This window comes from Nipponia nippon, unplaced genomic scaffold (genome assembly GCF_047370975.1).
Source record: "Nipponia nippon isolate SJK-2023a ecotype South Korea unplaced genomic scaffold, ASM4737097v1 scaffold_5, whole genome shotgun sequence".
Lineage (NCBI taxonomy): Eukaryota > Metazoa > Chordata > Aves > Pelecaniformes > Threskiornithidae > Nipponia > Nipponia nippon.
The window spans coordinates 50,126,752-50,265,019 of record NW_028262369.1 but is presented as its reverse complement, the minus strand read 5'-3'; the positions used below and the strand labels follow the sequence as shown (position 1 = coordinate 50,265,019).

Sequence of the window (138,268 nt, the reverse complement as noted above, 5' to 3'; positions counted from 1 at the left end):
GAAGGAGGGAATAATCCATTTGGTGTGGATTTTGTGGGTTCTCCCACCGGTATCTTTCGCTCTCCATGTATGTTTGTTTAGAGGGGTATCTAATACAAGAGGCACAGCCCCCATGGTGGGAAGCTCAACCAGGACCGGCTGGCCAGGAGAGAAAAATGATGCACTGGGGAAGTTGGGGTTTCGAGAAACAGGTACCATGGTTGGGGCTTGCGGGCAAAATGCCGCAATTTTCGGGCACCCGTTTGTACCCCAGCGATTATTGACATTGGTCACCGCCTCCCCCACCCGCTCGGCCCATCCCGGTTGGTGGGGTTTTAAAAAGCGCTTAAGCAGCCCGTTGGTCCGTTCCACAATTCCGTTTGCCTGCGGGTAATACGGAGTGTGGAACACCCACGAAATCCCTTCCCGAGCTGCCCATTCCTGGACTATTTTGGCGGTGAAGTGTCTGACTGGATGGTCCGTGGTTTAGGGAAGGTCCCAAACCATTCTTTGAGGGCCTTTACAGTATTTTTCCCCAGTTGCTTTTGCACAAGCCCGGGCTTGTACGAGTCCGGAGACTATCTCAACCCCCACCAATATGTATCGTTTCCCTGTGGATTTTTGGAAGGGCCCGATATAGTCAATCTGCCAGGCCTCCCACAAACCCTTCCCTTCCCTGAGGTGCAGGGGGTGTCTGTCCAAACGGACACGGCATTGTTCACAGGAGGATATGCAAGTCTTGCACTCCTCTCTAGTGACTGGCCATCCCCGAGCTTGTGCTTCCCGGTACAAATCATTGATCCCCGAGTGCCTCCGCTTTACATGTAGCCACTCTAGTAGGTGTTCCCAATTTTCCTGTACTTGGGTGCTCTGTAGCAGGGCTAGTCGGGCCAACTCATCCGCCTCTGCATTCCACCGGCCCGCTGGGCTATCGGTTTGTTGGTGGGAAGCTACCCACGCCACCGCAAATGTCCCCCGTTTTGCAATTTCGAGAATGTCCTGCCACTTCTCTTTCTGCCAGATTGGTAGTCTGTTGACTTCCCAGCCATTCTGCTCCCAAAACGGGAGCCACTCCGTGCAGCCCTTGAAGACAGCGTAGGAGTCTGTATAAATGTGCACAGGGGAGGTGGTCTGGCTTTCGCGTTGAAAAACGCTCCACACTGCGACCAGCTCCCCTACCTGTGTACTGCCTTCTCCCTCCGTAATTATTTTCTCCTTAGTTGTTACTTGAAGGGCTACAGCCCAGTATCTCCAAACTTTCCCTTCTCGCTTCGAGGAAGCGTCAGTGAACCATGCGTTTAGGACCTGCTCTGAAAATGGGGGAGCTACTTTGACCACGGGGGGCAGTGGAGGGTTTTCTTTATTTAAGTCTGCCTCGTCTTGTATAGTTAGCATTTTAGCAGCCCCTTCGGTAACAGAAAAGACCTCACAATAGTGTTCTATCTGAGCATACCATTTCCTTACGGACGCTCACTGAGCCACCCCGTCAGGGGGTGGGGTCCCTGCCAAGACTGCCTTAGTCACCTTAAACGGGCCCCGAAGGACTATCGGCTGTTTCCGAATAGTTCGTTCGGCCTCCCGTAAAGCTAGGCTAACTACAAACAACCCCTTCTCCCAAGTAGTGTATCGCTTTTCAGCATCCTTGAAGCTGCGTGAATAGAATCCGATGGGCCGGGTGGGCCCTTCGGGTCCCTTTTGCCACAGGTGGATGGAGAGCCCAGTACGGGCAAATCCCCATTCGATCTGAACCGGATCGGTGGGGTGAATTGGCCCTAGGGCTTGATGGGCGTTTGCCTCAAAAATTAGTAACTGCAAGGCTTCCTCGTGGATTGGGGTCCACTCCCACTGAGCCTTTTTCCTTAGTAGGTCGTATAGTGGCCTAGCAATAATCGAAAAGTCAGGAATATGTTTTCTCCAAAATACAAGTAGCCCTAGAGCGTGTTGCAAGTCTCTTTTGGATTCGGGCATTTTGAGGGAGTCTAACGAGGATAGGGTATCTGGAGGAATACAGGCCATCCCCCCCCTCCACCAGATTCCTAGAAATTTTACCTCACTGGAGGGAGTTTGGACCTTTTCGGGTGGGATTGTCAATCCCATCCGTTCCAGGTGGGTGACAATATCACGTTGTGTTTTTCCAACGTCCTCTACCTGGGTTCCTCCTATAAGCACATCATCTATATATTGATAAATTTTGACTCCTGCTTGTATAGGGATAATTTCAAGTTCTTGTGCCAGTGCATGGTGGGCCAACGTAGGGGAGTGTTTGTATCCTTGGGGCAGTCGAGTGAATGTATATTGCTGTCCCTCCCACGTGAAGGCAAAGCGCTCCTGGTCCCCAGGCTGCAGCGGGACCATAAAAAACATGTCTTTGACATCAATGGTAGCCATCACTGGATGGGCTTGTTCCTGAATGGTTGCAATTAATTCAGCAATATTTGGCACGGCAGCTGTTAAAGGGCCGGTATTGCTATTGAGGCACCGGTAATCTACAGTTAATCTCCATTTACCATTGGGTTTTCTAACAGGCCACACAGGAGAGTTAAAGGGGGATTGTATGGGAATTACGACCCCTTGCCGTTTAAGGTCCTCTAGTACAGGGGTGATTCCTTCCCTTGCTCCCAAGGGTAACGGGTAAGGTTTCACATTGGTCAGCCGGGAAGGAGGAAGGGGAGGCGCTGCTTGCAACAGGCGCATTTCTGCACTAGGGCTCCTGGCTAATCTTCTGACCTGGGGAACACCGAAGGACCACGAGTTCCCTTGGGTGTCCCGCCACTGTTTCCCTTTTAAAACATCTATTCCCAGGAGATTCATTTGAAAAGGTCCTACGGCTGCCATGGTCTTCACCGGACTCTCATCTCCTGGTAGCCATAAGGTTACCGGGGTCATGGGCACAGACTGGGTTTTCCCTAGGGCATTTAATACTATCAGGTGCTTAGAAGGGGTTGAAATGCCGCACCGTTCTGCCTCGCTCTGTTTTATTGCTGTAATTTGGGCCCCTGTATCAATTAAAAAGGTCACGGGCCTCTTCCTCGGCCCTACTGCGACGGTAATGAGGAGGTCCCCCTTATTGTTGCAGGTGAGTTGTCTAATGAACATCCACCCTCCGCCTCCCCCTCACCCTGAGGGGGCAGAGGTTTTAGTTTCCCGCCGCCCTTTCGTCCCCTTTGAACCCCTCCTCCCTGTCCAATGCCGGTGCGGGAGGCAGGTTCAGTTTGGGAGGGGGTCCTTGCCCAGACCACCTCCGCACCAGGAGCTCCAACTTCTTGGTGGGGAGCCCGTCCATTAGGTCTCGGGGCACACCCTTTTGCAGTCCCTTCTGCCACAATTCTTGTCAGAATGGGGGTTTCTCCCTTTTTATTGGGTCGGGGCTTCCCCCTGAAGGAGCCAGCAGTTTGTTTGCCGGCTCCGCTGTCCGCACGGCCCTAGTTTCCACTTTATTGTAAGTTCTGCCTACTGGCCCATATTTTCTCCCATAGTTTATTAGTTCCTGGGCTATCTCCCCCAGGTCCACACCCTTCTCCCCCACTGCCGCTGTTCGGGGGTTACCGTTCCTTCCAGGGCAGCTGCGATTCGCTCCTCGCGGGGCACGTTTTGAATTCTCCCCTGTAACTGGATCCCGATAGGTTTTAGCGAGTCAGGGAGTCCTCTTATTAGCGGCGTCAGCCGCTCGGGGTCTACAGGTAGCAACATTGGAGAGCTTAGATTTGGTTTCAGCTCCCGGTCGTACATCGTTTGTAGGCAAGCTGCCTTTTGTACGTTTTCTAGTAGTTGCTCGACCGAGCCAGTTATAGCTAGGGGATCCCCCCTCTCCAATGGGTTCAGCCCCCCCGCCCAATATGCAGCCCTCTGGGTCAGAGACCATGGGGCTCAGCGATCGCCCGTTGTGAGGAAGACGCCGGGGCCCCAATACCCCTCTGCTTCCTTTTCCGATAGCATGATCCCATCCCCCCCGACAGGGATACCCTCCACACGTATTCGGTTTCGGACTCCCTTGCTGTTCTAGCAAAGTCCTTTCGGAGCTTAGCCAATTTGGTGGCGGTAAAAGGGATTTCTTTCGTTACAACTTGGGGACGGCTGTCACTATCGTCCTCGTATATGTATTCCGTCTTTACCAGCGGGCACATGTGGGGGGGGTTATCCACAGTCTCCCTTAATCGCTTTAGATCTTTCTGGGGGTAAATTTGGCGTACCCCTTTCTCTTCCAGCATTACCTCAGCCTCAGCAGGGGTGTCTGCCTCCCTCAGGAGCTGAACCCTCAGCTCCTCCTTCAAAATCATATTCTGGCGCTTCTCCTCCTCTAGCGCCCGTTTGGTCTCTAGTAGTTGCTCTCGCAGCGGTGTTATTGCTGCTTGCAACGAAGCGGCCAGAGCCTCGGATGGACAGGGCGCTTGTTTCTTATCCTCCACCGCCGCTGCCAGACACGCTCCTAACACAGCACATACGATGGCTTTCCCTTTCTTTACTCTAGCTTCTCTATGCAAGACCGCTATTCGGTCCATAACACTTTGCAGTTGGAACCAGTGGTCCCGAGCCCAATCTTGTCCTGGGGGTGAGGGGCGAGAGCGGTACGTTTCTAAAAACTCATATAATCTCTCCGTCTCTTCACAAAAATCGCCTGCCTTTTGGGCGGCCATGTCCTACAAAGGGGAATTCGTCCCGGGAGGGTCAAACCTTAAAAAGACCAAGTTTCCCCTATACACTCCCAGGAGGCCAATCCGCACACTATTACGAGACAAAGACAAGCCTACAAAGGGGATATCGTCCTGAGGGGGTCACGCCGTAGAATTCAAGCTTCCCCTATACTCCCCCAGGAGGCCAGACCATCAGCTACTATGAGACAGAGGAGAGCCTACAAAGGGGATATCATCCTGAGGGAGTCACAGCACAAAATTCAAGTTTCCCCTATCCTCCCTCAGGAGCTCAAATCACAAAGTAGTGTGCGCGCTTCAGCGCAAAGGTCTCAACACCCACTCCTTCCTTACGCTTCGTTCGTCTCCGGCTGCTTCCCTCGCGGGAGAGCAGAACCGCGGATCGGAACTCCGCACTCGCTTCGTACTTATTTGTACGTCTCGTTCACACACAATCGCTCAGCACACCATAAGGTTGTATGACACTCTCATCTCAAGGGATCCTGTCCGTGACGCCAATTAAATGTCCTGATCCAATGTCGGGGGAGGTTTCGATACGATCCCAAGGACGAGATTAAGACACTGGAATCGGTCAAATGTCATACAACCTTTTACTTTTATTCGAGGGGAGAAGAAAACGGAGGGAGGAGGGAGGAGGGGAAAAGAATAGGGGAGAGAGAAAGAGAAAGAAAGAGAAGGAAAAGGAGGAGTTTATCGCCACCACCTCGAGTCCTGACGATCTTCTGCTGGGTCTCCGGTGGCCTCGGGCGTCGTCGGGGACCGAAGCGGGGGGGGGGAGGCTTGAGGGTGCAGGAACAGAAGGAGTGGTCTCTCACGCGCCGCCGCTGCCACCCCGCCCGAGGGGCACGTGTGCTCCTTAGATAGGGGCTCACGCATGCGCGGATCACAAATGCGTACGTGCGGCTCGCCACGGATGTGCTGTCCCCGCCTCTGCTCTTTCCGCGCCTTTTTGTCCCCGCCTCGGCTCTTTTCGCGCCTTTAGTCTGTGCGCAGGCGCACGAGGTTGTTTTTCTTAAAGCTGTGGAGAAGGTGGTCTTTTCGAAGCGCGATGCTGGATGGCGCTACGGCGGCAATGTCGAGACAAAAACCACGTTTTTCTATCGGTCCTTTACAACTGTGCAGGGACAGGAGTTGGACTCGATGATCCTTGTGTGTCCCTTCCAACTCGGGACATTCTATGATCCGCTCCTCGTTCTCAACGGTTAAGATTTTTGTCAAACCAAGAGGGAATTTTTGGCTTTCCTCTTAACGTGGGCTGCCACTTTGCCCCCAAGAGGAGGCTGAGCGGAACCGTGTCACGGCTGCCCAGCTGGGGCACAGCGCCGAACGCAGCTTGGATGGAGCTCTGGGCACAGTTCCTTCTCGCTGAGAAGTTGGGGGCACAGCCCAGATCACGCGGGACACAGTCCCGCTCCCCTGCTGGGCTCCGTGTCCGCTGGCGGGCACAGCAGTGGCAGCAGCAGGCTTCAAAATCTGCCTACGCAGGTCCTCCCCAGCTCCGCCTCAGCCTTCCTTGCCTGCCGGGCGGGCGGGGAAAGGCCTTGTGACATCACAGAGCCTTGCGGGACATCAGCCTGTGACTTCTTGTCACATCAGCAACCCTTGCAAGCACGGACACACAGGGCGGCCACTCGGCGGTCCAGGTGGTCACTGCCTGACCTCTGCTCAGGGTGACGGCCCGCGACAGCTCGCGCGCCGAGATTTTCTTCCTCGGAAGAGACCACGATGAGGCTCATCCTGGTTCTCTCCCTGACCGTGGCTCTCTGCGTGGTGTCTCTGTTCACCAGTGGCCTTGGCCTTTGCATCCTCCCCAAATGGGTCATAGTCAGGATGGGAGCCCTTCCTGAAGACGTGAAGCAGCCACCCATTGTGGCGGAGAGCTGGGCCCCCAAATGGAAGAGCAGCATTGGCCTTCGTGGCTGCCGCGGCTGGGTCAGGGTCAGGATGGGCATCGCTCCTGAGGGCCTGAAGCAACCGCCTGTTGGTGCAGAGAGCATGGCCTCTGACCTGCCCTACCCTCTGGGCCAGCTTTGGGACTACCTTGCCCAGGTGGGCATGACCTGGCTGCTTCACAGGGCCTGGCAAACCGCGTGGCTGCTCTTCATGGCGTGGATTGCACTTGGCCTCTGGACAATTGTGAAGAGGTCCCGGGGACAGGTGAGCAATCGAGATCAGCCACACGGGAGGGGACCGGGTTGCGGGGCGCAGGGAACCACAATAGCCTTGGCCAGGGCGGCTTGCAATGAAACAACAAATCCCAGCGTGGGCAAAAACGCCTCAGCAGGCTCCAAGAGGTCCTCTGCCACTTCCCCAGGGACACGCCAAGCCGCAGGGCTGAAACCCTCCGGGAGCCCCCAGCACGAGACGGGGCCTGCCAGAGGTTTCCTCAGCCCAGCGTGCTGCCCGGAGCAGTCCTGCGAGGCTGGAGTTCTTCCAGAGGAAGCCTAGCCCAGCAGGACACTTCTCGGCCCCCCATTCCCCACCCGCTTCATTGTGCCCCTGGCCCTCTCATTTCCAGGCAAGGAGACAGACGGCCTCATCTCCCATGGGGACAGAGGGCTGGGAAAAGGGCACCTTTGGCCGTTACGACTTGCTCTGCCGGCTGGAGGCCAACACTGCCCTGCTGGCCAGGTGCGTGAGGCATGTCCACTGCTACCTCCTGAAAGAGCTCCGGCACCAGCACGCCAAGAAGAAGGTGTGGAAAAAGGCAAGAAGAGGAGAGCCTTCTCGAGCCCCCCGTGCAACTGCAGCTGCAGCTAGAGCGTGTGCCTGGGGACTGGCAACGTGACAGCGGTGAGTGCGGCTGCCCATGCGGCGTGGGACCTGAGGCAGGGGAGAACGAGACATCTGTGGCCGTGCGGTGCCCCACGGGCGCCCACATCCCAAGAGGAGGGGCCCATGCCCTGGCAGGGTGCCCACGTCCCCGTGAGGTTCCCGGCGGGTGCCCGTGTCCCGCTGAGGTGCCTGGTGCGTGCCCATGTCCCGGTGAGGTGTGCGGTGGTCGCTCCCCATGTCCCTGTAAGGTGGCAGTGGCCAGCGCCTGCCCGTGACCCGTTGGGTTCCTTAGGCCTTAGGACCTCCAAGGCTGGTGCGAGGGCCAGCATCACACCAGGAAGAGGGGCAGGTGTTAGGAAGTGGGTGGATAACAATTCCAACTGTAGTATTTTCATCCAGCCAAGAGTGAATTCTCTTCAGGCTGACAGGCGTCAGGACATGCCTCATGCCACCGAAGGCTCTGCGGGTGAGGGCACCTCCACGGACTACAACCTCTCCTGCTGGCTGGAGGCCGTTATCGCGTGATGGTGATGTTCCTGCGGGGTGGCCATGACCAGCGGGTGGCCACATCCGGGTGGGTTGCCTGTGCCCACCCAGCACAACCGCCAATGGGCATTCGGCAACTCTCTGGTGAGGACCTCTGGGGAGGGTCCCCTCTTCCACCCTCCCAAAGGTGCTGCCAGGGCCCACTGGCATCCATCCCAAAGGCCAGGGCTCATCGCCGTCTCCCCGAAGGGGCCAGCCAGAGCATGCCCGTGCAGCAGAGACGTCTGGGAAACTCGGCAAAACTCCTGCTGGGAGCAGCCTGCTTCCTCAATCTTCTAGTACTCTTTGGATCAATAAAGTGTATTGTTCCTGTAGCACGTGTCATGTCGGTACCGAGGGCATCCAGGGAAGCGGCAACATGAGAGGCAGTGCTGTGAGCCCGGCTGCTGGATGCGGGCTTGCGGAGCATGCGCTCCGGGAGCAGTGGGAGAGCTGGGGTGGGAGAACGGGCATCCATGGGTGTGGGGTGCCCCGCGGGTGCCCATGTTCCAGGAGGAGGGCCCCGCATCCCGGCTGAGTGCCTTTGTCCCAGTGAGGTGGCAATTGGTGCTGCATGCCCAGGTCCCCATGGGTCACGTCCCTCCACGAATAATTCTAGACTAATTGCGCTCCTCGTTCTCAACAGTCTCGACACGTGCAGCAGTGCTGGCTGGGAAACACGGTGAAACTCCTGCTAAGAGCACCCTACCAGCTTCATTTTCTAGCACGCTCCAGATCAACAAAACGCATGCGTGTGTCACGTGAAAAGTGAGACATTTTCCTGTTGGCTCATATACTGCCCAACTCTGGGTCAGGAAGGTGCTGGGCTTTCTTCTAAGATTCCTGGCTGTTGAGGCACATGACCATCTCTGTCTCGGTACTCAGCAGGCTTCTACAGGGTGAAAGTCAAGTTGGGTCAATCACGAAAGAGAAATAATGAAATGCCTTGTTGCAAAGCATGGCTTTTTGGTCCATGCAGTTTTCTCTTTTGAGCAGAAGTGACTGTGGCTGCAGATGTACGTGACTGGGCCTGATCCCCTGGTTGTCCCGTATGTGCTGCGTGATGGCGCTCAGGATGATCTGCTCCATAACCTTCTCCGGCACTGAGGTCAGGCTGACAGGCCTGTAGTTCCTCAGATCCTCCTTCCAGCCCTTCTTGTAGATAGGCATCACATTTGCTAACTTCCAGTCCACTGGAACCTCCCCGGATAGCCAGGACTGCTGATCGACGATGGAAAGTGGCTTGGTGAGCACCTCCACCAGTTCCCTCACTACCCTTGGGTGGATCCCATCTGGCCCCATAGACTTGTGTGTGTCTAAGTGGTGCAGCAGGTCGCTAGCCATTTCCCCTTGGATTATGGGGGCTTCATTCTGCTCCCCGTCCCCGTCTTCTAGCGCAGGGGGCTGGGTACCCCAAGAACAACTGGTCTGACTATTAAAGACTGAGGTGAAGAAGGCATTAAGTACCTCAGTCTTTTCCTTATCCTCTGTCACTGTGTTCCCTCCCACACCCAATAAACGATGGAGGTTCTCCTTAGCTCTCCTGTTGGTGCTCATGTATTTGTAGAAACGTTTTTGGTTGTCTTTTACAGCAGTAGCCAGTTTAAGTTCTAGCTGGGCTTTGGCCCTTCTAATTCTCTCCCTGCACAACGTCACGACATCCTCGTAGTCCCCCTGAGTTGCCTGCCCCTTCTTCCAAAGGCCGTAAACTCTCCTTTTATTCCCGAGTTCCAGCCAAAGCTCTCTGTTCAGCCAGGCCGGTCTTCTCCCCCGCCGGCTCGTCTTTCGGGACATGGGGATGGCCTGCTCCTGCGCCTGTAAGATTTCCTTCTTGAAGAACGCCCGGCCTTCCTGGACTCCTTTGCTCTTCAGGACTGCCTCCAAAGAGACTCTGTCAACCGGGCTCCTGAAGTGGCCAAAGTCTGCCCTCCCAAAGTCCAAGGTAGCAGTTCTGCTGACCCCCCTCCTTACTTCTCCAAGAATCAAAGGGAGGAGGGGAAAAGAATAGGGGAGAGAGAAAGAGAAAGAAAGAGAAGGAAAAGGAGGAGTTTATCGCCACCACCTCGAGTCCTGACGATCTTCTGCTGGGTCTCTGGTGGCCTCGGGCGTCGTCGGGGACCGAAGCGCGGGGCAGGGGGGGAGGCTTGAGGGTGCAGGAACAGAAGGAGTGGTCTCTCACGCGCCGCCGCTGCCGCCCCGCCCGAGGGGCACGTGTGCTCCTTAGATAGGGGCTCACGCATGCGCGGATCACAAATGCGTACGTGCGGCTCGCCACGGATGTGCTGTCCCCGCCTCTGCTCTTTCCGCGCCTTTTTGTCCCCGCCTCGGCTCTTTTCGCGCCTTTAGTCTGTGCGCAGGCGCACGAGGTTGTTTCTCTTAAAGCTGTGGAGAAGGTGGTCTTTTCGAAGCGCGATGCTGGATGGCGCTACGGCGGCAATGTCGAGACAAAAACCACGTTTTTCTATCGGTCCTTTACACCACCCCGTGGCTCGACATTGCAGCTTGGTGGCATAGGAGGAAGAGAAAGAAAGAGAGAGGAAAGAAGGGGGGAAAGGAAGAAAACGGGAGTTGAGGGAGTTGGGAATAAGGGTGGAGGAAAATTGTGGGAAGGAGGAAGGGAACAACATTGTTTTAGGAGAAGGAACATCTTAACACAGAAGAACTGGGGTACTGCTCAATGCAAACTCGTTCTCGATCAACTTTAACAATTCTTCAACTTTGGAGGACAAACATTAGGAATGGGGTTAACAGTAACTGGCAATATGTAATTTCTTCCTTCAGGAGGAATTGGGAATGGGTTTAAATGATTGGTACGGAGGTAGGTTGTGGCTGAGAGACGGTACGGATTTTTGTTGCACCATCAGGTGGAGGGCTGGGAACAAATTGCATATTTGACACAACATGTCGAATTAATTGAATAAAACAGGGAATTATGCAGGGTAGGAACAGTAAGGTGGCGGTTGCACATAAAAGATACAATATTAATTGTTTCACCCAGGGTGCCCCTGGTAACCAGGACCACAAATCGCCGTTCCAACCACTCCAGGTTTGAACAGGGACATGGGCTATTTTCCTGATATCTTGGGTCAACTGGAGAACTACTTCTCCCACATCATCAATTTCTAAGCAGCAGTTAGAGATATTTAATTTTCCACACACCCCTCCCTCCTCAGCCAATAAATAATCTAAAACCATACGGTGTTGAAGGATTGCCGTGCGCATTTGTTGCGATTGTCGAGTTAATAGGTCTATGGCATCAGCAGTTTTGTTGGTGATAATTTCTAGGGCTGCTTGTAGTCTAATTATTCGATTTAGATTATAAATTGGTTCTCTTGCCCCTGCAATGGGCTCGTTAGGATTCCAGGTTGCTGGCCCATAGTGTTCAATTATTCGCTCAGGGGGCCATTCGTCATTTCCCCATATTTGTGTCCCACCTAAATTTATCTTGGTAGATCGCGTCTTACGGGCAATCCTTCTATCCCCGAGGTTATCATACACTTTTATGCCTAGTTGGGGTCCACCAGTTTCTGGCAGGAGAAAAAAGAGGGGCCTTATAATCCCTATATAACAAACTCCCGACCACCCCGCGGGTAAGAACTTATATGCTGTGTTCCCACAAATCCAATAATGCCCCTTTTTGGCTTTATTTCCCTTAGCAAATGGCCCATCTTTCCCCGGTGGAAACTGAAAATAAGTTGTGTCTTTGTCACCCAGAGGGCTGAAAAAGGTGGTTGCCCCATCCCTTATTCGGCCAGTACAATACCAAGCCCCATAAGTACCCCTCCATTTACAAGTTTGTTTGTAATGTCGGAGAATCAAGGTTTCATTTTTGCTTGACCAATATCCCTTAAACCCCTGGTTACGCCCTGTTTCATTAAGCCACACCCACAGGTCCTTTTCCTTGTCGAAGGGCTTACGTGTGAGAGTCCATTGACATTTGCTTTCTCCCACTTCGACCCCTCCTTTCTGGGTGCGATTCAAACAATATTGCCCCTTCGTTGGAAACTGAATTGGCCAGGTGCCACTGTCATCCCATGGATCGTCTGCGGCTTCGCTATATTTGCTTACAATTTGGTCTGGGGTGAGAGGTGCGGATGTCCACGGCCAACTTGATAGCCCTAGGGGTCCGCCGCAAACCCAACAGTGGCTCAGATTGAAAGTTTGACTCACGGCTTTTGCTAATAGCACGAACTCATTGTTCTCGAAGGGGTTGTATGGAGGAGGGGAAGGTAGAGGGAGTGGTCGTTCATCATTTTCATGGAGGTGTCCCTGAGTTAAAATGATCCAAAGTAGCAGGTGCATCATGATCACATCGCCGCCCTTAAAAACAAACAGGAACAAAACTCGCTCCTTGGGTTAGAAGGAGGGAATAATCCATTTGGTGTGGATTTTGTGGGTTCTCCCACCGGTATCTTTCGCTCTCCATGTATGTTTGTTTAGAGGGGTATCTAATACAAGAGGCACAGCCCCCATGGTGGGAAGCTCAACCAGGACCGGCTGGCCAGGAGAGAAAAATGATGCACTGGGGAAGTTGGGGTTTCGAGAAACAGGTACCATGGTTGGGGCTTGCGGGCAAAATGCCGCAATTTTCGGGCACCCGTTTGTACCCCAGCGATTATTGACATTGGTCACCGCCTCCCCCACCCGCTCGGCCCATCCCGGTTGGTGGGGTTTTAAAAAGCGCTTAAGCAGCCCGTTGGTCCGTTCCACAATTCCGTTTGCCTGCGGGTAATACGGAGTGTGGAACACCCACGAAATCCCTTCCCGAGCTGCCCATTCCTGGACTATTTTGGCGGTGAAGTGTCTGACTGGATGGTCCGTGGTTTAGGGAAGGTCCCAAACCATTCTTTGAGGGCCTTTACAGTATTTTTCCCCAGTTGCTTTTGCACAAGCCCGGGCTTGTACGAGTCCGGAGACTATCTCAACCCCCACCAATATGTATCGTTTCCCTGTGGATTTTTGGAAGGGCCCGATATAGTCAATCTGCCAGGCCTCCCACAAACCCTTCCCTTCCCTGAGGTGCAGGGGGTGTCTGTCCAAACGGACACGGCATTGTTCACAGGAGGATATGCAAGTCTTGCACTCCTCTCTAGTGACTGGCCACCCCCGAGCTTGTGCTTCCCGGTACAAATCATTGATCCCCGAGTGCCTCCGCTTTACATGTAGCCACTCTAGTAGGTGTTCCCAATTTTCCTGTACTTGGGTGCTCTGTAGCAGGGCTAGTCGGGCCAACTCATCCGCCTCTGCATTCCACCGGCCCGCTGGGCTATCGGTTTGTTGGTGGGAAGCTACCCACGCCACCGCAAATGTCCCCCGTTTTGCAATTTCGAGAATGTCCTGCCACTTCTCTTTCTGCCAGATTGGTAGTCTGTTGACTTCCCAGCCATTCTGCTCCCAAAACGGGAGCCACTCCGTGCAGCCCTTGAAGACAGCGTAGGAGTCTGTATAAATGTGCACAGGGGAGGTGGTCTGGCTTTCGCGTTGAAAAACGCTCCACACTGCGACCAGCTCCCCTACCTGTGTACTGCCTTCTCCCTCCGTAATTATTTTCTCCTTAGTTGTTACTTGAAGGGCTACAGCCCAGTATCTCCAAACTTTCCCTTCTCGCTTCGAGGAAGCGTCAGTGAACCATGCGTTTAGGACCTGCTCTGAAAATGGGGGAGCTACTTTGACCACGGGGGGCAGTGGAGGGTTTTCTTTATTTAAGTCTGCCTCGTCTTGTATAGTTAGCATTTTAGCAGCCCCTTCGGTAACAGAAAAGACCTCACAATAGTGTTCTATCTGAGCATACCATTTCCTTACGGACGCTCACTGAGCCACCCCGTCAGGGGGTGGGGTCCCTGCCAAGACTGCCTTAGTCACCTTAAACGGGCCCCGAAGGACTATCGGCTGTTTCCGAATAGTTCGTTCGGCCTCCCGTAAAGCTAGGCTAACTACAAACAACCCCTTCTCCCAAGTAGTGTATCGCTTTTCAGCATCCTTGAAGCTGCGTGAATAGAATCCGATGGGCCGGGTGGGCCCTTCGGGTCCCTTTTGCCACAGGTGGATGGAGAGCCCAGTACGGGCAAATCCCCATTCGATCTGAACCGGATCGGTGGGGTGAATTGGCCCTAGGGCTTGATGGGCGTTTGCCTCAAAAATTAGTAACTGCAAGGCTTCCTCGTGGATTGGGGTCCACTCCCACTGAGCCTTTTTCCTTAGTAGGTCGTATAGTGGCCTAGCAATAATCGAAAAGTCAGGAATATGTTTTCTCCAAAATACAAGTAGCCCTAGAGCGTGTTGCAAGTCTCTTTTGGATTCGGGCATTTTGAGGGAGTCTAACGAGGATAGGGTATCTGGAGGAATACAGGCCATACCCCCTCCACCAGATTCCTAGAAATTTTACCTCACTGGAGGGAGTTTGGACCTTTTCGGGTGGGATTGTCAATCCCATCCGTTCCAGGTGGGTGACAATATCACGTTGTGTTTTTCCAACGTCCTCTACCTGGGTTCCTCCTATAAGCACATCATCTATATATTGATAAATTTTGACTCCTGCTTGTATAGGGATAATTTCAAGTTCTTGTGCCAGTGCATGGTGGGCCAACGTAGGGGAGTGTTTGTATCCTTGGGGCAGTCGAGTGAATGTATATTGCTGTCCCTCCCACGTGAAGGCAAAGCGCTCCTGGTCCCCAGGCTGCAGCGGGACCATAAAAAACATGTCTTTGACATCAATGGTAGCCATCACTGGATGGGCTTGTTCCTGAATGGTTGCAATTAATTCAGCAATATTTGGCACGGCAGCTGTTAAAGGGCCGGTATTGCTATTGAGGCACCGGTAATCTACAGTTAATCTCCATTTACCATTGGGTTTTCTAACAGGCCACACAGGAGAGTTAAAGGGGGATTGTATGGGAATTACGACCCCTTGCCGTTTAAGGTCCTCTAGTACAGGGGTGATTCCTTCCCTTGCTCCCAAGGGTAACGGGTAAGGTTTCACATTGGTCAGCCGGGAAGGAGGAAGGGGAGGCGCTGCTTGCAACAGGCGCATTTCTGCACTAGGGCTCCTGGCTAATCTTCTGACCTGGGGAACACCGAAGGACCACGAGTTCCCTTGGGTGTCCCGCCACTGTTTCCCTTTTAAAACATCTATTCCCAGGAGATTCATTTGAAAAGGTCCTACGGCTGCCATGGTCTTCACCGGACTCTCATCTCCTGGTAGCCATAAGGTTACCGGGGTCATGGGCACAGACTGGGTTTTCCCTAGGGCATTTAATACTATCAGGTGCTTAGAAGGGGTTGAAATGCCGCACCGTTCTGCCTCGCTCTGTTTTATTGCTGTAATTTGGGCCCCTGTATCAATTAAAAAGGTCACGGGCCTCTTCCTCGGCCCTACTGCGACGGTAATGAGGAGGTCCCCCTTATTGTTGCAGGTGAGTTGTCTAATGAACATCCACCCTCCGCCTCCCCCCTCACCCTGAGGGGGCAGAGGTTTTAGTTTCCCGCCGCCCTTTCGTCCCCTTTGAACCCCTCCTCCCTGTCCAATGCCGGTGCGGGAGGCAGGTTCAGTTTGGGAGGGGGTCCTTGCCCAGACCACCTCCGCACCAGGAGCTCCAACTTCTTGGTGGGGAGCCCGTCCATTAGGTCTCGGGGCACACCCTTTTGCAGTCCCTTCTGCCACAATTCTTGTCAGAATGGGGGTTTCTCCCTTTTTATTGGGTCGGGGCTTCCCCCTGAAGGAGCCAGCAGTTTGTTTGCCGGCTCCGCTGTCCGCACGGCCCTAGTTTCCACTTTATTGTAAGTTCTGCCTACTGGCCCATATTTTCTCCCATAGTTTATTAGTTCCTGGGCTATCTCCCCCCAGGTCCACACCCTTCTCCCCCACTGCCGCTGTTCGGGGGTTACCGTTCCTTCCAGGGCAGCTGCGATTCGCTCCTCGCGGGGCACGTTTTGAATTCTCCCCTGTAACTGGATCCCGATAGGTTTTAGCGAGTCAGGGAGTCCTCTTATTAGCGGCGTCAGCCGCTCGGGGTCTACAGGTAGCAACATTGGAGAGCTTAGATTTGGTTTCAGCTCCCGGTCGTACATCGTTTGTAGGCAAGCTGCCTTTTGTACGTTTTCTAGTAGTTGCTCGACCGAGCCAGTTATAGCTAGGGGATCCCCCCTCTCCAATGAGTTCAGCCCCCCCGCCCAATATGCAGCCCTCTGGGTCAGAGACCATGGGGCTCGGCGATCGCCCGTTGTGAGAAAGACGCCGGGGCCCCAATACCCCTCTGCTTCCTTTTCCGATAGCATGATCCCGTCCCCCCCCGACAGGGATACCCTCCACACGTATTCGGTTTCGGACTCCCTTGCTGTTCTAGCAAAGTCCTTTCGGAGCTTAGCCAATTCGGTGGCGGTAAAAGGGATTTCTTTCGTTACAACTTGGGGACGGCTGTCACTATCGTCCTCGTATATGTATTCCGTCTTTACCAGCGGGCACATGTGGGGGGGGTTATCCACAGTCTCCCTTAATCGCTTTAGATCTTTCTGGGGGTAAATTTGGCGTACCCCTTTCTCTTCCAGCATTACCTCAGCCTCAGCAGGGGTGTCTGCCTCCCTCAGGAGCTGAACCCTCAGCTCCTCCTTCAAAATCATATTCTGGCGCTTCTCCTCCTCTAGCGCCCGTTTGGTCTCTAGTAGTTGCTCTCGCAGCGGTGTTATTGCTGCTTGCAACGAAGCGGCCAGAGCCTCGGATGGACAGGGCGCTTGTTTCTTATCCTCCACCGCCGCTGCCAGACACGCTCCTAACACAGCACATACGATGGCTTTCCCTTTCTTTACTCTAGCTTCTCTATGCAAGACCGCTATTCGGTCCATAACACTTTGCAGTTGGAACCAGTGGTCCCGAGCCCAATCTTGTCCTGGGGGTGAGGGGCGAGAGCGGTACGTTTCTAAAAACTCATATAATCTCTCCGTCTCTTCACAAAAATCGCCTGCCTTTTGGGCGGCCATGTCCTACAAAGGGGAATTCGTCCCGGGAGGGTCAAACCTTAAAAAGACCAAGTTTCCCCTATACACTCCCAGGAGGCCAATCCGCACACTATTACGAGACAAAGACAAGCCTACAAAGGGGATATCGTCCTGAGGGGGTCACGCCGTAGAATTCAAGCTTCCCCTATACTCCCCCAGGAGGCCAGACCATCAGCTACTATGAGACAGAGGAGAGCCTACAAAGGGGATATCATCCTGAGGGAGTCACAGCACAAAATTCAAGTTTCCCCTATCCTCCCTCAGGAGCTCAAATCACAAAGTAGTGTGCGCGCTTCAGCGCAAAGGTCTCAACACCCACTCCTTCCTTACGCTTCGTTCGTCTCCGGCTGCTTCCCTCGCGGGAGAGCAGAACCGCGGATCGGAACTCCGCACTCGCTTCGTACTTATTTGTACGTCTCGTTCACACACAATCGCTCAGCACACCATAAGGTTGTATGACACTCTCATCTCAAGGGATCCTGTCCGTGACGCCAATTAAATGTCCTGATCCAATGTCGGGGGAGGTTTCGATACGATCCCAAGGACGAGATTAAGACACTGGAATCGGTCAAATGTCATACAACCTTTTACTTTTATTCGAGGGGAGAAGAAAACGGAGGGAGGAGGGAGGAGGGGAAAAGAATAGGGGAGAGAGAAAGAGAAAGAAAGAGAAGGAAAAGGAGGAGTTTATCGCCACCACCTCGAGTCCTGACGATCTTCTGCTGGGTCTCCGGTGGCCTCGGGCGTCGTCGGGGACCGAAGCGGGGGGGGGGAGGCTTGAGGGTGCAGGAACAGAAGGAGTGGTCTCTCACGCGCCGCCGCTGCCACCCCGCCCGAGGGGCACGTGTGCTCCTTAGATAGGGGCTCACGCATGCGCGGATCACAAATGCGTACGTGCGGCTCGCCACGGATGTGCTGTCCCCGCCTCTGCTCTTTTCGCGCCTTTTTGTCCCCGCCTCGGCTCTTTTCGCGCCTTTAGTCTGTGCGCAGGCGCACGAGGTTGTTTCTCTTAAAGCTGTGGAGAAGGTGGTCTTTTCGAAGCGCGATGCTGGATGGCGCTACGGCGGCAATGTCGAGACAAAAACCACGTTTTTCTATCGGTCCTTTACAACTGTGCAGGGACAGGAGTTGGACTCGATGATCCTTGTGTGTCCCTTCCAACTCGGGACATTCTATGATCCGCTCCTCGTTCTCAACGGTTAAGATTTTTGTCAAACCAAGAGGGAATTTTTGGCTTTCCTCTTAACGTGGGCTGCCACTTTGCCCCCAAGAGGAGGCTGAGCGGAACCGTGTCACGGCTGCCCAGCTGGGGCACAGCGCCGAACGCAGCTTGGATGGAGCTCTGGGCACAGTTCCTTCTCGCTGAGAAGTTGGGGGCACAGCCCAGATCACGCGGGACACAGTCCCGCTCCCCTGCTGGGCTCCGTGTCCGCTGGCGGGCACAGCAGTGGCAGCAGCAGGCTTCAAAATCTGCCTACGCAGGTCCTCCCCAGCTCCGCCTCAGCCTTCCTTGCCTGCCGGGCGGGCGGGGAAAGGCCTTGTGACATCACAGAGCCTTGCGGGACATCAGCCTGTGACTTCTTGTCACATCAGCAACCCTTGCAAGCACGGACACACAGGGCGGCCACTCGGCGGTCCAGGTGGTCACTGCCTGACCTCTGCTCAGGGTGACGGCCCGCGACAGCTCGCGCGCCGAGATTTTCTTCCTCGGAAGAGACCACGATGAGGCTCATCCTGGTTCTCTCCCTGACCGTGGCTCTCTGCGTGGTGTCTCTGTTCACCAGTGGCCTTGGCCTTTGCATCCTCCCCAAATGGGTCATAGTCAGGATGGGAGCCCTTCCTGAAGACGTGAAGCAGCCACCCATTGTGGCGGAGAGCTGGGCCCCCAAATGGAAGAGCAGCATTGGCCTTCGTGGCTGCCGCGGCTGGGTCAGGGTCAGGATGGGCATCGCTCCTGAGGGCCTGAAGCAACCGCCTGTTGGTGCAGAGAGCATGGCCTCTGACCTGCCCTACCCTCTGGGCCAGCTTTGGGACTACCTTGCCCAGGTGGGCATGACCTGGCTGCTTCACAGGGCCTGGCAAACCGCGTGGCTGCTCTTCATGGCGTGGATTGCACTTGGCCTCTGGACAATTGTGAAGAGGTCCCGGGGACAGGTGAGCAATCGAGATCAGCCACACGGGAGGGGACCGGGTTGCGGGGCGCAGGGAACCACAATAGCCTTGGCCAGGGCGGCTTGCAATGAAACAACAAATCCCAGCGTGGGCAAAAACGCCTCAGCAGGCTCCAAGAGGTCCTCTGCCACTTCCCCAGGGACACGCCAAGCCGCAGGGCTGAAACCCTCCGGGAGCCCCCAGCACGAGACGGGGCCTGCCAGAGGTTTCCTCAGCCCAGCGTGCTGCCCGGAGCAGTCCTGCGAGGCTGGAGTTCTTCCAGAGGAAGCCTAGCCCAGCAGGACACTTCTCGGCCCCCCATTCCCCACCCGCTTCATTGTGCCCCTGGCCCTCTCATTTCCAGGCAAGGAGACAGACGGCCTCATCTCCCATGGGGACAGAGGGCTGGGAAAAGGGCACCTTTGGCCGTTACGACTTGCTCTGCCGGCTGGAGGCCAACACTGCCCTGCTGGCCAGGTGCGTGAGGCATGTCCACTGCTACCTCCTGAAAGAGCTCCGGCACCAGCACGCCAAGAAGAAGGTGTGGAAAAAGGCAAGAAGAGGAGAGCCTTCTCGAGCCCCCCGTGCAACTGCAGCTGCAGCTAGAGCGTGTGCCTGGGGACTGGCAACGTGACAGCGGTGAGTGCGGCTGCCCATGCGGCGTGGGACCTGAGGCAGGGGAGAACGAGACATCTGTGGCCGTGCGGTGCCCCACGGGCGCCCACATCCCAAGAGGAGGGGCCCATGCCCTGGCAGGGTGCCCACGTCCCCGTGAGGTTCCCGGCGGGTGCCCGTGTCCCGCTGAGGTGCCTGGTGCGTGCCCATGTCCCGGTGAGGTGTGCGGTGGTCGCTCCCCATGTCCCTGTAAGGTGGCAGTGGCCAGCGCCTGCCCGTGACCCGTTGGGTTCCTTAGGCCTTAGGACCTCCAAGGCTGGTGCGAGGGCCAGCATCACACCAGGAAGAGGGGCAGGTGTTAGGAAGTGGGTGGATAACAATTCCAACTGTAGTATTTTCATCCAGCCAAGAGTGAATTCTCTTCAGGCTGACAGGCGTCAGGACATGCCTCATGCCACCGAAGGCTCTGCGGGTGAGGGCACCTCCACGGACTACAACCTCTCCTGCTGGCTGGAGGCCGTTATCGCGTGATGGTGATGTTCCTGCGGGGTGGCCATGACCAGCGGGTGGCCACATCCGGGTGGGTTGCCTGTGCCCACCCAGCACAACCGCCAATGGGCATTCGGCAACTCTCTGGTGAGGACCTCTGGGGAGGGTCCCCTCTTCCACCCTCCCAAAGGTGCTGCCAGGGCCCACTGGCATCCATCCCAAAGGCCAGGGCTCATCGCCGTCTCCCCGAAGGGGCCAGCCAGAGCATGCCCGTGCAGCAGAGACGTCTGGGAAACTCGGCAAAACTCCTGCTGGGAGCAGCCTGCTTCCTCAATCTTCTAGTACTCTTTGGATCAATAAAGTGTATTGTTCCTGTAGCACGTGTCATGTCGGTACCGAGGGCATCCAGGGAAGCGGCAACATGAGAGGCAGTGCTGTGAGCCCGGCTGCTGGATGCGGGCTTGCGGAGCATGCACTCTGGGAGCAGTGGGAGAGCTGGGGTGGGAGAACGGGCATCCATGGGTGTGGGGTGCCCCGCGGGTGCCCATGTTCCAGGAGGAGGGCCCCGCATCCCGGCTGAGTGCCTTTGTCCCAGTGAGGTGGCAATTGGTGCTGCATGCCCAGGTCCCCATGGGTCACGTCCCTCCACGAATAATTCTAGACTAATTGCGCTCCTCGTTCTCAACAGTCTCGACATGTGCAGCAGTGCTGGCTGGGAAACACGGTGAAACTCCTGCTAAGAGCACCCTACCAGCTTCATTTTCTAGCACGCTCCAGATCAACAAAACGCATGCGTGTGTCACGTGAAAAGTGAGACATTTTCCTGTTGGCTCATATACTGCCCAACTCTGGGTCAGGAAGGTGCTGGGCTTTCTTCTAAGATTCCTGGCTGTTGAGGCACATGACCATCTCTGTCTCGGTACTCAGCAGGCTTCTACAGGGTGAAAGTCAAGTTGGGTCAATCACGAAAGAGAAATAATGAAATGCCTTGTTGCAAAGCATGGCTTTTTGGTCCATGCAGTTTTCTCTTTTGAGCAGAAGTGACTGTGGCTGCAGATGTACGTGACTGGGCCTGATCCCCTGGTTGTCCCGTATGTGCTGCGTGATGGCGCTCAGGATGATCTGCTCCATAACCTTCTCCGGCACTGAGGTCAGGCTGACAGGCCTGTAGTTCCTCAGATCCTCCTTCCAGCCCTTCTTGTAGATAGGCATCACATTTGCTAACTTCCAGTCCACTGGAACCTCCCCGGATAGCCAGGACTGCTGATCGACGATGGAAAGTGGCTTGGTGAGCACCTCCACCAGTTCCCTCACTACCCTTGGGTGGATCCCATCTGGCCCCATAGACTTGTGTGTGTCTAAGTGGTGCAGCAGGTCGCTAGCCATTTCCCCTTGGATTATGGGGGCTTCATTCTGCTCCCCGTCCCCGTCTTCTAGCGCAGGGGGCTGGGTACCCCAAGAACAACTGGTCTGACTATTAAAGACTGAGGTGAAGAAGGCATTAAGTACCTCAGTCTTTTCCTTATCCTCTGTCACTGTGTTCCCTCCCACACCCAATAAACGATGGAGGTTCTCCTTAGCTCTCCTGTTGGTGCTCATGTATTTGTAGAAACGTTTTTGGTTGTCTTTTACAGCAGTAGCCAGTTTAAGTTCTAGCTGGGCTTTGGCCCTTCTAATTCTCTCCCTGCACAACGTCACGACATCCTTGTAGTCCCCCTGAGTTGCCTGCCCCTTCTTCCAAAGGCCGTAAACTCTCCTTTTATTCCCGAGTTCCAGCCAAAGCTCTCTGTTCAGCCAGGCCGGTCTTCTCCCCCGCCGGCTCGTCTTTCGGGACATGGGGATGGCCTGCTCCTGCACCTGTAAGATTTCCTTCTTGAAGAACGCCCGGCCTTCCTGGACTCCTTTGCTCTTCAGGACTGCCTCCAAAGAGACTCTGTCAACCGGGCTCCTGAAGTGGCCAAAGTCTGCCCTCCCAAAGTCCAAGGTAGCAGTTCTGCTGACCCCCCTCCTTACTTCTCCAAGAATCGAAAACTCTGTCATTTCATGATCACTATGCCGAAGACGGCCGCCAAGTGTCACATCACCCACCCGGCCTTCGCTGTTCGCAAACAAGAGGTCCAGCGTGGCGCCTTCCCTAGTTGGCTCCCTCACCAGCTGTGTCTAGAAGTCATATCTTCCACACACTCCAGAAACCTCCCAGACCGTTTCCTCTCCCCTGTATTGTATTTCCAGCAGGCATCTGGTAAGTTGAAGTCCCCCATGAGAACAAGGGCTAGTGATTGTGAGAATTCTCCCAGCTGCTTATAGAATACTTTGTCCACCTCTTCATCCTGGTTGGGTGGTCTATAACAGACTCCCACCATGGTATCTGCCTTGTTGGCCTCTCCCCTGATTCTTACCCATAAACACTCAACCCTATCCTCACCATCATTAAGCTCTAGACAATCAAAACATTCCCTAACGTACAAGGCTACCCCACCGCCTCTCCTTCCTTGCCTGTCCCTTCTGAAGAGTTTATAGCCATCCACTGCAGCACTCCAGTTGTGTGAGTCATCCCACCATGTTTCCAGGATGGCAACTATGTCATAATTTTCCTGCTGCACAATGGCTTCCAGCTCCTCCTGTTTGTTGCCCATGCTGTGTGCATTGGCATAGATGCACTTCAGTTGGGCTATTGCTCCTGCCACCTTTTTGGGGGGAGAAGCCCTAGTTCCTACGTGAACATTCTCAGGTGCTTCCGTGGTTTCTAACACATCCGTAGCCCTTGCGTCTTTACTGCCGCATGGATCTCCATCCCCTGCCTCCACTGAGACAGTAGACCAAAGGACCTCGCTTAGCACACCGTCCCTCAAATGTTGGTGTGCTGCCCCCAGGCTTATCTCTAGCAAGCCTGGTTTTACCCCTTTCCCCCTTCCAATCTAGTTTAAAGCTCTTTCAATGAGCCCTGCTAACTCCTGTGCTAGGATCCTTTTCCCCCTTTGAGACAGGTGTACCCTATCTGTTGCCACCAGGCCTGGTGACGTGTAAACTGGCCCGTGATCAAAAAAACTGAAATCTTGCTGGAGACACCAGGCTCGAAGCCAGGTATTGATCTGCTGGCTCTTTCTGTGTCTTTCCTCATCATTCCCTGCAACTGGAAGGACAGAGGAGAACACTACTTGCGCTCCTGATCCCTTAACCAGTCGTCCCAAGGCCCTGAAGTCTCTCTTGATTGCCCTTGGACTTCTAGTTGCGGCTTCCTCGCTGCCTACCTGAAAAATCAGTAATGGGTAGCTTCCTACCCTGGTACGGCCCTCAGAAGCTTTCTCTTCACATCTTTAACCCGGGCCACAGGGAGGCAGCAGACTTCCCTAAGAAGTGGGGCCAGTCTGCATATCAGGGCTTCTGTTCCACTCAGGAGAAAGTCTCCTAGGACAATGACCTGTCTTTTTTTCTTTGTGGAAGCTGTTTTGATGCTGGGTGTAGGCTGACTTAACCTGGGTGACACCTCCAAGCTGGATGTACCATCGTCCCTGTCACTGTTTGGTTCCTCTTGCAGAGCTTCATACCTGTTTTGTAATGGCACCTGGGAAGATGGGGCAGTCACAGAGCAGACGCGCCTGCTGCGCTGGGCAGGAACTTGTCACCATCGCCCCCGATCCCTTAAGTCACTGTGTTCAGCCCAGGCGGAGAGAGGATAGGGAATCTTCTGTGTCACGGGTCCTGTCTGCCTGCTGGGCCTGTCCGAGGGAAGGCAGGGTGCAGTTCCTCTCTCTCTCTCTCACACTCCCTGATACCCCTCAGCCTACTCATCTTCTCCCGGAGCTCTGTCACTAAGCAGAGGAGCTTCTCTACCTGGACGCACCTCCCGCAGGCGTGCTCACTGCTGCCGTCCGGTCCGGTACTGGCATCAGAGCAGGGCAGGCCCTGCAGCCCGGCACCTGGGCAGCAGCGCGTTCCCGCCGGAGCTCTGTCTGGGCAGCTGCGTCTGCCGTGGTGGGTGCAGAGCTTAGCGAGGCCGTGGCTTTCTGCCGGGTGGAGACCATTGCTCCCTGGTCGATTTTCAGCCCCCTTCCTCCACGCCCTGCCGCCCCAACTGCCGCACCACGCCCTGATCGCCTGCGTTCCCTAAGGGCTGCTTTTGTATGCTCCTGGCCCCACCCAGGTCTCGTCAGCCGCTGTCAGGTGAGCTGTGGGCTCCTGGAGTCTCTCTCAGCTCCCCTGAGGCTCCCCAGGGTCGGGAAACCCCCCTGCACACCGCACTAGAGCGCTCCGCTGCCGATCCTGCCGGCTCCGAAGCTGCTCGCCTCGGCAACTTGAGTGCTGGTTTCGGTTACACCCGGTAATAAGATACCCCTTCAGCCTTCTCTTCTCCAGCTCTCTCAGCCTTTCCTCGTAGTACAAATGCTCTGGTCCCTTCATCATCTTCATGACCCTTCGCTGGACTCTTACCAGTAGCTCCATCTCTCTCTTGTACTGGGGAGTCCAGAGCTGGACACAGTACTCAGGTGTGGCCTCACCTGAGCAGAGGGAGAGGATCACCTCCCTCGACCTGCTGGCAACAGTCCCCCTAGTGCAGCCCAGGACACCTTTAGACCTCTTTGCTGCAAGGGCATATTGCTGGCTTGTGGTTAACCAGGACCCTCAAGCCCTTTTCTGCAAAGCTGCTTTCCAGATGGGGGGCCTCCAGGATGTACTGGTGCATGGGATTGTTATTCCCCAAGTGCAGGACTTTGCACTTCCCATTGTTGAGTGTCAAAAAGTTGCTGTCAGCCCATTTCTCCAGCCTCTCAAGGTCCCTCCGGATGGCAGCACAACCCCCTGGTGTACCAGCTACTCCTCCCAGTTATGTGTCATCAGCAGACTTGCTGGGGGGACACTCTACCCCATCATCCCAATCTTTAATGAAGGTGTTGAACAGGATTGGACCCAGTATTGACCCCTGGGCTACACCACTACTGGTCTTCAAACAGATTTCATACCACTGATCACCACACTCTTGGGCCCAGCCATTCAGCCCGTTTTCAGTCTATCCCGCTGACTGTTCATCCAGCCCATACATCAACAGCTTCACTATGAGGATCTTACGGGAGACCATATCAAAAGCCTGACAGAGGTCACGGTAGACAATACACGCTGCTCTTCCCTCATCTACCAAGCCACTCATTTCATCATAGAGGGTTATCAGATGAAGCATGACTTCCCCTTCGTGAATCCATGCTGACCTAAAGTGATTCGCCGTAAAGCGATTTACCCCTTTGCTAAAAGCAGTCTCACCCTTGCCTGATACTCCACTAGTGCAAATGCCACCCTGCCTGTAAGGTCTTCTGATGAAATTCACTTGACTGTCATCTGCTCAAGAGACTTACCGGGAAGGGCTGAACTTGTCTCTCTCTCTGCTGTCCTAAGAGCACAGAGGGGTTTCACAAAAGCACCCCGAGCCACATGTGCACCAGGACTTGCTGAGAGCTGGCTGGCCAGCCAAAAGCCAGAGCCACTGCCTTCAGCACCTCCTTCTTCACCAAAGCAGTCTGTGCCAGGAGCTTTGCTCAAGGTCTGGCTTTGCCATGCAGAACTAAGACAATGATAGCCAAGTCTGCTTCCACACTGACACCGCAGCCAGCAACATGCAGCACCAAACAGGAGACAAGAAACACTAGCATCCATTTGTTCTGTCTTTATTTACAGGGGAGAGGAGGCCAGTACTTCATCTTGAGAGCTGTCTTGGCTGCTTAAGCCCTGAGAAGCCTCACCAGTTCTGCAGGGCTTCGGTCCCTCTTACCTATGGCTGTACCTAGAATTAGCCAGTGCCAGCCCATGATTATGGCAAAGCTGATATGCCTCGGGGAGTGTCTGCAGACAGGGAGGAGGATAAAGGGCTGCCATGTGCCCCCGTCACAGATCAAGAGTTTGCCCCAGCTGCGGTCACTGGGGGATGTGTCTCCTTTCTTATTCTCTCTGTTAAAAATCAAAGCTTGTCTCAGCTCACATGGGGCTGGAGACTGATGGAGCATTGAGCATCTAAGGTCTTAAGCTTTTAACCATGCAGAGCAAAATCAATGCTCTGGAAAGACTAAAAATCATCAGAGGGAGCAAGGCTAAGGGTCCCTGCTCCAGGCTTTGTGGGATGCCTATGAAAGTTATTTTCAGTGGGGCAAGTCAGTCCCAGCAGCATGGGCCAAAGGATCTTTCCTGGCTACCATCCTACCACATCCCCTTCCCTGGCTCCCACCACTGAGCCCCTGCCCCAGCCCAGCTGTCCCACCTTGCTCTCCAGGCATCCCCAGACCTGCAGTACTGCCCCACCAGGCCCTCCTGGGACACGGCTGTTGCAGCACTACCAGGTTAAGGGAGACCAATTCTCACCCTGAGCAAGGGAGGGCACTTCCTGGGCAGCCCTGGGGACACATACTGCAGGGACACAGTGCCCTCCATCAGGACGCAATGAAAGGGACACAGGCCAGGCAAGAGCATGCTCTGAAAAAGGGGAGCAGAGGACTCCTGGGCATCTAGTTTCATGCTACCCAGCTGGGACCTGTGGATGTCCCACACAGGGATGCCAGACAGCCCAGGGACCGCTACACACTGCTGCCACCCTTCAGACAGGCTGCTCAGCAGCTGCTTTTCATCATCCATTGCCCCTTTCTTTCAGAAAAGGCTGGTTCTCCCTAAACCATATCTTACAGACCCAAAATCCCCCATCCAAGAGCAAAACCGTCCCAGGTGAGGAATGACAGACACACCTCTGACCTTTTGGCAAGCCAACCTCCAGGCGCAGGGTTGAGCCCAGGGCTTGGCTAGAAGTCCCACCACACACATGGCCACCGAGCTCCAGAGGGGCTGAAGGTATTCGCACGCCGCCCCCACCCAAGCCAGGCACTGAGACTGCTAAAGACGCAAGCTGCCACATTTATATGATCACATACCCAGCATCACCTACCAGGTCCTTGCTGGAGGGTGTGACAGCAGAGCCACACCTGTGGTGGGAAGGGCTGTCAGACACAGAAAGGGACGCTGTTGAGGGACTGAGAGCTGGAGGTGCAGAGACAGTCAGGGGAGGTATTACACATCATTCTCCCAACTCCCAGCAGCATTGTGCAGTGCCTGCCAGCCAAAGCCAGGCTGCTCGGACCTGAACAGCAATGGCAGGAGGAGGCAACCCCAGCCCAGTCACAAAATCCATGCCACACTCAAGCTGCCACCTCCACCACAGCCCGCCCCTTCCCCGGGATGGAGACCACTGTGATACTAAAGCAGTTGTCAAATGCTCTTCCTTCCTTACTGCCTTTGAGGTGAGGATCCTGACACCAACGCCTTCCAGGACCCTCTTCCCAGCCCCCTCCCAGCAACACTGAGCCTGGCAAATACCTTATGGCAAGTAATTTTACGTTATTCTGCGTTTACACAAAAATAGAGCAATTCTATATTTATAGAGATTTATAGCCGGTTCCGTGCTGGAGGAGCTATTGAGCAAGGCCAGGAGCTGTGGGCGGTCCAGGCTCCCAAGCAGCCGGCTGTTTCTCGTTCGGCATTTCCAACATACAAAATTAAAGGCATTCGTCTCCGTCTGGTTTCTTAAATAGATAAGGGGGGAATGAACAGACAGTATGTACAGAGGGGCAGTGGCAGGACCCGAGCGCCCTCTGCCCCCAGCCTCACGCCTGCCACCCGGGGTCAGTGAGGCCGGCTGCTGGACTCTGAGGGCTGCCGCTGGCGGGGAGGAGTATAGCCATTCAGGTAGCCGTTGCTCTGGCGTTTGCTGAGTCCTCCGTTAAGAATGTCCTGGATGTGCTGCACTATCAGGTTTATGGCCACTGCAAGCAAAAGGGAGGGAAAGACATGGGGGAGAGATTGCATTAGGATCACTGCAAATAAACTAGAGCCAAACCAGAGACAACGACCCAGCTGTTTCCTCTGCTCCTATCCCCTCCTATCGCATGGTGGGGAACTGCAACCCTGCGGGGAGGCACTCAAGCCAGTAGGGTCAGGCTGATTCCAGCCAGGTAGAGACCTGGCTGTCCCAGCTGCACGTCTGGCCTTGGAGAAGCACGTTTCCCTTTGTGGGGGATGAACCAGGAGTTTGCCTGGAGGCACTGCACTGGAGATGGGCTCCCAGGCTTGATCAGAGGCGCACAAACTCCCAGTCCCAGCATTAGCTCATCTCCATGGGTGTGTGGTAACAGCACCCTCTCAGGTGGCAGCGGCCTGAGCCACCTCCACGGCAGGTCCTGCTACCTCCTACCTAACTCTGCCGCAACAGCCCAAAGCCGGCTGCCAGGACGTAACAGCAGGGTCTGGGTCCACTCACCTTCATTATCTGCTCCTCTGGGAATGATCACATCCGCATACTTCTTGGTCTGGAAGGAGAAAGAGCACTGCATTACTGAGAAAGTGGAGACCCCGCAGACTGGGGCATTGTCCCTGCTTCCTGGGGCAGGTCCTTCCTTGCCAAACCCAAACCCACTGGGAGGTATGTGGCTGCTGATAATACATTTTGGATGCTCTTATTTGTCTTCTGCTCTGTGTTTCAAGGGCCATGCTTTATGACTTGACTCCATTTTCATGAGCTCATACAGATTCCAGTAAGAGGCACCCTAACAAAACCTGAAATTAAAAAGCCTCACAACTGCAAGATTCCAGCAGCTGATGCTTTTGGGAACAACCTCCCCCCTGAATCCAGCCAGACTTGGTACAAGAGCAAGAGTTGGCATGCCTGGGCTGTGTGGAGATGCAGGGCACAGCCATGTGATCTGCTTGGGATGTGGGGAGAATTTTCTACCAGCATCACTTGCAAAAAAGGCTCTTCCTGAGAGTAAACTCAGGACACGTGAATTCAGGTGTCTGATTCACCTGAATTCACCTGTCTGAGTCAGGACACCAGTCCTGACCTATTTTCACCTGCAGGTGCCAGTCTCAGTTTCCTCCTCTATTTGTGTCAGCTTTTACAGCTGATCAGCTTCCTGACAGCCAAGCTCTACCATCAGAAAACAAACCAGCCCGCTGGGTGAAGTGTGTCATCTGACACCTCCAGGTGCTTCCAGCCATATCAAAAATCACCAGGACATGCTGGACCATTGCAGTGCTGGACCACCTGGCCCAGAGCTGGTTTAGGAGTTGAGTAACAGCAACAGGAGGTGCTGAGCCTGCTCGACCTCCGCATGCAATTGCTCTGCAGCTGAGCCCACCACCAGGTTGGAAGTGGGAGCAGACCACTGCAAAGCTGGTGGGTAGGGACAAAGCAGTTGTTTTCTACCCTCCTTGTTTCACATTTTGTCCTCCTACAGACTCTTCAACAGAAGAGACTGATGCAGCATCTGCTGCTTTGCAAAGCTGCAGATTTACCTTGCTGGGGACTTGCAAGGAGGGGAGCCACCAAGCTGGACCTGCCCCTCAGGAAAAGCCTTTCTGCGATTACACTGGAATTGGACCTTGGTCCCCAGAGCCACAACTGAGTGAGACAGAGAAGAGAGTGCTGCCCAGGAGCCAAGAAAAGATCTTGTAGCACAGAAAGAATCAGCCCCTCTTACAGGAAGGGGCAGAGCTAGCCACATAGACAGGCACAGAGATGTTCCTGAGGCTGGAGGCACAGGTTCAATTCCTGCCTGCGGTGCTGGCCAGCAGTTCCCAGGTTGCAGGACTCTGCTGGCTCAGTTCCTCCAGAATAAGAAGAAATTCCTCATGTAACTACCACATCTGCTTGAAAAGCCTTGAGAACCAAGGTGCAGGCTCCTCTCCACAAGAGCCAGGAGAGGTGTGCAACCGCTGCTCCTCCAAATGCGCTATTTCACCTGCAAGTTCTGCAGGACTGCAGTGGTCTCCCGCATGCAAAGTCCCTGTCTGCTAGGGAGCCTTGCCTCGGTTATCAGCTCCCAAAGTAGCTTCCTTTCTCCAAGCAGACCTTGCAACCCTGGCCCCAAGTGAGGGGGCCTTCCCATGGGAAGGCAAAGCAGTCTCCCACAACCAGAGGCTGAAGGGGTGCTTGGAGGCCAAGGCGTAGAGCAGACAGACCTCGCTTGGGGAGGGTGATCTCACCAGGAAGGCAGTGGCTGTATAAATAGTCCCCATCTCGCCCTGCCCTGGCCAGCACTGGCCACCCCCATTTTTGCCAGTGCCTGCAGGGAGGGAGCAAGGTGAGGCAGGCTGATCTGAGCTCTAGGGCACAAAATGCTCCTGTCTGAGGAGCTGGGCAGGGTATGAGGCATTTTTGGGAAGACTCCTGTGGGTGTCACTCCCCTTACTTACTGGCAAACAGAACTCCTCAAAGGCAGGCTTGACGAAGGTGATGTACTGAGATAAGATCTGCTCGAGGTCCCTGCCTCGCTCACTGATGTCTCGTAGCACTGTAGGGAAGATGTAAGGCACAATCAGCGGCTGAGACATGAATCGGTCCATCCCCTTTCCCTTCAGTACGGCCTTTGGCCAGCCACCCAGGTATTTTGCCTGAGGTCTCTGTTCCTGGAAGCTGCTGCCCACATGTCCTAGCACACCCCAGCTCAGCTACATGCTTTTAAGCCCCTTCCAAGCCTTCCTGGGAGCTAAGGGCTGTCTGACCTGACCAAGGGTTTTTCTTGGCCTCCCTCCCTTCTCAACTCTGCAAACACATTCCAGCTGTAACCAGTGCCACCCCAGTCCTGACTGTTTCCAGCCTCAGCCCTTGCATCCCTCCTGTCACTCCGCCCTGCCCTTGGCCTAAGGATGGGGCATTCTCCCAGTCGTCCCAGTGCAAAGGTGCCCAAAGAACAGAAAAGCAGTGGGGTTCACCCATACACACATTAAGGCGCAGTTTAACTCAGGTTTGTAGAGGTGAGGAAAGTAAAATTCACCCACCTACCCAGCTCTGCCAGGCTCCTTGTGCTGTCCCCAGCTGAGCAGGATGGGAAGGCAAAGCAGGCTCCCACAACCAGAGGCTGAAGGGGTGCTTGGAGGAGATCAGCTCAGGAGGAAGCCAGGAGGCAGGAGAGTGAGCTGTCCTCCTGCTTGTTCTGCCATTTGGGCCTTACACCCTGTTTTCATGAGGTATTTGGGCCACTGCCATCTCTGGTCTGAAGCCACTTCAGCATGGAAAAGTGCCCCTGTTCAGCAGGAATTCAATCCACGGGTAAGAGCCAAAACAGCGCTATGGCCGAACAGACAGCTCTTGGCTCTCCCCAAGGGGCTGCCTGGCTTCTCCCCAGCATGCTAACGCCTGGCAGTGGGTTCGGAGCAAGCCTTCTCCACGTGCCAAGCAGAGCCAAGCCATGGCACCGCCAGTCTGCGTGACCTGCTCAGCAGCCAGTGCCCGTGTGCTTGCAAGGCCTGGACAGTGCTGTTCTCCCAGTGCTGGTTTGGCACCATCCCCGCGGCTCTGTTTGCCATCAGCCAGCAGCTTTGCAGCATGCCATTTTGCAGCCCCACACAGGGGAGGTGACAGGGGGAAGAAAGAGCTGGCAGCAGGATGTGTGCCAGCTCCCTGCCTGCTCCAGGAACAGCTCAGCCCCGCCCAGGCTGCTCTAGCCAGCTCCTTCCCTTCTCCAGAGAGCGGGAGCAAGCCCCAGCTCAAACAATACAGAAAAACAAGCAAGGAAAATAAAACAGAGACACTTTTGTTTCCCAGGTCCCACACCCTGTTTGTTGGCTGCTCTGGGGCGGAGAAAGAGCATAGCGAGGGTGTATTTGCAGCACACACAGCCTGGGAGAGCGTGCGGGAAGCCTGCAAGCTGCACAGGATGAGTGCCCAGGCTGCAGGGGCTGGTCCTGACAGGGCAAAACTCTCCTGCCCGCTCCCAGAGCAGACCACAGCAGGGCAATCACCCCACACACAAACACAAGTCAGGCACCCACTGTCTTGTACCTGGCCCCAAAGCAATGGGTCCCAGCAACCCAGGCTAAGACCACGCACCCTATCTGGAGGTATCACCCTCTACTTGCAGGGCAGGCAAATGTCCCAAGGATGGATCGGCACCCATCCAGAGCCAGAAGGCAGACATCACTCAACTCAGGCCTGAAACACGCATGTGACACCTGACTTGGTCTTTGTTTTATGGAAGCTGGCTGAGGAGGGGGCAGCAAGGGGCCTCAGCCAGAGTCAGCTATGCACGGATCAGGCTGTTTGAGGCACCTGGCAGACCTTGCCCCTTGCAATCTGGTAGCAGCATTCTTCTTGGGAGAGGTGCCGAGATGAGGACAGTGCGAGCTGCACATACTGAACCCCTGCGCTACTGATTAACTGAGCTGTCAGCTACATTTCCAGGAACCTCATCTCCCACTGCTGCCCAGCTGAAAAGCCCATTGCTGCAACTCTTCAGGATTTCTGGGAGAGCAAGATGACTCAGAGCCATGTCACAATGCAAGATCCAGACATTTGCTACAAGCTGCCTCCAGCTACATTTCAGAGACACGATTATACGTTCAGCACCTCGCACGCAGGCTCTCCTTTCCCAAAAATGCCAGGGAGACATACAGTAAACAGATTTGCTGCTGCAGTGGTCCTACCAACTACTGATGGCAGGCCAGGAGACTGCCAAATGGTCAGTTCCCTATCGGGAGGCCAATGAGTTGCCCTAACTAGGAGACACCAGCACATCAGCCAGCCTAGCTGTCCCTTTGCAAGGCTTTAGCTATCGATGGTAGGCGGGAGAAATACCCCAAGAATGGCCTGGGCCCATGTGGCTCAGGACCCTGTCCAACAGCTGCAGCACAACAGGGTTTAGCTCTGTATTGTGGTCAGCAGCTGGATGGTCTCGGTTCTTAGTCAACGAGATCTCAACCAGTTCTCAAGGCCTGAGCTCACAGTTATGTACCAAGTCCAAAGTGACTGAACCACACAACCCAGGATACGATTGGGAAGCACACATGGTCATGTGGTGCTGCAAATGCACAAGGCAACACCTCAGACAGCTGAGACAGGGCACTGCCAAAAACGTGTGCTACCCTGTGGCTGGGCGTGAACCCAAGTTCCTGCACAGCACAGTCTGCTTAAGGGATAAGGCTCACATTGCGCGATCTTGCAAATGCGTATCTGTGACCTGCTAAGACGTCTCCCTGCAATGACTGTGCTGTCACCTCCCTGGATGAGTCATGCAAGAACAGTGGGCAGGGTCAAGAAGGATGCATAAAAAGCAGCTTTTAATTGGCACTGATGACATCCCAACAGTGGAGGAGACTGTGTATCTGTCTGACAGCAGGAGGGCAGGCAAGACCAGTTCCATTGCAGAGTGGAACAGTCCCATGCACACAAGCAGTCCCAGGCTGACAGAGAGACAGGCTCCTGTCATCACAGCACAGAGGTCTGGATGGGACCTCTCCTCTAAGTCATCTTCTGCATCCCCAGATACCCTGTGGAGGCTGTTGGAGCCAGGCAGGGGTAGGGACAGTTCAGACAGAACTGAATTCTGCCCCAAGAGTCCCAAACGCTTTCTTAGTCATCCAGGAGACTCAGGCGCTACATCAGTGACCCCACTCCTAAAGGCTGCTTTGAAATGAACTGCATCTCAAACCTTGCAGACCCTGCAGAGCTGGAATTCCTCCCATGTTAGCTGGCAACCCGCAGCCAAGCCAGCTGGACTTGGGGAGTCCTAGAGACAGATATTCTGGTTTCTAGGGCTCTTTGCCCCCAAAGCCATCACCCCAGTGCCAAGTACCACAAAGAGGCTCCATGCTGCACTGGCTCTGCTTGCACAAACCAAGATGTAAAACCAAACTCCCCATCTCCATCATCCACAAAGTTCATCCTCACGCCCAAATGCCATCCTCGGAGCACACCCATACCCCAGATCCTGAGCAGATCCATCAGGCACTGACTTCTGATTGAGCTGTCGAGCCGCTTTGCCATGCCCACTGCACCCTTCCTTGCTGGTACCTGCTGACCAGCAGTATCTGCCATTCAGCTGATGGCGCAGGGCTGGTGCCACAGGGCCACATGAGGACACAGCACGCTCAGTAGTCACACTGCTGCATGCATCAAAGGAGGAATCCCAGACAAGGCAGCAAAAACCCCGCTGAATCCTAAGAGACAAGGGAGCAAGGTGCTCCCCACTGCCATAAGCTGCCCTATGTGACACGCTGCACTGGGGAGGAAAAGCTCCCTGACTCTTTGCTAGCAGCAGCACAGCTTTGTGCCAATTCCAGTTCTGCTCCAGTCACTGTCACCTGCCTCTGTGACCAGCTGCCCAGATCAGTTAAGTGACATTTCTGTCCCTGCTACAAAAGGCATGTTCAGGCCTCACCTCTGCGGGACAGCCGGGTGTCTGCGTCCGTGTCCACGAAGAGCTTCATGCGGAAGAGATCTCGCACCTCCTGGCTGTAGAAAGCCAGGATGCCTTCGAAGAGCACCACGTCGGCAGGGTAGACAGTCACCGTCTCCTCTTTCCTAGCAGAGGGACGGAGAGTCAAAATACGCTGGTGGCGGGGGAAACAAGCTAAGAGAGGTGGGGGGAAACAGCGGCGCTCCTAGGCACTGCTCCAACCCTGGCACATCACTGCTGCACCAGGGGGGTGACCGAGGAGAGGGCAGACCTACCCCACCGCAGTGAAGGGAATCCAAGGCATACGTACGCTTCCTAGAAGGACAAACGGCAGAGCAGGAAGCAGACTAGCCCTTCTCCCCCCACCTTGGCCAGCTGCTGCTTGCAAGTGTTATGTGCCAAGCCGTAAAGCCCAGAAAGCCTATGCATGGGGCTTGACCCACAGGAACCTGCAAGGGCCAGCTCTGCTCCCCTGGAAACCAGGCAGCACTCCCCTGACACCACAGTGCTTCTGTGGGAAATGGAGCAAGGTCACGCCATCCACGACCAACACAGGCATGCAAAAACAAGCTGAACACATGCAAGGGAAGAGTTACAGAAGCAAGAACTGTTGTCCTCCTCCTTTCCTGGCAGTGCCGGGCTGTTTGAGCCTGGAACACTTGTTAAAGCTGCAAACACAGAGTTTATGGGGAGAGGAAGTGTGGATGGAGGAAGAAAAGGGGGGCCATAACCCCCTTCTACTGATGCCTGTGTGTTGCTGGACGCAACAGCATGGCTGCGCAGCTTTCCAGACTCTCAGACTGCACCTGTATCTGCCCTGGATCCTCTAACCAAGGGTTTGGAGTAGTTAGCATTGAAACATTCAGTTAGCACATTAGGCGCCTAAGAGCAGGCACAAGTGGAGGGGCAGGTGGTTTGGGCTGGCATGGCTGCGTGCTGCGCCGCAGGGCATTAGCAGAGGCACAGCAAGGCAGGGGCAACTGTTAGACCTGGAGTGGGAGACAAAGTCATAGACGGGAATCTGGACCGTCTTCCCTTCCGTGATCTCTTTGAGCGTTTTCACGATCAGCTCGTTGTCAAAGGCATCTGAGAAGAAAAGAAACGTTACCCGAGGCAGCTTTGCAACCTCTCCCACCCACCAGATGCTGAGGTTAGCCTAGCCAGAGCCACTGGCACCCCGCACTGGGGACGGACAGACACACAGACTCAGGAGGAAAGCCCTCCACGTCCCCGTGGGCATAGCAAGGCCCAGCTCTCTCAGAGCCCCTGGGGTTTCACTGCTTTGCACCAGCCTGGGATCTGGCCCACAGAGATCAATATTGTCCTTGTATGGCAGTGCTGACAGCCTGGGCTCGGGAAGGCATCTCCTCCAGGGCTCCAGCCCTTCGAGAGACTGGAGCAGTGTTTCAGCCTCGAGCTGCCAGACAGACAGGGCTCTGTTTGCTCAGTGCTCACTGCCTCTGGCCATTGTCCTCGTGGGGATGAAGGGACAGCGGCTCTGAAATTTCCCCACCGAGCCTGGAGATGGTTCAAAAAGCCCCTGTTGTAACAACAGGGCATGGCCCCCTCGGTGGAGGCGTTTGCAGAGCAGCTGCACAAGATGGTTCCCTCCTTGAAGGAGGGACATGGAGCTGCTGGCTCCAGGGGGCTGTGCCAGGCCAGATCTCCCTGGTCCCAACCCAGCTGCACCAGAAAGGTTTTCAAACTGGGGGATGTTTTTGCAGGGAGAAGAGGAGCATCTTAAGGAGTTTGAGGGTTTACAACCTGCCCTTTCTCATCCCAAACACTCCACCCCAGAGGCAGTTTCCTTCCCAAGAGAGACAGAGGTTGTACTGCAGGGGACACAGGTGGCCCCCAGCCACCCTGCCAGGGATGCACCCGCTTCCTGAAGAGCTTAACCAAGCCACCCACTCCTGCCCCATGCAGAGACAGAGTCCCAGTGTCCATGCAAGGCTCTTTGCTGGTGGAGCAGGGATTCCTGCTCCAGCCCTCGCCCCCTACTGCACAGCAAGGCCCCGGTGCTGTTCTCCATTCACCTGGGTGGTCAAAATTGAACTGGCCTTTGAGTGCTTTGGATTTCTGCTCTGAGGTGAGGACCCGGTAGAAGCTGTCTTGGCTCACAATCACCACCTGCTTCTGGCGGTAGTCCACCTCGTTCTGGCCCAGCAGCTGGACGATCTTGGAGCACACTGAGGACTGGGAAAGGAAGAGCAGAGGATGCAAGTCAGTGGCAAGTGGTGTCTGAGCCATGCAGGGAGGATGTCCCCAGGTAACAGCCATTCCTGGGTGCATGGGGCACTGCTTGCTGGACCTCCAGCTGAGAGTTCATGGTACCCTCAAAGGCACAGCCCAGAGCCAGTGAGGGAAAAGTGCTCCAGGGGCATCACCATGGGGCGCTTCAGTGTGAAAGCAGCACCAAGCTTGCTCCCTGCCTCCCTCTCCCCCGTCCCTATGGCCTGCCCACAGCTCCTGTTCTCAGCACAAACTGCAGCAGGAAACCAGTCAGCTGCTGCCTGGGTTCAGTCGCACCCCTCGGGGCCCCCACGACCAGCTCCAGCCTGCCCAGCAGCTCCCCAGGGAGCAGAGCTGTGCATGGCACCAGGGCTGAGCCTCCTCCCTGTGAGGCAGCCTCAGTGCCTTTGTTCCCCCAGCCCTAGTCCAGCCCAGAAACTCCACCACTGCACAGGCATGGAGGGAGAGAGTCCTCAGAGAGGGAGAGCCAGGTTGTTTTCATACCCTAAATAAAGCCCAGGATGAAAAAATACCAGAAGAGCAGCTCTGGAACTTTATCCAGGGATCTCTGCCACAGCTGCAAGGGCTGGGAGGAGCAGCCGTGAGCATATCCTGGTGCCTCCTGGCACAGCAAGGCTAAAGGCACTGCAGAGCCAGTGGCTGAAGAGCCACGTGGCTCTGGCTGCCAGTGCAAGATCCCCACGAGCACTGCTGGCACAAGAGCCGGCACCTTGCACACCGCGCAGAGTGGGCTGGGTGCCAGTGGCCAGCATTGACTCTCTGCTGGCACCGCAGCAGGCACCAGCTGCGTGGCCAAGGGTCACGCCGGACCGCCGTCATCACACCACGAATCAGAGCAGAGCTTGGGGGACAAATCCAAAAGCCTGCTTCAGTCTCTTCTCCTTAGTCATACGAGTCCTTGGCCGCTGTGCAACACAGCGGCGTTAACTGCATCACTAACTGGCAGCCGGCACGCCTGCCCCGGCCAGTGAGAGCCAAGGTCAGGCCGGTGGGGGAGTGCTCTGCTGCCTGCAGGAGCACTGCACGTCAGCCCCTGTGGCATCCACTGTTTGAGAAAGGGGTGCTCCTGGTGCCAAACTGAGCTGCTTCACCTCCTGCAAATCATGCTTGCTGCAGATGCCCATCTGAGCTGCTCCTGGCCTCGGTTACCACAAATACTCTCTGCTGAGCACTCTGCTTTACAAAGGAGGTTTGCTTGCCCCAGCCTGCCTGTGGCTTTTTCTATGCTCTCACCTCCCCACTGGCTCAACCATCTGCTCCGTACCTGGCTGGCAACCTCCAGATGCAGAGCTGAAGACAGCAGTGGTGAGAGGGAACAGGGAGGGGAAGGCATGCCTGGCAGAGGAGGTCACCCCAGCAGGCAGAGGGCAAGGCTGTTTGCCTGAGAAGCTGGAAGATTTGACAGCATTCCTGTCCCCAGAGACCATCTCTTCCCCTCCAGGCCAAGCTGACCTGACTTGGCTGTGACCACTGCGCTGTGAGTCAGCCCCAGCCTGGCTGGAGAGCCTCCGCACACAGCACTGCTGCAGAGCGAACCGGCTCGGGCTGCCCGACAGCAGTCCTTGCGGCCCTGGGCAGAAGTTTGGGGTTTGGGTCAGGGATGGGGTCTCGCTGAGCATCCCACCTTCTTCTCATGCCTCTCAGGGCTGGCAAGTTGTGCTTCCCAAGCCACGTTGGCAGCCCTGCCCTGCAGCAAGCTGCTACCACCCAGAACAAAGCACTGCAAGTCAGTGCCAGTCACTCACCCTTCGGCACATGCAGACACAAAGCCAGAGCCCGTTCTCTGTTTCCTCTGTTTTCCCACTCCCCACATCCTTCTCCAGCCTGTGTCAGCCCTATTGCTTATCCAGCTGTATCCCATAGGTTTCGCAAAAACAGGGTGTGCACAGTGCCTCTCCTCCACTTTTCCTCCCTTGCTCTCTCCCTGGGATGCTGCTGCCTTTCCGTGCTGCCCATGCAGCAAAGAGACACGGTGCAAAAGGGTTCAGCCTTGGCCACAGCTGCCGAGGGCACCAGGCTTCTCAGGCCCTTTGCAATTAGGAATAAATCACCTTCCAGCTCAGATCCCCAGCCTGTAGATCAGCAGGCTCCATACGGATCTGCACCAGTAACTGCTTTCCCCAGCCCAGGGGAAGGAGCAGGGCTCCTTTACTTCGGATCAGTGAAAGCAACACACCAGTTGCACTCGCACTCTCCCCTTGGACCTCAGCACACAGATGGACAATAAAACCATTTCAGGGCATCAGACAGTTCCGGCCAGTCTTTCTGCTGCCTTATGCACATTAATCCCTCGTCTACTGATCCTGGAAAGTGGGGAAGAGAGTCCCCATCATCTCTGAAAATTGCCCTCCTGTTCCATACCCCACAACATGAGACATCCAATGGTGAGAAAAACCCAAGGAGAAAGTAGCCCTTGGCAGCTGGAGACAGGAACGTAAGTCCTGGCTCAGACGTACGTCCTACCAGGGCAAGGATCAGAGCATGTCCCAGATGCATTTACCATCCAGTGCTCTGGGGTGGCAAGTGCCTCTTGCAAAAGCATCCAGGCAGATGCTACAGACCCTTCCCTTTTCTCTGGTGGGCTTTGGAGAGCTATCATAAGTGGTGGAGAAAGATGATCACAAGGACATCCTGCTCTCAGAACAAAGCTCAGGTCCGGTGTACCGTGTCGCCCAGGTGGGCACCTCTGGGCTCTGGGAAGAGGCACACATGTCACCGTGGTCCCGCAGAGGGCAGCTGTGAGCCAGGGCACTGCTCGCATGTGATACCTGCAAAACTGCAGTGGGACATAGGGACAGCAGGGAACACGTCACGTTCCTCCAACCCACGGGTTGTGTTCAGCTTGCCTTAGCAGGGCAGCAAACCTCGGTGAGGACTCCTGCAGCTTTCTCTTTGGGGCTGGTAAGAAATAACGCCCACCTCAGGTCTAAGTGAAGAAGGTTTTTCCTTTCCCTGCGATCACTTGTGATGGAAATAAGAAAGGTTCGTGAGGGACATTCCCTGATGCCGGTCTGAATACCTCCTACAGCTGGACAGGCAGTTTTTCCCCTTGGTCAATAAACACCCTATGTTAAGGAGGAAGAAAAACCAGAAACGCAGAGGTTACAAATTCCCCTATGCAGTGGGAACAGAAACTCCCAGCCTCAGGAAGCGTCCCTCCAAATGAATGACGCATGTCCCCTGCTTAAACCCCCTTCTTTCAAACCAGCACTGCATACATACATACGTGTGACTGATGTTAATCAGAAGTGTGAAAAATCCACTAATAACTGGAATTGATAGTGGTTAGGCTCTGGGGACGTCTGCAGGTGCCCAGAAAGACCAAGACCAAAGCATGACTGCGAAGTACCATGCCAGGCTGTAACCAGCCTGGATGCACGGTAACCCAGGGGTTGCGTGGTGCTGACACATGCACTCAGCACCTGCTTGAAGGAACAGCCTGGGCTCTGATTCCTTCCTTTGCCAACTCCTAACTGCCTGGCTCCTACCAGCAACCACTTCTCCCAAGGGTGAAGACAACAATTGTTTCTTCCCTGAGAAGCCCAGGACTGCAAAGGCAAATGGAGGATGACTTGAGGAAGATGACATGATGCTATAGATGAATCCCAGTACAGAAATTCTGAGATTTGAGCCCCATCCCTAGCTCTGCCCTGCATGACACATCCCATCTGCAGGAAGATGAGAGGCATGACAGGGCTCCTTGCCTCCGCTCAGCCCCTTCCCTAGATCTACATTGTCCATGCGTACCTTGCCGCGACCCAAAGCAAATGCTGATGGTGATTCAGCTGCAGCGCACTCACTGGCAACAGGATGCTTTCTCAAGCAAAAGCCTTCCCCTCCTCCAGAACTTGTTTAAAACTAAATATAGACAGGACACAGCAGCCTCTGAGCCTCCATGGTTGCCAAATGGACCTTTCCGATGTTAGCCACATGAAACCAATGCAGGACTTTCCAAGCATGCAGGCAGGGAGCCCCGGCCCCTCTGCCATCGTTCATGACTTTCCACACACTGCAGCGAGGGAAACTCAGCTCCAGGGTCAAGCAAACTGGCTGCGACCCACTGAGCTGCACTCCCCCAGGCTTTGCGCTTGAGCTGCTCCCTGAGAAAGCTGTGCAAACCAACCCACAGCACACACAGACGGTTGAGAGGGAGGTATCTGCACACCACAGTGCACGAAGGGAGCTCAGGGAAATGTTATTCCTGCACAGAAGCGGCTGCAGCTCCCCTTGCAGGATTCCTCCTCTGAACCAAGCACACAAATAAGCAGTGTTTCAGGAAGAAGTACAGCTTTATTCTGCTGGGAGGGGAAGACACAGAGGGTACCCAGAGAAGAACTCCAGCATATTTTCCCAAAAGGAGAGAGGTGGTGCACAGGGGAAATTCAACAGATGGGTGTTCAGAGCCCTACCCCTGACGTTTTTTTTTGAAAGATATTAATTACATTACATATTTAATTCATATTCACTCATGGCCTATAGCCAGCTGCTCAGATATTCTTTAGGAGTTGACTAATTCCCCAATATTATTATGCACATTATCCCACAATCCCTCTTGGGTAGCTCTGATCAGCCAGTAAATTACGACTTCAGACGGGTATTAGAGAGAAAGGTGATGGACAGTGCTACAGTCAACCACCATGTGAAGGTACCAGGCAGGACACAGCTGATGCTTTCAGCCCCAGGTTTGCTGTGGCAGACAGGGCAGTACAGGCACTTCTGCCTCGGCTGGTAAGGCCTGTCCTGGGCTAGGAGGAATCTTTAAGCCTTGTGCATGTGGATATGACAAAACCCACTCGCTTTGAGCAGTTCATCCATCCCCAGGGAGCCTGGCACTGCAGAGGGATGTCTACACCGAGCTGCTCACTAGGCTCCCAATACAGCAGCAGGGAGGACCTCTCATCCTCCCAAGGACTCCAGACTAGACACCTAGCAAAAGTGACTTATGCCAGATAAAGTTATTCCAGCCCTAAGAAACACTGAAGCTGCCAGTCCCCTTGGGACCAGGTAAAGGGAGAAGCGCTGTGCCCAGAAGCAAGACCTACCAGGAGAGACAATGTGCTGGGCTCCAGACAGACTCCTGCCATGGCTGCAGGCTGCTCGCCCTGAGCCAGGATGCGGCTCACCGTGAGGACAGTCCCCCCCAGCAGAGCAATGCCCTTGGCCCACAACAAATGAGACAGCCAGGAGACAGGAAAGACTGCAGCAGTCACTTCCCACCTCCCACCAAGGAGAGAAGCCCAGAGGTCATATCTATGAACACCACTGCCACGACCCCCTTCCTGTAGGATCTGGATGTGAACAGGCTTGGCAGTGTCTGTCAATAGCTTTGCATCCACAGGAGCCTGGCTGAGGTGTCCTCATCACATGCTTGTGGATAAAGTAGTCTCCAGTTTTGGGATCTGAAATGATTTTCCCTAAGATCAGATCAGGGACCACTGAGGTTGGTTACTTGCTGCATTTCTTCAATGTCCCCTATAGCACAGTTCCCTTTCCAGGCATCACAGGGACTCAACTGGGTCCTTGAAATCAGGAGCCATAGCAATGCTGTCCTTCTCTCCAGCAGCACACTAGTGGATTTTGGTCTCTTCTTGTAAGGTTATGTTAATTAGGAATTATTAGGTATTAGGAAGTGCTTGGTGGACTGGGGTGACACACAGAACAGATACTAAATTGGGAAGGGTCCCAGAGCATCTATTAAATGTCTCCCTGCAACTGCAGAGAGCTAGTTCATGACCCACGCAATCCTTTCCAGTCCTAATGGAGCACATCCATATGGCAGCACTGGGACTGGAAACTTGCTATTCTTGTACGAAAAGCCTGGGCCTCCACCCAGAGCTTTCCCAGGCAGGTTCACGGTTCCCGCCTTTCCCTTTGCAAGCCACAGGCCAACCAGCCCCGCACTGGGATAGCCAGGTTTCTGTTCACTCACTCTGGAACACTGTGCATGTGATCAGCAGCCCTGGGCTGGAGCATAAACAGGCAGACACAAACACAGAGGATCTGAACACAGATTACGCGTGAGGAGGAAAACAACCCCCCTAACACAATCCCTCCCAATCCACTGGGTTTGGATGCAGGGTATTTTTCTCGAGCCCCTGCTGCAAACTCCATAGCTTGGAGCTGGCTGAGCCCACGGGACTACAGTAAGCAGGCTCCATAACAAACTCGCACATATTCAGTCAGTAACAGGAAAAGGCTGACCAGTCAAAACATCTTGTGTATCAGTCTGATCAGAGGCTGGCACAGAATGATGTTCTGCTAGAAAGTTTGACGAGTCTCTAGCGTGCATCGACACCAGCGTTTAACAAGTCAGACCTTGTGATTCAGGGCTCCTGCCAGCCACAGAACATCACCAGGAAACAGGTGACACAGGACTGCTGCAATCCCTGCTAGTCCCCCTCCCGTGGCTCCCCACTGCGTCGCTGCCAGGCGTCCCCGGGCTTCTTTGCCCGGCATGCAGGTGGTGACACAGTGGCAGCAACCCCCAGGTTGCCGTGGCGAACCTCAGCCCTTGCTAGTGTAGGGGTCTGAGCTCTGTCAGCAAGAAGCCCCACGTGGAGAGGGAGCTGCCTCATGTGGAGATGCACTGCAGCTGGGGCCACTGCTTCCCTGGGGACCAACATGCTGGCTGTCCCACCCTGGCTCGGTGATACCAGCCTTCTGGCTAGCTCACTCTCCTAGGCAGCCAGCTCAGCCTCAGACAGTGTTTTTGGTGTTTAAAGCAGAAGTGCCTAATGGATTAACAATGAAGAATACACCTGGCTGAACACACGCTGCAATTTTGGTGCTCTGCAGTCTGGAAACTCCCAGGCTGCATGTTCAAACAGACATTTCCAACTTTATGTGCTAACTAAAGATCCAAACAGTGCAGCCACTGGACCATGGTGACACCCATATTCAGCCCTCACTAGTTTGAGAGCCAGGCAGCCAAGGAAAGCATTCAGCCCTTTGTAAATCTGTCTTTTCTTACAACCTCCTGTTGGAAGGTAGCAATCAGCACCTCACTTTGCAGCACGTGGGGACAAGCAATCAATGCTTCAGCCTGCGTTCCAAGCACTCTCCCCACCCCTGCAACCACCCCAGCACCAGATGCTTCCACTGCTGCTGGGAGCAAGCCACTCCAGCACTGCCAGCAGAGCTGCAGGGTTCCAGGAGCTAAACTGAAGCGAGGACACGTGAAGAGCTTAAGCAGGTATCCCAACACTTTCCAGCTCACCCCAGTAGTCAGTTTGCTGAACTTTCCTCCAGCCCGCAGCCTGGCTGCCTGCCTTGCATGCTGCAGTCCTTGGTAGTCAGGAATCTCTTGCGGGAGGGAGGGAAAAAGCTGTTAGCACAAAGACCATGGGTGTAAGAAGGAAACAAGAGCTTTAGCAGAGCACTTGAAAGCATATGGGATGAAAGAAAACACTACAACCAGCCTTGGGAATCCCTCTGAGGAAATGAGGCAGTTGCAGTCCTCTCCGGTTTTGGCACAGGAGGGGGTCTTAATGCCGTGTCATCTCCTCCACATCAGGAGACTGCAGCAAGCTTTGCCTGGGCTGCACAGCGCTTGGATTCTGGGGGACAGTGGGAGAAATGCTGCCTCCCAGCAAGCTTTTGTGAAGAGCCCGTCCCAGCTGAGCCAACACAAAACAGCCACCATGCAGCTGGCACTGCCCTCATAGAGGCTGCACCATCACAGTCCGCCCAGCACCTCTGCAGGTCCCCAGTTTTGCTCCCAACACAGTCCAGATTTCTTTTAAGAACCAAACACAGGAGGGACGCTCAAGTTTCTACCTCCTATTTGAGTACTGAAAGTTGCTCAAGCCTCTTTTGCTCACTAGGGAACAGCAGTCAACCTTTGAATTTGAGTTCTTATCAATTTGTCTTTAAGAAATACCAGCCAAACGCTCCCCCCAGCTCTTTGGTGAAGGCTGGCCGCTTCAAATGCCAGCTTCCCCAGGGCACCACATGACGCAACAAGTTGCGGCAAGCTACAAACAGGATCCCTTCCTTCCACAGCCCGACTGTGCTGGTACATTGAGAGGGATGAGGGGGACCACAGAACCTTTTTCCCCCATCTTAGACTCAACAAAAGCAGCAGAGGGAGGAGCTGGGGGGGGGCCTCGGAAGGCAAATACCCTCTGTTATCTTCAGGCTGGTGTGCTGCCAAAGGGGTGCGTTATGACAACAACCCTCAGTTGGTGTGAAGGCAAATCGGATGGATTTGCCGCTTTCCCAGCACGAAAGGTGCCTGCTTCGCTTTCCCTCTAGGAGCATTTTATTTTCACCCACAGCCAACACACCAGCACAGCAGCCCCCGGGCTGGATTTTAGCAGCAGGAAAGCTTTTAGCTGAGCAAACCACACCAGCCCCACCATTGCGTTCCCAGAGTATGCTGTGGCACTTGGCATAGCCCGGCGCAGGGCACTGTCACTAGCCAGATGGGGGACAACCCCATTGCACCCCTGCCTTGCAGCTGCATCAAATGTGAACTTGAGGGTCTGTGCGCAGAAGCCCCAGGTCCTTTTTTCCTGTTGCTTCTCCTTGAGCAAGCTTTTTTTTTTTCCCAGGATATTTCTTGCAGCCTTTTCCTACAAACTTTGTACTGATCTGCTGGATTCCCTTCAATGGGCAGCACTGCACAGAGGTTTTTAGCAGCCAGCAATCACTGGAAGGGGGAAATCAAAGCTGAGAGACAGGAAAAGTCAGTTAGTACATCTCCCTTGCTAGAAAGAACCATTTCCCTATTTTTTTTTTCCTAAGGCAGCCTGCTGCTACCAAGCTTTTTGACTTTGAAGTTGAGAACAACTGTGGCGTATTGTACTGTAATCACTGCTTTTACCTTGTGGGCCAGAGACAGAGTGTTCAGAGACATAACAGTTCAGCAGCGCCAGACACAATGTTATTGGGACAGCTACAGAGAGGCAGACCCACGCATCAGAGAGCAGACAAACCCAGCACATTTGAGTCACCAGGAGCTGTACTGCACGAACAATCCAGCTTTGGTTCCCAGTGGAGGAGATCACATACTCTCTCACCAACCCTCTCCTGTTATATCTGGATTTTTCCCCCTTACAATAGCAACAGCGGTCCAAGAATCGCTAGGGTACTTAGAGACACATTCTTAAAACACTGTTACTATGGGCTGAGGTACAGCAGTTGGGTTATGCCATCCTTCAAGAGATGCCCCCCCCCAACCAGGAATCAACCTAAAGATATAAGGCTCTGTCTTCCTCCTGTGATGGCCCACACTCACTTTCCTTAGCAAGAAATATTTCAGAGGTATTGCTACTTCCAAATCTAGTCATACTCTCTGAAATGCCTGTTAAAGATGTAGGTAGAAGGTCTGTGCTGCCCTGCATAGGAGGGCTGATTAGCTGTGGATCTGGTTTTACTGCTCTTAAGTAAGAAAAAAAAAAAGTAATTGTCTTTTCATATTAGGATAGAAAGCAACCCACTTCAGGTTAAAAGGAAAAGCGACTGTATGAAATAACTTAAAAAAAAAAAAAAGGCAAGCCGTAACGTTGCCGGAGTTGCCCTGCGCTGCAGCCTGGGTGTAGCAGCCCTCCAGAGAAAACCCGCATTGAGCCCGGCCGGAGCGGCTCTCCCTGGCGCGGCCGGCCCCGCAGCCCCCCGCCCCGCTCCTACCTGCCGCTGCCAAGGACCATCCCCTCCCGGGCGCAGCAAGGAGGTCGTTCTTCCGCTGTGAGTCAGCATTTACTGCAGAATTTCCACTCCTGCTGCCCCAAAGTTGGCCAGAAAAGGGCACCCCCCCCCCCCCCATGCACGACCGACACCATTGAAAGAAAAATTAAATAATCGCACGGCACCCAACGCGCCCTGCGGGTCTGCCGCGGGGCGAGCAGCCTTTTGGGACGCTGCAAGTGGAAGGGTGACGGAGGAAAAGCGCTCATTAAAGCCACGGGAGGGAGGATTTCGCAGGGGGGATGCCGCCTCCATCCCGGTCGGGCCGGGGCCGCCCACGCCCCGCCGCGCAGCCCCCAGCCCTGCCCGCTGCCCCCCGGCAGCTCCCCCCGGCCCGGCGGAGGGGAGCCGGGTCCTGGCCGGGGGGGGCAAAGCCTGCGGCCACCCCGCACCCCCCCTCCACGTGTCCGCGGGTCTCCCGGCCGCCCAGCTCCCGCAGCCGCCGCCCGCGGGGAGGCCTGGGCGGCCCCGCTCTCTCCGCCGGCTCAACCTTCCCGAGGCCCGCCCGGCTCCGGCTCCGGCTCCGGCTCCGCCGCCTCCCCCGGCCCGGCCCGGCGGGGCCCCGGGGCAGCGCACGTGGCCGGGCGGCCGCTCGGACCCGCCGCGCTGCCATGTGGCCGCCGCCGCCGCGCCCGGCGGGGGGAGGCTGCGCCGCGGGGAAAGGCGCGGGGCTCCCCCTCGCTCAGCACAGCTCAGCCCTTCCCATCCCAGCCCCGGGGCTCCCCCGGGCCCCGCCGCCAAGCCCCCCGCACCTTGCCGCTGGCCGTGCCGCCGCTGACCCCGATGAGGAAGGGCTCGCCGCCGCTGGGCTGCCCGTGCTCCTCCAGCCTCTGCTCGCTGTCCCCCGCCATCCTCCCCTGCTCGCAGCAGCAGCAGCAGCAGCGCCGCCGCCTCGCCTCCTCCGCCTTCGCTCTCCGTGCGGGGCTGGATTTATCTGATGAGTCAAGGGCCTTCCTCTCCGCCTGGTTCACATCCCCGGCGCTGCGGCTCCCTGCCAGGTGCCTGCCGCAGCTGCACATGCTCCGGCCCAGCCTGCCGGCGGCGGGCGGCACGGCACGGCACGGCACGGCGCGGCGCGGCGGCCACATGGGTCCGCACCTCGCCGCCGCCCTCCCGCAGACAAAGGCGATGCGGCCGCCCGATGCCCCGGCCCTCGCTCCCTCTCCCCGCCGGCTCGATTCGCCCCTCTGCCCGATGAGTCCCGCTGCCCGCTCGCCATCGGCCTCCAGCGAGCGCTGGGACCACACCAGTGTGGTCCCCAGCAGGATGCCCGTTATACGTCCCCCACCCTGGCTTCTCCCGCCCCACCCGGGCCCTGGTCCTGCGAGCACTTAGGAACGCTTATTAACGACCCAAAAACAGGAATAAAAATGATGCTTAAGTCTTTTGCCAAATGGGACCCGTCTGGGAGGAGCTGCGAGCGCTCTGGAGGACAGGATTCAAAGTCAAAATGCTCTTGACAAAATGGATAAAGGCTCAGCAAAACGTAGGGTGCAAGTCCACGCAGGCAAGTGCCAAGTAGTGTACTTAGGTAGGAGTAATCATCCGTGAAAACGCAAGGTGGGAACCTGCTGTCTAGCCAGCCCTTTTACAGATAAAGATCGGGGAGTACAGGGGATCAAAGAGTCAGTGCTGCGCTGCTGTGAAAAAGTCAAACATCCCACCACATTAGGAACACCTAAACGGAGGCGGGACGCGGTAGCTAACCCTCTGCTGGGTACCAACGCCACTGGGTACCGTGTTTCGGGAAAGGTGAGGCTTGATGGAGAGACTCCAGCGGGGTCTCGGGAACAGCCTGGGGTCTGGCTTCGCAGAAGGACCGCAGGAACCGTGCGTGTTTAGTCTGGGGAAGAGATGGCCGCGGGGACACATGATAACCGTTTCCAACTACATAAAAGGCTGCAACAAACAGGAGGGGAATACATTTCTCTTACCCATGGGGATTAGAACAAAATGTTGCCAGCTCAAATTGCAACAAGGGCAATTCAGGATAGATATTCAGGGACATTTTCTAAGTGTGAGAATGGTTAAGTCCTGGACTAAGTTGTTGAAGGAGAAATAAGGACTCTCCACCACTACGGATTTGAAAAAAAAGCACTAGGCAAGCTCCTGTATAGAAAGTTTTTAGCAGAGTTGATCCTGCGTTGGGGCAGGAGATGGCCTAAGCAATGCCCTAAGGTTCCTCCCAGCGCTGTTTGTAGGATCATAAGTTTCAGTGAGGTTTTTAACTTCCCCCTTCAATACAGTGAAACAGGTGTGGAAATGTTTGCCAGACGGAGTCCAGCGTCCCAGCCCTCATCACGCAGGATGTGAGAGAGGATCTCCTGGGAAGGCGTGGCCCCTCTCTGCCCACCGCTCCCAATTCCCCTCCAACCGTGCCCCCATGGGCTGCGGCTTGTGGCACCGGACCATGGCTCCGCACGCAGCCCGTGCCAGGGGAGGAAGTGCTATATGCGGACAAGAACTTCCTGCGGGGATGAATTCCAGCAGATTCCCACGGCCCCATGCCAGTTTCCAAGTGCTGACCGTGGGCACGACTCCTACGCACACCGCCGGGCCCCAGGAGCTATTCACAGCTCTTCTTTCTTACCCCCACAGCGACACACCCGCATCTGAACGGCAAAACCCCCTCAGCGCGTCGTGACCTCGGGGTTATTTTGTTCTCCTCGTGCCTACGCTCACCACTGCTAGCCTCTCTGCTGCCCTGCTTGGGGACAGATCAAAACCTGTGTGCTGAAGCTGTTCCAGACTGTGCTGTCCATCGACCTCAGAGCTGAGCGTCTCTGCAGGATGCCCATCGTGGCATTTCATCTCCAGTTCCCCTTTTAAACCAGATGCTTGACACGTGGCAGGAGCAGACACACTTGTAGAGGGAAGGACAAGTAAACACCTCTTGATGGGCCCTCGAGGAGTACGAGCTAAGGATATTCAAGGCTTATTTATATAGAACGCAAGGAGAACTTGTAAAGATCAGATTAACGGCTCTTTCAAAACCAGGCCAGGGCTGTAAACTGGAAGTGAATCAAATCCAAGTCCCAGTTAGTTTTAGATGGCATCTTTCCTCAAAACTTACCCGAGAATTTTACACACTCTTCTTCCTAGCTGCCGGTCACTAACATACTGTGCAAAGCAACTTAATCTTTTCTTCAGTTTACATCTGGAGACTTCAGTATATGACATCTGTTTGGATGTCTCTCTCTCTAATCTGGTTTTGAGGTTGCCTCCATAAATATTACCTCTGCTGTATCTAGAATATTTGTAGACTGCACTGGCCCCTAACTCATGCGTCCAGAGCTACGTATTATGACAATTGCTTTCCTTTTTCTCATATCCCAGGCTCGTTAGATCAAATCAGGCTGCACCCAACAAGAGTGCATCTGTCCTTTACACGTTGATCAAAGCACAGAATGCTGTTTTAAAAAGGAAATGCCATTGAGAGTAATATGCCTTCTGTTGTCTGAAAAAAACCTGCTGATAAGGATCCTGGTGTGATTCAAAATGACAGGATGACATTACAAAGAGCCCGTGTCACCTCTACCTCCAGTTCAAAGCACCGACACTAGAGAGGAAAGAGGTTCATGTCATTGACCGTCTCCTCCTGGCCTGGCTTCTGCTGCACAAGTGTTCTGTGAAAGACCATGTCCAGTATTGATAACTGATACCGTGTGAATCATTTCCCATGGTGGTATAAAAGAAACTATTTCCAAATATTGCCTTGATCGATAGTGATACATCTCACAGCGAGGAAAGCCAGGGAGCTCTAAAGAGAGGGAGAGAGTGTGGCGGACAGCACACAGCACAGCCAAGTGCATGAGGTGGCACGCAGCAGGGCACAAAATATTATCATGGGTCCTGCCACATCATCAGCTGTTAATATCTTCCTGCTGCTCACCCTAAACTGAAATATCCATCCTTAATTTCATCCCTGTCTCCCTGATGGCTCTTGCTCAGTTCTCTCCTCCCTCCTCCTGCTGGACTCCTGTTGCTCATGGCCAGGTTCTGCTCTCAGTTCTCCCCCAATCTTGCAAAAAGCTCCTCGTGCATGGAGGCGGTGCCAGGACTTTCCTCGGGGCACAGAAGGTACTTAGCTGCAACTTGCACTGACGCCTGACTCATTGCGTAGCCACCTGCAGAGATGTGACTTTCATGTTTCCTTGTATGCAAATGTCACCAGGCTCTGGAGGATTTGTTTGCTGTCTAATCTCACGCCCTCACTTATTACTTGCGCTGCTTTCTCTGAACTATGGTTTTGTCACCGTCTTTCTGAACAGAGTGTTTAATTTATGGGCGACGGCAGTGCTTTTTACCTTCCGTATTTTTCACTCAGCTCTGCGCATGTAATCCCACAGTGCATTGCTCTTCACTGATGGCACGCTCCTCCGTTACGTAAGGACGGGCAGAAACCTGCCCTTCCCTGCCTGCCCTGTTTCCTTTTCTGTATTTCTGCTTTCTAGGTCTCCTTACCCCATTACAACTTGTGGATTTGGTCTAGTTCTGTTGCTCCAGGTGTAACCACTGGAGCCTCAATAAAAGTCAATTAGTCTCTCTGCTAAATCCTTGCCATTATTTCACTGTCCTCGTTAGTGTTCTTCTTAGTCTCATCCCGTCTGCGAATATTTTACACATACACAGCAATGTAAGATTTACTTCCCTGCTTCCAGCCCTTTGAATTACTGAATGCAGTCCTCTGCTGCTGGCTGTATGAGGAGAGAAAAGGCGAGCAATGAATCCCGATAAAGGGCAGGCAACAGTATTTGCAAATATTTGATCACAGAAAATGCCTCCCACCGCTATGCGCTAACAGCTTATTCACGCCATTGGCAAATTAACCCAGGGCACAATTTTAGAAATCAGGAAGGCTGCTCCACACAACCCCTTGGTGACCGTGGTGGGAACGCTGAACAAGATGCCCTGTGCATCGTCTCCTGCAAAAGGCCTCAGAGCGGCTCGGAGGGAGCCGTGTGGGGCACCACGGCCCAGCAAGACCCGGGGAGAGCAGCGCTGGCAGCAGGAACCCCACCACGGGCCCTGCGCAGGGCCTGGGCACCACCAGAACCAGGTGTGTGGGACTCGGGGGGTGCTGGGGCAGGAGGCCGGCCCCCTCCCAGCCACAGGGGTGGCGCCTGGTCCCGGCTCCGCTCCCCAAGGAGAGCCGTGCCCGGGGACCCCTACCCCCGCCGCCATGACAGGCTGCGCGGCGCCACGAGGCCGCGCTCTCCGAAGCCGGCGGGAGGGGCGGGGCCCCGCCGCCAGCATTGACAGCCGCCCCGCCCAATCAGAGCAGCGTCCGCTGGCACTTTCCCCGCCCCTCGCTCTTCCCGCGGCTTCTCTCTGAGCGCCGCGTCGATTGGTCAGTGTAGCTTCCCGGAAGCGCGGGAGCTCGCTTCCGGCTGTTGCTAGGCGACGTGGTCCCCGGTAGCTTCCGGGTGGCGGGGTCTATTTCCGGGAGCGCGGCAGCGTTACCGGGGTGGGGGTGGCACCATCATGAGCACCATGTTCGCCGACACCCTCCTCATCGTCTTTATCTCGGTGTGCACCGCGCTGCTGGCCGAGGGTGAGTGCCGGGCCGCCGCTCCCTCAGCCGGCCGCGGGCCGGTGGGGCCTGTCCCAGCTGGGTGCTGGCGGAGCGGGGAGGGCCTTGGGGCCGGTCCTGGCCTGGGGTTCAGTTACTCAGGGCCGCCTGAGGCCTGGTGGTTGGCGGCTGGCTTAGGCAGGGTGTAGGTACCGCGAAGGATAGCAGTGAATAACTCTCAGACAAAACTGACCTCTGATGTGAAGGGGTGGGGATTGGGTTCGTTTGGTCGAGGAGGAGGAAGGCTGTGGGAGGATGGGCTAACGGTTTCCAGTGTGCCTGAAAGAGGACACTGGTGGTTTTCTGTAGCTCTTGTGGGAAGGATGTGAGAAAATTGCCTGAACTTGCAATGATGGTGACTTAGATTGGTTGCTTGAAAGGGCTTTTTAAACGGTAGAGTGTTGAAATAGGTGCACCTTTTTAAAGACAAGTTGGATAGGTACCTTTTGGGGTAGTCAAAGTTGGAGGCCGCTCCCTCTTCCTGGCACTGAGCTATATCCCTAAATCTTCTTTGTAACAGAGCTGCAAGATATCGTCTCTGGGTGTTCAAGGGTGGGGAGAGTCCCAGGTGGAATATACTTGCTTTTTAGGAGCTCTACTGCATTGCATTTGGGGTTAGATGGTGTACACATCTGTTGCCTTTCACAATACAAAGCTGCATTGACCTCAGAAGCTTCTACATCTCTTCTCTGCAGCTAGTAATCCCTGGGTCTCAGTAGCACTGTCCTGTTGTCAGACCAAAGCCAAAAAAAGGGCCAAAAGTTTTGTATAGGAGCTCAGATTAAACTGTCCACAAACCACTGGTTCTGCACTTGTGGCACAACTTGTTTTGGTGACGTTTGAGTGCAAGGAGTTAGACTGGAGAATCTCTTGAGATCTCTTATAGCCCAATATCTCTGTCTGCCTTTTCAAAATGTGCTACTACTAATGGGCATGTCCTGGTAGGAGCGGAAATTACTCCTTGGGCCTTAATTAGGTGCTATGAAAATGTAGAACACAAAGATGTTTATTACTTTAATCAGCTCCTGGTTTTAAGGTGAACAACAGCTGGTAAATATGATCATGAAGGAACTGAATGAGACCTACAAAACAGCAGTGCTCAGTAAGATAGCTGGTAACTTCTAAAGGCTTTTTTTTTTAATAGGCACCATTGTTACATGGAACTTGAGAAGGAGATTTGAAGGGAAGTGATGATAAGCTTTCTGGTGATCTGTGGTACCTTTGCTGTATTATAGTGTGGTTTTGTAGACCTGATGTCTATTTTTTGCATATGTATTTGCTAACTTGTATCGCTATTATTGCAAGAATTCTTTACTTCTCTAGTTACTTGCTGAGTGTTTGTTTCAGGTATAACTTGGGTGCTGGTATACCGAACAGACAAATACAAGAGATTAAAGGCTGAAGTGGAAAAACAGAGCAAGAAATGTAAGTACTCTTCAGGCATTAGAGAACGTGTCTTGCTGCTCTTGTTATATCGTGCTTTAGCAGATGTCAAATTGAATAGAGTCTGTGCTCTGAGAAATTCCTGCTGCCTCTTCTGCTGAGGGAGAGAACTTTCTTCAGCTTGGATTTCATAGGAGCGTAATTTTACAAGGTACACAAATCTGTACTGAGGGGACTTGTTTCTGTCCTTCATTCTGGTCTTTTGCTGGAGGGAAGGTTAGTACAAAGACCTGTTGCGTTGTCTGAATTGCTCTTCCTCTTAATGGAGGACAGGAGGGAGTAAGAGATCAGTACTGGCATCTTTTTTTCTGAACATGAGTAGCCAGTGTCTGTATATGTAGATTCCTTTAGATACCTGAAATAAGTTCAAAGATGCAGTTTCTGCTTTTCAAGGGCAGTGGAGAATTTGAGATCTGTAGTAAGAAAGAACTAGGATTGAATAATGAATACCATGAGAGAAAAGCATAAAATAAAGAGTAAAAGTGATGATTAATGGTGGGGGATGAGTAAAGACAAAGTCATGATAGAAAAGTCTGAGCTTTCAGCTGGTATAAAAATAAGTTATACTAGTGCAAACTGGAAACAAATAGAATTGATTAGAAAAAGAAGTCCCAGGTTACTTCAGTTACATGTTACTGAGAGGCATTGAACAAAGGACAAGGGAGGAAGGGAAAAGGGAGCAGAGGCTGAGCAGTCAGAAGATATGCATCGGATATTAAGAGGAATGGCGAACAGGAGGGTCTAAGCATGGAGTGTTTCAATGGACTTGTCTGTATCAGAAGCCAAGGAGCAGAGGAGAAATTCAGCTGACCTTTCAAACTCAACTGTATGCGCCTACACAAGTTGCAGCAGTAAGAGACAGCACACAACAATGGGGCCCAAACCTGAGCTGGTTTTACCTTAAAAGTATTTCACCATGATGTCAGCGCTCTTAATGTGTGAGAGAACAATGTTATCAAAGCATACTCTTTCAAGTCTAGCTTATTCCAGCCTTCTCCTGGGCAAAATAAACTGAAGAGTTGAAGTATAGTCATGCTTGTGTCACAGCTCCTAAATTAGGGGCTTTTTGTCATCACAGCAGTAGCATATGGGGATTGCATCTCTGCCTGCCTCACTTTAATCCCACTTGACTGACAAAACTGTGTAGGGTGGAATTAGCCCCAGAAGACCAAGTTAGAGAAGTAGTTGAAACCCAGCTGAAAACTTTGAGTTAATGTCCTAGTGTGTTGAAAGCAGTTAGGAGGACTTAATCTCTGGGGCTTTCTGACTGCTGTAAGAGTTTAATGCTGTTTGTTTTTATAGCTCTCCTGGTATCTAGGCTATAATCTGTGATGGGAAAGATGTGAGGTTCATGCATCTCAATTAGTTTCTAACCTCCTTGTTTGATTTCCCCACCCCCAACAAAAAAAAAAGTAAAACCAAATAAGCTTGGCTTTTCTCTTTTCCTCCTAAGCTAAGGACAGCTGGCTGACCTGAAGGCTTACAGACAACTTGCAGAGTAGACCACTTGAGCCACACCTTTCAACTGTTATCTAACGCATCTGAAACAGGAAAAAACACATTTGAGATCTTTAAGTGCTCCCATGAGAGTCCTAGCAATCCTTAGGATTTGCAAAAACAAATGGGCCAAGTGGTGTGCTTGAGCAGACATTGTTACTCACAGTCCTTAGTTTCATCTTTCTGTCCTCTTTCTGTTGAGAAGCACAGCATTGTCTGAAACCGCTGCAGAGATTATAGTAAGCGTTCTGGGGTAAATGTAGTGGTAAATTTGCAAGGCTGAAGGCTATCCTTAGAATTGCTGCTATGTTGCTCATGTACGTTCCCACAGTCATGTACGTTCCCACAGACAGGCTTTCGAGAATGCCTGACAGTTATTTGTCCTGCTCGAACCATAAGGGGAGTAGGGCTGTAGAGTTCCTCGGGGTTGGCATAAGGCTTAATAGTGCTGTCTAGAGTGAAGCTGGGGTCTGGAGGAGCCCTCTTGTTAGGGCTGGGAGCAATAGGTAGGCCTGAAAAGGGTCAGTGTTCTTCAGTTGGGTTTAGAGTGGGGGGCCATGGGGTTATGTGGACTAGGATTGATGGACTGATCAGGATCTCCCAGCTGGATTTGGCATAAGGAAGGTTATGGAGAGAGCATTCTGTTAGCACTGGGTGGGTTGTGTCATCTGGTACCTCTCTCCCGCATTCCCTGTAAGCAGACTTCCCTGTTTTTTCCCCTTGTGCTAGCCTGCCCATCAGAGGTATGCTTGTTCTTTGGAAAAAACAATTGTCTTACCTAAACATCATGTCTTCCATGGTAAAGTAGTATCTTGTCTGGGCTAGTGTGGTTTTCTTAGCAGTTGTGACTCACTTGCTTATCACAGGCATTTCAGAAGCCAGCACTACAAATCCTTGTGTGACTTTAAAAGCTGGCTCTCTTTTTCACCTGTGCTTTGAAATCAAGGCTAGATCTGTGCTCAGCTAGTATTTCCTATGGGAGAACAGTCCTAATGCTCAGGTCTCTAAGCTGGTTCTGTGAGCTAACAAAGAGCCAAGTCTATTCGTTGGTAGAGTAGATATGGTACAGATACATAGAGTTTAGAGTAAATAAAGGGTTTGCTATCTGTTGTTAAACCATAGCCATGCTTTATCATCTCCACTTCTTGTAGTGCTCTTGTTATAGGTCTTAAATTAAAATGTCTCTTACTTTCTGGAAGAGCTCTTCTTGCTGTCAGCAGAAGAGCGTTTGCAGATGAGCAGCCCATTTACTGTGTTATAAGTTCACTGTACTGGCTTTATGTTAGCCTTTTTTGCTGCAGTGGTAGTTGTTTGCAGATGCTTGGTGAGTGTCTGATTTGGGGTCTTAGTAACTTTGAGTTTAGGCTCCTACTTTAAAATATTGGAAATGATTCAGTACTAATTAATTGAAGAATGGAGAGGCTGTGGCTGGCTGCTTGGACAGCATTTCCCCTGAGAATGCCTGCCTGTGAAGAAGGGATGTACAAGAACACAGGCTCTCCTATATTCTGCTTCCCACTGCAGATAATCAGGAGCAGAGCTTGCCACAAAGCTCTTTTCACTACACTTGCTGAATCAAAAGTACTGTCTAGTACTAATGACAAATCAGCAAGGGTCATTTGAGCCAAAATTGTCCCCAGACTGCTCAGTTAACAGTTTAATGGGCTCTTGACAGAGTTTAAAATTAACCCTTTAAATATTATGATACATCATCCAGGGTTTTGAATTTTTTTAATTATTTTTAAGTGTTTGGTGGAGTCAGCCTTGGTGGTTTATAACTTGTTGATTCTGAATATGTTCTTAGTCATACCTAGCTTCCTTTTTTGCCTCTCTTCTCTAAAGGAATACAATGTTTTGTTTTGTGTGTGGAAAACGGGTGGTGGTATCCCTACGCAGAAATGATGGAATATCTTTCTTTTCACTTGGCAGTGGAAAAGAAGAAGGAAACAATAACTGAATCTGCAGGCCGACAGCAGAAAAAGAAAATAGGTAAGATTGGGAGAGGAGTGCAGGGCCTCAAGAATGAGGGAAGGTTGAGAAACTTATAGAGGTCATTATCCTTTCCTTCCTTTCAAAGCTATTTATTTAAAGTGGTACTAGAGCTGATTTTTGGCTTGATGACTGGAATATCAACACATTTGCCTTACTCCTCCAAGACAGGAGACATCTAGCCTCCTGATGGCTTTAGTCAAATGTAGAAAAGGGCAGCATCACTGAGAGGAGCAGCACTTCTTGCTGAACTGGTTGCCTTTCTCTTGGATTTGAGCCTTTATATCAGTGACTGTTGTTAACTTCTGTTGTCAAAGCTCTTTGCTGCAGTGCACTGTCAGCTTGCAATAGCTATATGACTGTATGATTGTGATTTTTTGGATCTTTCATTTTTTTTCCTCATTTGAACACTTCAGAGCTGAAGGTGTTTGCATGTTAACTCTAACTGCACTTAGATTTTTTTCAAGTTTGATTAAATTAGTTTTGCTCAATTTTAAGTAGTGTTTTATTTTTCCATTATTTTTTGTTGTCAATAAGCTTAAGTCTTTCCAGGTAAAGTGAACTCTTTCAGTGCTGAACTATGAAATAACGACGTGGTAGATGTTTAACGGACATGAGTTTTGGAAAGTTCTGTTATCTTCAGGACTCTGAAGTAAAACGTGCTGCAAAGCTCAGTTAAATTATTACAAAAATTGTGGCAGGAACACTTCTGAAAGCTCCTGGGAGTTGGTTTCCTCATTCCTCTGTAACACCAGGTAGCTGGATTAGTCATTTGATCTGTACAAAGCTTGGGAATAATTATAAACATCTTCAAACAGTTCTCCCTAGGTATAAAACCTGTTATCGCTAGACTCTTGAAGGGACAGGAGCCAAAATTCTTCCTCTTGCGCATTTTCAGTTCTTAATCTTGAATAATCCATGCATGGGATGAATACTACTTTGTGAATAAGGCAACTTTTTAATGTTACACGCTGTTGTTACATATGGCCGCTTTTGAATGCGTGGCAATGACTTTTTTGCAGGGCACCATCCAAGCTATGTTCTTAGCAGAGAATATTTTACTTGTGCTTGGATTAAACTAATAAACAATAGAATCTGAGGAATTCAGATGCTCCACCAATTTTTTTGTACACTGAATTAATCTTGTTTTGCAAATGCAAAACAAAGCACAAAGGGACTAAGAACAGAACTTAGGAAATGACCACTGATTTTGTTTGCTGTGATGCTTGCTGGCCAAGCCTAAGATACGGAGACTGACTTTCTGATTTTTTTTTTTTTTGCATGTGCTGCATAACTTCAGTGTCTCATTTGTTTTCAGGCAGAGCTGAATTCTTAGTGTTTATGAAAAATCAGGCCCTAAATGCCAAGCTGGACATCCAGAAAATGACTCGCAGCTGTTAACTGCTTTTGAAATCTCTGATCCCAATAACTTACTGGATGTCAGATCATTCTGCAAGATGTAGTGTTGTTGTAACAGCAAATTTACTTGTGCTGGAGTTCCTTCAAATTCTACCATTCTAGTTAAAAAAAAAAAAAGAGCTGAGGCTTTAAGGATAAGTCACAGCTGTGGTACAGACCTGCCTCAGTTGCCATCTGTTTTGTGCACAGAAGGTGTGTGTATGATATTACTTGGTTACATAAGGGATGAATCATACATAGGAGGAGGTAGGGTGAAAGTTGCATGGGAAGGCTTAATTTGGTGTTTCCTACTTATCAGACTTTTTATTTTTAAGTGTAAAGTGAACCAACTTCAGTCACATTGTGTCTAAATCACCTTTCACACTGCTGGAACAGGACACCTTTAACATCATGGTGTAGCCCTCTGTCATTTCAGCTTAAGGAGTGTGTGTGTTAGCTTAAACTTTGCTACTGTTTTCTGTGTCCATGTGCCCCTGGAAGAAAAGACAGTGATGTTCCCAGGGGTGCTGGGTAGACAGCAAAACACAAACAAAAAACACACAATGCTGGCAAATAAGATTATTGCTGTATCCCTGTATCTTCATGGTTTGTGTTCCAATGAGCAGAATAAGATTTTGGACTCCAGGGTACTGCTTGTTGACCCAGTTCTCTTTTTCTGTGCCTCTACTCAGCTATATAGCAAAGTACTTAAAGGCTGCTTATGTATGACTTGGGCAGGAATAGACCATTTATGTAAGGACAGCCAGAGCCTGTTTGTTTTGAATTTGTAGAAATGGGTGAGAAACAGGTCAGGTATATTGGGGGATCAGGGCTGTATTCTTTATCCCTGTGTAACCTTTAGCCCATCTAAATAGATGGTTAGGTATGTAGCAGAGGGAAAAAACAAGTATTTGTGCCAAATGTGATTCCTAAAGAGCTGGCCTGTGGTTGCTGAAATGTCCCAGAACAAAACTCTCCACCTGGGTCAGGAAGCAGGTGTTTGGGAAGTTCCTGCCAGAGTGGATGGTTTGTAGTTAGGAGCAATTGAAAACAGCAATGAGGATTCTAAGCAATTGGATAGGAGCATTGCTATTGCCTTTCATAATGCTTACTGTGAGTCCCTGTATTTATCAGGGGCTTGAAAGATAACTGTTGAGCTCCTGTGCTGTGGGCCTCTTGTACTGAAACTTCAGCAAGGGATTCACTGGACAACTTGCATGCTGGATAGCCCTTGACAGTCCTTCTGCATCCCCCCTCTCTTTGCTCACACTGTTCGTTGGATATTTCTTCATCGTCCACATCCTTACTTCAGCTAGATGTTGCTTCCAAGCCCTGGCTGCCCCTCTGGATCCTCAGTCTGAGAGGAGCATAGTGGACAAGGGACGATGGGAATGTGGGACAAGAAAGGTGACAGGTGGTGGATAATGCTCAAGGCCAGAGCAGTCCTCCAATGAGGGGCATGGAAAACGCCCTCTCAGAAAACTAGGCATCTTTGAAGTTTGTGGTGACTTAAGGACAGACTAAATTTCCAAAACAGTATTTTAAAGTATTCTCTGCAAAGCATAGTAATACATGCGTTACTGAAATTCATGTAGAAAATATCTTTCCTCTTTGGAGAATCTTCTGGGTGTGACAAGGGTCCAAAATTCATTACTAAGACCAGCAGGATGTTAGCCTTGTGGAGGTGCAGCTCCCAGCTCTGTGTACAGTTTCGGAGTCCCTTGTGACACCTCCAAAATGAAATCCTTTCTTACATAATGTATTTATAATGGTGAGCCTGGTGTGCAGCAAATTGAGACTGCTCTCTTTCGGAAATGTGATATAGAGGCACTGTCTGTTTTCTGGCAACACTGTTCATGCTACTGTGTTAGTTGGTTGAGTTCGCAAATTTGACATTCTGTGCATTTCTTTCAAAAGCGCTGAATGTGTGTTTCTAGCCTCCTCCTCTTTTGTGCCTGCTTTGCTGCATGTTGCTGTGGTGGAGAAGCAGTTGACTATGTACAGTTTTTCACTTTCTGCTGTCTGAGATAGAGAGCTGGAGTTGGTTTTGGAAGTGTTATTTGTTTGAAGAGCCAAGAAGGTTAAGTCTTCCTGGAAAGGAAAACACTCTGATTTCTGGGTTAGTACAACTGATTATAACTGTTGTTGTTTTTGTCCTTACAGAGAGACAAGAAGAGAAACTGAAGAATAACAACAGGGACTTGTCAATGGTAAGAAAACTAAAGCAAGTTTGAAGATTTCAGTCAGCTTTCCAACAGAAAGACTATGCAATTGGCAGACATAGTGGCTTTTCCTCCTGAAAGGTCCTTCTGGATTATCTATTTCTAATAGCTACAGATTTTAGTATGAGCCACAGAGTTCTCCAGGAGTTACTGCCTCATCTCATGCCCAGCCTTAGCTATTTTCATCTTTGTAAGTCTCCATGATGTTTTCAAAGTAGAATTAATTTGTCTGACTTCCTCTTGTAAGTTCTGACTTCATAATGATCCCCTGCTGATTGATTGTATAGGCTTAAGGAAAAAACAAACAAACAACCTGTGAAGGTAACAGGATAGTTCTTGAGCACTCCCCCGCCCGCCCCTGAAGCAGCTCTTCACATCCGTGGTCCACTTTGTGGCTGCCTTTATACCCAGCTGTTGACCAAACTTCTCTTCAGGAGTTCTCCAGTCACTTTTACAATCCCTCTACCCTTCTAGGTCATCTTTTTTTCCTACTGGATTCCAGTGATGTTGTACAAAGCCTGTTCTTAAGGGTGCGAGCCCATAATCCCTCAGTGTAGGCCTATTGTTTTGATTATCTCTGACCTTTCTGCTTGCAGGTTCGGATGAAATCCATGTTTGCCATTGGCTTCTGCTTCACTGCCTTGATGGGAATGTTTAACTCCATGTAAGTATCAACTTTCTGGATTTTTATTAAATTTTCATGGTGAATATATTCTCCACCTTCTCTCTGTCACCTGAAGTGTTACAGTGACAGAGTCCATCCAAGAACCATAACTAATCTATGTAAAAATGGATCAATATTTCATATGAAGATGCTGTTGTTTGGTCATCACACCCATATTCTGCTCAAGAGGGAGCACTGCATGCTGAATCCAATCAAACTGAACAAATTGCATTCAATCTAGACACAGCTCTAACATCCTTTCTGCTTGGGAGCATCTCGGTAAGGGCAAGTTTGGTAGCTGTCAGGCAAGCAGCTACAGTCTTCAGCTTCTTTGGCTTTGCTATAATAGTGTGACCAAAGAATGCTCTTGCAAGCAAAACTGGGTCAGCTCCCTTGCCCTTAGAAATGAGCTGTAATTGCAGAGTTTGTTGTTGCCCTACTTAAGGTGATCAGAGTCAAGATACTAGCAGGTCCAGACATCGGCTCTAATCTTCTTTTGCTTTAAAAATGACCTGGGATAGGTCTAGTTTTAACAAAAAAAAATACAGAAAAAGCCCAAACTAGTTTGCACAGTTGTAGACAGCTTTATTTCGGACATGCAAAACTGAAAGACTCTGCTTGACTCTTAAACCTTGATTCAGTCTTGAAATGTGAACTTCCCATTGGCTGTGAAATCTGAAGATAACATAAATATGGTTAGTATAACTTTTGGGAGGCTGCTTAATATCTGGGCAATATACTTGTCCTGCAAACAGGATTTTATGTTCTTGGGCACCAAAACCTTTGGTCTCTGTGCTGGCAGTCCTCAGGATAGAGTCAATTATTATTTTACTGTAGATCTGTGAGTGGATAAATTGCAAACAGGGGGTAACATAATAACAGAAGAACCACTCTGTGGACTCTTCATTTATTCAGCTTAGTCAGACTTCAGCATCTAGCATTCTCTGGAATGTTGTGAAACTCAGCAGAGGAACACAGCACTAAAGGACTTTAAGATTTGGATACAATCTCGAGTCATTGATGTCTCATTTAACTGTAGTCCTGAGTGGGGACGGAGGTGCATCGTGAGTCATGTGCCCAGCAACATAATGTCAATGGGGGATTTATGGTGCATTTGAGGCATTCAAGTGCTTGCCTGGCTATTTGGGTGCAATACAAACACCACCACCGCCCTGCCTGTGAAACAGACTGAAAAACAAACTAAAAAAACCCACCCTACTCTGCCCACTTTCCTAGAGTGGGGAAGAGGCAGTTCAGAGTATGCTATGACTGATGAGTGTTACAGGACGCTACGTTCATCAAGAGCTTTAGGAAGGAACTGATTTTGGTTAAATCCTGTGTGGCTCCTCCTTCCATAGATATTAACCTAAAAATCAGTTTATTGGTGTCTTCTCCTTTAAGACCACCAAGTTTACTTGTCTTGTTCCTCTTTTGAGGATTCCTGCCCACAGCGACCATGCTATAAGCCACAGACCACAGATGAAGCTTTGGGGCATATCTGTCCTTTAACTATCTCTTTCTTTAGAGGGAACCTGAACAGCAGGAGTATCCAGAGAGCTCACTGATTGTTTGAATTGAAATAGCTTTCTTACTAATAGCTGAGGCTATTGAATTAAAATTTAAAGATTTGGCTGTCTTGTCTTTGGGGCTAGATAGTTAAATTTTTGCTCCTGGTCTCACTACAAGGTAGCTAGTGCACTTGTATCTGAATGGCAGCTTTGATAGGTTGTACTTGCACTGTTTGAAGCTGATAGAATGGTTTGATGGAGCTGGTTCTCACTTATGTACTGTCATTCTCTTGACATAGCATAAAGAGCAGCTGCTTGTCTCAGGAGGAGAGTACTTCAGTTATGAATTCAGGAGGCTCTTAGGCTCCCTCTGGGAAGCTGCTACTGCCAGGTCATCCATGGACGTGCTGTGGGTGTGGTATGAAAAGGAAGAAAAGGGTGGCTGACACCTGCAATGGTGGTAGCCTCATTTGCTTGCCTTTCCTGTTCTTGAATGAGTTCATTGCTCTGGGGGACAAAAGGAGCAGGAATTGCATGGAAGTAGCGTGATGCGCTGCCCTTTGGACAAGTACTATGCGGACACTGCTGCTCTGTGGCTGGGCACCTCACCTTTACCAAATGCCAGCTTAGCCAAAATGGAAGTTACTGCAATGACTGTCTCCCTTCCTTAGAGTGTCAATAGTAATGGGGCAGCAGGGTGGAACATGCTGGTAGGATATGTAAGTGTCAAGAAGGCTGGTTTAAACCCAAAGAGTAGAATGCTGTGTGTGAAGATAAGCAGCTGAATGACTGTTGTGCTAGGGCAGTGAGATCGGTAGTGGTGGTGGCCTCCAAGCAGATGGGATTTCTCGTGGGAGAGTAATTGGCTTCTGTGTGTCTCGGTTTTCTCTTGTCAGAAACTTTTTAATGCAATCAATTATCTGTCTTACTCTAGGAGTTGTGCGTTTCAGTACCCCTTCGTGATAACTGTGAAAACCTGCTGGAATTAAAAGCAGGTACCTCGGAGTGCTACTGCTGAAGTACTTGTCACTCTCACAGCAGGAATGACACAGAATTTTAAGCCACTGGGGGATGTTACAGGGAGATAAACATCCGTTCCTAGCTCTTTTGCCAAACTGCTTGTGAGATGTAAACAAAGTTGGCGTGTGTTTGAGCTGTAGCTGTGTGAATGCATCTCCACAGGAAAGAACGCTCATTTAGGATCTCTTGAAACAAGAAACACCTGTTAGAAAATCAGCACATGCAGAGAAAATAACATCCAAATATGCACATGCTGATGAGGCATCATACACACTTACTTCAAAAGATTGGGTTGACTGTCTGGGTTGGGAGAAATCTTTGCAAACTGGCCAGAATTCACACTCTGCCTGATGCCCTGGAATGCGGACCTGGAGGAGTTCCAGGAGCAGGACAGGCCGCTTGGAATATGCAGCATCGTCCTGCCTCTGCACTGCCTTCGTTTTCAGAGCTAATGCAGAGAAGACTGTTGGTATTAAAAAGCATTCTGTTGATGGCTCTCTTATGCATCCTTCTTGTGCTGAGAAGTATAGCTGCTCTAGGAAAGAAAAAAGGTGTCTTTGGTTTATGCTCTGCTTAAAAAATGCTCTTTTGCTTAAAGCAAAGAGTCCATCTTCTTGCATTAACTGCAATACAACAGGGTGATAGTCATCCATCTTTTATTCAAGTGCTCACTGTGTTCTGGGAAGTTATCTGCTAAATTTGACTTTAAAATAAAATGTACCGGTAAACACACCAACCAAGATTTTATGAACCAGCAGCTTGTCCAGCTGATCATTTAAATCACTATGAAACACTTTGGCTCTGACTATGGCAAAACTGTTATTGAGGGAAGCCTCCTTATGCTCTGGGTGATTGGGTGTGGAGGGCTTTGTGAGAGAGGTGTATTTAGCCTCCTTGGTGTAGCGTATGTAGAGGTGGGCTGGAGAAGGCAGCATGGCTTTTTAGCCTTCTATGTGGTCTTATCTGCTTGTTGAAGATGCTCGCTTGTTCTTTCTATAGCCAAAGACTCTCTTACTGTCCCCAGTTGTGATCCAGTGCTCTGTTTTCCAGATTTGATGGCCGAGTGGTGGCAAAGCTTCCATTTATCCCCCTCTCATACATCCAAGGTCTCTCCCACCGCAATCTTCTGGGTGAGGATTACACCGACTGCTCCTTCATCTTCCTCTACATTCTCTGCACAATGTCAATCAGACAGGTGAGTACATTGCTGTGTCTCTTGCATACCTGGAGCAGGGAAAGCACGTCGCCATCCATAAAGAGGAGTCTATTATTGCTGCCTATTATTGATCTGTTTGTGGTTTCTGTGTTTGCCTTCATTCCTATGCTTCATATTCAAAGCAATTCTAGGTTGGGATCATAAAAACAGCCACTGTCCTGGACTGATGTAGGAGACTTGACTGGAGACTTGCACCAGGGCACGAGAACAGAGTTGGCAGAAATGGGTTACTTTTGTGTGTGTGTGTGTCTGACTCTGTGGATTGCCATATCAAGAGATTGTCTCCATCAGAAGCCAATCTAAGTACTGCTTCTCAGTAATTATGACTTTTACAGTAATATGAGAAAAGAGAAGTGTAGCATCTTCAGGGGAAACTTTCTTGGTGGCTTGAGGTTCTATAAAGGTTCAATCAGTCCATAAATTTGCTAGAAAAGTAAGGAAAGAGTTAAATCTGTTCTTTTGGGTTTGTCCTTCCTGTTTTTGCTGACTGCACGACTTTTTTCAGAGTCTTAAGAACTTCACTTTTGGTGTCAAGTCTCCCAGTGTGTGGGACGTGACACAGAAAGGGGGTCTGGTATGATAAGCCAAGAGTAGGCTACACATAGCTCTTCAGCAAAGCTGGTTAACCCCATCTTTTGAAATGAGAAGCATCAGTGAGGACAAGGGTAGTGCCTTTTCAGGAAGGTTTGCTAGCAGCTTAAGTGGCAGAATGGCTGATGAGGAGAAGTGGACCTTCACAGTGCAACCAGAAGTCTACTTTGTTTTCCAAATTTCCCCAGAGAGTGCTGGGGATAAGTTAATAGACTTTGGGGGCTGGATGAATGCTGGTGCAACTAGCTGCAAATTCTCTTCTCTTCTGTATTTATATTTCCTTTTTCTTTCATTCACTTCCTGAATTCTTGCTGCTTTTCTCCTTGACCGACTTGTTGCTTTTCCTCAGGGGGTGCCAAGGGACTTAGAAAGACTTAAAGCAGATCAGCAAAGGGAAGTGACATGTTATGCCAGCTGCTGTCAGAAGTTTGGATGAGGTTGATGGAGCAGCTTAATAATAGAGAGTTCCTTTAGTCACAAAGCGCATGCTAGTGAATCGAATTCTCCATAGCCCTCCATATTGGGTGCTTGTATTGAAATGGATGTGTCTGGTCCTATGCAAAAGCAGATAATAAATTGGAGAATAAATTTATGTTGAAAGGGTCACCTGGAGGTCATCTGGCCCACCCCTCATTCCAAGCAGGGCCAACTTCAGAGTAGCAAAGGCCAGGGGCTTCCTCATTCTGTTTGCTGCAAGGCAAATCTTGTTTCACTTCCCAGTAACTGAAGCAGTGTTTGCTGCTTTAAAAGAAATGAGACCTTTTTAGCTCTTAAGAGCATGTTCCTGAATTACTGGGATGCTGTGGGCTGATGCTGTTCCTTCAGGAAATCTTGTCAGGTGCTGCTCTGTGTTACCTGTTACATGGAAAGTTCCTTCTTTCCAATGTTGCAGACTATTATGTGAAACTAAATAGCACTGTCAGCAAGATTTTTCTGCACCCACTGGGTTGATTGGGGAACTCCCCTGCTGAAAAATCCCCCATGGATTTTTTTTTTTGTCCAAAAATACAATTCCTGTGGTTAGTTCTAGTCCTGGGCATTTCCTGATGTTTCCTATTGTGAAATCAGTAGACGGCATGAACTGAGTGGTAGTCCAGTCTGGTTCTGGGCAGAAATGCCGAGCTGTTTGCAGTGGGTTAGGCTTTCAAGAGAAATTCTGGAAAAAAATTGCCCTTGTGCTTGAGAGTTCATGCTGGTGGCCCTGTGGAGGACAGAAGTTACTTTATTGCTTTGGAGAAAGGTGGTTTTGCTCTGAAGTGTTAGATTGCAGCCTTAATAGTGCTGCTTTATCTGTGTGATCGTGGTTAATGATACCTGCAGTTCTCCAGCTGCTAGACAGCTTGGTTTCTTCCTTCTTGATACATGGAGGGAAGGGCAGAGAGCAGCCACATTAGTTTGTGCAAAAGCTAGGAACTGAAGCTGTGATTGCTGGCATCCTGCTCTTGGCTTTATTACTATTTGAAAGAACTGATAACAGCATTGGCAAGAGGACTTTGAAGGGCTGTGAGAGGCCAGGGGAGAGGGGAAGAAAGTAATTAAGGACTTAAAATGGTGCCAAAGTCTTGCTTTCGGTGCTTTCGATGACCTTGGAGGTGAAAGCTTTGTGACCCTTTGTGTTTCACTGTGTGCAAAAGGGGAAATCTCACCAGGTCAGCTTCAAAACAGCTGTTAGGCCAAGGGAGGAGAACTGATGTGGGAGTTAGTGTCTGGCTTGATGCTGCTGACACAGGAGGAGGAGTGGAGGTGTACCAAAAGTTAGAGAACAGGTTGCGAACAAACTAAGGAGACCATACATCCCTCAGCCTTCTCTTAAATCCTGGAGCTGCCTGTGAAGGGATCAAAGACAGGGAAGAGAGACGTCCCTATGGAGCTCAGAAGTAGAGGAACTCGTGTGTGTGTGAGAAAAATGTGACCTGGAGGGAAATGCAGGGGAGTATGTGAGGGTGGGGAGACTAACTGGATGGTGATTAAACTGACATTAGTGGGATGGGCAGTAGCAGCATCAGGCAGTCTCTTAATGTGGTCTTTAGGCATGTGAGGGTGATAAACTCTTCAAACACAGACTGGGAAGCTTGCTGCCTGTGACCTGGCCAGCATCTCCCAAAATAGTCAACTCACAGTGAGTAACTTCCTTTGCGCTGTTCCCAGCTCTCCCTGGCACGTAAATCCTGTCCCCTAGTTCCTCCTGCCTTCCTGTTTGGAGAGAGGAGGGTTGCTGGGAGAGGCCTTCCTAGGGTCCTTGAGCTGTTGGGTTTCAGCTGGGAAAGTCTGCTGCTGGGCTGGGTGGGAGGCATAATGTCAGGGTTACATCCTCTGTCCCTGCTCCTGTTTCTGAACTCCCAGCCTTCACCTGTGCTGTTTGTGAAGAGGAATATGCTGCTGTTCCTCAGGCGTTTGCTGGTCTTTGTTTCCTTTTCACACATGCCTGAACTGTAGATTAGGCTGCTTCTCCCTGAGATGTGTTCCCAGTGGGAAAGGGAGCCAGCAATTATCCCTACTGCCAGGAGTGCACTTTCCCACACGGCCTCATCTTGGGGCAGGGAGCCACTTGCTGCCTTGTCTCTGAGGCTCCTTCTGGGTTTGCAGACAAAAGCAGAAGCAGCTCCTGTACTTCCTGCAGTCATTTGAGGAAAGTTCAGAAGAGCTCAGATGAGGAATTTGGATCTATAAGTCTTACAGTCTTCCCTCCCTGCTCCTGAAGGTGATGGTATTGTTTGTGTTGGAAGGAGACTCTGCAGGCTTCTTTGTGCAATGTGGTGTACACCAGACAGGACAGGTTTCTGCTGGACCTTGCCCCAGCCCTGGTGTTTCCAGCTGTGTAGACTTCAGGATTGCTGTCCAGCAAAACTTGCTTTGCAGCTAATGCAGGAGGCTAGCTGCCTTCCACAGCAAGGAAGGGACTACTGTGGAAGGATAATGCTGGAGAGTGACTCTAGTCTTGAATCCACATACAAACAAGCTGTCATCTCTCTTCCTCTTGGAACTGTTCAAGCAGATGGAGTGAACTTTAGCACCAGAGTTCTCCTCTCTCTTGATACTTAAAGGAACAGAGAGGAGGCAGTGCACACTTCTTTGCTTCCATGGGTGCTGTGCTAGGATCTCTACTCTGCTCCACGGGTAAGCCAGTACAAAGCTGGTAGGATCCCTGTCCTGTCTGCTGCTGAGTCTGCAGCACCCTCTGGTGTTGCTGAATCTGTCCATTAGCTGCTTTTGTTTTCTCCCTTCTGTCCATTTCTTCACTAGGGATGCTCTGAGAAGAGGAACCACAGGAAGGAGTCTCCCACAGTGAAATGCTCGCATATATATATTCAGTTGCTGAATATCAACCAGTGGCTGATTTATGTAGGCCATGGACTAAACCTGATGTAATTCCTTTTCAAGTGTTCCCCTCCTTTACTTTCATGCTTGTGTGTGGGCTGAAACCTTCCTTTCCATAGTCTCCACCTGGAATGATTCAGATTTTTTTTTTAACTTAGTTACTGTGGAATTATGAAGCTCTGTCTGCTTTTTTTTGTTTGTTCTCCTTCCATGATCAAAAAGTTCAAGAACTCTGTGACCTTGCTGTCTGACCTATCCTGACAGTTATTTTGGAGAGGACACTCAGGTTTGAAGAAAATCCTCCTTCCTCCTTTTGTTGTCTCAATAGCCAGGACTCGGCTGGTGACATGAGGGGGACATGGTTGTTTTCTTCTTTCCTTTGCATCAGACATCTTGCCAGCACTGCATGAGCAGCATCTTGAGCTATAGTTATTTACAGTGGAGGATGAAACTGAAAGAACTGATAGCTCTTTGTAGTTGCACTGTTGCAAAATTTGAAAGGAATTTCACAAAAATAAACACCAAACTTTTAAATGTTCTACTGTGAGTTTTTAGCTAATGCCTGGCTCTGCTACTTAATTCTTTCCTTGTTTGTTGTTTTCCACTGAAACACCCTGCTCAGATGCAGATGAGGTCATCTCAATAGTCAGTTTTTGGTTTTTGCTACATATGTTCTGTTATACTGCATATCTCCACCAAACCATTGTTCCGCCTGCATCACTAGCATTCATGTTAATTCTGTGCCTAAGCTCCTGACTTGAACTTGGCACGTGCTCTGGTTGCCATGTTGCTGACCCAAATTCCAACTGCATTAGGAGAGAGCCTTCCTCACCAGCTTGCAGACCCTCAGGCTCTGATGGCTGCCATCAACAGGGGTTTCTGGAACTCATGAAAACCGAGGGCTGCTTCAGTTCTGCCTGTGAGCAGATGTTGAGAACCTGCTCCTGTGTGTGCACTGCAGTTACATTGCAAAGTAACTTTTGTAGGTTGATCTTAAACCAACCAGTGTGCAAAGACATTAACAAGGTACCTGCCAGCTGACTGCGTGTGGTAAGTAGCTGGAGGTGGAAAAGAACCCTCAACCCCAATGTGGATTTAATGATCAGAACGCTTTTGTTGAGGTGGGGGAGAGGGGCCTAGCTCTAATTGTAGCCATTGTAGATGGTTGTCTGGCTCGGTGTAAGCTTTTTCAAATGTATAGGGATAGAGGTCTGATGTATAGTAGCCAGATTGGTAAGGCTATGTGGGTGAGAACCTGAATCTGTTGAAACTAGTGGGAAGGTTGTACTTGTAAGCAGAGTTGGGATTTCTTCCTCTTTGTCTCCCTTGTCATGGTCTGAGAGTATCCTGCTCTTCTGTTCTTGTTTTTGCAGAACATCCAGAAGATGCTCGGTCTTGCTCCTTCCCGGGCTGCCACCAAACAAGCAGGGGGCTTCCTTGGCCCACCACCTCAGGCAGGGAAGTTCTCCTAAAGCACAGTTACAGCCTTCGTGGAAGGTCTGACCAGTGCACAAGACTGTCTTTGGGAGGTAAAAAGATGGGATTCTGCACCAGGCTTCACATGTCCAAAAACAGCCTATGCAGTACTGGCCACAGTCTTGGAAATATCTTCCGTTTGGAGTGTTCTACCAGCAGCTGTTTGCTCATCAAACCAAGAAAGTTCTCAGAAGATAACTTGACCTTTTGTTTCTGGTGTTTCTGAGAAATAAATGGCATGGGCACGTTTATTTAGATGTCTCTTAATTGTGCTGTAGGACAAGTAGCAATACATTGATGTAGTGCAGTTGATTTAGTTTATGGCATGGGAATCAACTCGGGTAGCAAGAGTAGAAAGTAGACCTATCTGCGACGTAGGCAATTTGGAAAATTCAGAACGATCGTGCTGTGAAGTGACTCTCTTGTCTTAGCCATACTGGCTCTAGTCCTGTGTAGCAGGGAGCTGGGGAAGTAGGTGTGCTTCATTCTCACTTTGCAAAGCTTCCAGCGTGGAGGGTGAGGTTTTTCCATTGCCTCAGGTGACTGCAGGCACCAGAACCTGCCCCTGCAGGCAGTCCCCATAGGGGTTATTGATTTCTTGCTTCTGTGACCGGAGGTTTATCACACGGTACCTCTTACTGGGAGTTTTTCACTAGATGCATGGCAAGGAGATAAATCTGAAACACCTTATGGCAGCGCAGAGCACGTGCAATACCATATTAAATACTAAATATTGGATTCATTCTCAATAGTAAGTATGGGGCACTTTTATAGGATTATTTAAAGATAAATCATGAGCATGGAACCTCTGTTCAATGCTCTGCCTCTCAAAAATGAGTATTTGGCAGGTAAAGGAAAGCATCTACTGCATACTGATGCTGCCTGGCTCTACGGCTGCATTTTTTTTCTTTTTACTTACAGTTGTGTCTGGTGTAGCTACAACCTTCCACAGGGAGCAGCCCTGGTTGTGTCATTCCTGTTTCCCTTGTGTAGCCTCTCTTAGTTCAAGGGCCTGATCGCACAGCAAAGCCAGAAACACCCCCAGCCTGTTACCTGCACAGGTCAGCTTTGTTGCAGTAGCTTATTCTGCAGCATATGGTGGTTGGATCCAACAGGATCTAAGCCAAACGTGACCAAGCATAATGACAAACGGCGCCTAAATGGCTTTGGAAGGGTTACGTGCAGTACAGTAGCCTTCCCTGCTGCTGTCAAACTCTGCCCTCAGCAAATCTGTAGGCATTGTATCACACCACACTCTGTCACCCGGGGAGGGAAGCATTTGCGCATCTAAATGTTATCTGAAAATCGTTGATCTGTTGCTATATTCTGGTTGCTTTCTGCTGTCATTTGTTTGATACAGTAGTTCCCTGGGGCTTGTTAATCATTATAACAAACTGAGTAGAACAAATTTCCTAACCTCGGCCTGAATTCTAAGAACCTACAAAACGGAACGAAAAACAGCTTTATGAACACAGGAAGACTCTGGTTTTGAGGAAGAAAGGATGTTTCATGGATTAACTTAAAAAAAAAAAAAAAAAAGCAAGCTGCACATATATCTCAAGAGAAATTGCGACTGTGATCACATCTTCAAGGAGGTTTCGATGCTGGTGCTGCAGTGGGTGGTCATTCACCATGTGGTGATCCACTGATCCTCTGCCAGAGCCGTAGTCCTGGTCCTTTGCTCCTGCGCGCAAATCGCTGCGGCCAGGGACAGGACACGAGACTGCGCCGCTCTTAGCGGAACTTTTCAGAAACTGCAGCAGCTGGCTGTGAAATATGTTCCACGGTGAAATGTATCCGTGGGCGTTTGCTTTCCTGCAGCTCTGCCTTTCGGTTGTACGTACCGACTCATTTACCAAAACCCTTAAAATTCCAGTGTCGTCCCCTCCCCGGGGTGGAGTGGGAAACGCTACCTCCCAGCCGCCAGGGGGAGCCCGAGCGCGGGGCGGGTCCGCGGGACCCGCCCCACCCCGGCGGGCACGCGCATGCGTGCCCGCCGGGGTGGGGCGGGGTCCGCGGCCCTGAGGTAACCGCCCCGGTGGAGGTGGTGTCCCGCGGGGTACGAGTTCCTCTCCCGTGGGGTTTCCCTCCCATCCCACCGCTTCTTCCCCCCGCTTCGACGGCCCAGCCGATGCTGGCCGGGTCCCGCTTGCCGAACCTCCTGCCCAGGCTCTGCGCCCTCCGTCCCGCCTTCGCCATGAGCAGTGCTACCGGTACCGTCACCATCCACCAGCCTCTCAACTACAGGGCGGGAGCCCGCGTTTCGCCCGCCGACGGCGGACAGGCCGAGGAGGTGTATGAACCGGCCACAGGTACCGCCCCGCTGCCTGCTCGGGCTGGGGGGGGTGTGTGTGTGGGGGGGGGGGGGGCGTTAAATCTGCACTGAGGCCCCGGGCCCGGGAGTTGCTTCCTTGTCGTTTGCCTGCAAGGGCCGGGTGCCTTCGGTTTGGTGACTGCGTTTTGCCTCCTGCAGTGCAGGTCCATCATCAGACTTCTTCGCAGAACTCAGCTCTAACTCTCAGTCAAACAAAAAAAGTCGAGTGGTGCCTGATCTTGGCAAAGGACGTGATTTAAACGTTTCTAAAATGAATGCTTTTTTAAATTGGAGATCCCTAGGTTTCAGCAGAATCGCTTCAAGAAAGAGAGTACTTAACTATGCTGAGGAATGTGTAACAGAGTCCTGAAGCTGGTGGTAGAAGTATAACAAACTCCAGTGGGAAATGGAGGAATTTTGTAACAGTTGGAGCTAATTAGTAACTAGAACACAACTGTGGAGAATGGCAGATCTTTAATTCAGACCAGCTGAATTGCAGCACCTCTTCTGTAGCCAATTACAAATCAGTGGGAACCATAGCGTGAGGTTCTGTAGCTTGGTATAGGTGGCTGGCCTGAAATCTTTGGGGTCTGATGCAAGATAAACCATATTCTTTTGTGCCCTTTTTCTGAGATTTCGGTCTTATTTATTTCCTGTTTAAAATGTACCCAGGTCGTGTGATAGGCAAGCTGCTCTGCTCTGGGGAGAAGGAGGTCGATCTGGCTGTGCAGAGTGCAAAGGCTGCCTTTAAAATATGGAGTCAGTTGTCTGGCATGGAGCGGAGCAGGGTGCTGCTGGAGGCCGCCAGAATTATTCGGGTATGTTGTGGGAGCTTGCCTCCTCTTTTGGAGAGGGGTGGTTCTGTCTCTGAGCTTTCTTGTGGGTTAACGTGGCTGTTGGGGGCTTCCAGGAGGACTTCCAGAGCTCCAGGAGGAATGCAGGGTTAAAACCCACCTTTAACCAGAAGAGACGGTAGGCTGCCTTGGGCGGGGCTTCAGTCTTATCACTCTATTCAAGGCCAGTGTGTACCTTCTCTGCTTAATTCTCTTAGAAGACATAAAACTGAAGCCATCCAGTCGAGATCTTGCAGGGCTTATGCTTCTTTTCACAACTTCAAAGATTAAGCTTCACTGCACATGATTTCAAGGCTGAAATTGTGTAACTGTCACATTGCGAATTTTCAGCTTGTTGGACACTGTTGTCACGTGACTGGAGTGTGTCTTGTTTTAGCAATTAAAAAAAGTAGGAATGCTGGTTTTTATCTTAGACACCAGATAATACACGTGGGAGAGGATACAAATAAGCTAGCTTTATCACAAACTTCTTTGTGAGATAACGTGTTCTTGGATATCGAAGTTAATCCCCGTTGAGGCACAGATCTGTAAGAAACCAGACCTTCTTTCCCCAGTGTGTATATGTGATGAGAAAACTGTTCTCTTTCTGCCAGACTTCTGCTTCTGCCAGAATTCCACAGCAGGGTAATGTTTTTGCCTGGGAGACGGTCTGTTAAATGACGCTTCTCAGCTGCGTTACTTTGTCCGTCCTTCTTCACTAAGTCCTCTCATTCCATTTTGATCTTGCTGTTTGCTGTTCCTCCCAGTTTAAGTTTTATGAATTCTAATCATTGTTTACCAGCCGGCTTCTCAGTTCAAGTTTGTCCATCTTTTAGGTAAACAGGGATGTTAAGCAAGACTGGACTAGCAGTGAACCCCAGCAGCTGCCTGTTTGACATTCCCCTGCAATCGGTCACCACTGGGAAATGGATAAATAGCAGTTGGCACTGTATCTTCTAGAGATGACAATTTCTCATGGCAGAGCCTGGCTTACTGATAGCAGAGCCTTGTTTGGGACTTGTGTGCTTGGGAAGCAGCTGTCCCCTTGTGGAGTTCTACTACAGGCTTCTCTAACATGTTGTCACTGTCCTGTGCCTCTCACAGGAGCAGAGAGAAGAAATTGCCACCTTGGAAACCATCAACAATGGGAAATCCATCTTTGAAGCCAGAGTAGACATTGACATATCCTGGCAGTGCCTGGAGTATTACGCAGGACTGGCAGGATCTCTAGCTGGTGAGAACGTTACCAGAGTTTGCTCTTTACTCTGTGTCCTGCCACTTGCATTCCCTGGTCAATTCTATGGCACAAGACCATCTTTGCTGTTGATTTCTCTTAAGAGATGGACACCTACTTTTTCTGAAGATCTTGGAAGGATTTTCAGAGATCTCTGCCTAATGCTGCTGTGCTCTGTGGGCACTTACACACCTTCTGTGAGCTTGCTGGGGTAAAAGCTGTGTGTCTCTGTTCCCAATCAAAGCAAGATCTGGCCTCAGAAGCTCTGATAAGAGATGAAGGGACTTTGCTTTTCTCTACCTTCTGGATGTTTTTCTTCTTTGCAGGTGAACACATCCAACTTCCCGGGGGATCCTTTGGGTACACTCGGAGAGAGCCCCTTGGGGTGTGTGTTGGCATCGGAGCCTGGAATTACCCTTTCCAGATTGCCTGCTGGAAGTCTGCCCCGGCCTTGGCGTGTGGTAATGGAGACATTCTGCCCGTGCAAGCTTCTCTTTGAAGCCAAATGATGTTGTAGGGGAGAGCGATTTGGGGGATAAAGTCTAGGATTACCTTGAAGGAGGTGTTGAAAGATTAGAAGCTTTCAGGCTGTTACTCTGGCAGGAAGTGAAAGGAAATGGAAGCGGGAACACGGCAGATGCTAAGAGGGCAGGAGTGCATCAGGAAAAAAGCTGATTGCTTGGCTTTGCACCAGACGAGGAAGGTCTCTGGAAATGTCTGCAGTGCAGGACCAGCAGCCCCATCTCCCCCAGCCCTTCCCAGCAGGAAGGTGCAGTTCCTCCCTTTCACTGGTTGCACTGCTCAGCTGAAACTGTTTCCTTCGCTCTTGGGGGGATCTTCTGGGATCTGTTGAGACAAACTCATTGTGTGGGGTGGTTTGTTTGTTTGTTGTTCTTTTCCCTAAAGCAGTTTGGCTGTTAATTCCACCTTGCCTCTGTCTGGGTTCCCCTAGGCAATGCGATGGTCTTCAAGCCCTCTCCCTTCACCCCCATTTCGGTGGTGAGGTTGGCAGAGATCTTCACAGAGGCCGGTGTGCCCAAAGGGCTCTTCAATGTGGTGCAGGGTGGAGCGGCCACAGGCCAGTTCCTCTGTCATCACCCAGATGTGGCCAAAATCTCTTTCACTGGCAGTGTGCCAACTGGCATCAAGGTAAAGGCATCTTCTCACTCAGGGACACAGGGGGTCTGTACCACCTACAGTTTTTAAGCAAGAGGTTAGTTTCTGTGAATTTCTTGCCATCAATTTATTCTTCAAAAAATTAAAAATCCCTAAAAAGACTTAAAAATAAATTCTGATTTGAAAGAGAGGAAATGTTGCCCCTTGAACTCTCCTTATGTGTGTGTACCTGTGGGGTGCAGTGACACAGATGCAGTTACAGCTGTCCTCTGGGCTTACGCTGAGCATGAGACTTCCTGCAAATGACTCCTCAGGTTTTCTTGCTTTTATCTTTAAAACAGACAAACCCCAAACCCTCTGAGACTGTCCCCAGTCTGAACTAAACACCTCTAGGAAACCCAGCTTGCCCTTTGTAATGCACCTGTTGTTGGTGAAGGGCCCTGGGGGAAACTTTCCCCTTGGCTGTCTCTTACCTCCCTCCACCAGCCTCCCCTTTGCCAGTGGGTCACTTGTCTCTTCTGTCCTTGTTTCCATCAGATCATGGAGATGGCAGCTAAAGGGATCAAACCAGTCACCCTGGAGCTGGGGGGCAAGTCCCCCCTTATCATCTTTTCGGACTGTGCCTTGGAGAATGCTGTGAACGGAGCCCTCATGGCCAACTTCCTTACGCAGGGCGAGGTGTGTGTCTGTGGGGTGGGAGTGGTCCTCCTTGCTGTGGTGGGATGATTTCAAAACCGGGTGGCAGAGCCAGCCCGTGACTTTGCATGGTGAGGGATGCCCTGAAGCTCCCATCCTGCCGCCCATTTCCCTCTGCAGGGTCACAAGGGATCAGAAGCAGGCCTTGCAGAAGCCAGTGCAGGGTGTCCCAGGGGAGCGTGCTTTAGTTGACGCCCTGTCCTTCGCAGAAGTGGAGCCTCTCTAGCACCCAGTACCCAGCTCAGAGCAGCTGTGCCCTGGGCTCCAGTCTGACACACAGAGGTCAGAAGAAGCTGTGCTGGTTTCCTCTGGAGGGGCAGCAGGTTCCAGTCTGGTGTGCTGAGCGACAGCCCTGTGGGGCTCTGTCTGCCCCAAGTTTGGGATCTCCCACACGCTGCAGGTTTTGTGTAATCCTGCTGACAAATTGGCTTCCCTGGATCATCTCTGGGAACTGAAAAGGCTGCTAAAGTTCTCTCCTGCTGGTGACTTGATGCGTTTTTGCCACCTGGTGGCATCAGTACCACTATGTCCAGCATGGACTGTTCAGTGCAGTCATGAGCAGCAGGGTAATCTAGTCGTCTTTGTCCCCAGGGACAAGTTAGCTGTTTTAGCAGCTGTGGAGAGCCTTTCTGAGAGCCTCCGTAGCAGGACCCAAGCAGGGAAAGACTGTGGAGTGCTGTGTCTTACTCTGAGCAGCCTGTCCTGTATCCCAGGTGTGCTGCAACGGCACGCGGGTGTTTGTGGAGAGGAAGATACTGGATGTCTTCACAAAGGAGGTGGTGAAACGCACCCAGAAAATTAAAATTGGAGATCCGCTTCTGGAAGACACGCGGATGGGAGCCCTCATCAACCGGCCCCACCTGGATCGTGTCCAGGGCTTTATCAAGCAGGCAAAGGAGCAGGTGAGATTGTGATGCTGCCTTGTGGCTGCCCTGAAATGTCTCTTTCTTGTTAGACAAACAGACTGGCAGCTGTTTTCCTGCCCCATGCCTTCCCAGTTAAGCTGGTTTTTTGTTGTGGTTGAATTACTCGATAAGTATCTTGGGCCACTAGATTAAAAGTGACCCAGTGCACATCTCTGGATCATCACTGAAGGTGACATGGCTTTTCATATCCTGATGTTGCCAAGTTTTAGAGGTTGTGAGATACCTAGCATGGCAGTCTGTAAAATGGGATAATCCATAACGTTTGGGCTGGTTATAAGTTGTGCTGACACCTTGCACATTTGTCTGTTACTTCATTTGGGTTCCAGTTTTGTTGGTTGCAGAAAGATTTTACGAAGGATCAAAGGCCAAATTTACAGGCTGCTGGAAACAATCTCTATAAGAGCCATTAGATCTACCCAGGCTTTTTTGTTTGTTCTCTAGGTTTTATTGTAAAGCGTAAAGATGTTTTAAATGTCAGCACTAGGTATGTGACTAGGCGTAGCCAATTTGGGGATGGGCTGGAGAAGGGGAACTGTGAGTGAAAGCCAGGAGGATTAGATGAGGATTTGGAAACAGGAAGATGGATGTGGAAGGAGATATGGGGAAGGAGAGGAGAAATCCCCATCTCTGAAGCGGGGCATTTGACGGAGGTAGGTGTTTCTTGCCAGGTAGTGTGTGAAGGGACTGATTGACTCGCTAATGAGGGAGTTCACACCATGCGAAGATGTGGAAGTCAATGTGATGCCAGCTGAGGATCTGCTCCTAGTTGTAGTTGTTTCCCTCCGACCTGCACTGGGTCCTGTGGCACTTGCACCCCAACCCAGTGTTGTTTGGACTTGTAGGATGGGTCTCACCCCCTGACCCTGATCTATCGGTGATGCTCTGTCAGCAGTCCTGACCTGGAGAGACACCCGGGAGGGCACAGGCACGGTTTGTCTGATAGGACTGTAAACCCAGCAAGGAGTACTGGCCAGCCAGAGCTGTGGCATCTGGGCAGGATGCTCCTGGATGTGCCTGCCTACCTCCTGCTTGGCTCTTTTTCAGGGGGCAGAGGTGCTGTGTGGTGGGGACCTGTACGTGCCAGATGACCCAAAGCTGAAGAACGGCTACTACATGCGACCCTGCGTGTTAGGTATGATCCTTCCTATTCATGCTACTGCGGTCTTCTACATGGATGTTGCTGAGTTTCTTCTAGAGGAAGCTGTGCTCAGCGTAACCTGTCTCTGTGTATGTCCGCAGTGTGGACAGGGACTGGTATGGGTGTACGAGAGAGAGCTGAGGCACTTAGGAACTGCATCCAGAGAAATCTCTGCTGTTGGAGGATCTGACAGGACACATACAGTTAGTGCCTTTGCTGCCTTGAGATGCAGGATGGGACTTGCTTCTCTGCTAGCCAACCCGTGGGAGTTGTGCAGTGCTGAGTGCTGTCTCGAGGGCTGTGTGGGTTGCTGAATGCACAGGCTGTTCTGCTAACTCTTCCTCTTGAAGCACATGTGCTCTGCCATGCTTCCAGGGAACTGCACGGATGACATGACGTGTGTTAAGGAAGAGATCTTCGGGCCTGTCATGTCCATTCTGCCGTTTGACACAGAGGAGGAGGTTGTGGAGAGAGCCAACAACACTAAATTTGGCCTGGCAGGTGGTGTCTTCACCAGGTATGACTGGCTGGTGTGGAAGTGGTCTAGGGAGGGGAGGCGAAGGGAAATACTGCAGCAACTTGAGGCTCCTCTTCCGGTGCCTGGCATAGGCATGGATATCCTCTTCCAGAAAAGCTGGAGCAAGGGATTGCCAAAAGGGAACTTTTTACACGACAGCACATCTCCTCCTAGTTTTTCCTGAGGGGTTAGGTGGGCCCAGCTGTCCTTCAGACTCCTTCCAACCTGCACTTGGCCTGCTGCCTGCCTTCCTGCATCTCCAGATGTGCACCAGGAGCCTGCCACGCTGCTGAAAGCGCACAAAGACGGCTGTTGGCCGCTTGCCGTAGTCTGCTTTGCTGGTGTCCTTGTCCTGCCCTCTCAAATCAAATGCAGTTTTGAGTGTCCTTGGGAATAGGTGCCACATCCTTTGAGCAGGCAGAAACAAAGTAGGGCAGGTCAGGCTCCAAGAACCACTGCGACCTGCTGGCCTTTCTCTAGTGAGATGTCAGCTGGCAGGGGAGGAGGGGATGAATGGGAAGGGATCCGGCTGAATTGCCCTTTTCCTGCAGGGATATCCAGAAGGCTCACAGGGTAGTGGCTGCTCTCAAGGCTGGGATGTGCTTCATTAACAACTACAACATCAGCCCCGTAGAGCTGCCTTTTGGAGGATACAAGGCATCAGGTGAGCTCTTTTTGACCTTCCCTGGTGTGACTATATACCAGTTACAGGGGGTATGAGTGGTACCTGGCACTGCCTGGAGCTGCGTTCTCACTTCTGGCTTGTCCCTGCAGGATTTGGCAGAGAGAACGGGCGGGCTGCCATCGAGTACTACTCGCAGCTGAAGACTGTCTGCGTGGAGATGGGTGATGTGGAATCTGTGTTTTAGTGGCTCTGGGGCCTGCTCAAGGGAGCATCAGCCAGTTCTTGTCTGTCAGCCAGAGATGTGGATCATTTACACAGCAATAAAGTGCTCTAAAATTGTAAGTGCCTGGGGAGGGAACGTAGCTGGAGCAGCATTTACATTCCCACCTGCAGGAGCAGGGTTGCTATGTGCAGGGCTCAGCCTGTGGGCCTGCTCCATCCTGTCTGGTGGAAGATGGGAACCTCGGAGCAGGAGGTAGCAGTATGGCTTTCAGCCGCAGCACGTACAGCTGCGTAGGTGTTACCAGAGGCTTGTCAGTGGCAGAGGCCCAGCCCAGGCTGCTTCCCCTGCTGTGTGCCTTGAACCCCATTACCTTCCACCCCTCAGTCAGCTACAGTTTTGGCTTCTTAACAGGTATGACCCTACTCAATGCACATATAAGCTCTTGGACACATTGATATCCTGTAGCTATAGGCTCTGTCTAGTCTCTGACTACATAAAAGCCCTAAGGGTAGGATTGTTTATTCCCTTCAGCCCCCTTATAAACACAAGTTTTGTTTTTTTCTATCTGTACCTCACTTCCAAGGTGGGACAAAATATTGTGGGGAGGGTGAGCTGAGCTGATGCTGCCTGGGACAGGCATGGCTTGAGAATCGTCTCCACACACAGAGTATGGAGCACAACTGGAGTGGTAGCAAGCTCCAGCATAGGATAGAGTGCTGCCTCTCTTAAGCAAAAGCTATTTGACCTCCTTCCTCTAGGCCTACTGTTCTTTATAAACATGATGAAGCAACAACTTCAAATGTTTGCCCACATCTTTTTTTAGCAATCAAATAAATATTAATTCTGTCTGGAACATCTTATCGGAGAGTTACATGAATTTGAGGGGTCCAGAAATAGGGCTGTTGCTGTATGGGTTAAACAGGTTGCAAGATGGCTTTTTGGTCACTAAAATCATAAAAGCTAGGATGTCTCTGCCTGACAGGCAGATTTCTGGAGTCCTTACAAAACCAGAGTTGTTCTAGCATTCTGCAAAACATCTTAAGAAAACCCTCTATAACTTTAGAATGAAAATATAGAATTGACAACTTCATTTTATTGAATGAGGAGAAAAGGAAAAAAAAGGCGGGAAATGAAATGTTCTAAAAGAAAACAAAACAAAAATCCCTTCCGTTTCCCAGGCAGCCATCATGATGGTCAGTTAGTCCTGGCAGATCCAGCCGAGGTGCTGGCAAGCTGAATACACGCCTGTGCCCACCAGCCCAATGAGTGCAGCTGAACCAATGGCCCCTCTCCTCCGGTTTTTTGGATCTGGAAAAAAAGACGTTTTGTCAGTTCAACAGCCCATCACTGAAAGACTAGCCCATCCTGAAAATTAGAGGGAGCAGGAACTAGAGATAAGTCTCAAGGCAAAACAGCAGGCACCAGCTCAGGCCATGTACCTACCCTCAGTCTGTGCTATTATTAGATCAGTGCTCTTCCCATCAGTAGGAAAAAGCGTGCTGCAGTTAACAGCCCGTGACCTGCACCCTTTTCTCCACACCCTGACTGGAAGCTTTATGCTGCCTCCTTGACGTGAGCTGGAGGAAAGAGCCCTGAGGCCACTGTAGAAGACCTGAGTTTCCAAGCACCTTCTGTGCTGCAGGGTAAAGACCTACCTCCTGTGTAGTAGCCATAGGCATAGAGGATTCTTCCAAGGATCCAGGTGATGCCAAGTCCTGTGGCAACCCGCTAGAGAGAAAGCGGAAGCATTAAACGTTTTGGAGACTTGCCACTTGCAAGTGCTTAGCTGTTACAGCAGCCCTGCTTCAGAGAAGCAACCGCCAACTCCAGCGCGGGTCCTGACCCAGCTAGAACAACTGGGAGTCAGCCCGGTGGAGGTGGGTGACTGATGCAGCGTGCTAGGGTGCATTTTGTATGGGAGGAGTCACTTTCATGACGCCGATGGGGAGGTAGCATGTGATGTGCTGCAGAGCCTTGCTGTTTTGCAGCACAGCTCTTCCCAAGCAAGAAATGGTTAAGTCATACAGGCAGCAGGTGCTGAATCTCATTTCACCACTGTCCAATTAGCGAGCTAGACCATGTGCCAGGATCTTGGAGGCAGCTGTTGCCCCAGGCCCCAGTCCACTGCCTCCAGCAGGTGTACAGGGTTTCAGCAGCAGGTGTTACAAACTTCCACCTTGCCTCTTAATTTAGAGCTTGCTGCAATATGGCTCCAGATTGCCAGATTCACCTATGCTGCTTCCTTCCCTCTCTGAAAAGGAATATTCAAGAATGACCGGATTTGTCTGTTGGTGGCAAAGAAAGAGCTACTAGTTTTGGCCTCTCCCACATGCCTGCCTCCTCATGAGCTGTCTACATCTTTCAGTTAAAAATAATCCAGGCTTTTTTTGATCCTTCATGCACCTCCTTTGGTGGTGGAAGTGAGTGGGAAGATCACCATGTTCCCCATCTATTCTTATCACATAAAGAAAGTGTGCTTAGAAGGGGGAGAGAGGGTTCCTGTCCTCCACACAACCAGCTGCTGAGTAGCGCTACTGTAAGCCCAGCAGGACCCTGTGGGGCTTGGAAGAACCAGGCAGGGTTGGAGGGACCCTTCCCACTCGGACTGGAGGCTACAGGTGCTTCGGTTTGTCCAACAAGGCAGCCTTAGGGGAAGGAAAGGGGTCTAAAGCTGAAGCAGCAGTAATGAGTTTATTAAATACTTGTGATTCCCCTGCACAAGACCTTCTATCACTACATTTTCAGAAGGGGCACAGCTGTGAAGTGTGATACAGCTAGTGAAGCAGCCTGCTGTCTCCAGAGGGGCTAGCTTGGCCTACTACCCTCCCCAAGTCAGGGAGCAAGAGCAGAGTTCAGTCACGCAGACTTGCACTGTAGTGTCACTTACCGGGTGGTAGACTCCACCGGTGCCTAAGAAGAACAGGAAGGCAGGGTAAACTTCCAATCTGAAAATAAAAGTGAGGAGGTTGCGTTTGTGCTCAAGTTGCTTACAAAGAGGAAACCAGAAACGCAGAAGCCGCGGGCATCCCCTGCCAAGGTCTCTGTTGTGCCTGACTGTTATGAATCTCCATGCTCAGGAGAGCTGTGCGTGATGCTGTGGCCACAGATGGAGAAAAGAGGGAATCTGAGTGTCCACAGACTTTTAGGGACTCCCCCCTACCTGTGCCTCTCTGCAAGGCCGCTCACCCACTCTTTCCGTTTTGTGCCCTAAGCCACTGCTAAATAGTACTTAACCACCACCTAACCCAGGAGGAGTTGTTCCTCTCGGCACCCCTCTGATGTGCCGTTGCAGCCTGGTCCACGTTAGCCTCTCCCCAGGGAGATCTGCGCAATACCACAGATCAGCAGCCCCTAGAGAGGCTCTTCTGGAAACAAGACTTCCAGTGTCTTAAGATCCACCCATGGAGGCAAAGAGCCAGGCACCGGGGAAGAGGAGGCTGCTTCACAGCCCTATCTCATGGCTTAAGCCATGGTAAGGAGGCAGCACAGCCTTACTATGAAGCATCACCTGGCCACGTGTTTTCCTCAGGCACTGAGCCTGAACCCAGGCACTTGGCAGCAGCGAGTCTCCAGCTGTAGGCCCTGATCCACAGCCCTGTGTATTTTCAAGGTCTGCCTTCATACATGGTACTCACGTGTTCTGGTGTGCACGCTGGATGCAGTTGAATATACGCCCGTGTTCAGGGTCTGTGCTGTACATGGTTGGATACTGCCAAAAAAATAAACCAGCAGCAAAATGTGAGCAAGCGCAGTCTGGGCTCGGGAGCCTGTTCTCCAGCAGCGAGGAGCGCGCCCTGCAGCACCTCTCCCCAGGGAGCCCTGAGCTGCATGGGTGCTTGCAAGACTGACTTGAATTGGCAAGTTAGACCCCGTCTTCTGCCCCATAGCCCACAGCTGCTTTGTTGAAATTTGCTGCTTGCCTCAGGCCACTTCCTCAACTCCCTTAGCAACCTGACTACCGTGGAGGTGGCCCTGTTTCAAAGAGAAGATAGCCAGGTACTGGGTGACCTCCCTGTTTAAATCTCATCCCTCTGGAGGGGAGAGCAAAGCAGCGTTACTGAGGACATGCCCCCATGTCTCCTCTGGGGAGCCAGCAGCAGCCCATCACCCAGGAACAGGCTGGGAGGGCACCACCTTCCTCACCACTGCAGAGCTGAGCAGCCAGCCAGAGCTGTCGCTTGGCTGCAGAGGCTTCTCCCAGCCTGAAACCCAGTGCTCTGTGCTCCATATGCACTGGGCAGCTTTGCTATAATCCTGACTTCAGGCAGCAGGAGTGGGGTCACCCCAACAGGCACCCAGGGCCTGCACCACGTGCCCGGGGCCGTCCTTGCGCCCACCCTTTCTTGCCACTTCCCCGAGCGAAGGAGCGGAGCGTTTGCACTCGGAGCCAAGTGACACAGCAGCCTCTGCATGCCATCGCCCTGACGCACGGACAGGACCAGCTGCCCCCACCCAGCCCACAGCCCTGCCCAGCTCGTGGGCTCCTTGATGGATGCCAAGGAAAGGTCACTTTGAAATACTTCTTGTGATAGGGCTCACGTGCTCCCTCTGAGCTTGAGAAACCCTCCTGTCACTTTTGTTCCACCACGATCCCTTTGCCCCCAGTGCTGCCTTGGCCTTCTTTGCAGGAAAAAGGGCTGTGCTGTTTCTTGTTCATCACTGTTTCCGAGCTCAAAGCCTTGTGCTTTCAGCCATCTCAGCTCGGTGCCAAGCGCCTGATCTGCCAAACCCCAAGCTCTGTTGTGCCATCTGCTCCAGTCTGGAGAGCCAGAATGGCAGCTCCATTCCTTCTGCATCCGTGTGGTGGGGCAGGAAGTGTCAGCAGGTCACCCAAAAATAAGCAAGGTGTCTCCTAGCTTGTCTGCAACATCCCCTGCAGACCGCCTCCGACCTTCCCATTCCCTCAGCCTGAGCACTCACCTCCACATTGTACTTCTTGCGGGCCTTGGCCACTTTCACCGCGAGGTGCGTGACCAAGACGAAGCTGGCAGCCCCTGTCAGGATGACATAGCCGTACTCCTTTGAGAGAACAGCCATCTTGGTGCTGTCAGAAAAAGAGAGCCCATTAGTATTCCGGGGTGCGACTGGAGAAGTGGCAGCTCACTGCATGCCGACGTGTGTGTGTAAGAGTTCCTGACCATGGACCCAAGACCCCCTCCTAGCAGGGGGACCAGCTGAAGGAAGGGAGAAACACTGAGCTGGGAAATTTTCACCTCTTGGTGCCTGCTGGGTATTAAGCAGCACAAACCAAGGGCTCTCTGCTCAGTTCCTGACAAGCAAGCCTTAAAATCACTGAAGTGTTGGTGGGAGGCGGTATCTGGAGGACCCTAGTCCAAGCCTCGGGCTCAGAGCAGGACTACAGCCAACAGTAGGTCCCATCAGCTCTGGCTGTGGCTGGCTACGTCCCACGACCTCACTGACAGTGCTGTGCCTGCAGGGACGCTCTGGAGAGGTGGGCAGAAACCGATTGCTCACGGCCACTTCCAAGGCCAGAGCTAGGGGCCACCAGTGAAGTCAGGAAACAGATTCAAAACAAACCAAAAGAGGTGTTTTTTTCATGCAGGAGGAAACAGACCTGTGGAACTCCCTGCTGAGGGATGTTGTGACTGCAGGCTGTTTTCATAAACTCATGGGGACACTGGGCAAGTTCTAGGAATGAGAGGTAAACTGGGAATTATAATACAGACAAACTAGAACTGGCTCAGAAATCCCCTGAGCTGAAAGGAGCAGGGCTACATGAACGGTTAGTTTGAATCACTAAGGTCATCCTTACATAAAATAACAATAAAACCCACCACAACAATTGCAATAATAACCAAACCTTTTCAGCAAAGCGGCACTGGCAAGACGAGCAATGCTCACCCCCGCAGCTTCAAGGAACCCTCTCAGAGTCACAAGTCACTGAACAGCCCCCGGCAACACGCAGCTGCTGGCATTTACCAACATCTGCATGAGCTGGTCTGCCAGCCCGGAGACACCAGGGCCTGCGTGGTTTGTATTTAATGGTTCTGCGCTTCCTCGCGCAGGCCTGAGATGGAAGCACGGAGCAGAAGGCGCATGCAGCAGCCTCCACTGCGCTGCCCCGCAGCAAGGCTGCATTGCATGCTTCTCCCTCTTTCCTGCTCCCCATCTGCCGGACCTGCAGCCTGCGCTGCTGGGAGGTACTCGACCCCGAGCGCTCCGGCACCCTCCCCGGCTGCAAGTGAGCACAAGGGCCCTTCCCCACAATCACCTGGCACTGGTTCTCTTGCACAATCCCAAACCTCAGATGTTTTCTGTCTGCGTGACCCCAGACGGTGCTGCACGATGCAGCACAGCAGAGACCTCTCTCCAGCACGGAGACGATACCCTCTCCAAACCAAACCCCAGCTGATGCCTGTCTCCATCTGGTGCCTCCATGATGTAGCAAGGTTTTGGTGTCTCCCGCCCTGTCCCACCAGCACAATCTGTCAGTGTGGGGGAAAACGGGCCACATCACAGAACCGGTGCAAACAGCCTTCCTATTGCAACAGCGCCAGCACCCCTCGCAAGGGATCTTCAGGGACCAGAGGCTTTTATTTCTCATTTGCAAAGGGATTATTATTGATGGAACAAGCTGAAGACAACAACTGGTTTTGTCCACATGAAGTTTGGTAAACAATTATCAGTAAGAACATTCAAAACCTCAGGTAGGTAAGAAACATCAGCTACACCCACATGCAATAGAGGTTAGCGCCTGACAGAGGAGACACTGAAAATACAACACATTCCCACCCAGTAAAGCAGGTTGATGGTTACGTTTCCCCCTTCAAATTACAAGGTTAGTGGAGAACCCTGCCTGCTAGTAAGGACCAGACATTTTATCTTCACGGTGGTAAGTTATAATGCGGGGTTTTATCTTAGCAGCAAAGAGCATGATTCAGTCACAGCAAAGCATTAAGCCAGGTGTATTATAAAGCAGCTAATCTTACACTACAGGTATAAAACTCCACTGCGAACCTTTGCTCTAGTAATGTGGAGCCATGTAAAGCACTTCAAAGTCCACGGGACTTTCAGCCTCTCTCGGACTGCACGCCTTGCGGCTGTTTCCGGATTCTGATGCATTTCAGCAACCTTTGTCCGCAGCTGCAAGGACTTTGCTGAGAAGCACTGGTGTGCTGCACAAGACCGAATTTTTATCTTCCATGCAGCAGTGTTTTAGGCTGGAGCCACACAACCAAGACATTCTGGAGCATGACACAGCACAGACTGGGAGCTGTAGCAGAAGAGCCTCTGGGGGTGCTTTTACCCCAGAATAAGGGTTCTTACCAAGTTTGCCCTAACGCTAAAGTTATTATGAGTCAGCAAAGTCGATTAAGTCTCCTCATACAGACCCATGCTCGGATTCTGACTGGGCTACCAGATACAAGCTCAGACTTTCTCTCAAGCCAGGAGAGCCTCTTGTCCCGTCTGCTGCCAGGCGGGCGTGCAGGCTCAGCTCCAGAGGCGCAGCTCCCCGCGGGGCCAGACTCTGAGCAAGCTGAGCACGCTGGGGTGCGGGCAGGGCCCGCCGCCCTCTGCTCATCCTCCAGGCGCCTTCCCCCGAAGCCTGCGCCCGGAGGGACAAAGGGGAAGCCGGGCAGCAGGGTCACAGCGCTTGCTGTATTTTCTTTACTGTCTGTCAGGACAATCAGCATGAGCGTGCATTCCCACCATTCGCTCCGCCCGCCCGGCCCCGGCCCCCGCTCCCGGAGGGCCGCGCTGGGGGTCCCCGGCCCGCACTCACCCTCCGGCGCGGCGCGAAGCGTGAGCGGCGCGGCCCGGCCCTGGAGGCTGCGGAAGGGAGGTGGGAGCGGGGCCCCGCCCGGGACGGCTCTGCCCGCGGCACCGCCCGCAGGCGGGGCCTGGCGGCGGCCGCCCCCGCGCTGCCGGCGGTGCGGAGCGGTGCGGAGCGGTGCGGTGGCGGTCAGCTTCGTGGGCGCTGGTCCTGGGCCGAGGCGTGGATTTGGCACGGATTCGTGTGGCTCTGCAGAGGGTTTTGCCGTGCCGGTGTCTTCCCGCAGGCCACGAAGGTCGCTAAGGGTTGATTCACAGTCTGCAGTTTAATGGCTCTAAGACAGTATGGTAATTTACATCATGCTTGCTGGAATCTTCTCCTGCTTTTCCCTTTTATTTCACCAGATCCTGCTGGTATCGGATGAATCATAGAATGCTTTGGGATGGAAGGGACCTTCAAAGGCGATCTAGTCCATTCCCCCTGCAGCTGGCAGGGACATCTACAACTAGATCAGGTTGCTCAGAGCCCCATCCAGCCTGGCCTTGAATGTTTCCAAGGATGGGGCATCTACCACCTCTCTGGGCAACCCGTTCCAGTGTTTCACCACCCTCGTCATGAAAATTTTTTTCCTTGCGTTCAGTCTAAATCTACCCTCCTTTAGTTTAAAACCATTACCCCTTGTCCTGTTGCAGCAGGCCTTGCTAAAAAGTCTGTCCCCATCTGTCTTGTAGGCACCCTTTAAGTTTTGAAAGGCTGCAATAAGGTCTCCCTGCAGCCTTTTCTTCTCCAGACTGAACAACCCCAGCTCTCTCAGCCTTTCCTCATAGCAGAGGTGTTCCATCCCTCTGATCATTTTTGTGGCCCTCCTCCAGACCCTCTCCAACAGGTCCCTGTCCCTCCTGTGCTGAGGGCCCCAGAGCTGGACGCAGCACTCCAGGTGGGGGCTCACCAGAGCAGAGCAGAGGGGCAGAATCGCCTCCCTCGACCTGCTGGCCACGCTTCTCTTGATGTGACCCAGGATAGGGTTGGCTTTCTGGGCTGTGAGATCATGTTGCCGGCTCATGCCCAGCTTTTCATCTATCAGTACCCCCAAGTCCTCCTCCTCAGGGCTGCTCTCAGCAAAGAAGCCAGTGTTTCACACGTGGAGTTGCTGCACTCGGTCACGTAAGCAGATATTTCTTGTGGCAATTACCAGCGTTAGTGATATGAAGGATCTTATTTACATCTCCATTTATTCTGGTCTGTATATGCAACCCTGGGACTTTGGCATCGAAACACAAGCCATTTCCAAGAATACCTGGAGTGTGTAAGCAATATTTTTTACAGTAAAAAAATTCCAGTTTTAGGGATATGTGATACAAAACTGGAGCTGGACTTTCCAGTTCTGTAAATGTGCATAAACTGGTGGAGGTACAGGGGGTCCGGCTGCAGGGGGACAGATGGTGTCTTTTGCTGTCGACAGTGTAATGGGGAAGAAAGCAAGACCCAATGGGATCCCGGGCCCCTGGTTTTAATCTCTTTGCTCACGTACCTGCTGTTCCGCAGCAGAACGTTCCCAGATTCCCAGGGGCTCCAGTGAGCTATCTGGGCTGGTCCCAATAAGCTCTGCTGGGCTTTCTGGTCAAAAAGGCTTTGGTGAACTCCCTGGCTGCAGCACAGTGCTGGGGCCTTTCCCGTATCCCGGGTCGTACCTCTTCTAGCCTGTTGCTGCGACAGGACAGGCCCCACGCTGACCCTGCTTTTCTGTGGTCTCATGGTAAAGCGGGAGTGTAAATGCCTGGCACTGTGCACACCTCTCATGCCCCACAAAAATGAATATTTTGCCAACATCCTGAGTCCCAGTGGAAGAAGACAAGTGGAGGTAGCACAGTGAGTGAAACTGGAGCACAGAGACTTTCTTCTCTTGCAGTTTTATTTCACTTCAAAAAAATAGCATCTAGAGTGGGGCATCATGTGGGAAATCAGGCAGGAAGGGCCTGCCTTCAGTTCCCACGATGGGAGTTCAGAAGGATTTGTAGGGCTGATCCTAAGTGACTGTGTCTTCCTCCTCCTCCTCCCCCTCCTCTCCCTTTGAAGTGTGGACTTCATAGACGACAGCACAGACGCCAGCCAGCCAGGCTGCCACGGTGCCGGCAAAGAATATGCAGAAGCCAATGAGGCACAGAAAGATGTAGTCGTGCTTGTACAGCTGGGGCAGGCAGTTGAAGTGGAGCTGTGCCTCCACTGCAGGCATTTTCAGGGCACGCAGGCCTTCCGGGGTGTAGCAGGTGATGTTGTCAGCATCTGCGGAGGGAAAAGAAGAAGCAAGACTCTCTTGCCTGTGTCTTAAGCATTAACGAACCGGAGTCCTGCTAGAAAAATGATGAAGGAGTTTGCTAAACTCCTGAAAAATGTCTACAGCCTTCACATCCCTCTTCCTCCGTGGCTTAGGTAAAATCACAGAGGCAAACCCTTGCCGAACCACAGTTCCCAGGTTGCCAGAATGATTTCTGTGGTGTTGCCTCCACAGGAAAATATTGCCTGTCAGATTATGCCACTGCGGCAAACTGCTGTACCTGCACTGTTCATCTCTGCTGATTGAGCACTTTTATTTTAACATAACAGCACTTGTGTTTGTTTATTTTTATTCTCAAACACCTTCTGAAGTGACATAGCCTAAATTATGCTGCAATAATCAGGCTTGCGCGCAGGGAGTGAAGTTTGACAACTAGAGGGGTTTGCAGTGGGGCATAGCCTCACCTGCTCTGAGAGAGGAAGAAGAAACTCATCAATGATTCAGTTCCACTGAAATAACGACTGTGCCCTGTCATATTGTAATATACGCGGCGATAAAACATACGCTGGCTTTCCCCTCTGAAGTTAGCAAAGGCTGGGTGTGGTAAAAGCACAGTCTCCTCTTGGTGTCTGTAGAAGCACAGCGTGCCCCCAGCCGCAGCTCTCTCCTTCCCCTGCAGGTTTTGAACTCCCCAGACACAGTTACTGCGGCAGACACGGGCTGGTCGCTGCTTGATGTGCTGGATGGACAGGCCTGAGGGAAAGGGAGCAGTGGAGAGGAAGAAGCTACAGGGGATTCATATTATATTGCATTACATTATATCATTACTGAGTGATACAGCTGCAGTGGTTGTTCATGCTGGTATCTCTCATTGTCCTGAATATAACTGGAGAGATTTTATCTCTCTATTACCCAAATCCATCTAGATTTGGGCAACTTCATGCCAGCACCTAGACTGCACAGATCCAGCTGAGCACAAAACACTGGTTGAAAAGTGTTCTGTGAAGCAGCAGCAGCTTTTTAAAGGCCAGGATGGGGATCTGCTTGCAGCAGATTTCAGGGCTCTGTCCCAACACCCCTTTGCGCTGGAGCTGTCAGCTCCTGTCATAACCCTCAGTTTAGGGCCACCTAATCCTGATGAGGAGGGAGCTGCCTTTCCTGCCTGAAGGCAGGCGGGCATTTGTCATACAGGTTGTCCAGCCCATGTACACTTACCGGCAGCATGAGAGCTTTGCCCAGCCCTCACAGCAGAAATGGGAGGCACACGGCCTCCTGTGGACTCGCCCACAGCATCTTCCCAGGACGCAGCAAAGCCCAACACAGCAGGGAAGTGGAGCAGCCTCCGCGGACTCCCTGGTTTCTTTGGCTTTCCCATTTTCCAGAGCATGGCACAGGGATCCATACTGATACCTCCAGTCTTTGCTGCTACTGCCTTCCCTGCTCCTACCCTTTCAAATTGCCTGTAGTGAGCTTTATTCTCCTGTTCCAGGGTTCAGTGTGTTATCTCCAATCTTACTGCTAAGAACAGTACTTTTTTACACTGTTCCATAACTGCCTGTAACCTGTGTGAGGAAAATAAAAAACTTTACTGTCTATAGGGAGCTTAGGACATCTAATAAGACACAGAGATGTCCTTAATTTGGTTCTGTCCTAACACCAGCTTCCATTTGCCCTTCCCTTTTCTCCCCCGGGGGCTCTTTTGTGCCCCTTTCTTATTTGATGGACAGACTTTCTCAAACAATTCCTCTTTCGCAGCTTTCTCTCACCATTGTGTCCTGCATTACTGAAAACCAAGCTTTCTTCATGAGTATGTGTTGTGCTGTGATCCTTTTCAGTTTGGAAAATCAAGTTCATGTGCTGCAGCTGCAGAACAAAGCTTTGCCCTTGGGACCAGTTTTTCTGGGAAAGGGAACCGGTGATTATCCTGCCTCATGAACACTCGGTGTCCATAGCCCAGTTGTAGAATCTCTCAATATGATGGGAAACATGATTTTGGGATCCCAGATGATGTAAGGAAAGAAGTCTTGGAGACCCTGTTTTCAAGAAATGGCTTTTATTCAGAAGCAAGCTGCGCGGTGCTGCTGCAGCCCATGGGACTCGGTGCTCACCTGCATTGCATTTCTTATGTTGGAAAACTTAAAATAAAAGAGAGCCAATTTGCTCTGGGGTGCTGGAGGAAGAGTGGGAACATATGGAGCTTCCCAGCCATAAGGATACAGATGCTTTTCTGAGCGCAACTTGTGTTCTGTTTCACTCCGACCATCAAATGTCAGCTGGGACCCAAACCAGAGCTCCCATGGGAAGAGCACAACATCCTTCTCTGACTTCCCTGCACTGGGTCACAGTCTGATACAGAGGATCAGTCCAATGTATCCGCTCTGAGGGCTAGGAGCACTGTGACAGCTGGAGATGGCAGGATTTGTAATTTTTATCTGTCCTAGCATAACAGCTGCTGTGCTCTTAAGGCAAAGGGCATTGTGTATACTATTTATGTATGGGAACGGGTCGGCAGGGAGCGAGGTGTGATCACAGCCCCACAGAAGTCAGCAGCTAAACTCTTGCTGGCTTCCACACTACCCAAACTTTTCCCAGAGACCTCATCAGTGAGAGATCAGAGCAGAAGAGGAGCTGACTGGCTTCCAACCCGGCTTTGTTTTCAGCATTGAGCAGAACTGCTGTAGAGGTTGCACGAATGATGTGTGCCTGCCAGGCACGTTGTAGAGGAAGAGGCTAGCAGGACGTGTTCAAGGTGAAGGGGACACTGGTGAAACAGTGGAGAGCCCAGGGCTGGAGAGGCTGCCCTGAGCAGGTCAGAGCAGAGGCAGGAGAGCATTTCCACAGAGAGAGGGGGGTTAACTGATCATTACGGACACGCTGGTACTGCAGCAGCACCGAAAGATCAGAGCAGATGGAGACAAGGCAGGAAATACAGAGCAGGAGCTTTCCCAGTGCAGATCTCCCAAGAGCTGCATTGGGCTTCTTGTTCTTGGCCCTGCAGCCACGGGATGCTGTGATTCATGGGCACAGGGACAGCTCCCGACGCTGGAGCCAGGTGTTTTAGAGCAGCAGCAATGTTCTAGCTACAGGCTACACTTCCCTGACTGTCCTGAGGATGTGAGCAAGCGTGACTCTCTGTGGGTGGAGTGCGTGTAACCCAGCTGCTTCGATCCGTGTTTTGCGCAACACCAGAGGATGGGACCCACAGTCGACATGCAATGGCACAGCCCCGTGAGCTGAAGTTTTGGGAAAGAGAACAGAGGGCCCTCTCCATTCCACACAGGTCTGTGGGAGTGGGGAGGAGAGAGGTCCTGCTCACACAGCCCTCACCTGGAAAATGAACGTTGCTCTCTGTCATCCAGGTCATGAAGTCCAAAAAGGAACAGTTGCAGTGCCACAGGTTGTCACTGAGCCCCAGAAACCTCAGGTTGGGCAGGTCCCGGACAGTGCTGGTGTCCAGGAACTTTAAGCCCGTCCGGCTCACATCCAGTTGCCTCAGCCAGGTGTTGTTGGCAAAAGCATCCTTCTCGATGGCCACAAGGTTGGGATTGTCTGAGATCTTCAGCACCACCAGGCTTTGGAGGTGTGAGAAGGTGCTGAAGGTGACCTGTGTGAGGTTGTTGAAGCTGAGGTCCAGATAGACAAGCTTGGCCACACCAATGAATGTGAAATCCAGGTCATCTCCCAAGAGGTTCTTCCTGCAGTCCAGATAGACCAAATCAGCCAAGAAGCTCAATTCCACTGCCGGCAGGTATGAGACATTGTTTGCCGCCAGAATCAGCTGCCTGGTGTCCAGCGGGATGGCCACAGGGAACTCTTGCAACTGCTGCCCTGTGCAGTTCACTTCCAGGTACTGACAGCTACACCTGCTTGGGCAGTTGATCCTCTCTGATGCCATCCCCATCCCCAAAAGAAACATGAGGCTCAGGGGCCGCGGGCTACCTGAAGGAGACATGGTCTAAGACCTTCCAGGCCGCTCAGCCCTTGGGGACTGCGAGCAGCCCTATGGAAGCTGCGTTACCATCCCAGCCATGCCGAGGAGGTGTCCGGCTGCAAGGCTGTCAGGAAGCACTTTGTGTCCGCGACTCACCTGACTCATTGGCAAAGCGCCCGGCTGGAAACTGAGCCCAGTTTCTACATTGGCAAGCGTGGAACAGTGGCTGCAGCGTCTCCATGTCGCACTCTGTGCCAGATGACACCTCTGTGATGTCAATGGCTTGCAAAAGCTGCCCGGCTTTGGGGACAGTGCCGTGACCTTGCTGGCTGAGCGGGAGCTGCTTTCAGCTGAGTGAAAGTGCAGGGAAGGCATGCATTGGCTGAGAGCATCAAAACTATGCAGAGCAGGTGTGAACAGTGCAAATTTTGTCACAAATCGTGTCAAACTGCAAGAGGCAGTCACTTGTACTGATTTAGCAAGAGAGCCCTGTGCAATGTTGCGCTGGATTGGCTTTGTCTCCTTTCAGGAGGCAGGAGAAGGCAGCTAAGGAGGTTCTTCCAGAGGCATTTTTGGCATTTTTACCCAGGACAGGCTTTCCAAAGTCGCCTCAGCTCCCTCCGCTGACTTGCACGGCGCGGGGCCCGCACTGACAGCGGCAGGCGCTGGCATCCCACGGAGCCACCCCAGGCTCCGGCTGGAGGCGGCACCTGACATGGCGGCGGGAGCTGCGGAACCCCACAGCCTGACAGGGGCGAGGCCGCTGCCGCCGCCGCCGCCGCCGCTCCCTCGGCCGCGATAGCCGTGACGGCCGGCGCTGCGGGCAGCGAGGGGGGCGCAAGGCTCCGCTGCCCGCGGGCAGCAGCCGGCCCCGCCCCGAGCGCCTCAGGCGGCCCCGCCCCTAACGGCCAACGGCCGCCGCGCGCGGGGGTGGGGCGGAGCCTCAGCAAGGCCCGTCCCCGTCCCGCCGGCGCCGGCGCGGATAGGCCAGCGGCGGGCTTGCGCGTGACGCGGGGCGGGGGCGGAGGGGGTGCCCGCCAGATTCAAGCTGCGGCTGGCGAGGGGCGGTTGGTGGTGCGGCCGTTGCCCGGCGCCAGGATGGAGACGCTGACCTTCCCCCGCTACAGCCCCGACGACATCATCAGCTACCTCCGTAGCCACGTCCTGACGGGCGCCGAGGCCCGGAACCTGGTCAAGGGCGACGTGTTTGGCAACCCCAAGGTGCGTGAGGGAGTTCGGGGGAGGCCGCGGCCTGCGCTGGCGGGGCGGGAGTGGCAGAGGGAGCCGTGCTCGGAGCCCCGCCGCGCTCAGGCAGCTTCCCGTCCATCGTGAAGGAGGGCCTTTGCGTGCCGTAGCACCAGCGGTTTTCTTGCATGTCGGTTGGTTTCTTGGGTGATCCCTCCCGTGGCTTGCACGGTCTTTGGTGTACAGCAATGCCTTCTAAGTGAGGTGATTAGTTTTTTCGATGTGGCAGACTAGTCTCGTAGGAGTTAGAGGGCTAAACTTAGAGCCTCTCTCTTCAGCTCGAGAGAAGCTTGATTAAGCCTCACCAGGAAGGGGGTGGGTTTGTAAGCGGGCGAACATGAAATTACATGGTCTGTCTTTCTCAGTTCTGTAGGAACTAGGTTAAAATAGCTGCTATGTTTGGTATAGTGTCATAGTTTCGACAGCTTAGTTGATCAACTAATGCTTCTAAACCAATCACATAAAAAGCATCCCCTCCCTGCTCTACCTGCTTTTTTCTTCTATTGGTCTGCCATTAATGTTAAAGTAGTCTTGCAGTGACCTCAACAAAAGAAGTGGCTTTAAAAATGGAATTGATGCCTCAGTGTGATTCCATGCAAGTGCTTATGCCTGCTGAAGGAGGAGACTGGCCCTGCTTGTTTAGGGAATGATGATGGGATGATCCTTTTTAAGAAGGAAAATTGGTTTGAACTGGTTGTGGATTAGTGCTCTAAATTAATAACTGCTTGGCTTGTAGGTGGTTTTTCCTCTCCATTTTAATAATGTGATGAAGGGCACTCTTTGGTATTGGATTATAGTTTCTGTAACCTTTTTTTCGATTTTTGGTGTCACTTGGTTTGAAAACTGCTCAGTGAGCAACAATGTAGTGGAAAACAACGCATAGCTGTGGCAGTTAGGGCTGTAGTTGTCTGAGCTGATTGCTGTCTCTTACAACTGTATTATGAGATAGTAATGCTTGAACTGTAAATTATTGGAAAGTAAAACTTGTTAGTCTTGGTGGCTCAGTGAAATTGGTCTTCGTGTGTTAAAGGCAGAACTACTTTAATGCCCTAGTCTGGTAGCCCTGAATAATCGATCATATGGAATACTGATTCACATCCTTTCTTCTTGCAGCCTGATGTCTTACACATGATTTACATGAGAATCCTGCAGAAGGTATATGGAATCCGCCTGGAGCATTTCTACATGGTACGTCTCTAGTGGCAGGTGTAACAAAATATGAAAGGAAAAAAATATAGCACTTAACAAATTAAATGTTGAAGTGTCTTCCTCTTGTCTTCTCATTAGCAAATGGCAAGTAGTTTGCTGTTTTGTATGCTGTAGTTGCATGAATGGGAGCTTAGAAATTCTACCTCTATTGCAAGAAACTTGTGTGAGATGCTGTATACCCATGGACATTTGCATTTGTTCAGGGAGGGAACTAGGCTGTTCACTTAGGCAGGAATGAGAGTGCAGTACTGCAGTGCAATCATCAGCATGGGTCATTGCTGATGTCATGCATGGCATGCAATCATCAGAGGTAAATGAACCTGTGAGCGTCACCTGTGGGCTGTTGCTGCGGCCTTGCTGATTATGTCTGAGAAATTGCTTTGATCACTGCTCCTGGTCTGGAAGTTGGTTTCAGCTCGACATATTTGTAGAAATAGTAGTTTTGTGGGTGTGCTGCCTCTGGTTTTTTTTTTTTGGGGGGTGGGGTTTGTTTGTTTGGTTTTTTTCATGAAGAGGAGACTCCCTTCTCCACTACAGGAACTAGTGGGCATGAAGAGGAGCTCACTTACCACTGTAGGATGTAAGGCAAGGCTCTGTAGAGAGCCCTCTCCTTCTGTGGTTAAGCTGTGAATTCTTTTCTTTGAGATGCTGCGGGTACCAGAAATGTCTCTAAGGTCCAGGAGGGATTGGACAAGCTTATGAAGGGACATCATCTCTGGCCTTGAAAATACATACTGTCTTCTTGGGCATCCACCTTTGGCCGTGGCTGGAGAAGGGTCTCTGCTTAGATGTTAGACTGGTCTAGAAGGAAAGTAAATGTTGCTTTTAATGTTTGATCATCTCCACTTCTCTGTTAACTAACAGGAAAGTAAGAAGTGCAGCTGGAGATTAACTGATACCTTGTTGATTAACACTTCTGTCTCTGTTAGACAAGAACTGATTTGTGAAAGCGAGAATAAATAGTATTGTCTCATGCCAGCTTTGGATAAATGGAAAGTGAAGATCATATGTGCACAAGATAACTCAGTTCTTCACAGGCAGTGACGTTAGCTGGGATACTGTATTATGAGGTTTAAAATATCAGAAAAGGTGACAGTGTACCACTACCTTCTCCTTCTGACTTTGAACAAATTAAAACAGAAGGTTTAGATTGAATTCCAGAGTTTGTAGTGTTGCTCCTTTAGTTATTATTGTCTTTTTATATTTTGACCAGCCAAAACTGACACTTAAAATAGTCTGCTGATTAACTTGATGACATTCTTGAGCCTCTAACATGTGTTCCCTGTGGATGGGGAGACCATCCTCTGTGTGTTTAACCTATTTGAATTATGTTGTGGAAACAAACCTGTGTTTTTTTTAAGTATTGTCTACTTATATATTGACTTTCTTTACTCTTTAGATGCCAGTCAACGTTGACATAATGTATCCACAGATATTCGAAGGTTTTCTACCTGTTTGTAATTTGTATATTCACATGTAAGTAGAAGACGCTGCATTTGTTCAGTTGCTATTCCTTGTAAAGGTCCCGTTTACTAGAAGTAGTGGGGCTTTATGCCTTTTTGCTGATGGTGGTTCCACTGCTTGTTGGCTCTGAGCAAAGTGAAATTTGCAGATGAACAGGGGACAGCAGTGTTTAATAGAGTAAAATTCTCAGCAGGCAGCTATCTTGTCAAAATGAATGTGTTAACTAAATAATCCAGCCTTACCAAGATGGAGCACAAATCTATACTTTGAATGGCTAGAGGGTCATCATTAAACCTAGAAGAGGGATCTTAAATACCTGTTGTGTAAATTTGCTGTCTTAATTCTGTGTAGATATCTTTGTTCGAATGAGGTAAGTGTTAGACTTTAAGCTTCAATTCAGTTGTAAGGGGAGAACTGACTAACAGTTAAGTGTAGGAGTTCCCTAATTAAGCTGAAAAGTTGTTCTACAGACAAGTATTTTGTCTATAGAAATCTTCATGAGATGCTGTAAGAATACACATTTTTAATGCTGGTCTGTGTGTGGAGTCCTACTGTGTTATTCTCTTGAGATTTACTGTTGTCTTGTCTGCTGTACATTTGTTCTGGGATGAGAGGACAAGATCTGTTTTGTAGCAAATGGATATAGCACAAAAACTGAGTAATGGTCACTGCAGATAAGGTTGTATTTTGTTTTCCTTGCAGGGAGCGCTTACTTCCAGTGTGCCGGGTTAATGATTTTCAAATTGCTGATGTTTTAAACCCAAGTAAGCAAGTATATTGTAATCCTTATGTTTCCTGGGGTGGTGGGTTTCACTTAAAATCCAGATGCTTTTTCTCATTTGGCATAGCTAGATGGGCATCTAGTATGGAGAACTGTCTCAGGCTTCCAGCTACTCTTCTGACCCTTGCTGTGGCCCTTAGACAAGCTGGTTCTAATGAGCAGTTCTTCTCCTTATTCCTTGTGTAGGCTAATCCAGTTGAATAACTGAGGGGAGTTTTGAATGCTGCAAGTCTGTTGAACTGCTGGTCTGGAGAGCAGACTGTGACATGTTTGAAATAGTGTAAGAAGAGATGGTAATGAAAATTAAAATCCTAAAAATTGCATATAATTATATAATGAAAACTATAAGAAAAATATAATAAGCTTGTAGGTGCCCCATCCCTGGAAACGTTCAAGGTCAGGTTGGAGCTTTGAGCAGCCTGATTTAGTTGAAGATGTCCCTGCTCCTTGCAAGGCGGGGTTGAACTAGATGACCTTTAAAGGTCCCTTCCAATCCAAACCATTCTATGATTATCCTGGCAACTCTGGAGTGCTATAGGATTTCTTATGCTGATGCCTATCATAGAATACCAGGTTGGAAGGGACCTCAAGGATCATCTGGTCCGAGCTTTCTAGCACAATCTAGAGGAGATGGCCCAGCACCATGTCCAGCTGAATCTTAAATGTGTTCAGTGTAGTGGAGTCAACCACTTCCCTGGGGAGATTATTCCAATGATTGACTGTTCCTGTGTAGGAAGCAATTGAATTCTTGCTTCGCTCTTTTCAGTACCCTGTAGTGGTGATTCTGGTACAACACAAAACTTAGAAAAGGCTGTTCTGAAGAACTCTTTCGCTTTGGGCTCTGTCTTGTCTAAGACATTCAAGGCCTTTGTAATCATCTTTCACAAAGTTTGCTTGGAATAGAGCCAAAAAGTCCCTGTGGTTCACTCAAACTGCTGTCTTCAGTTAGCCCGATAGTTACAGTGAGGTTCTGTCTTCAGAGTTGTAGTTGAAAATTGACAGTCTTTCTCCCTGACTTCTGTTTTAATGGGAGACTGTATTTTAATAGTCTTTCTCCTAGGTTCTATTTTAATTTGTTAAATTGCATAGGATTGCTAAGACATTGTAAGTTCGTAGCTTGGTGCTAGTTTTTGTGTAGTCTGTGAACTCTTTGCGAGGTGAGCAGGGGAAGAACTAATTTGGATTCTGTTGTTTTGTAATTTCTGTCTCCTCTGAATTTTTTGCCCAGCTTTTTCTAAGCAATTGCAATGCATGTGGAAACCAGAATAGTGATGGCTTGCAATTCCTATTTCAGAAACGAAGAGGACAGCTCGCTTCTTGAGTGGCATTCTCAACTTCGTAAATTTCAGAGAATTCCGACGTGAGGTCTACTTGGAGTTACAACTGAACTATGTAAGATTGGGTGCCGTGTTACTCCAGATAACTACTTAAGTATAATTAATGTCAACCTAGAACTAGGAGCATAAAGGTTGTGGTTTTCTAACTGCATGTTTAAATAACACATTAGAATCTTAAACATAGCCAAGTAATACAGGAAGGTGCCAGTTTAATATTATGTAAAACTTGCACAACTATATTACATGTTATAAGCATATGCAGCTACTGTAAATGGTTTAAGAAAAACCTTTGCAAAGCCCTTAAGGAAACATGTTGGTTTAGAAGTGTGGATGAGCTTGTCAATATCGTAAGGGTTTCTATGTGATCATGACCAAGTTATTACTTAGGCTATTATCTGAAGTGTTTTTCCAGTAACTTATTTGATAGTTTAGCCTGGTAAATGAAGGTTTGACACCTCACATCGGTTTGAGAAAAGATAGATGTAACAGTCAGTGGGCTGAAGCTGGAATTGCAGGTGGCCTCTCTTCTGAATATCTCATAGTTCAGAGATGGTGCATTTCATGTAAAATAATGATGAGCAGGGCTCTAATAGAAGCCCAGAGAGAAACCACATTCCTCTAAAATAAAAAAATATCTCTGAATATTTAATTTTCAGAAATCAGCTATGGAGAAACACCAACAACTGGAGACCGCAAATCGGGAGGCAGCAATGAAGCTGGAGAAACTGAAGTGAGTATGAGGAGTAAGTACTGTGAGATGCACTGCTTAACTTTCCTGTTCAGTGCACGTGATCTGGACAGGCTGGATCAACGGGCCAAAGCCAACTGTATGAGGTTCAACAAGGCTCAGTGCCAGAATCGTTAAGGTTGGAAAAGACCCTTAAGATCATCGAGGCCAACCGTTAACCTAGCACTGCCAAGTCTACCACTAAACCATGTCCTCGAGCACCACGTCTACCCTTCTTTTAAATACCTCCAGGGATGGGGACTCAACCGCTTCCCTGGGCAGCCTGTTCCAGTGCCTGACTACCCTTTCAGTGAAGAAGTTTTTCCTAATATACAACCTAAACTTCTCCTGGTGCAACTTGAGGCTGTTCCTTCTCATCCTGTCGCTTGTTACTAGGAGGAAGAGACCAACCCCCACCTTGCTACAACCTCGTTTCAGGTAGTTGTAGATAGCAATAAGGTCTCCCCTCAGCCTCCTCTTCTCCAGACTAAACAATCCCAGCTACCTCAGCTGCTCGTCATAAGACTTGTTCTCTAGACCCTTCACCAGCTTCGTTGCCCTTCTTTGGATGCACTCCAGCACCTCGATGTCCTTCTTGTAGTGAGGGGCCCAAAACTGAACACAGTACTTGAGGTGCAGCTTCACCAGTATATGGTTGCTTTGAGACAATACTGTATTTTGTATGTTGGGGACTATGGTGAAACAACTTTTTGCTGTTACAGTTAGTTTTAAGTGATATGTATTTATCTCTTTGATAGCTGTAGGAAGCCCATCTTTAACTTAATAGATGGGTAAAGTTGTCTTCCTTAGTTATTTGACGTGTTTGCCACATTCTCCGTTTCAGGCCATTTAGTCCTACTGCCTGTGTCTTTGCACCATTAAGTTTTGTTTTTGCTTGTGGATAATAGGATGAAGAGATGACTAGTTTCCAAGATAGCTTTCAAAACAGAGTTTTTTCTGATAGTTTCTCTTAGTATGTGCTAGACAGGAGGTTCTCTAGCTAGCTATAGGTCTACTGTAATACAAGCTGTTCCTATGGCAGGGAATATTATGCAAATTTCGTAAATGAAAATTGCCACAAAAATTGGTAGAAGTGTTGTTCTTTTGTGCTTTGCTTAATATGATCTTTAAACTTAGTCATCTGTTATCCTTGTACCACTTCTTGCCAAAATAGCTCTTTAGATTATGCTTCAACTACAAAATCTTAGAAGCAAAGTGAGATGTATTAATTTTGAGACTGTCTTGCCCTGATTACTAAAGTTACTGGCTGTAAACTCTTTGGAGATAGCGGTTGTTTTATATATTATACTCTGTTGACCTGACTATAATGATGCTAAAACTGTCCAATATCTTTTATTTCTTGCTTAGCACCGTTCCAGTTGAACATCAAGCAGAGGTCAAGCAACTGACAGATAATATTCGAGAACTGGAGCAACTACTAAGGCAAGACTATCGTCGGAAACAAGTATGATTGTGTTATATTTCTCTGAAATGCTGCTATAGCTTCTGATCATGGGTGTTCCTTATTTCTGTTCATTTTGTTCCCCTACCCCTGCTTTTACAAAGGATAAAGGAGACTTTTCTGACTTAAAACAAAGGTCATTGCAACATAATACCTTGTCTAACTCCTAGCACAAACTCTTCATTTTACTGTAAGGAATTTGAAACACACTTAAAATCAGACTTGGGGAATACCAAAGTGTATTTGGCTCTTTCTTTTTGAGATGCATTACTGCAATGACTTGGGAGATACTGGTGTTATTGTTCAGAAGTGTGATGTGTATGTTTCCCTTTGTTTTCCACCTGAATTCGAAGAATTAGAACTGGAGGTGAGCTGTGGCAGGAAATGAGGCCTGAGAAGGGTTACCTAAGGGAATGCCTGGCAAAAAGAGTAGGGTTGATTGCAGGGGTAGCTTTCCAGCAATCACTACTTGCCTCTAAGGTCTCAGGTAACCTTTTCACCTGCTTTAGAGAAAAAAAGGAAAAAAAAAAAAACTGAAAATCTGTGGTTAGTTTTTTTTGTTAAGTCATGTCTCTACTATTAATATTATTAACCATGTGATTGACTTCTATATTATTGGGAACCTTGCATTAACTTAGTTTTTTCTCAAGAACAGTGCCTCTGGCGAAGCCGGCTGTGTGTGTATAATGCTGCCAGGGTCAGTAAGAATAGAGATAGTCTGTCTCTTATCCCTGTTCCTAGTTACCTACTGCTGGCTGCATCCCTAGTGTTCCCAGTGGCTTTTGCGACAATGTTCTCCTTCCCTATCTTTTAAATCTTATAGACTGCAATTTTGCCTGCTAATTATGGCACTCCAAAGAAACCATAAATGGGATTTCTCTTGTAGACAGTTCTATGATAGAAGGGTGAAGGAAGGAGCAGTTGTAGAGATGTTTAAATAAAGTTTGTTGCTTTTTTAGACAGCTTTGCAAGAAGTGATTTCGCAAAAGAAGTCGGATATTGCAGAGAGTACCCGAAAACTGGTAAGTACACCTCTGTGTAGGTGTAGGCTGTAGCTTGCATCTCAGATCAACTAAAATCATCTTTCTTTCTAGGATCAAATTATTCTTGGAATATGTTCAGATGGTGATTATTAGTTTTTTTAAAAAACTGATTTGGCTTCATTTTCCCTCCATGGAAGCTCTACTGCAGTAGCTTGTCTTGTTGTTAATTTTAAATATGCATCTCTGCAATGTGAAGCTCTGTCTGTGTTCAGGAATCTGATCTGTTAAAGGCCAAGAAATCTGGACTTCTGAGAAGCTATGGGCTTACCTTAGGTGCATAGAATGGCTAATGAGGCAGCTGCTGACCTGCTGGGGACAAAACAGGAGGTTTTTGAGAGGTTGCACAGGAAGCTTGTTGCTCTGCTACCAGGTTGATACAGCTGGCTCTGAAACCCTGCAGTGACTGCCTAGGTTGCTGTAGGCGAGGGGTTCTGAAGGAGAGAGCTGCTAGTAATATGTATGAGCTGGCAGGCTTTTTGAGGAGTCCTAGCTATAACGCTGTTCTTGTGACTTAATATTGCACCCCTGTATGCATGTTCAGGGACCAAAATGGACTCTTAACTGCTTTGACTGGTAATGTTAACGCTGTTTAGAGGAATTTATTTTTAAAACAAACTTCCTAATGAGGAATGAATTACAATAGAGTAAAGAACCTCTTCAGTAATAAGATCCTGGCAAACCATGTCTCACAATACCTCTTTGTCCACCTAATTGCTAATATTGAAAGTGTGTTTGTGTTGTTAACTAGAATGAGCTTAAAGTGACAATGGCTACTTTGAAAGAAGAACAAGAGCAGCTGAAATCAAAAATTGTGGAGAGTCCAGAGGAACTGAAAAATTACAAAGAACTGATGAAAGACACTGTTGAGAAGCTCAAGAAATCCAAGGTGAGGTTTTCCTCTATCCACAAAAGGAGGTATTCTGTTAGAAAAAGCACATGTTTTATTGAACTGTCATCATCTAGAACTGCTTCTTGAATGACTTATGCTTCTAGTCAAAGATCAACAGAACAGTGGTTCGTCTGAAATGAAATCACAACTTCAGAGAAAACTAAAGTTCGGTTGTGGGGGAGTGTTTTTGGGTTTTTTGGTTTTTTTTTGTGTTGGGTTTGTTCTTGATGTTTTTTCGTGTGTGGTTTTTTGTTTTTTTTTAAAAAAGTGGGATTGCAGTCACTGCTGCTTTGTCCTCAATGAGTAACTGTTAATTTGTGAAACTAGGCATAGAACTCTTGAATCTATATTATACCTGTCTGGCTGTTTGCTCTCAAGAGATGACAATATTTTGGCAGCTCACAAATGTCCTTGGATTTAGAACACATGCTTCATAATGTCTCTGTTATCATTCACTGTTTCTGGAATTGATGGCTGTCTCCTCAGTGTTCAGCATACTAGTGTTCCCTTCCTAGGTTTTTGGTTTGTGTGGTTTTTTTTTTATAGTAATGTCCAGTCTTTAGATGTTTGTAGTTCATGATCACTCATACATAAGTGAAGCTTGCATAACTTCGTCTACTTGGGTATTTTTGTTCCAAAGGTGTAAGCTTTATTGCTGTGATTCCATACATCTGTTTTTATGATGCTTTACGTAACTCCTGTTTTACCAGTGTAGAATTTCTTCGCTGTACAGCTTCTTTCTTTCCTGAAAGGTCTTGTAACAAGCTAGTTAGTTCAGTGTAAAACACTTGCATGTCACTCTTTCAGCTTTCCAAATAGATTCTTGTTTTACAAACTGAAGATCTCATTTCAGTAACTACTAAATATTAATTCCAGTGTATGTTAGACAACGAGGGAATGAGTACAAAAGTCAATATGCATTAATACACACAAAATAACTGCTGTACTCCAAAGCTGTTTTATTAACAGTTTTTTCTCTTTAAAGCAAGAAGTTATTGAGAAATATGAAGGCTATAGAGACCTAGTTGAGGTTCTGCCATCATGCCAGCTGGAGGTGCAGTTATATCAAAAGAAGATGGAAAGACAAGGAGCAAATGTGGAGAGACTGGCCAGTGTATTGTCAGAGGTTTGTATTTTTTCAAATTATATCTGGTTAGGCAGAATTTAATGTCTAAGCAAGATAGGGTCTAGAGCACAAGTCTTAGGAGGAGCGGCTGAGGGAACTGGGGTTGTTTAGTCCGGAGAAAAGGAGGCTGAGGGGTGACCTTATTGCTCTCTACAACTACCTGAAAGGAGGTTGTAGCAAGGTGGGTGTTGGTCTCTTCTCCCAAGTAACAAGTGATAGGATAAGAGGAAATGGCCTCAAGTTGCAGCAGGGGAGGTTTAGGTTGGATATTAGGAAAAAATTTCTTCACTGAAAGGGTAGTCAGGCACTGGAACAGGCGGCCCAGGGAACTGGTTGGGTCCCCATCCCTGGAGGTATTTAAAAGACTGGTAGATGTCGTGTTTAGGGACCTGGTTTAGTGGTGGACTTGGCAGTGCTGGGTTAACGGTTGGACTTGATGATCTTAAAGGTCTTTTCCAACCTAAACGATTCTATGGTTCTATAGGTGATCATCAGTAAATGTCTGTATTTTGAAAGTTCCCACATCTCCTCTTCCCCAAAAAGAAAGAATGTGGATAACTTCAAAATCTCATTCTTAAAAACATGAGTAAAACATAGCTGCTGCTTTGCTGCATGCCACTAGCTAATGTACTATTGACCACTTTTAATAGTCAAAGCTTTTGTTGCCATAGAAACCTGACCTAAAATAGTTTCAACTGTCTTGGGGTTGTTGGTATGAAATGACAGAAGAAGAAAAGTGAGATCCAGTTTCTTCTGCCTAGAGAGCAGAAACTAAGAGCAAAAAAATTACTACTTCAAGAAGAGACATGTCTTAAGTGCCTTTAACTATATTAATATTGTGAAGTCAGCCTTCCCCTGATGAAATGTTTGTCACAATACTGTACCTTGCAATTTGCTACTCAGTTTTGGGAGAATGCAATTGTTAGGAGTGTTTGAAAAATGATATACAGTCTTTTGGGGTATTTTTACAGCATATGTTCAAATTACCCTTGGCTAATAGCTATAGCAGAATGCATAGTAACTTCTGAAAATCATTCTAAGTGATGGGATCTTGTCCATTTGCATGTATTTAAAATTGGATAAAGGCTAGGGAACTGGGATTTAACTGGGAGAATTAGTTAGCAATCAGATCTTCAAAAGCAGGAAGCTAGTTCTAATCTTAAAGTAACAGGCTATACTGTTTTGATTATTTTTTTTCCCCATTTAATTTATTTCAATACTTATGTACTCTAGGTCAGAAATCTGGAGGACCAGCTTGAGAGTGCTCAGATAGAGCTGAAAAAGTGGAAGACAGATGAAGTGCCCTTAAAGAGACTGGTCACTGCAAAACATGAGAAGCTGTCTACAGCTGAAATAAGGATAAAAAAGAAGCGTGAAGATGTTGAGCAATATAAGCAGACTGTATTTGAGTACGGATGAGTTGACATTTCTGCCTGATGCTAGTTTATGTCTTTGTTATTCGCTACCAAAGTTCGCGTCTGGTACAAACATGTAGCTTAGCAGTAAGAAGAAAATGAGCTATGTGGGGTAGCTTTGTATGAAGACCAGTAATGCTGCAGGCAGGGACTTGGGGTCTCAAATCAATAATTGCAATGTGACTTGACAGCAATTCTTTTATTGGAGCACTAATTTAATTTATAATGCTTATTCTTGATTCTTTTATCTTCTTAAAGAGAATGTCACATTGGGATAATTTTCCAACTTATCAGACTTCAACAAAGCCCCATTTGCCTTTCATGAATTTTTCATAATTTCCCTTGCCACTTTTGCTCATTATCAAAGATGTTCAAGACCCATGGGGAAATGGGGCTCATATCTCAGAGGAGTATTACCCTGACATGATGCTGCTAAAACAAAAGGAAAAGTGTAATTTGATCAAAGCCTCTTAGCCCATCTTCCTTCCTACTGTATGCTAAAGGCAAGTTGCAAGGCAGTGTTTACAGCACAGCAGTCACTTCTGCAGCAGCAAACTGCAGCGTTGTAAGGTTGTGGCTTCACTGGGAGATTAGAAGTGCTGAACTGTTATAGAGAAAGCTTATTATATAACTTTTTTTTTGTGCATGGATAGGAAAGGGAATATGGAAAAATTATTAGCTGGGTAGATTAACTATGATGGAAGAGAGCTTTTTCTATATAGCTGAGAGAGTCAACTAAGACTTAGTCATGCTGAAAGGCTTGTGTGTTGTGCAGAACGGCAGCAACATTCCCAGGCTTTCTTTGCTTCTCATTTAGTGTATTGTACCAGCTAAAGGAGATTAATTAAAAGCTATTTTTCCTTCCAAATAAAGAATGAAAATCATATAATCTAATGCTCCTTTATGTTAAAAGTTGCTGCCAATTTATCTGTTTTTAACGTGTTAGATATTTCCCTTGAGTGATAAAATTAGATGCATTGATAAGCAAGAGGGGAAGGGAGGTAACCTTGGTTTGAAAACAAGAGTGTGTGCTGGTGAATAGGAGAATGCATCCTGACTCTTCCCTTGAGGTAGGAAAATGTAAGTAGGCTCTTGCTAAGTATGAGTGATTTTAGCCATTCTTTACAGAAAGCAGCTGTTACAGTTCCAACTGTAATTATTGTGCAAAAGCTTAGTATAAACTGGTAGGTGTGTTTTGCACTTGAAGTCAGAGTAGATCTCCTGTTCCCACACTAGCCCTTTGCTGATGACATGTCAGCTCACAGCTGGAGCTATCTGAATTTACCTGCAAGCTAGGGAAATGCTATTTGGTCTTTGTTTGGGATGCAGTGAAATGATGGACTGGAAGCTGTAGATAACTTATGTAGATGTATGGGATTAGAGTTTTAACTTGGTGGGAGGGGATCTGAGGCTAAGGAAAACGTGTGACTTTAAATTATGCTGAAACAGCAAGTGCAGCTATATTGCTTTTAACTTGGTCCACTGGCTGGCCTTTAGGCAGGGCTCTCCACTGACACCTGTACTGCATTACTCGAAAGCAGGAAGATGCAGTGTCCAGCTGTCTGTTGGGTTGGTTCCACTGGAGTCACTTGAGTTGCCTTGATTGGCAGCAACTGAGGATCTTCAATGTACTCCTCTAACTCCACTTTGAATTTCACTTCTTGTACCTAAGTTGTTCTAGTTTAAGAATTGGACAAATTTCCAAGCAAGTAAATTCTATACAGCATTGCTTCTAGAAGCTGTTAGTTTCATGCTCACAAAATGCAAGCTCTGCTTGTGGTGGAGTTAAGTTTAATCTGGAATTAGTCAAATGGCTCAGTATTAACTCTTTTCTCCCACCTTTTAGATATTGTAACAGAGTTCAGGAGAAGAGGGGTGCTGTATATGATAAAGTGACAGCCATTCACAAGGAAATCCAACAGACAAGGTTCAAAATTCAGCAGCTGAATGAGAATGCTGAAAAAGAAGAAATGAAAGCCAAGGTGAGTTCTTTTTCTTAAAAGAATCTTGTTTGGTATTCTCAAAACTGATTTTTAACTTGGACTATGTAGATAAAGGAACACTTTCTGGCCCTAAAAATGAGTAGGCTGCACAGGTGGCATCTGGGTGGATAGTGGGAGGGAGAGCACTTCCTGCTTGTGGTTCCACTGGGTTGCTAGGGCTTGTGCTCATCTCTGCAGGCTGTAGATGGCCCACAGGAGAAGTGGTCTTTGCAGAGAATTATAGAATCATGGAATCATTAAGGTTGGAAAAGACCCTTAAGATCATTGAGTCCAACTGTTAACCTATCACTGCCCAGTCCACCACTAAACTATGTTCTCGACTCTGGAATGGTGTGATTGCCCAGTATTTTGGGAGGTGAAATAAAACTTGTCTTCCCACCTGTGCCTGTAGCAGATACTATGCTACTTCCATGATGTCCACTTTTGTATCATGGTACTTCCAGCTCTAAGTAGTCAATTTTTTTGTTTTGTTTGGTCCCTGGGACCTGACTTGTGAGGCTTTACATTCATGTTGTAGTGATGGGTAGTACTGTAATCCTCTCAACTGTGTCCCTCAAATACAGGACCACCTGCCGTGTTACAAACCCTTTCTTCCTAGGGTTTCAGGAAGATGACTGTCCAGCTCAGCTTTGGAAAGAGGCAGAAATCCTGATGGGTTGGGAGTAGGGGATCACAGTCTGCCTGTAGGGTCTCATCCTGTCTGGTCATTGCTGAAGTACTGTTCATGCTGGGAGGATAATGGTAGCAATCACAGTGGCAGAGACCTTGGTGACACAGGTTAACACAGAATGGTTCACAGAGAATAGTGTGAACACTGGGCTAGTGCTGGTTGTTTGACCATCTTAGTATTGTGACCACTAGCGTTACCACAGAATCATAATATTGAGATTTTGCTTGTGGCTGCTCTTATTCTTCTGATGTTTTGTAACTTCCCTGTGTTCTGTGAATGCGGCTGCTTAAACCTGGAACAAAGTACCTTTGAAATCACTTGAGACCACCAGACCCCTCTCACTTAAATCCTTATAAAGCACAAATGTTAACTTTGCTGACGAACTTTCTCTTTTCTTTTTTTTTTTCTCCCCTCCCTTATCTCTTCTTTCTAGGAAATATACCTAAATCTGAAGGCTGGGTTGGAAAAGCGTCATGACTCTCTCATCAAGATAGCAGAGAGTTATGCAGCCTCAAGAGAAGATAAAATTGCTGAACTGAAGAAGGGGCTGCTTAGAGTTCAGACTCCTGGAAATAGTTCTTAGACCTGTCTTCACTTGTATTCCTCTTTCATTATGTTTATCCTCATATCTGAACTCAAGAGCTTGTGCTTTTTATGGGATGGATAATTATTCCAGGCAAAAGTCAGCTTTTTCAAAAACCATGTCAGAACACATTTGGCTTTCTAGACAGATCCTGATGTCGTGAGCTTGCTAATGTGGTTAAAAAACCACTTGGTTTAGCCTGTTTGCGTTGTTTCTGTCAGTATCTGATTTTAGTGGTGATAATGCAAGTCTTGCTAATACCAAATTGCTTGACACTTAGACAGAATCCTGCTTTTTGTAGAAACTGTTCTGCAGGTTTTGATCTGGGAAGACCTGGTGCTTTGGTCTGGCCTGAACTGTTCGAGATAAGTCAGTAATAGCTGATATTCCACTACCATTATTCGATTAAGATTAAATCCTGATGGAGCAGTAGCATCCATGTAAATGGCAACTTACTCTCATCACGAATATTGGTGACTGTAAATACTCAAGAGTATCATTTTAGTTAATAGTACAGTACCTCTAGATGCTTGAACTCATTGTTTCTGTGCTGTGGGGTACTGAACCCTCATCTGTGTTTATCAGAGTCTGTGTTTGGGTGCTTAGTCCTATAAAAAAATTATAGATGAGTATTTTGTGCTTTAACTTATGATGGCACTGAATTTGCCATAGTATTTTTAATTATTTCCAGAAATAAAATGTTAATTTTTAAAATAGTTGATATAGGGACATTTAACCCTATTTCTCTTACGTCTTTTCCCTCCCCACTCTCCCAACTGAGTTGGTGTAACATTCCAATTTAAAAAAAAATTTGGTTTGTACATTTGTAGCAATGTGTACTACTGAAAGTTTTTTTTATAATGAAGGGAGGAGGATTCAAACCTGTATAGATAATATCTTTCTAGTTTTGTTTAATTCTTCAGCTTCTCTTATTAGCTAGAGGTGCTAGCAAGCTAGGAACAGCAGGTGATCACTGCTTCTAAATCTTAGTGAGGCATCAAACCCTTCTAATGTTTTGCTTTGAGTTTTTTTTTCTTACACTGTAGCATGTGAGACATTTTGGTGAAAGTCTGTTCATCTGCAAATCTTAACCTAGTACCAAGTTTCTCATACAGTTTTCCCATTTTCCATAGTCTGTGTGATAGGTGTGCGTGTAACGCAACTGCATGTTTCTAAGTGAGTGTACTCTTCATCAAAAAAAGTCCTGCAACGTTGTGCAGCAGCATCTAGTCTAGAGACCAGCAAGAGTCTAACTGCCATGGTGGTAGTTTTTTTTTTTTTCAAGAGCTAAAGATGTTAAGAACGTGCAAGGCACAGAAAAAATCTGTGTGGATTTCATGCGCTAGGCCACACATGGAATAATTAGTGATGTTTTGGATATTGTGCTTTGAAAGTGAGTTTTTAATGAATCTCTCCTTTTGTGCTGTGTGTTAAAGCATTATGCTCTTCATGTGCAGGTGTGTTCCACTCCCTTTGCCATAACATGAGTTCTAGTGTAACACAGATACTATCTATGGGAAGATGTTGCTTCTCATTGGCTGTACTTGCTAATGAACTTGATGTCTCTGCAAAACTGTCTGATCATTTCTAGGGTTTTTCCAGACTTACAATACTATGAAATTCTTGAAGACAGATGGCAAGGCTTATGTAGAGCTTTCCCTGAGCATTCTCGAGAGATCCCTGCTTCTCCTGTCAGTCTAGCCTATATACCAGCTTGACAAGACACTGGAAGCCAAGCATTCCTTCTTTTAACTTCTCTGAGAATTTTGGGGTGTAGCTTTTTTTTTTTTTTTGGTGATGCTATAAAGATTCAAAGTAAACTCATGTGACTTGGTTGTCTATAAACATAGCAGTGGTATCTGCTTTCTCAAAAGACTGGTTAGAAGTTGTGCTTCACAGCCTGGATATTACAGCAGCTCTTGGGAAAGAGATTCCCAAAAGCTTCAGATAAATACTGCAAGGGATTACCTCAGGTAGGAGATGAGTTTGATGGGATAAGCTTACTGTCCTTCAGGAAACTGCATATAAAGATCAAGTTCCTTAGGCCAGAGAGATCATGCTTGTGTAGCCCAGTGATAAGGAATTTGCAGGACAAAGAAAACGCTAGATTCTGGTTCCTGCTCTTGGATTTTGCAGTGCTAGCTGTTGGGTAAAATAAAAGGCTGCAATTAATGAAGAAACAAAACTTTTGATTTCCAGGGATGGGTTTATGTATTTCCAGTAGGCTCTTGTGCCTTCAGAGTGGCCTGTCTGTTTGTACCTAAAATACCTATAAATAAAATATAACCAAAACTATATTTTATCTAGAGGTAATTGATTCCTAGGTCTGAGTCTGCTGCTGCTTTTCAAGAACTTCTACTCATCTTGAACGATATGGTAAGGCAGTGGGGGGAATTTTACTGTGACCTGAATAGCAGTGAAGGGAGGATGGCTTTGCAAAGGCGATACAGCTCAATTTCCCTCAAGAGGGCAGTGTTATTCAAAATTTCCTTTTTTTTTGTTAGTACTTTTGTCTAAATACCTAGAGCCCTTTGCCAAAGCCTAAATCAAAGAAAACTGCACAACTCCTCTATTTTGAGACACTGGTGTGAAACAAGCAAATTATAGATGGACATCTATCATGAAGCTGATAGAAGAGAATACCTGGGCTAGGCTTAGGGGAATGAGACCTTCACAGCCTTTCTTGTGGTCTACCTGTGAGAATAACTGAATGCCAGTAGCTGCTATACACTTATGCTTAACACTGTTCAAATGTGTTTGATTTTTTTTTTTGCATGTACTTCAGTATTTCATATACTACATAAATCTTGTAGCAAATTTGCATTGTACTGCTTGGGCTGTAAGGCTTTCTGGTCGCACTTGTTTCAAATGTGTTTAGTTGCTAACAATATCCTGTAAGCAATGAAGAAGCCGGTCCTTGAAAATAACAGCCTCATTACAGACTATTGAAAAGGTTATGCTCAGCTCTGTATGCTCTTCCCTTAGACAGGCATAAGTGATCCTCCCAGTATTAGTATCTCACTCATAATTGAATGTATGTGAATCTCGGATTCCTTGATAGCTCTTGTTAGTTTCCCACCAATATTTTCTCATGTGGTAAATGAGAGCGCTTTTCTTAGGACTAGGGGAAAAGCATTCCAAGATGGTGTTGCGGAGGGCTCTGATCTAATGTGTGTGTTTCAGTTTAGCTTTGTCTTAGAGAATTCCAGTCTTACCTCCTTTGTGCTGCCCCTTCAGCTTGCTAGTGCAACTGTTGGTTGGTGGTACTGTGGGGTCTTTTTGCTCTTTAAGGCTGAGAGTCATACCCTGATCTGGTTTCTAGCTTAGCTGTGTTTATACTGCCTGTAGTATCTGGGTCAAATGATATTTTTGAGGAGCTTTTAAAACAAACAAAACCCACAAAAAGCCTACATTGATAACGGTGGTGTTCATGACTACATCTTATACTCAATACATGGATTATTTTAGGGTAAAATCTTTAGCGGTACAGAAATACAGACTGCATGCATGAGTATATTTGCAGCTAGATATTAGCTTTAAAGAGTAATATGAAAAATATTCTTAGCTCCCAATTCTGTAAGCAAGCATGTAGTTTCTACTGAGTTGAGTGTTCCATATGAACCTGTTAGTCTAGTAATATATGTATAATGTCTCCCCTTTGAGTGCACATGGCATCAAGTAAGTTTGGTTGCCCACCTGGGCAGGAATAGCTTGTTGTAGCTGTTTCAGCAAAGTCCCTAACTCTCTTAATGGTATTGATGCTACTTATTCTATTTTACTGTTGCTATACTTCTTTCCCCACTTCTTCCTTCTAGCACAACTCTATGTGAGAAAAAATACCTTGTTCTCCTTTGGCCATAAAAACCTGTTGCTCCCTACAAACTTTTCTTCTTAAAAAAAGAAAACGCTAATATTAAAGCACATTCCCCAACATTCATATTGCTATCTTGTGTATTACCAAATTGAAAAACATTTTATTTTTCTCATAGATGTTTCTGCTAGATTTTTAAGCTAAGAGCTCAAAGGGAAGCAGGAATCTTTCCAGTGGTCTCGTGAGCTGATCTCGGTTATTCACTCAGTCTGGGAAACCTCCAGTCAGCCTACATGCTTACCACTGGTTGTACACCCACTTTTGACCTCAGACTTCATCTTGTTGCGTGCTAGTGCCTGTTCCTGGGTAGATCAACAATGAGAGTGTTTGGATGATGTGAAGCACCTTCAGTAACACACAAGGTCCAATAATTCATGTGTGCTATTAATGTGGCTTTATACTGTATTTGTATTCTAAACATCTAGTGCGTGCCAACAAGTCCTTGTTCTGAATTTCGATAGCTAATCTAACATCTGCAAGACCTTTTCTTTGTTTAGGTGTCATCTAGATCTAGTTACAAATGCTTATCTTTTGCTTGGGCTACTTACAGGGTCAACCTGAAGATGCCAGGCCTTTTCTTCTCAGAAGAAACTGAGCTCCCTTATAGTCATATGTAAATTATATGCTGCCTATTCCTTCTGTATAGTAAAAAATTATTGTAGCTATATAATGATCCAGAATGTCCTTTTAAGCAGTAACCACTTTCCCTCTGATGCTAACAATTGTCAGATCTTTTACTCTCAGATGGGCTTGTTTAGTGTCTGACTTGTTCATAATCCTTTTGCTGGGCCACATGTGGTGCCTTCCATGTGTGGAAGGCCATACGTGTACTGCTTCTGGTGATCTTTGGGAAACCAGGGCAGGATGTAGCCCTGATCTGAGCATGCTAACCTATGTGGGGGATTTAATGTCTACTCCATCTTTGTATAAACATCTTGTAAACTTGGCCCTACAACTCTGCTTGTATGCTTGAGTAACCAGGTAACTTTGATGTCAATTCAGATTGATACAGAGCAGAGCCCAGGCACTTGCTTTGTGCTCTGATTTAGCATGGTCTGGGTCTTACTAGAGCTTTTTTTAGGGAGCCTGCATAGATCAGGTGGTAGCTTAGATCACCCAGAAGATCGGTGTGAATATAAGTTACCATTTGGAAGGTCGCTTTCCAGAAGCAGGAAGTTTAAGATGGATTGTCTGTCAGCTTGTCCCTAGCCTGTCCCCAAACCTCCTTCCTTAGAGCTGAGCAGTTTTAGCTTAGAATTTTAAAAAAAGCGTGTATGGGGGGAAGCAGGGGGAGTAGAGGAGAGGGCATGGAGCTTATCAGCAGAGCTGTTGTATGCAGCTGCTGTACTGCTGAAAGAGTGCTGTACGTTAACACCGAGTTGAAAATACCTCTTCTTACAAGCTCAGGCATATGAACATCCAGAATATACGTATGGATAGCACTGCTTGAACTTCCTGTTATTTGCGAGCATCCTTCCTCGGCACAGACTCCATGCCATAAACTATTAAAAAGGAAGGTAAGTGTCTCCTGCCCACAAGGATATGTTGTCTCAGAGGGAGGACAGGGCTTTGTTCCAATTTTTTGAAGAATTTAAACCAACTTTGGTATCTTTGCAAGTAGAAAAAGTAGTAAGGGGTAAGATGGGAAGTGGGTGGGCAACTTAGATTATGATTATGCTTGGCACAGCATGTGAACACGAACCAAACTTTAAGATGCTGCGTGATACGTCTCCCCCTGCTTGTATTTCTTGCTGCTGCTTTCCCTGTGAAGGAAGGAAGCCTCTTTTTGACTCCCCTGTTTTGCCTTTACTCCGCAGTCTTGCTGGAAAGAAGATCTTCAGAACTTTGTTCCAGAAGCCCTCTTTCTGTTGGGCTTCGGGCAAAGTGGGTAGGGCTGGGTTGGGTGAGCAAGCTTTGTATTTTTCAGCAGCTCTTCGTCAGGCGTTTCTGCTTTGGTGGTAGGGTGAGCTGGAAGAGGAGCTGCAGGTGTGTTTGGCCGCTTGGTGGGGCTGTTGGCACGGATAGTGGTGGTGAATTCACGTTTTGCTTCTGCCACAGCTTTGCTGCGGAAGCCAAAGGAAACTTGCTGGATCTCGGGCCCCGGAATAACAACTTTGCAGCTTGACATTCATATATTCTAGGACTAGCCAGGACCAGGTAAACTAAAAGTTAAATTTTTTTGTATATAAAGATTCCGGACAACTGAAGGTCAGTTTTGCGTGAAGACCATCCAAAAAGCTGCAAAAAGACACTGCATCCTTCTTGGTGTTGTCTTCCAACTGGAGGATATAAAGGGTGTTTTGAGGTTGCCAGTACCCATGAAATCATGTTGCATTATACAGTAGTGAAACTCAGCTTTGAAGTGCCCTTTTGCCTTTAGTAAAGCTTGCTCAGGCACTGAAGCCATCTTTAGCTGGTGCTGAGTCTCCAAAGCTTACCAACAGATGTTTCCACCTAAGGATATGACTCTTTATGCTGCTGAAGTAAGAGCTAGTCTGGAGAAAGAAGGGAATAGAGCCTGCACTTGGTAGTCACTTCCCTGCAGTTTGTGCAGGTGGCAACTCTAGGAGTGAGTGTGAAAGACTCATATACATGGATCTGTGTTTTGATGTTGAGGTGAATCGTGTGTGTAAATTATGATGTTTTGGGGTGCAGAACAAACAAACAGAATCTGGCAGATAAATGCTCCTGTGCATTCAACTCTTGTATCTGGAGGGACACTTTTCTTTTGGGAAGATTCTTGTGATGTTTCCATCAGACTCGTTAAGGGTAATCCTTCGTATTATAACAGAGTAAAAGAAATGGTTAGAGATACCTGGGAAAAAAAATAAAGGAAAACTTTGAGCTGAATATTAAAATTCTCTTTGTCTGCAAAATGCCTTGTTTTCCAAAGCTAAAAAGGGAATGCTCTGGTCCTTGAGACCTTCTAAATGGGGACAGCTATATGTGGCATGATGAAACTCCGTAGCATTTCACGCTTAGTTGGTCTCCCTTCTGTGGCATTCAAGGGACCCTCTTAACTTGTGGTATTTTTAGTGCTAACAGTTCTATGAAAATCCTTGCAGAATATTGATTACAGTGAACTTTCTTGATGCCAGTGGATGTAAGAAAATAAATGGTAAGTATGTATCAGCACTGCTGCAATATACTTCTGTTTCTTCAACTCCAAAAGGTTTCGGTGCTCTCTTGCTGTTCTGCAGTCCATTGCTTGATAACAGTAGGGTGACTTCAGAGTGGCAAAACCCAGTAGCAGTTCTTAAAAACTGCACTGATGTCTTGCAAGGTAGAGACCAAGTTTTTATTTTCTGTGTGTGTGACTTGATGGGGATTGGGTTGGGTTTGTTCCTCTCATTCTTTATCACCTTGTGTCACTTTTGGTTTTGTAGTGCCAACGGGCCAGAATCAGGTTTGCCTCTTGCTGTGCTATGTGTTGTATAACAGCCTCTGATGGTCTTTGTCCTACAGCGCTGACAACCTAAAAGAGACAGTGTGACAGGTAGGTAAAATGACTCGTCCAGGGTGTCACCAGTGTCACCGCCTGTATGCGATCCTTTGCCAGTTTGTAGTAGTATTGCTAGATTCTCATCCGGCATCCTCGAGTTGGATGCATATAGTCACTGATGAGGCCTGGACTATCTAACACAGAAGAATCTACAGGACCTTGCTTTGTTTCTTGCTATGTTGCTTGCTTTGATGTGTCTGTCTGACCCTACTGCAAATACGAAGTCCATTTCTAGGAGTTTTAGGTTGCTTTTTGGGTTTAGTCTAATTTTCTACATGGAAAGTTCGTGGGCAGAGCTGTTGCAATGGGAGTAAACTCCTGCAATGCTAGAGTGAGATGGGTCCTTACAAGTACTAAAACACAGCCACTGGCAGTGAGGAAGAAGGGAGGTTGTAGATGTGGTTTCTCCCTGAATGAAGCCCAAGAAGGCTCAATTTATTACCATGAGGCTTTTCTCCTCTTTTCCCCAAGCAGAAAGAGCAACGTGCCTAGGAGCTGAGTTTCCTAATGGGTAGTAAATTATACAGTACTTATTGCAAAAGAAGAGTTTGGGGGTTGTGGCAGTGGTATTGTGAAAAGCAATGTACTGAAAAACATACTTGCAAAGAGAAGTGGATGTTAGGAAAAAAAAAAATGGTTTTGTGAGCTGCAAGCGACATTGGAGAGGACTGGGAGAGGCCAGTGTTTATAGAAAATGAACAAACAAAAGGAGAGAAAACCCAGATTATGTTGAGTTTTCCATAGCAACACGATACTTTTCCTGGAAATATCAAATGATGAGATCTAATCTGTCTGCTATTTAACTCTTGCATGCAAAGCCCTCTCCTTTCTCAGCTTACCCGCCATCCTTCTTAGCATCCTCTCTAGTGATAAGTGTACTGTCACTATGCAATGGTGGTCTGCATGGGGAATGATGTTGCTGGGGCAAGGCTGTTCCTGTTCTGTTCCCCCTGTTCCAAAGCACATAGACAAGGAAGAGCTTATGAGGCAGAGGCTGTGTGTGTGTGTGTGTGTGTGTGTGTGTGTGTGTGATGGGCTGTGCGTAGGAATGACTTACTGGCTGTGCTGATCCTGGGAAGCTTCTGTTTCCTGCAGATCCCAGAGAGCATGGGCTAAGCTGGTATTGAGAGCAGAGTTGCCAGGCAGGTAAGTTACTGAGATGTTCCATAGCCTGCAGGGTTTACTGCATAAGGATGTGTCCTCCCTGGAAATGATGCAGCTTAGTATGTGTCTGAGATCTGTAGAAAACTTTCTGTGGATGTTTGGAGAGTTCATCAAAGTAACCTGACTTAAATTTGTCCTTAGCAGTCCATCCTTTGTTTGAAGAGCATCACATTTGGGAATCCTTGATGGCAAGGGAAGCCTCTTGTGGAGGGAGGTGGAAGGGTGGCAGTTCTTACCTGGTTGAAAAGGACAATTGAGAGAGTGGGCAGCATGACAAAAGTCCATGAAATTACTAGTGGTCTCAAAAAACTAAAAGGAGTGTCTGCTCTTCTCGTTACAAGAAGCCTGGAGTGGATGTGACAGACCTCTGCCTGACTTGCCTCTCTCTGACAGTGTGGTGTTTGTAACTCACTTGAAGTATTCATGATACTGCGATGCTTGCCTGGCCAGGGAGAGTGCCTGGGGCTGCTTCAGCAGAAGCCAAGTGCAGCTTATTTAACTGTTCTGGTCATTTAGCTCTTCCTTGCATTCTTCCTGCTTTTTAGCCTGTTTGACTGTTAATGGAAGATGAAAAGTTTGGTTGTATTTTGGGTTTTCTTACATTTTTTTACTGCCCCCCCCCCCGCTCCCCACCATCACCTCACCGTTGTATCTGAGGTCTCCTGCATGGTAACTAGTTATAAGGAGAGCATGGTGAGAGAAGATAGATTCCCCAGATGATGCTGTACGTATATTATGTATACACCTTTATAACTGCATTTGGGGTAGAAGAGTTCTTAACCTTCAAAGGAATGAAATTTGGAAACGAGCTTGCAATCTGCTTAGTGAAGGCACTTGGATAAGAGCATGGAAGGAATCTTACAGCTGAAGAGGAGCCTCCTCTAAGCAGAAACTCAGTTTGGTGAGGAGAGGTTTAGAAGTAACTCGTGTTGCTGTTCATGCCACGAGTTCTGTGATGGAGGATTTCTCCTGGTCATCCCTCGCATATAGAAAAGAGTCCATTTCCACCCTGTCAACTTTATCCATTAACTAAGCTTCTGAGGTTTTCTTCTTTACCAGAATCCATAGGAATTGGGCATGATACAGACAGGGTGTTAGTACGGACCTTTGGTATTTCCCCATTAGCGTGACATTATTTTGAGTGATCAGCTGGTGCGTCCTGCTTGCAAACTCAGTGCTAAGCTGATCACTAAATTTCAGAGGTCCCATCAGATGCCAATGACACACACTGTTTTACCCCTTTCTAGCAAGGCATATGAGCTGTGGGCATATGAAGATTTGGAAAGACTTGTCTATTTCTAGGAACACTTCTACTTATCTTTTCTGTATCTGTGTTGGTGAAAGCTGGAGTGTTGGTGATGCTTTGTCGCATGTTATGGACTTTGTTTTTACTGCAGGTTGGAGGACTTTAGGTGAAGTGCTGTGGTGTGTGGTATGCATGCAGCATAGGCTATTTTTAGTCTTTTTCTGTTTGAGACCTGTTGCCTGGCTGGCCATAAGTGCAGAAGAGGGAATTCAATACCCTATGTGATTTCCCTAGGTCTGAGATTCTTTGTGGCAGGGAAAGCAGAGCCTACAAAGTATGATGTACAGTATGACAGAGGCACAGCCATAGGACTTCTGTATTTAGATGTATTGTGTTACAGCATTGTTAAGGGCCTGACTGCGGCCAACCCCTGCAATATTCAGCAGAAGCAATATTCCGTTTTAATAGGTGGGCTTCATGTTTTTTCACTCTGATTGTTGTTCCGTTATTAACCTGTTAATGCTTATTGAGCCCTGAAGATTTGGGGATAGCAAACAACGATCACTACAATATTTAGAAGAAAATCAGCTCAGAGGGGTTCAAAGAACGGTCATCCAGGTATGTGCCAATAAATAGGAAGCAATACTTTAATATCTCTTAACAAACCATTCCCTATCTTTAAACATTTATTATATTTCCTCATTTCTCCTGACAGCCACCTGTTCAACTTCTGACCTGTTTGTAAAAATCTGCACACCATCTATCAGAGGGATATGTGCACTTACAAACTTCTGTTCTGTGGGCATTAAGTAAATTATTTCTTTAAGATCATATGGCAGATCTATAATTAATTAAACCCTCCATGATATTAGCGCAAAATAATTTAGCCTTTCTAAAAAGGTAAATGTAATTTGCCGATCTCGTATTTGGAAGAATGCTTTCCCCAAAATCAATTCCTTTAGTTTCCAGAGAATAGAAATGAGAAGCAATCTCATTTTAATTATATCTCTTTATTGCTAACAAAGGAATGATTTATGCAATTAAATTAACTGGCTAGAAAATTATTCTCAGCTGGGCTGTCCTAATTCTTTGCTTTCTGAATTGCAGGCTCTTACACTTCTCTATGTAGATTAATTTTTCTGATATGCAAACAATGCTCCTTGTGTTCATTTTTAACATTTTTTATTCACAGCTCCCCTTTTCTTAGTGTCAATGACATGAGTAATATTTGTGCACTGCTGGGCTCTGATTCAGGCCTTTTTTATGTAGAAAGATTGGAAAAAAATCTTTTCTTTTAAATCTCATTATTGCCAGTGCAGAGCAAGGTTTTGAAGCTTTCTTATCTATTGCTGAGAAACAGCAGCAGGAACATGGAGGGACTGCAAAGATGTCAAAGGATGCAAACTTTTGAAGGAAAATGTATCAGCATTGAGGAGACAGGTGAATTTGCAGCTAGTGTTAAGAAAGCATTTTTTATGTATTCCTCTTAAACCCTTGTCTCCTTGCAGCCAAGCAAAAGGCTGAAACGCAAGGGAAAAAAAGTCTTACGTTGTACACAGACCTAATAGTGAAAGAATTTTGGATTTTCTTTCTGCCTGGGATTACCTTGCAGTGGCTGGCCAGAATGTTAGCTAGTGATATTTGGGCTGAGGGGAAAATTACCATGTAACAACACGTTGTGACCATGTGCCAACACAGTCTGACATCTTCTGAATGGGGCATTGGTGTAATCTCCTGTTTTAAAACAGCAGTGAACATATTGCGGAGCACGTGTTAGCTCTGTCTGAGCTGTCCTGCCCTGTATCAGTAGAGATGTGTCAGCTGGTCAATGTTTGCTGTGTTGGCACTCTCACACTGCTGTCAGATGTTTTTGATGGTTTGTGTCAAAGACGACAAAAAATGTTTTTACAAATACATCAGCACCAAAAGGAGAGCTAAGGAGAATCTCCATCCTTTATTGGATGTGGGAGGAAACATAGTGACAAAGGACGAGGAAAAGGCTGAGGTACTTAATGCCTTCTTTGCCTCAGTCTTTGATAGTCAGACCAGTTGTTCTCGGGGTACCCAGCCCCCTGCGCTAGAAGACGGGGACGGGGAGCAGAATGAAGCCCCCATAATCCAAGGGGAAATGGTTAGTGACCTGCTACACCACATACAGGCACACAAGTCTATGGGGCCGGATGGGATCCACCCAATGGTACTGAGGGAGCTGGCAGAAGTGTTCACCAAGCCACTTTCCATCATTGATCAGCAGTCCTGGCTATCCGGGGAGGTCCCAGTTGACTGGAAGTTAGCAAATGTGATGGTCATCTACAAGAAGGTCCAGAAGGGAGGACCCAGGGAACTACAGGCCTGTCAGGCTGACCTCAGTGCCGGGGAAGGTTATGGAGCAGATCATCCCGAGTGCCATCACGTGGCATGTATGGGACAACCGGGGGATCAGGCCCAGTCAGCATGGGTTTGTGAAAGGCAGGTCCTGCTTGACTAACCTGGTCTCCTTCTATGACAAGGTGACCTGCTTAGTGGATGAGGGGAAGGCTGTGGATGTTGTCTACCTGGACTTTAGTAACGCCTTTGACACTGTTTCCCACAGCATTCTCCTGGAGAAACTGGCTGCTCACGGCTTGGACGGGCATACTCTTTGCTAGGTAGAAAACTGACTGGATGGCTGGGCCCAAAGAGTGGTGGTGAATGGAGTTAAATCCAGCTGGCAACCGGTCACAAGTGGTGTTCCCCAGGGCTCAGTATTGGGGCCAGTCCTGTTTAATGTCTTTGTCAATGATCTGGATGTGCTTAGGGACACGGTTTAGTGGTGGACTTGGCAGTGCTAGGTTAATGGTTGGACTTGATGATCCTAAAGGTCTTTTCCACCTAAATGCTTCTATGAAATAAAAAAAAGCAGAGTTTGGTCTGGGTTGGTATGCGGTGCTTTGGGTGTGGGAAGGTCTATGCCATTGGGATTCAGAGTAGGTTCTGAAGGTTTTTGAACTGCTAGGTAGGAGGGATCAAGCTATGATGATTTGGATGGGACAAGTAAGCACTCTGAGCCTGTTTCCTTTGAGTGTGGATCATCCAAGGGACATCTTCCTTCTGGGCTGGATAGCTGCTGGGTGGGTGGATAATGGGGTAGTTAGTGCAATGCCTGTTGACTGCAGTTGTTGGTGTTATCCTTGAGGACACCACTGTAAAAGGCAGCACGGACTGAATTTGCTTAGAAAGCAGGATCACAGTGATTGGAAGAAACTTTCTTAAAGAACAGTTGTCCTTGGCTTGCTGTCAAAGAGTGATTTTTCTAGTCCTGCAAGCTCTCTGCACTGGTTGGTACAGTTCTCCTCCATGAATACTTTGGCTTGTACAGGAAAGGATATCTTACGATGCCTGAGGAGGATGCTATTGGGGGTGAGTTTACAAGCAGCCTGTAGAGCAGGTTTTAACTTCAAAATGATCTAGACAAATTGAAGGAATGTTTCAAAATCAGTAAGATGCAATTAATGACAAACGTTACCTTTAGGGAGGAAACATCTGATTAAAAAAAAAAAAGAGAAACAACTGTCTAGGCAAGCAGTATTGCAGGAAAGGATTTGGGTTCATAGTGAATCACAGCTAAGGGAGTCAGTGATGCTCCTCTAAAAAGAAATCTTATCCCTGGAAGTATTAATAGGAGTGTCATGTACAAGTTGTGGGGTGGAGGAGAGATATGACTACTGTGTTACTTGAAGTCTAGGCTGGCAGAATATATCTAGCTTTGCATGCTGCATTTCAAAAGCCAAAAATGAGAAAAAGCTGGGAAATCATGACCTGTGGGATAGGTAATGACAGGTCTTACAGAGGGAGAAAAACAAACTTCATTTACAGCAAGGGAGAACTAAGCTGATACCAGGAAAACCTTAACCATAAATTACAATGCTCGCATATCAGCCTGCCAGGAAAAAACCTTGGACTCACTGGATATGTCTTTTGATCCCCTGCTCTACCTGCTTCTGTTCTTAACTCAGCAAAACTGAGCTTGCTCGTACTCTGCAGTTGCCCTGTGTTCCTACAGCCTGTGTGGGTAGTTGGTTTCATACCTCTTCCTCATTTTCACTTAGCTTGTGTTCCCTGCTACCTGTTTCATTCTATTTTGCTACCAAATTCCAGTGGCGGCTGGTACTGAAAGCTGCTTCTAGTGATAATTAAGGGAAAGGTTTCACTTCTTTAATGCCAAAAATAAAAAAACCCAAACCAACCAAATAACCATAAACAAACATAAAAAAAAAACCAAACCAAACAAAACCCAACAAAACAGCTCCTTTCCTACAGGCAAGGTGATGCTTCACTGGTGTCTCAGATTGGTTCTTTTATGAAGGGCATACTTGGACCACCAGAAAGCTTTTAATGAGGGGCAGTGTAAGCTGCAAAACCAGGACAGTCTTTTGTTTTATCCTATTGAAATAAGGGAGGCGAATGCTGCAGTACCAGGAAATGTCCAGTTGCAGGTACATCTCCATGGAGCCGCTATGGGAGGGGAGGGGCAGCCAGAGCAAAGCCCTCAAACTTCCAAAATGGTAGGAAACACAGAGTTTAAAGTGCACTTCTTACAAGCACAGCCACATAATAGTAACCCTGTCAATGAAAGCGACAGTTTCAAGGATCAGCTCCAGAAGAAACTGCTACAATCTGAATTCTGGACTCCTTTTCTGTTTCTTAACAAAGGAAATAAGAGTGAGTTCCCTCCAGATCCTCTAATAGAATTAACCACCTCTCCATGGACCATTTCCCAAATGTGCCAGGATTTCATTTCATAAGGAGTGATATCCAGACAAAAAGCTATCTTTGGTAATACAGGGAATCTCTCCTGTAAAGTAGATCTCTGTTACAGGTGGCTGTTCTCCCTGTGAGAAGACCCCTGCCCCTGTGCCTGACTTGTTGATTGATCCTACAGAGACGACTGCCTGGGAATGCCTTTCTTCTCTCAGATAAGGTTTAGTGCTTTGAAGCTACTGTAGATGTTTTCTCTGCATGTGCTTTTCTTCCAGATGAGATGCTGCTGAGATATTAGTAAAACAAACAGGGGGTTAACCTGGAATAAGAAATGTGTGTGGACCAGGGAGGTGTGCACTCAGGACTACGTTCTTTCTGGAAAACTGGGTGGAATTTGAGGACCTTGTCCATTTGTCCATGGTTTCCTTAAAATGGGAGAAAAATCACTGGAAAGCCCCATTTTACTCTTGCTTCATTCTTTACTCTTTGCTGTTATGTTTTGCCTAGAATTTTTTTTAAAAGCTTTGTATTTTCTACTTTTATTTTTGCTCAGGTTCTCTTCCTGGTTCTCGTGAAGCAAGTCCAAACTCCATCTAGCTGGGTCCTGTGTTGTGGCTTAACCCCAGCTGGCAACTAGGCACCACGCAGCCACTTGCTCACTCCCCCCCAGTGGGATGGGGGAGAGAATCGGAAGCATAAAAGTGAAAGAACTCGTGGGTTGAGATAAAGACAGTTTAATAGGTAAAGCAAAAGCTGCGCGTGCAAGCAAAGCAAAACAAGGAGTTCATTCACTACTTCCCATCAGCAGGCAGGTGTTCAGCCACTTGCAGGAAAGCAGGGCTCCATCGTGCATCATGGTTACTTGGGAAGACAAATGCCATAAATCCAAATGTCCCCCCCCACTTCCTTCCTTCTTCCCCTAGCTTTCTATTGCTTAGCATGATGCCATATGGTGTGGAATAGCCCTTAGGCCAGTTAGGGTCAGCTGTCCCAGCCGTGTCCCCTCCCAACTCCTTGTGCATGCCCAGCCTACTCCCTGGTAAGGTGGGGTGAGAAGCAGAAAAGGCCTTGACTCTGTGTAAGCACTGCTCAGCAGTAACTAAAACATCCCTGTGTTATCAATGCTGTTTCCAGTGGAAATCCAAAGCATAGCCCCATGGTAGCTACTATGAAGAAAATTAACTCTATCCTAGCCAAAACCAGCACAACTTGCTAGCCTCAGAGTGGTATTTGAATAAAAACAATTTTCTTTTTTTGCTTCATTGTAGAATGATAAAATTGTAATGATTATTTTAATAAATATTAAATGAATAGTTAATATTTTAAATAACAATGATACTTTTGTTTATAGCACTTGGATATCTAGACTCTGATAGAGTTGGAAGTTAAAATAATCTGGCTTGCTACACTGAAAGAGATGCAAGTACTGGAAAGCTTTGTTGGCCTTTATTCCTTCTGACTTCTCATTCCTAGTCTTTTCCCATCTCCCAGTAAATTACTGAGAGAGCGCTCCTAGCTATATCTTATGAGCAGCAGAAGAAATGAAGCAATGTAAAATATAGATAATATATACAGAACAGTACTGTACGTAATTAGACTATATATTTGTGCACATATGTGCTCTCTATCTCATTTTATTTCAGAGATAAACACTGTGTAACAATAAGCTCAGGTGTTTTATACTGTGGCCTTTTAAAATCTATTTTGTTATTCTTCTTGGACAAGATCTAGTTTGGAGCTGGGTGATCTCCTTAAGGTCCCTTCCAACCTGAATTACTCTATGCTTCTATGAAGACCTGTATGGCTATTATGCATCTGAATTGGCAATAGCTGTGTTGCTTGTGTGAAGCTTTGTACTGAAAGGCAGCTGGAAAGCCAAGCAGCTCAGTGAAGGTATTTGCCTCTGAATTTCATGAGGTTCCTGTCAGCCCACTGGACTCCCTCTGTAAAGCAGCCCTGTCCTCCAGCATATGGACTGCTCCCCCCTGTTTTGGTGTTGTCCGCTTACTTGCTGAGACTGCTCTGTCCCATCATTTAGGTTGTTAATAAGGCCCATTAAACAATATCGGTCCCAGTGCCCATCCCTTAGTCATGCCACTGGTAACAGGCCATCAGCTGGACTTTGTACCGCTGATCATCAGGCCCAGCCAGTTTTCTGCCCACCTTTTTTCTTACTTCTGCCCACCCTGAATTTTCTTTATTTTCCCCCTCCTTTTTGATCCAAATGAACTCTTTCTACAGGAATCTTGGTGTCTAGAGCTGTCTTGGCAAAGAATTGGCCACTCTATTGATTCTAAAGGGCTTTTGCAAAATTTAAAATACGCAAATAATAATAATTATTGCTGGTAATAATGGGAGCAGCAGGGGATTTCTTTATTTTATTTTTTTTTTTTAGATTTCTCTGTCCTCTGCAGATGCCACTTTAATGCAAATCAAACTTTGTGGATTGTGTTACCTATTGAAAAATAATTTCAATTAGAAATTCAATTACACTGTCTTGGGGGGATGGAACTGACAGTTTCTTTGAATTTTGCACGTTATAAAGGGCTCCAAAGTGCCATAAATCTGCTAATTGATTTCTGTACCTGTAATGTTTGATTAGGTGTATTTTATTGTCTTCTTGGTTTTAATTAACCCCAGGCTTGTCAAAATGCTTCCACTGACAAAGGATATATGATGAACTGAGATAAACTCTATTAACAGAGGCTGACTTTTGTCAGTAATTGCTATCATGCATAAGAGTTATTAGAAATTATCGCACACAAAAAGAAACTGTACTTTTGGTAACAACTTTTATGGGCTGCTATAAATCTGTTGATTGCCCCCTACATGCAGGAGATAAGCAACTGTGAATGACAAGGGGTCCGAAGGAAAATCAATCATTTGCTAGATGTCTTATAAATATTAAGAGTGACAAAATGGGGAGAGTTATGAAGTCTAAGTGCTGAAAATTGAATGGATGCTAATGCACCTAAACTTGTGCCCATTAGAGATTGTGAGGGCTGTGGAGACAAGGGGACGACTACCCCATGAAGCTCTTGGTTTTAGTGAAGCAGAACATGTTACCTTGGCTGAGGAGCTCTGAGAGACTAAAGCAATATTGAGCCTTTTGCTTCTACGCCCTTGGTGGGAGTCTAAGTCTGGGCTGTTACCACCTGGAGGCTGTCCATCGCCTTAGAGGGCAGGCACCCAAGGGGGTCATGTCACTAGTGTTTGGAGACAAAGGCAAGCAAGAAGGACTGATGGGCTGGTGATGCACAGGTTTTACCCAAGAAGCAATTGCAGGGACAGTTGTTGTTATTGCTCTGTTTATATTTGCAATGTTATTTCAGTTATGTTCATAGGACTCTACGTGAATCAACACCCCATTCATAAAGAGCTCCAGAGACCAAACAAGGGTCCAGAGACCAAACAAGGGCAGAGATCTGCAACAGATGAAGTTGCAGTTCAGCCAAAAATACAGAAATAATATTGCGAATATAAACAGAGCAGTAATTAATCCATACAAAGTTGTAAAAGTATGCAACAGTTGTTAAAGTTGATATGACTACTTCCTAGAAACACTGTATAAGCTTATGTTTTGTATAGGTAAGGCAATGTTTGCCAACTCTTTTTTTGTTTTGTTTTTGTGGTTTTTGTTGTTGTTGTTTAACTATACATGGGGAGAGCACATACCATCCTTGGGAGCTGCAGAGACCTGTGTGCCTGGAAATGTCTTTGTGTGTTCTGCCAACTTCTGTCCAAGCTTTGGACGTTCTTGGCTGCAGCAATTTTAAAGTTGCTTAATAGATCTTCTGTCTTACTCAAAATGGTAAATTTTAGTTTGGTTTTTTTTTTATCTGTTGCTAAGAGGGTATTTTAAACTGACCTTCATTTTCTTTGCTGCTTTTTCTAAGAATTGTCACAACAACTTTAAGGGTACAGTTTGTGTGAGTATGCATGGAGAAAGTAGGAACATAGTGGAGGCTTCCCATGCAGAGGTCATGCGTAGTCCTAAAAGCTGTTTGATCTAATGTATTTAGCTTATTATTCAAATTCTAGGGGGCTTTAAAACATCTCTGGAGCTTGTGAGGTGTGAGATTCTCACTTTGCTGTCTTAGTTCAGCCCAAAACAGATCTTCAAATGCTTGGGACTTTTTGGAGCAGTCTTTTTTTCTTCCTGGGCACTGCAGCGTTTGAGTGGTAGGAGTGGCTGGAGTGGATCTACTGCTGTGTGGGTGCGTGGTTGTGCTGGGATGGAGAGGCACAGCTGGCACCAGGGAAGTGCTACCATGGGTGGATACCTCAGTTCCCAGCAAGGGAAAACCCCTTAGCCTGCTGATCTTCATAAATGAGGCAAGAAACGCCATCATGCCTAAACCCCAATTTCCTCTGGATCATTCCCATACAGGACGTGCAGGGAAGGTATTCTGCAGCATGCCAGGTTCTTAAGGACCATGTGTCTCTAAGTGAGTTGCTAGAGTGAGAACTGCATCACTGGTTTCTGCAGCCTAGCTGCAGATCTTGGTGCTCGACCCCTGGCATGGCACAGGTGGGATTTCCTATGGGATTCTCCCCTCTCGGCTGCTGTGAGGGTGGGGAACTCTAGTAGCTGGGAGTTGTGACCTGGCTTGATGTTTTGGGGGTTATCAGAAGAGTCTTAGACATCCCGTAACTTGTGAGAATGTGGGGAGGAGAGAGGTGCAGAGAGGACTAATGATGCCCTGTATTGAGGAGCTGAGACAGGTCTTTTGGCCTTGGTATATTGGGAATGGTTCTGCAGGCTGGACAGTTCAAACCGACTTGCTCTATGTGGTATCGGAGTGCTGCATCACGGTATTGCAGCTCTCCTACCACACTTGTTAAGTCCCTCAGCCTTCAAGGGGCAGTTGATATGTTTTGTAGCTGCCCCTTTCTTTTTGTTTGTCTTAGTTATATAGTTCTGTTTAAGAGTTTTCATGCAAGTCTCGTGTGTGTGTATGTGAGAGAGAGAGTGCACATATATCTATATTCCCTCTCGGGGTATGGTGAAAACAATCCATTTAGAAACCAGGTGTCCTTGTCTCTCTTGGCATCTGGTTAAATATCAGTGAAGTAAGAGAAGGTAAATCCTAGGATGCTTTAACAACTGCTGGGGCTGTGAAGCCCTCGGCTCCATCTGATGGGATTTGAAGGTCACGGTGGTTGCCCACATGTGAAAGATGTGTCCTTATTCCCCATAGATAAAACAGACCAAAATGATCTGTCTTAAGGTGTCCCTAAACCGAGGTGGTGGGAAGCGACACGTGCGTTTCAGGCTGCTGAGACCAGAGGTCGCTGTTGAACTGGAAATGGAGACCCCCTCACTTCTCCGGAGCCGCTTTCTCTCCATTGTGTCCGGCTCTTAACCTGCTCTAGCGCCTCAGGCTTCTTTTCCCTTACAAAAAGTCTGTTCTCCCAAAAGCACAACACTAGGCTCCTGCAAATGAGGGACTGAATGATGCAGTTAAAGGAGAAGGTAGGACAGTGTGGTTGAGCTCGGTTTCTCTGCAGTTCACTCTTGCCCTGTGCACCTACCAACGGGTCCTGCCAATACCCCTCAGTCTGAATCTGCAGCTCCTCAGTTTCACTCATTCCTGGCCCCCAGCGTAGCCTTGTTCATAGTAGACATCTCTTCTTTTAGCCCTGGTGGCTGTCTGTGAAAGGAGAAATGTATGTAGTGTTGAGCAGCAGAGTAGCGGCCAAGGCAGTGTGATAGCGACGGTGTAAGGATGAGAAGGGCATGGATGTGTAGGTAATGTGATCTCCCTTCTATCTGCAAGTCTGGAGGAATGAGACTGGCCAGAACCAGACATACCTTTGGGTAACATGGCCAACCTGAAAGTGAGATGCTATAGGAGGGGACCACATACAGGAGCAATGCTCGATATTTGTGTGTAGGTGGGCCATATAGTACTTTCTAATGGTGGGGTACGGGAGGCTGTATGCCATAGCCCTTCTTCATCACACAATTGAACTGAACAGACTGTGCTTGACCAGGAGATTTGGTATGGCTCAGAAACCTCCTTGCATATGGGCTCTGCAGGTGAGTCTATCTCAGCTGTACTCTGCTGGAACAGCAGCATGTCAGGTAAGCCTTGTCATGTGGACAAGTGGTGTTTGTGTGGGTCCCGGTTAAAACTTGGTCTGAGTAGCAGCACTGCAGGGAAACCCATTTTGAAGCTCATTGGGGCCCTTTTGGCTGTACTGGAGGTTAAACTACTGCTCCTACACAGAAGTGCACTCCTGCAGAGGGGTATCATCCTCTTCTGGGCAGGCCTCTGGCAGGAGGCATAGAGCTGCACCACAGTAGCACCACCGAGCCTAGCTGATCCTGACCTGGCTGTGAGCATGTCTGCACCAAGTCCATTCCCAGACAAGAAAAGCTGGCTGAAAAAGCTCAGCTCCTTGTATGAATCTCCATAAAATTCCATGGGTCACAATTTGCTGCAAGTTGCACAGGTGAATTAGCATCTTATGTCACCATTCCATACTGCTTGAATACACCTTGGCTTTTAATGTCATTGTTTCTCTCTAGAGAAAAATTGAATGAGAGCTTCCAGCAGAGACAATGGACACTTGTGCCTTTCTTCAGGAGAATGATCAGGAATGCACAGGCTTGACAAGGTAGGACATCCATGGCAGCAACAACCTGGGAAGTGAACAAACTGTGCTTCACATCACTCCACTAATTCAGTATTCACAGCAGACTGAGATCCAGCGGTATGTTCTCAATTGGTTTATTATAGTCAATACTTATTATTAATAGATATGAAACAGACAAGATCTGAGCCTTTTGATGTTGTAAATCGATATAGATCTGTTCACTACCTGAAACTGCAGCCTAGTCTCAGCAGAGCCACAAATCCTTAGTTAAAACTTCAGTCTTTTGCCTAGACCTGTAAATTTATTGTGGATACCTTTGTCTTGGCAGAAACAGGCCTTTCCTTAGTCCTGCTATTCCAGTACATGTGGGGAAAAAGCTATCCAGTAGAAGCCACTATTTGGCTAGAAAGATTAGCATGGTGTGGTTATTTTGCCAAGCGCCATGCAGCTAGCCAATACAGTCACAGCAGTGGAGGTGTCACACTGAGCATTACCTGTATTTGGGTGGACTTGATTTGTGCCCCTCTTTCTTTGGGAGCAGAACTCTGCATTCAGAGCAGTGGGAGTGTAGGAAACACTGTGGTGTCTACAGGATGTTGCAAGTTATTTAATGTTACTACACAAAAGGTCTGAGTTAATGATCCAGTTGATTTACAAGTCAACTGCATGACAATAGAAATTAATATTCACTGATGAGCCAAAGTGAGAGGCCTTGAATTTTTTTTTCTCTCTAATGGTTTTGTGTCAAATCTGTGGGTGAGGTCATATACACCTGTGTATGGATCAGAAGGTACCTGGGGATAAGCAGCATTTGACTAACTTTTGGGCTATCCTGGAAAATACAATGCAAGAAATCTTGTGTGAAACTACCCAAGTACTGTGCTGTTCTGAAAATATCTCCTAGTACCAGTGAATGAGTAGATGGAAAAGGAGATTCCTGATCAAACGTGGCTTTGTTTAGGGGGCAAAATGTAAGTAGCTGAGGCCAGATTCTGCTCTCCTTTTCTGATTTATACCCACTTGAGCTGCACCATTGTAAAAACAAAATTAGAGAAAAACTGTGGTTATTAGGGGAAGAAGGCAGCACTTTCCTTTAACTGATTTCTAGTTAAAAACAGGCTCGCTGAGTGAAAGCTGCTGGCTATGGCAAGTCCTCTCCCTGCAGCAGAAGGCTGTATGGAGGGGACTTCTGTCTAGCATACTGGTAGTCATAAGTGGCTACATAAACTCTGTGCTTAACCCAAAGAATCGTAGTGTCAATCACCTCCCCTCTACACGGATGGGTGTTGGCTGGCTGAGAGCAGTTCTTTGACACCTGCAAGAATGGCTTTGGACATCTGTTTTTAAGGTTTTTCTCCTTCCTCAGGTTGGGCTGAACTGAACTGAATAATGTCCTGTGCTGTGCCTGAGGCAAAAGATTGCATGAACTATTCCCCGTCAACCCTGGACCATGTGGGAGATAAGGACTTCCAGGGATGCACTGTTCTACCTCCCTCCTTGCACTGAACATGTCTTTTTCTCAGAGAAAACAGGGAGATGAACTTGCTGATCTGTTTGTTCTGCTGCTCAGCATTAACAGGGACTGGGTGCAGATGACTTGTCAAAGGGGCATATGATATGGAGCTCCTGGCGCTGCTTTCTGCTCTCCAAGGCTCAGTAAGGTTTGTAACATCCCCAGGCTGTCCCTTTCCTGTAGCTTCTCTCTTGCAGAGCCAGTACTTAGCAAAACTCCTCTAATAGCCTTTGTGGTCATAACCCAATTTCCTTCCAAACTGCCATATGCTGTGAGCTTTGGGAGGGATTAAGAACATGAGAATGCTGCTCTTTTAAATCCCATGGAAAGGAGTAAATGTGGCATTTTGAGTGCCTGCAGGCAAGGGATAGAGGAATCTCATAACTTGTGTTTTGGGGCAGAAAAAAACTTATGCCCTTACCAAACTTAAGACTGCCTCCTTCAGCAAGCATTTTTCCTAATCAGACGAAATGTGAGGGAAGTCTCCACTTGCTGTTTTCAGGATTTGTAGAGTAGTGCTGAAATCTGTGGGCTTTTATGGAGTGGGGACACCCTTTCTAGATGGCTCAGTACTAATGTGTGCTGGTCCTCAGTCCAGATCAGCTTGTGAGGCTCTGGTGCCTGCTGCCTGGAATTAAGTCCTGGCTGGATCAGGATAGGGAGCAGTGCCCTGTGGCCAGAATGCCTCCAGCTGGGTGAGAAAGAAGAGCCTGTCTCTGTAGCTATGGGTAGACTTCACGCAATGAAGCTGAAATACCAGAAAGTGGGCATTTCTTATGTATGCATAGAGGGTCTGCGCACAGTACATGAACAGATTAAAACTGGAGGCATTTTTTCACCTGGAACATCCGATCTTTGGTCCTGTGGTTTTTGTAACCCCATGCAGGGGATGCTGTATCACAGCACTAGGGTAATGAGTGAGATGGACCCTTTCTCCTGCTTTGGAGGGCTACAATATGAGTTTATTCTGCATTAGAAAGTGTCTGAGATCCTTTGTTGCAAGCTATGGTTGAAGGACAAAGTGCAGTGATGGAAATGGTTCTGAGAAGCAGGATCCCGAGGTCAATTAGTGAATGAGCAGGGATAAGAAAATGGAGGTTGAAAAAGTCAAAGATATTTACAGCCTGCATGGCCTTCCCTCTCCTGGTGCTTTATTTTTAATGGCTTGCTGCTTTTACCTCTCTTTGTTTAATGAATGTTGCTGAGTTATTGGAAGCACAAAATGCATCCAAAAGCAGGACACTCAGGGTTTATTATATTCATATAAGTCAAAAACAGCCAAATTGATTTTTTTTTTTTCTCCTTCTCCACCTCATCTTTAAATCTTGCAGTGGGTTTAGTGGTAATGACAGGTGTGAGACTGACAGCACTGGAGATGGAAAAGCTGTGTTTAGGTAATGACCCCAGCTGTGTGTGGGGAGAGACCCTCTCCTCCTCACCTGATGCTTGTTTCGCCTCCAACCACCTCTCCTTGTGGCTTAGGGCAGATGCAATTCTTGGCTGCCTGCTTGATATTCTGGTCTCCCCTGCTGCTGGAATGGCTCTGAGAAGCTGGGCATGTCTTTTCCATCCAGTTACCAGCATGGCTTCGTTCCAGTGTGATCACCTGCTCTCGTATGACCCAGGAGTGGAGGCAGTAGGCATCCTCAGTCATCACAGCACAGAGTGTGAACTTGCAGCTCTGCAAAGGCTGTTGGACCTGGAGCCTCTGGGGTGGCTTCAGCTCCCCTTGCTGCAGGAGATGAGTAGCCTGTGGGAAGAAACGTACGAAACAGTTGTTATGGGTGGTCTTTTTATCTAAGCATCTCTGCGAGTCTCCACTGATTGTCAGGCTCAGTCCAGGTAATACTTTCTGTGAGGTGGCAGAGGGGGTGTATTTGGTGGCTTCTGCCCTCTTTGGGGCAGACCTGTCGTCTGCCTGCTATTTCCTGCGGGTATTCCCCTTGCTAGCACAGAGGTGGACATGGCAGCAAAGTGTAGGGTGGTTCTTGGAGCCACACCAGCTGCTGGACCCTGGGACTTTGTCCTGCAGCTACCCCACCTGCCTGATGGGAGTGTAGCACTGATGGCTTCGGAGGCACCCCTGCCCTGTCCTCCCAGGATGGAAAAAGGGCACAGGAGGAACCCGGTGGGGGTAGGGAGATCTCTGCTCCTGGAGAGAAATAAAGGACCCCACCCTCAGTATGAAACAGCAAGAGGTTTTCATCTCAGCCCCGGTTAATGAGGGCATTTTGATCTACAATTGTTGACTGCAGAAAGAGCCTCCCTGATAAAGGGGGAAGGGATGTCCTGGGGGAGAGGGTCGCTGAATATGCATGGCCCCGGGTCTCTTTGTTTAGCTGATATCTGACTATATTTATTCTTCTAGATTACACATTCTGACTGCGGAACAAAGGGCTGGCAGGAGCTGCTCTCTTGTGCTTAATAATTTGAGTGAATTTACATTTCAATGCAGCCCTGCGCCACTTCCCACCCCCCATGGAAAGAGTAGAATTTCCCTGTTGCGGGGAGGGGGAAAAGAAACTCCCACCCCAGTGGCCAGGCTGGGAGATTTATTGATATTCCTCTCTGAATTTATTCCTTGCAAATCTTGTATGTGTGTGTGCCCACCCGCCTGATGCAGAGATGTTTTCTTCCCTACCACCCCATTCCATGACTTGCTCAGATAACACCGTTTGCCCCACCTCCCTGCTGAGCAGTGTGATTCATCCTCAAGTAATTAACCATCAGCAGTACAGAAAGTACCTGGCTAGGCAGAAGTGTGAAAACACATCTACACCTAATGGGAACTGGACTGAAGCTTTCCAGTTTGAGTGACACCCAGGGAGCTGCAAAGTGACAAAAAGACAGAGTTAGCCGTTGCCAAAACTCCCCAAACATGCTCTGGTTTCTATGTAATGTCCTTTTCACTTTATTTTGGGGCCTGAAAGTGCAAAAAATCATTTGCTGAGTCAGAGTCATGGTGGGTCTAGAGGTGGCAGTTTCTCACCTGTCTGTCTGAGCAGGCTTGGATCCCTGCCTGTAGCAAATGTTTTGAGCGTGGGGCTCGTCTCTTGTTTGAGATGAATTTTCCCTGTTCTGCATCCCTAAGCTTATCTACAAGGATGGTTTTGTGTCCCTGCATAGGATCCTGGGCCTTGTGTGCACAAGTGTCCTGTGTTAGCTGCCACCCAACTCTTGCTGAGCCATAGTCCTGTAGTTTAATGTTATGACAGCTGCATACCTTGTCTCTTGCCCACCTGATGATAACCTCTCAGGGACAGGGACACTGATAACCCCAGCATGCTACATTGCATTCAGGTCCCTTACCACTACTGCTCTGCACTAGCCCATTGTAACAAACATTTGCTTGTAGGAACGGATCCTTATTGCTATTTCAGAGGACGTCTCTGCTTATCTTGAGCCCTTTGAGAGACGGGTTGTGAGCCCACGAGCACAGGACTTTGCTGGGTGGGGTCTGCGTGTTGAGGTGCAGATCACGTAATGCCTTTCTCCCATTTGCTTCTCTTCTCTCTAGTCCCACATTGTTTCACATGGTGCAAAACAAGATGGACCCTTGCTGCTCTTGAGGCTGAATAAGCAGGACACAATGGAAGGAGCAGCCTCAGACATGCTTGAGTCCAGCAGCAGCCTCTTCCAGAAGCTCATTGCGTCCACTGGCTCTTTGGGCAGCCAGAGCATAGGTACTTTTGTCTTGAATACTTTCTTGCCATCTTTTTCCTTCTTTTTGAGTCTGTATGAAGACCTGTTTGTGGGACGTGAGCTCTTGAGCTGAGCTGCAGAGTGCTTCCACGTGCAAGGGAAGCCCACTTCTAGCCAGCTCCAAATGTGTGACTAGTGGCCTTTAACACATTTGGCTCAGGCCTTCATTCCTACCTGAACTGCAGAAGAACTTGGAAATGGGTTTTATAGCCAGGTTTCACTATTTCTATGTACATTGGCATGTGTCAAGCTCTGTGGATGTGTTTATGCTGCTCAGAGCAACAGGGCTGAATTCTTGGCTCTGCAGAAAGCAGTGCAATGATCCTATCTTAACCAGTGCTTATAAAGCAAGAGCTTGTGCATGTGGGATGCTTCTCTTACTACTACCCTTTCTAGATGTAGTCACTCTGCATCCCAGAATGCAGGATATAATGCCCAGGAACGCAGGCAGAACCAGGACCTTTCTCTGTGTCGTGCTCGAGCACAACAGAGGGAATTTCCTGCCCTGTGGAGTTCCAGGCTAAAGGGTGAAACAGCGAGTGGTTGTCAGAAATTCTGTCTGAAACACCTGCTGGAACAGGTAACTTTATTTTAATGCATAAATGTATGCATTCATTATTTTTCATTTGGTTTACATTGCGTATGTGCATAAATGTGGAAACATACATATGTATGTTCCATATCACACATATATACACAATCTGTAATATATATGAACACAATGCAGCAGTAGATCAGGGGTTTTTGCTTCTCTTAATTACCTAATTATATTGATTTTTACATTCTGTACATCTTGGTTTTATCTGAACTTTACAGAAGGTGTAAGCAATACACATCTTGTCACATCCCATTTTCACACTAGCGCTGTTGCTGTATGAACCATTGCTAGAAATAAAACACGACTAGAATAGTCAGCCATCTGTCTGGAAAGCACATGCGGTCCCAGATGGCAGTTTCTCTCCCGCTTGCTGGTAGCAAAGTCCTCTGTCTAAGGAACACAGCAGAAACGTGTAACAATTCAGCAGGGAGATGTATAATGTGCAGCCCTCCCCCAGGCTGGGGCCGAGGGCCCTCCAGCAAGGGAAGAGGAGGGAAACTTTGAGCACTGAGCCCATCCCTAAGGGGGGCGGGTGCTCACCTCCCGCTGGGCAGAGAGATCAGCATCCAGAGCTAGCTAACCCCACAGCAAGCCCCTCGCCTGCTCAGCTCTGTATGACTGAGGTTCCTCACCCCATCTGTCTCTATGCGTGATGTCCTTTGCAAGGGTGTGGTGGGGAGCAGACAGAAGAGAGTCAGCAGGACCTTGGCAGGTGAAGCTGGAATGAGATGAAAGCCCGTGAGCTCTTTCTCTCTGGTGTACCAGGGCTGTTCCTAGGAGAAACAAGTCTCTCTCTGCTGGAGAGCTGGGTGCTTGGTTTGCAGACAGCTTGGCCACTGAGAACTGACAGCTTGGCCACCTCAAAGGTCCCCAAACTATCTTCACAACCTGTCTCCCTCAACCAAGGAGTTCCTCACTATTGTTCAGAGCAATTGCAGTGTGTCATTGCTGCCCACCCTTAGGTGGTGCCCCTTATGAAAAGACAGCATGGGAATGTCTTTCCTGCCAACAGAGGTGAGTGGGTGATGAAGCACCTCTAGTTAGCAAAGCATGGACATTTCTGCTGGACTCAGCCTCCAAGGGTTGCTTTCGCTGATAAAAATGAGCAGAAAAAGCCCAAGAATGTGAAAATTGCCAAAGTCTGGGAGTGACTCAGTGAGACTGCAGCTTCACCATCCTTTGAACTCTTTGCCCCTTCATGCAGTTTTGAATGTGGCCTGTGGGAGGGATAAAGGATAACAGAAAAGGTTTCTACAGAACTGAGGAATATGGAAGAAATCATCACAAAAAGCATGACGGCACTCCACTCCATGCTTTAGGAAAGGCACCCAAAACCATCAGTCTCTTGGCTGTGGTTTTCACTCCTGCTTTATGAAGAGCTGGACAGTGATCCTGTGAAACAATGCTGAATTTCCTTATCTCCTGATCATTTTGCCTTGCAAAAAAACATTTCCTTCCTGGATTCCAGTTTTCTGGAATGTCCTTCAAGCCTGTCTTCATTCCCAGAAAAGTCTTTGCACCATCTACTGATTTTTTTTTTTTAACCTCGTGATACCTGTCCCCATCTGATGTTTTTTCCACTG

General features: G+C 49.1%; 8 protein-coding genes and 1 pseudogene across 9 annotated transcripts; 4 read left to right on the top strand and 5 right to left on the bottom strand.

The window, feature by feature from the left end:
• Positions 1–3,310: 3,310 nt before the first annotated feature.
• LOC148052191 (uncharacterized) lies at positions 3,311–4,187 on the bottom strand (annotated as a pseudogene).
• Positions 4,188–15,401: 11,214 nt separating this feature from the next.
• Positions 15,402–16,901, bottom strand: LOC148052190 (uncharacterized). Its single transcript, XM_087730445.1, is given in 1 exon segment — positions 15,402–16,901. A coding segment is annotated over 1 exon segment (1,500 nt).
• Positions 16,902–18,641: 1,740 nt separating this feature from the next.
• LOC148052189 (uncharacterized) lies at positions 18,642–20,239 on the top strand. Its single transcript, XM_087730444.1, has 3 exons — positions 18,642–19,073; positions 19,435–19,709; positions 20,112–20,239. Exons 1-2 carry the CDS (start codon positions 18,642–18,644, stop codon positions 19,702–19,704), a joined length of 702 nt encoding a protein of 233 aa, XP_087586570.1. The 3' UTR covers positions 19,705–19,709; positions 20,112–20,239.
• A 5,576-nt stretch (positions 20,240–25,815) lies between these two features.
• Positions 25,816–47,193, bottom strand: UCK2 (uridine-cytidine kinase 2). 2 transcript variants are annotated; one of them, XM_009462491.2, is made up of 7 exons: positions 47,068–47,193; positions 36,412–36,571; positions 35,365–35,461; positions 34,358–34,500; positions 30,396–30,493; positions 28,462–28,510; positions 25,816–27,967 (listed from the first exon to the last, which is right to left on the bottom strand). In XM_009462491.2, the coding sequence occupies exons 1-7, from the start codon at positions 47,164–47,166 to the stop codon at positions 27,828–27,830; spliced, it is 786 nt and encodes a 261-aa protein (XP_009460766.2). In that variant the 5' UTR covers positions 47,167–47,193; the 3' UTR covers positions 25,816–27,827. The 2 variants fall into 2 exon arrangements, with proteins under 2 accessions (XP_009460766.2, XP_087590077.1); XM_087733951.1 differs by lacking the exon at positions 47,068–47,193 and adding an exon at positions 46,259–46,374.
• A 4,483-nt stretch (positions 47,194–51,676) lies between these two features.
• TMCO1 (transmembrane and coiled-coil domains 1) lies at positions 51,677–70,480 on the top strand. Its single transcript, XM_009462492.2, has 7 exons — positions 51,677–51,869; positions 53,235–53,312; positions 56,757–56,816; positions 60,378–60,424; positions 61,033–61,100; positions 64,679–64,823; positions 70,127–70,480. Exons 1-7 carry the CDS (start codon positions 51,800–51,802, stop codon positions 70,223–70,225), a joined length of 567 nt encoding a protein of 188 aa, XP_009460767.1. The 5' UTR covers positions 51,677–51,799; the 3' UTR covers positions 70,226–70,480.
• Positions 70,481–72,214: 1,734 nt separating this feature from the next.
• On the top strand, positions 72,215–80,711 carry ALDH9A1 (aldehyde dehydrogenase 9 family member A1). The gene is made up of 11 exons (XM_087733014.1): positions 72,215–72,541; positions 73,216–73,361; positions 74,481–74,610; positions 74,937–75,071; positions 75,563–75,759; positions 76,264–76,404; positions 77,136–77,324; positions 78,393–78,480; positions 78,862–79,003; positions 79,555–79,667; positions 79,778–80,711. Exons 1-11 carry the CDS (start codon positions 72,361–72,363, stop codon positions 79,870–79,872), a joined length of 1,557 nt encoding a protein of 518 aa, XP_087589140.1. The 5' UTR covers positions 72,215–72,360; the 3' UTR covers positions 79,873–80,711.
• A 213-nt stretch (positions 80,712–80,924) lies between these two features.
• On the bottom strand, positions 80,925–87,717 carry MGST3 (microsomal glutathione S-transferase 3). Its single transcript, XM_087733016.1, has 6 exons — positions 87,596–87,717; positions 84,772–84,895; positions 83,487–83,560; positions 82,739–82,796; positions 81,507–81,579; positions 80,925–81,159 (listed from the first exon to the last, which is right to left on the bottom strand). Exons 2-6 carry the CDS (start codon positions 84,886–84,888, stop codon positions 81,050–81,052), a joined length of 432 nt encoding a protein of 143 aa, XP_087589142.1. The 5' UTR covers positions 84,889–84,895; positions 87,596–87,717; the 3' UTR covers positions 80,925–81,049.
• A 1,833-nt stretch (positions 87,718–89,550) lies between these two features.
• Positions 89,551–94,632, bottom strand: LRRC52 (leucine rich repeat containing 52). The gene is made up of 2 exons (XM_009462496.2): positions 93,189–94,632; positions 89,551–89,869 (listed from the first exon to the last, which is right to left on the bottom strand). The coding sequence occupies exons 1-2, from the start codon at positions 93,811–93,813 to the stop codon at positions 89,613–89,615; spliced, it is 882 nt and encodes a 293-aa protein (XP_009460771.1). The 5' UTR covers positions 93,814–94,632; the 3' UTR covers positions 89,551–89,612.
• A 202-nt stretch (positions 94,633–94,834) lies between these two features.
• On the top strand, positions 94,835–112,041 carry NUF2 (NUF2 component of NDC80 kinetochore complex). The gene is made up of 13 exons (XM_009462497.2): positions 94,835–95,013; positions 96,151–96,225; positions 97,646–97,722; positions 98,413–98,474; positions 99,786–99,883; positions 100,485–100,558; positions 101,924–102,020; positions 102,977–103,039; positions 103,809–103,946; positions 104,935–105,075; positions 106,309–106,484; positions 108,337–108,472; positions 109,597–112,041. The coding sequence occupies exons 1-13, from the start codon at positions 94,891–94,893 to the stop codon at positions 109,744–109,746; spliced, it is 1,410 nt and encodes a 469-aa protein (XP_009460772.1). The 5' UTR covers positions 94,835–94,890; the 3' UTR covers positions 109,747–112,041.
• The last annotated feature ends 26,227 nt before the right edge of the window (positions 112,042–138,268 follow it).

What these genes read in the sequence shown, in the direction of transcription:
- TMCO1 (XM_009462492.2), top strand. Translation starts at nt 51,800, where the DNA reads ATGAGCACCATGTTCGCCGACACCCTCCTCATCGTCTTTATCTCGGTG. An exon ending in ACAGCAGAAAAAGAAAATAG is followed by an intron (nt 56,817 to 60,377) that starts GTAAGATTGGGA and finishes TTGTCCTTACAG; the next exon opens with AGAGACAAGAAGAGAAACTG. An exon ending in ACAACAGGGACTTGTCAATG is followed by an intron (nt 60,425 to 61,032) that starts GTAAGAAAACTA and finishes TTCTGCTTGCAG; the next exon opens with GTTCGGATGAAATCCATGTT.
- LRRC52 (XM_009462496.2), bottom strand. Translation starts at nt 93,813, where the DNA reads ATGTCTCCTTCAGGTAGCCCGCGGCCCCTGAGCCTCATGTTTCTTTTG. An exon ending in GAGCAACGTTCATTTTCCAG is followed by an intron (nt 89,870 to 93,188) that starts GTGAGGGCTGTG and finishes TTCCCTCCGCAG; the next exon opens with ATGCTGACAACATCACCTGC.
- LOC148052189 (XM_087730444.1), top strand. Translation starts at nt 18,642, where the DNA reads ATGAGGCTCATCCTGGTTCTCTCCCTGACCGTGGCTCTCTGCGTGGTG. An exon ending in TGAAGAGGTCCCGGGGACAG is followed by an intron (nt 19,074 to 19,434) that starts GTGAGCAATCGA and finishes TCTCATTTCCAG; the next exon opens with GCAAGGAGACAGACGGCCTC.
- MGST3 (XM_087733016.1), bottom strand. Translation starts at nt 84,888, where the DNA reads ATGGCTGTTCTCTCAAAGGAGTACGGCTATGTCATCCTGACAGGGGCT. An exon ending in CAGCGTGCACACCAGAACAC is followed by an intron (nt 82,797 to 83,486) that starts GTGAGTACCATG and finishes TTTTATTTTCAG; the next exon opens with ATTGGAAGTTTACCCTGCCT. An exon ending in CTATGGCTACTACACAGGAG is followed by an intron (nt 81,160 to 81,506) that starts GTAGGTCTTTAC and finishes CTTTTTTTCCAG; the next exon opens with ATCCAAAAAACCGGAGGAGA.
- NUF2 (XM_009462497.2), top strand. Translation starts at nt 94,891, where the DNA reads ATGGAGACGCTGACCTTCCCCCGCTACAGCCCCGACGACATCATCAGC. An exon ending in GCCTGGAGCATTTCTACATG is followed by an intron (nt 96,226 to 97,645) that starts GTACGTCTCTAG and finishes TTTACTCTTTAG; the next exon opens with ATGCCAGTCAACGTTGACAT. An exon ending in CAGAGAGTACCCGAAAACTG is followed by an intron (nt 103,040 to 103,808) that starts GTAAGTACACCT and finishes GTTGTTAACTAG; the next exon opens with AATGAGCTTAAAGTGACAAT.
- UCK2 (XM_009462491.2), bottom strand. Translation starts at nt 47,166, where the DNA reads ATGGCGGGGGACAGCGAGCAGAGGCTGGAGGAGCACGGGCAGCCCAGC. An exon ending in GCGGCACGGCCAGCGGCAAG is followed by an intron (nt 36,572 to 47,067) that starts GTGCGGGGGGCT and finishes TTCCTTTCCCAG; the next exon opens with TCCTCAGTGTGCTCCAAGAT. An exon ending in CAGAGGAGCAGATAATGAAG is followed by an intron (nt 27,968 to 28,461) that starts GTGAGTGGACCC and finishes TTTTGCTTGCAG; the next exon opens with TGGCCATAAACCTGATAGTG.
- ALDH9A1 (XM_087733014.1), top strand. Translation starts at nt 72,361, where the DNA reads ATGCTGGCCGGGTCCCGCTTGCCGAACCTCCTGCCCAGGCTCTGCGCC. An exon ending in GTGTGCCAACTGGCATCAAG is followed by an intron (nt 75,760 to 76,263) that starts GTAAAGGCATCT and finishes TGTTTCCATCAG; the next exon opens with ATCATGGAGATGGCAGCTAA. An exon ending in ACTTCCTTACGCAGGGCGAG is followed by an intron (nt 76,405 to 77,135) that starts GTGTGTGTCTGT and finishes CCTGTATCCCAG; the next exon opens with GTGTGCTGCAACGGCACGCG.